The 112,116-nt window shown below is 34.3% G+C and overlaps 3 protein-coding genes and 1 non-coding gene across 25 annotated transcripts; 1 reads left to right on the plus strand and 3 right to left on the minus strand.

Moving 5' to 3' along the window:
* Positions 1-7,589: 7,589 nt before the first annotated feature.
* LOC131167043 (guanylyl cyclase 1) lies at positions 7,590-53,637 on the minus strand. 22 transcript variants are annotated; one of them, XM_058125785.1, is made up of 11 exons: positions 53,504-53,637; positions 52,423-52,499; positions 52,202-52,323; positions 51,840-51,964; positions 48,870-48,981; positions 43,393-43,467; positions 38,356-38,444; positions 38,116-38,177; positions 33,057-33,129; positions 9,531-9,606; positions 7,590-7,921 (listed from the first exon to the last, which is right to left on the minus strand). In XM_058125785.1, exons 2-11 carry the CDS (start codon positions 52,454-52,456, stop codon positions 7,877-7,879), a joined length of 813 nt encoding a protein of 270 aa, XP_057981768.1. In that variant the 5' UTR covers positions 52,457-52,499; positions 53,504-53,637; the 3' UTR covers positions 7,590-7,876. The 22 variants fall into 22 exon arrangements, 21 of the variants coding, with proteins under 21 accessions (XP_057981768.1, XP_057981771.1, XP_057981769.1 ...); XM_058125788.1 differs by having other exon boundaries at positions 52,202-52,296; positions 53,504-53,619; XM_058125786.1 differs by having other exon boundaries at positions 52,423-52,496; positions 53,504-53,617.
* A 13,365-nt stretch (positions 53,638-67,002) lies between these two features.
* LOC131165982 (secreted RxLR effector protein 161-like) lies at positions 67,003-68,616 on the minus strand. Its single transcript, XM_058124184.1, has 2 exons — positions 68,521-68,616; positions 67,003-67,338 (listed from the first exon to the last, which is right to left on the minus strand). Exons 1-2 carry the CDS (start codon positions 68,614-68,616, stop codon positions 67,003-67,005), a joined length of 432 nt encoding a protein of 143 aa, XP_057980167.1.
* Positions 68,617-100,717: 32,101 nt separating this feature from the next.
* Positions 100,718-100,789, plus strand: TRNAP-AGG (transfer RNA proline (anticodon AGG)). Its single transcript has one exon. It is a non-coding gene; the product is annotated as a tRNA-Pro (tRNA).
* Positions 100,790-100,927: 138 nt separating this feature from the next.
* Positions 100,928-104,698, minus strand: LOC131166003 (rop guanine nucleotide exchange factor 7). Its single transcript, XM_058124213.1, has 7 exons — positions 103,895-104,698; positions 103,645-103,761; positions 103,366-103,520; positions 102,853-102,927; positions 102,467-102,757; positions 101,821-102,177; positions 100,928-101,710 (listed from the first exon to the last, which is right to left on the minus strand). Exons 1-7 carry the CDS (start codon positions 104,223-104,225, stop codon positions 101,240-101,242), a joined length of 1,797 nt encoding a protein of 598 aa, XP_057980196.1. The 5' UTR covers positions 104,226-104,698; the 3' UTR covers positions 100,928-101,239.
* Between the last annotated feature and the right edge of the window lie 7,418 nt (positions 104,699-112,116).

The raw sequence follows: 112,116 nt of genomic DNA on the forward strand, positions 1-112,116 counted from the left end.
TTTGTTTTTAATGAAAGTTTTTCTTATGATTTCACCGACATATATACACACAAATTCATCATGCTCGATCTCTGACTCACATTTATTTCTGTGACGTTTAATATTCAAACCTACCTATGTTTGAATGTTTTGAGTTTGTGATCAATTCATTGAGTACATATATATAATTATATATACACACACATACACAATTACACCCGTACAAAGCTATAGATCTTAGTAAAAAAATAAATAATTATATAGTCAAAGCCACTAGTTGATCCATTGAATTTGGCTATTTCTCTATAAGGTTTTATAATTTTTCAAATTTTCTTTTATAAACTTATAATTAATTAATATTGTATTTGGAAGCATGAATTTGAGATCTTAGATTTTGATTTAGATAGATTTTGACAAATTTAAATATAATTTTATATAATATTTTATTTAAATTTAATATAAATTCAAATCTAACATCTTTCCAAATATTAGGTAAATATTTTTCTTTGTTCAAATACATCATATGGTACACTTAAATAAATTACAAACGTGCAGGAACACTATTTAAATTAAGATTAATTTCAGGGCTCAAATTTCATTGTCTCAGACTCTCTGCCGCCAATGAATTTATATGGGCCCACATTCTAGAGAAGGCGGATCTCAATTATTTGAAAAAAAAAAAAAAGACTATTGCAATACATAATTTACAAATTTTAATCAACTGTATATAACTTTTCATGTTAGGGATTTAAAAAAATAAAAAATTCATTATCCTAGATTCGAAAGTATGCAACTCTTTATACAACTGAAATACCTTTTTTTTGTTGTTGATAAAATAGGGCGGCTCCTTCTTTCTTTATTAGAAAACTTCTCACTTGTAGCAGAAGAAAATCATGATTCCAGTAAAACAAGTTACAAATAGATAACAATACAATAATTCTAAACAATCCTGGATAAAATAAAAAAGCTCTAAACAAATCTTTAAAAAATAAATTTTTAAAAATTCTATATGTTTGACATAAAAATGATTCACTATTTTTAAGGTAATATTTATTCCATTCCGTGAGAGAACTCATCCTCAAAATCTAGGTGTCAAGGAAAGAAAGTTAAGAGGATCTTATACTGGTTTTGGATTTGCTTACAGAGACGATGTGAGATTAGACGGACATTAATACTCTCCCTCGAGTCCATAGGGGAAATGAGGCTACGAGAGTCCACGGGATTGCTCTGATAACATGTTAGAGAATTAATTTTCAAAACCTAGGTATCAAGAAAAGAAAGTTAAGAGGATCTTATACTAATTTTGAAACTACTCATAGAAACGATGTAGAATTGAACGGATATTAATACATTCAAACAAATATATTGCATTAAATGGTACAAGTCACCTCCGAAATATAATGAAACTATAAAAATTTTGTAGGAAGCGAACTTGAATATTTTCAGCAGAAGCTTGAAAACACAGCATTATGCTTATCTAGTTGAAGCCATGACAATGAGGAAAGCTCATGTCCAACTAAGAAAGGATAAGCTGCCAAGCATTTTAATTTGTCGGTTGCTAAAGGAGTGATTAATGATCTGATTAGTTCAAGCTGGGATTCTGTTACTATTTTTGATGACATTAAAAATCTTAAAAAGCCCTTTCGTTGTTGTATTTTTTATTTAGGTTACTAGAGGCACACTCACTAGCCCACTATATGTGGCAGCAGCTGCCTCCTACATGTTTTTCTCAGCACCCTCCTTTTAATTTTCTTACTTGTAATCACAACTTCAATGTTACGTATGGGGATGATGGGTTGTGATGTTATAATTCGTTAATATAAGTATTGTTGCGGGATAAAATCAGCGGGTCTGTTCTTTTGATTTCCGTTGACTTGAAAAGAGAAAAGAAGAAAGGCTTGGAGGAGCCGCGGTATATTCTGAGGGATCGCTCTGATGCCTAAGTAAGAGAAATGCTTTAGAAAGACTAAATGCAACAGTAAGAATGGATGTCGAATGACTTACCTTGGTCTCTTTCCCGCATCCCTTCTTATAGTGGATAGGGTTGACCCTAGAGTTGATTTGTCTTTTATGGTACGGGGGCGTGAATCGCTTTCGGGTCATAAAGTGATTGCGTGCATTACTCTGCCCATTTAAGGTGCGGATGCGGATCTCTCCTCCTCTTTATTGGATGAGAGTTGATTGTTCCTATTGACAGGTTTGACTTGGGGAGTGATGACTAGGTGTTGACTTCCTCTTATAAACTGATATATTTTGGGACACATCAGTATGTTTTATTTCAAAAAATTAGTTACTAATTATACCTCTTCAAATGAATATAAATTTTATATGCATTTGAATTTCAAATAGAATTGTGCTTGTTTGTAATTTAATTATAAAAAAAAAATATTTTTGACTAGAAGGTCTTATTTGCACACGCTCCCGTAGCAAGTGATTCATATGCTTATATTTAATTACTTGGCTCCACTTACCCTATATATGTTTGGAGGGGGTCTTAAATTTGGTATTTGATTTGGATAAAATGTAATATAAAATTGTATTAGTTTTTTTCTTTAAAAATTCACCCACGATCCAAGATCCAATATTCATACCTCCAAACGTAACATTCAATTATAACTAGGTGAGTGAAGGTTATTTTGTAAATTTATCCCAATTGTTTCAACACTTTTGATGTGAAACAGAAGTTTATAAAGAGCTCTTCCCTCTCCCTTATATTACAATTTAAATAACTTCAACAAATATACCAATTCCCTTGTCCCTTCTCGTCCGTTAAAACGTTGGTTAAACAAAAATCTTGTACATAAAAAATATATGCGAGGAATTGATTCTTCCATTCTTCTAATATAAAATGGAGAGAGAGAGAGAGAGAGAGAGAGAGAGATCGATCAACGACTTTGGAATAGAGATGGTTAGTAATTTGTAATTTATTTGAAGTAAAGACAGGAAATTGTATTTGCCAATCTGTATATATGTACATGTACACGAGATCGAGATTGAGATCGAGATTGAACTCTGGAAGTTTTTCTAAAAATAAAAAAATTTGAAAGTGAATGAAGTGATGGAGAATATATTTGAGAATAATACAGTACGAAATAATATACATTTTCATTGAACATGCATGCACTTTAATTTAACCCCCACCATCCAAAAAACACAATAATAAAAGGAAGAGCTGCCTGTCGTTAAATGCGGGCATGACAACATGACAGGAATATTATATATATATATAGACAAGCACTATGAGGGTGAGGTGTAGATGGATGCAAATGCACATGCACATGCACATGCACATGCACTCTCAATTAATAACTACTCTGTCTCTGTTCAATTTATAATTACATAATTATACATACATAAATGCCACAGCTGCATGCAGAAGTAAACCAAAATGCATGCATTCATGTTCCAATGTCTCCCCACCGCCAGTACCCCATGCATGCATATATATATATTTCCACTTATATATAATTAAGTTAATTCCTCCGGCCGTTTCTTCCATGCATGATACTTGGGCAATTTTGTTTTGATAACCCAGGAACTCTAGTTACAATCGTGCCATTTTAGATACTATGGTGCAACATCAAACTCAGAAGGGTGAAAGCCGCTCGTCCATTGACGCATCCTTGGTAATTCACTGACGTAATGTCTTAAGGCGAATCGAACTCGTGATCTTGGGATCACCAAAGTCACAAGTCGCCCTTACCATTTGAGCTGACTTGACTAGACAATTGGATTATTTATTAAAATTTTCATATTAAACTTAAATTACTTATAAATAGTATGCAGAAGTTTTCAAGCATTTCACAAACAATTTTTGTTCAGATTCTCTAGGCAAAATTTCAATTACCATTATGGAGAAAGACTTCAGATTTTAGAAATTGAAAAAAAAATAGGGCATTGCAGAATACGTGAAGTATAATTTAAGCAATTTTAGTTCAATAAAAAAGAACTTAAAAAAAATAATGAAAGCAACAGCTTCATTATCTAGTATCAATTGTTCAAGCAAAGGGAAATTTTGAAAAATTAATTTCATGCAGAGAGTATTAAAATGGTGGAAATGGAGAAATGTACTGCATGGCTTTGAAATTCAAAGAAAATTTTGTGAAAATGATCGTTAGCGTAGATGGAACTCTCAAAAGGTAATGTAAGAAATAATTACTTATGCTAACTAGAGTAATGCATGTGGAAGGTAGAGAATGATATTATGTGAAAAGCTTTATATTTAATTTGGATTTTTGGGGCATGTATTTTGGACGTTCAATCTGAATTTGAGTGGACATAAAAAAATTTAAATATAATTTTATATTACGCCTTATCTAATATTAATACAACTTCAAATCTAAAGTTTATCTAAATATAGGTAAAAGATAAAGTAATTTAAAAGAATTAGAAATACGGTAAAGAAACAAATAAATTGGAAAGCTTCTTCAGTTGGGTAGTTTACCAAAAAAAAAAAAAAGATTTTATAATTTTTAAATGAAAGTAAAATAGGAAAACACAACACTTGAAAACTTTTTAAAAAATGTATTAGATCTACTGTACTTAACTTCCTCCTTGTATATTTATTCATGTTCGTCCTCAATTGATTTGTTTTTATCATTGGGTCAGCAAAGACAAAAAAAAGTGAAAAAATTCAATCACGGTGCGTTACCTATTATAGTAGGAAGGGAGAATGGAAGCAGCACTAGAGAAGAGAATCAAGCCAATCCAAAGAAGATTGGGTTAATTTTGATTTTCAGCTGATACCCAATTAGTCAGCTTGCACTCTCCTTGCTCGCATAAGCAAAAAAGTAAAGCGCTGCTTTACGAAACCAAGAATAATGGAAGCATGCACCAATCTCGCAATTTAAAAAATATATATATATATAAACAACTTAAAAGGCACGCTTGCATGAAAACTTGTGCGCAGAAAAGCATCATGTCTAAATTATTGTGTTCAACAAAGTGCCCAATCTCAATCTCGCCCGCAAGATCAAATTTAAAAAACAAAAAAGAAGGGGGCATGCCATCTCAATCAGAACAGAAGTGCTTTTTCAAGCAAAAGGTTAAGCATGAGTTACCCTGCCTGCTTATGTGCTCATCAGACTTTTTTATCTATTTAACATCTCGCTAAACAAGAAAAAAACAGTATTTCTCATTTCCAATATTCCATGAGAAACTATAGCAACTTTTGAAATGGACCAATTTTTTTCCTAAAAAAAAAACATATATATAGAGTGTATGAGCCAAAATAGAGCTAGATTTATTTTTTGTTTAAATGTTTTGATTTTTGATTTTTAAAATTGTATTTATATTTGAATAATGTTTTTTCTTTTGAAAAATACAAAAAATAAAAATAAAAAATGATTTCCTTCTTTTATTTTCTCTCACGACTATTTTAATTGGGACGAAAATTGTGCGTGTGGCAGGAGGGAAAGCGGGTGGATTTTAATTCTCAGGAAATAGAAATAGAAATAGAAATAGAAATAGAAACAAGTGCATGTACATCGGGGAATTAAAAAAGAATTGAAGGGAAGTGGGAGATGGACATGTTGGTCGCATTGATATGCGAGAAAGAGGCAAGGAGCCCTTAGACAGTGTCGGGTGCGGAAGCCTTCTCCCTTGGTCCCTTTTCAGATTCTCCGAAATTTGTCTTCCCCTCTTTTTCTTTTCACACATTTGCCTTCCGGCCCTTCTCTACTCTCTGCACTTTGACCCAACCACATCTAGCTTCTTTGCATCATATGGGTATGCCCCCCTCCTCTGTCAATTTCTATACTGTATAAAAAATAATGCAATACAAAACGCCACGCTATGGATACATGAACATGAGGTTGCTTTAGATGTCACGTCAATAATTAAAATATGGTCAGAAGTTCCAGCTTCTTCTTAGTATATGCTACTGTTTGTAAATTGTAAAATATTAAGGGAAAAAAAAGAAAAATATGAAGAAATTTTTTTATATATATTTAATTATTAAGAAAAGTAAGAACAAATAAAAAAGTTATCAAAAAAAGTAAGAATAAAAATAAAAAAAATATATCAAAACAATAAATAAAAATATGATTTATGAATAATTTATATTTAATTTTTAATTATTTTAAATTAAATTTTATTTTTAGTAGTATTTGATATAAGAAAATATAGTAAAAAATAATTTTTTTATTTTCCTTAGTAAAACGTCTTTTCTAGCATTTTACTGAGAAAAATATCCACCATCGTGTCATGTGCTTGATGTTCGATCATTCTTGGCAGTCAAGGAACTATTATTATTGCCAATAATTATAATAACAATAAAGCAGCTGTATTTTATTGGAAAAGAAATTATAACTATTACAGTAATTATGGACTAGTGCTTAAATGATTATTCTGATGGTAAAATATATATATATATATATATATATATATATATTAATAATAACAGCTGACAACTGCTGCTATGAATAATGAATATACTTTTTTTTGGGGCGCCCGGGGGGGTGGGGAGGGAATTGATCGCTTTCAATGCTTGCAATCCCATTAATGGTAGAGACGTCTTGTGGGATTCTGTATATTTATTGCACCGTAGAAGATTGAACTGGCCACGCAAGAGATTTTTTTAGCCTTCTTCGCGGAGAGCTCTATAACCCGAGCACTGTACCTCTGCTTCAGTTTCTTTGAATTTAATGGTATGAAGATTTTTATACACAATCCAACGTTTGATAACTTCTACCACTAGCAAACACCAATTAACTATTTTTTTTTTCTTAAAGAGTGAAATTGAATGTTAATTTATATATATATATATATATTATTTTATTTCATTTTCATCCTACTCCATTCTATAAATCAAATGTAAAAGAATGTTACAGATCAGAGAGTATATTATTTTTTAAAAAAATTATATGAAAAAGAGACGCAACTCTGACATGCACCGTCCTGCAAAATTTAACTTCCATTTTAAACAATTTGAAATAAGAAATAACAATCTAATCTTTTGCCATTCCATGTTAGATATTACAAACTTTTGTGTGATTATTTATCTTAAAATTACATTATTTATTTATTTTTGATAAATCATTCTATCATTACGGTAAGACTACACCATCATCCCCCTTCCTAAATCCCTGATGACGAGAAAGCCTCACACATTAGGGTTTTTTTTTTTTTTTTTAAATCCTTTTACAATAGCTATTCTATCTCTTTCTCTGTTTCATGTGAAGCAACCGTAACATTAATTGCAGCTTTTTCTAGCCACAACACTAATGATAGCTGTTGCAGACGCATTGCAATTGCCAATTACAATAGTAACAAACGTGCCCTCAAGCTTATACAAACCCCTGAAATAAAACTTGCAATATTGCATTTCGACTTAATTAGTCACGACTATGCATCTGTACCACATCGCCTTCAATATCTCATTAATTAATAGGTGATGTTATTATCTCAATGCAAACTGCCGATTTATACAATATGGCAACTTGGAAACCCCAAAGCACATTCAACAATTAGCTGAATAGCAATTTATAATACTCACAAGAAAGTGAAAAGAAGTGAGAAACAGCTTGAGAAAGAAAATGGTGAAATCATGGCTACATAAATAAAGGCTCAGTCCAATGGCAAAATCCCAGAGGCGATAACATGATCAAGAATAGAGAAAAATGTCTGAAATCTATGGTTTATGTGGAACAATGTGTTGAGATTCAGAATATTGTCTGCAAGCATGGCTACTCTCCCACGCCAACAAATGGAAAAATTACACGAACTCAAATGGAAAAATTACACATTACACGGTACAATTCTACTGAAATACTAATCAAAATATAGCCATATACATGCTATACAAACAACAAAAAAAATCTATGCACAAAAAATGATGCCCACCAGCTGACGGGATTAAATATTAACATTTAATATAAACATAGAGGTGTGAAGAGATTCATACTGGAGCCTTGTTTTGACTCTCCATCTTCTCCAAAGATATCTGCATGAAGAATCCAAAAAACATGATAGTTAGCACCATGACTGTCATAAATGATCAAACATCAGTACAAGATGGTGGACATTTTCTCATCAAACATCGGGAAAACACTTTCATTTAATGCTTAAGCAAGGATTGCGGCCATATTCTAATTATTGATATCACAACTAAAGCAACATCATGTTTATACTTGTTCATGTAAACATGATGTTATAATCATACCACTTGTGAAGGAGCTGAGCTTTCTAAAAGATACAATCCACCTGTCCCTTTGAAATAACCATGGATAATCATTGAAATTTTCAAGTGTTCTCCAATGTCTCATATCTGAAATATAGATACAAATTTTTTTTGGCTATCAATCCTAAGATCTGAAAAATAAAATCATAAATTATTTGGCAGCTTCCAGCTAAATTGTTTGCGATCCATTCTCTTTGAGAATATATTATCTCTTACCTTCATACCCTCTAAAAGAATCCGACTAACTGTTCATTTCTAAAAACCAAAAACAAATGCTCAAACAAAAATATATAATCTTTTAGGGAAAAAAAAATATCTGATCCCTACATGAAGAATAAAGGTGCATTTGTTTTGATGGCTAAGGTTTGGTTTATGAAAGATATCCTGTCTCATATTTGGATTTTCATGAATAAAGGGGCAGGCTAATCAGGCAAAAGAGCAAAATGGGCATTCTGGTCCTTTTGGTTGCAAAGATTGCTCAGCCACTGCTGGCTGGTGGAAGAGGACCAGTCAAGCCTTATACGATGTCTATGGGTATCTCCCTATCTCTTGGCTAGCCCTTCCCACACCCGTGTTGCATCATACCTTGACGAGCTAAGTACAATTTTTGCAATGCTTAGGATGGAGTTGGAGGGGAGTTAAAAGAGGGTCCCAAGCATGGAACGAATGACTTCCCCTTAGTGGAGTGAGAAGACCTTGACAGAATCAAACCCATAACATCTTCTACGGGTGGAAGCATGGCTTACTGTTTGGAGCTCCCTTGTTTGGCAGCCTTTTTAATGCACATCCTACATGAGGCACTGCTCCTTTAGAGCACTTTCCATTTAAGCCTAATTACCAATACAGGGTCCATCTATAGCACTTCTATAATGTAGTTTACAGCAGCCTACTGTTTATAACCGTACAATGTGGCAGAGATGAACACAGAAATTATACAGAGGGGAAGGGATTGGGGGCCAAATGACCAATGGCCTCACTTACTCTTTGGGGAAGAGAGAAAGGGAGGGTATTTGCATGTTTGTGTTATTGGACTCGGGGGGAAAATATTCATGAGGATTTTTCAGATATTAGCTTTCTAGATTTGAAAAGATCTACAGGCGCTATCTGATTTGAACTGAGTTGAGTGGTGTGACAAAAGGCAAAACCTAAATTTGATCAGTGCAAATACATATGGTTTCATAGAGCAACAGGTCTGTATATTCAATTTAGAACATGACTAAATGATGAACAGAAGGTAACAGGAAGCTTTTGCAGCTCGTAAATCTAGACAATGTAGCAGGAAAACCATCCCTATTGATTATAGTAGAAAAATAAAACCATTCTGATGCAACATGCCACAAAGTGAAACTTGGGTTGAGACAGTTGAAATTACCAAGAGAAGATCCTCATCTGTACCAAAGGATTTCCGGGCTTTCTCTAGGCATTTTGACAACACCCTCTCATGATTCCTGCACAAGTTGTCCAGGTTAATGCAATGTCAAAGATTTAATGACATATTTAATCCAGGAATTGAAAAGAAATACAAATTTTGACAATTTTTTATGAAGATAATGTTCCCAAGCAAGCATCCAACAAGGCGAACATTTATGCATTATAACCATCAGTTTTGACTTTAAAAATGCCTAGGCTACTCCAGCATTTCTTTGGAAGAAATGTAGCATAACTCTTCAATGAACCTACTCAACAGTACCACTTTCCGTTTTAGCATATTAATCTGATTCAGCTTAGTACACATATAGACCATTTCCTTCATATAATGTTAATATAAATGCTTGAACTGGCGCCATATTAGGAAATTACTACATGTCTACTTGAATGGTAAAATTGTTTCTGCAGTGCACATAAAAGCAAATGTCACCTCCCAGTGTGGACCAAGTTTATTGTGTCAACTATAACTGTACAATTAACTGGCATAAATTGGTCAGTCTACTAAATTCATTAGTTTTAAACTGAACTCTTTCAACAACCAATAACATCAATACTATTCTCCTGCGTTAGATTATTGTCCTGAGTTAGATTGGTGTTTCCCCAAGTCTGAGAAGGCAAATACATGATCCATTCCAAGCTCGCAAAAAAGTGTCATATAAACAGAGCTGGTGCCACCATCATTCATCCACCATTAATCAGCAAAGTCCAGAAAACAGGCATGAAACCTACGAGGCAGTATGGTATCATTGTAAAAAATTATGTAAACAAAAACCAGAACAAAAAATAAAAACTAAAAATAGAAACTTGAAGATAGAGTAAATTTCTGTGTTTCTTCTTCTCATTATGTACATCTCAATCTTACATTATATAATACAATCAACTATTCTAAACAAGGAAATAATCCCCCTACAGAATAATATATAATCTTTTACATTTACCCACTTTCCAAATTTACTCATTATTCACAAAGATACTTGGGATTTTAACACTCCCCCTCAAGTTGGATCATAGATATTAATCATCTCCAACTTGCTAATGAGATCATCAAAGTTCTATCGTGTCAACCCTTTAGTAAAGATATCTGCAGTTTGTTCCTTAGTGGGTACATAAGTCATACAGATAGTTCCTTCTTCAACTTTCTCTTTGATAAAATATCGGTCCACTTCCCATGTTTAGTCCTGTCATGTTGAACCGGATTGAGAGAGATACTAATGGCTGCTTTGTTGTCACAATAGAGTTTGATAGGAAATTTCACTGGGACCTATAGTTCTTCCAAGAGTTTCTGTAACCTCAATCCTTCACATATTCTTTGAGCAATTGCCTTGAACTCAGCTTTGCCACTACTACGAGCCACTACATTCTTTTTTTTGCTTCTCCAAATTACCATTTTCCTCGGACGAATGTGCAATAACCGGTGTGGACCTTCTATCTTCCACTAATTCTGCCCAATCTGCATCTGTAAAGATCTCTACTTCCTTACTTTCACATTTCTTGAAGAAGAGTCCTTTGCCCGGGGAGCCCTTAAGATATCGAAAGATCTTGTACACAGCATCCAAATGAGCTTGTTTTGGTGAATGCATGTGTTGGCTTGCCACACTAACTGCAAATGCAATATCTGGTATGGTATGTGATAGGTAGATTAGCTTACCAACCAATCTCTGATACCTCTCCTTTTCAACTGGTATTCCACAGTCTTCGACCCTCTTTACTGCTTCAATCAGGGTTTCACTAGGTTTGCATCCAAGCATGTCAGTTTCAATTAGGAGATCAATGATATACTTTTGCTGAGACACACTAATACCCTTTTTTGTTCTAGCAACTTCCATGCCCAAAAAGTACCGCATTTGTCCCAAATCTTTAACTTCAAATTCATTAGCTAGAGCTTTCTTCAATCTTTCCGTCTCTACTGTATCATCAACATACACTATTAAAATTGTTCTCTTACCCCTTTCAGACTGTTGGAAGAATAGGGTGTGATCTGATTGCCCTTGTCAATATCCTTGGTTCTTTATTTACTTTTGCAAATCTATCGAACCATGCTCTAGGAGATTGCTTGAGGACACAAGGACTTCTTGAGTTTACACACTCTGTTTTCTTCACCTTTCTCACTAAAGCCTGGTGGTATTGTCATGTAGACTTCTTCTTCTAACTCGCCATTTAAAAAATGCATTTTTAATGTTAAGTTGTTGTAGTGGCCAATCTAAGTTGGTTGCCAAGGACAAGAGGACCCGAACTGTATTCAAGTTTGCTATCAGTGCAAATGTCTCCATATAGTCAATGCCATAAGTCTATATAAATCCTTCTGCAACGAGCCTGACTTTATATCGTTTAACAGTCCCATCAGATTTATATTTCACTGTGAAGACCCATTTACAACCAACTGGCTTCTTCCCTCTCGGGAAATTCATTACATCCCAAGTTCCACTTTTCTCCAGGGCCCACATTTCCTCCATGACAGCCTCCCTCCATTTAGGTATTTCTAGAGCTTCCTGAATATTCTTTGGAATTCTCATCCTATCAAGGTTAGAGGCAAAAGCATGATATCTTGTAGACAAGCTTTTATAAGGCATGTATTTAGACCAAGGATATTGAGTACACGACATGATTTGTTTTCTGATTGCAATAAGTAAATTGATGTCATTAGGTACAAGATTATCAGAAGAGAGCTCATGACTATCTATTATCAGATCGGGATTGGGCGTGGACTCATGGTTGTTCGGAGCCATCACTGGTTCCAACGCTCTTGGTGCCTCAGGTATGAGATTCTCCCTGTTCTTTGTGTTCGACTTTCTTGTGTAAACAAGTATGTCTGTGTTGTTTTGCTTACCTGCATCTCCCCCTGAGGTTAAGTGCTCTTTTGTGTTTGACAGGTTAAGAAGTGAAGCAATGAGAGGCTCAGTAGATGGGTCAGGGAATGAAGCAATGGGAGACTTAATAGATGGCACAGATTCAGTTGTAAAGAAGCCAAAGAACCAATCTTCACTCCATTTCTCCCCCCGAAGAGAGATCTTTGGGAAATAAGGAGTGGTTTCAAAGAATGTGACATTAAGGCTAACAAACATCCTTTTTGAGACAGGGTCATAGCATTTGTAGCCTTTCTGGGTAAAGGAATAACCAATGAAGACACATTTAACCGCACGAGGATCCAATTTATCCCAATGGTGAGCACGAACATGAACATATGGAGTATAGCCAAAGATTTTCAGCGGAAGACTAGAGGGGAGTCGAGAGGTAGGAAAATGTTCCTGGAATTTCTGGAGAGGAGTGGAAAAGGAAAGTACTTGACCCAGCATTTGATTAATGAGATGTGTAGCTGTTAAGATGGCATCTCCCCAAAAATATTCTTTTCATGTTTGTAGTGAACATCAATGCCCGAGCTACTTCAAGTATATGTTTATTTTTTTGTTCAGCAATCCCATTTTGTTGAGGGGTATCTACACAAGGACTCTAATGAACAATCCCATTTTCTTGAAAATATGTTCCCAGAATATCATTAAAATATTTCGTATCATTTTCAGTACGTAAAATTCGAATGAGTCAGGAATTGTGTTTGAATCATGGAATGAAAACTGATAAAAATGGAACAGACTTCAGTTTTATCTTTCAACAAGTAAACCCAACAAAGACAAGTATGGTCATTAAAAAAAGTAACAAACCATTTCGTATGGGTACGATTGAGGGATCTTGAGGGTCCCCACAAATCACTGTGAATCATAGTAAATGGGCAGGATGGTTTATATATGGATGTTGGGAAAGAAGTACGCCGGTGTTTTGCAAGCTCACACACTTCACATTGAAACTCAGAAGACATTTTATTTGAACAAATAGACGGAAACAAACGTTTTAAATATTGAAAATTTGGGTGACCCATCCTAGAATGCTATAACAAAAGTTCACTATCTCTAGAAATAGATGCAGAATCACAAATTGCAGTATTACATTGTTCACTCAAGCTTGCCTCCTCAAAGTAATAGAGTCCCTCATACGTCTTAGCAGTGCCAATCGTCTTCCCCAATGATAGGTCCTGAAAAACACAATGAGATGAAACAAATTTAGCAGAACAATTGGAGTCTTTTGTTAATTGACTGATGGATAACAAATTGCAAAATAACTTGGGAACATGTAGGACAAATTTTAAAGTTACAGAGTCAGATATGCGAATACTTCCTTTATTGGCAACTGATGAGACAGAACCATCTGCAATTTTGACTCTCAAATTTCCAGCATATGGTGAATAGGATGAAAACAATTGATAAGAATCAGTCATATGATCAGATGCACCCGAGTCAATTATCCATGGTGATTTGTAATAGGATATAGTATTTAATGCAGACAAATAATTACCTCAGTGAGCCTGAAAACCAGTGGAAGGCTGACCCGATGTTTGAATTGAGGAAAACATTTTAAATAGTTGATCCAACTGCTCAGGGCTGAATGCACTACTTGGAGTGGTATTATTGGTTTTTTCGCCTTGTGATTTTTCAGTTGAACTGTCAGTGGTAGTCTGATACGCACGAATCAGCAGGCTTTCCATGAATCTCCCAGCAGGTATCTTTTGAATGGCCTGGTTTGACAATGCTCGCACCATAGTTTCCCTTTATGTGTCCTTTGTCCTATACCCGTAGAATTTCGTGAGATTAGGGCCGATACCTCATTATTTCGCGAGTTGAGGGCTGATATTTCATCCCCTGTATGTCCGGTCGGAACCTTCGTCATAACACTGCGATTTCTCGAGAGCAAGGCCGATATTTCATCCCTTGTGTCCGGTTGGTCCTTTCATCGTCACGCTGCGATGGCTCTCTTCACGCCTTACCTTTGCGAATACCTCTTGGGTAGAAGGAAGGGGCCGTCGGCCAAGGATCCCTCCTCGCACATTGTCTAGGTCACGGTCGAGGCCAGCCAAGAACACGAAGACTCATTCGTTTTCGAGTCTCTTCTTATAGCGAATGCTGTCGCTAGGGCATTCCCACTCTTCATCGACGCTTAGGTCAAGCTCCTGCTAGAGAGTTGTCATCTCTATGAAGTAATCGGTGACATCTCTCTCTCCTTGCCGCAGCTGCCACAATCGAGTCTTTATCTCGAAAATATGGGAGTAGCTTTCGACATCTGAGTACGTCTCGCGAATAGCGTCCCAGACATCCTTCGCCGTTGGTAAAAACAGGTAAATCTTGCCAATCAAGGGATTCATCGAGTTTACGAGCCACGCAGTCACCATGGAATTTTCAGATTCCCATTTTTGCAGAGCGGCTATGTCGGTTGAGGCTGGCTTCTTCCTTTCGCCGGTAAGGTATCCCAACCTTCCTTTACCTTCAATCACCAGTTTGATGGACTGAACCCATTCACGAAAATTTTTTCCATTCAATCTCTCCACCGAGAGTGGGAAGGTTGAGTTGTCTAGCCCATTCGAACCCACGATGGAGGTAACTTCAGAGTCGCCGTCGAGAGTTGCAGAGGAGCTTGACCCTCTGCTGTTGACGGCGCCGTCTTCCATTGCTAACTAAGGTTTAGAAACCCTAGCTCTGATACCATGAAGATAGGATAAATTTCTGTATTTCTTCTTCTCATCATGTACATCTCAATCTTACATTATATAATACAATCAACTATTCTAAACAAGGAAATAATCCTCCTACAGAATAATATATAATCTTCTACATTTACCCACTTTCCCAATTTACTCATTATTCACAAAAATACTTGGGATTTTAACAAAACTAAAAACCAGTAATTAGCAACCTGTTTGGTTAATATTTATAAAACTAAAATCAATTAAAATTTTAATAAAAAATGTTCATTTTTTTCTTAAATCAAATAATATTTTTTTTAAAAATATGATTAAAATAATAAAAATGCAAATTAACACAAATTAAAAATACTATAATAAAAATAAAAATTATTATAATTATTTTACTTAATTGTTATAGTTTTAGAATGTTGGGTGATGAAAAAACAGAATATCCAAAAAAGCAAAAGTTATCGAGATGAGAATGCTTGCATGGATGAGTGGTATAACACTGAAAGATAAATTAAGAAATGAACATATTCGCGGTAAGTTAGGTGTAACTTCTATAGAAGATAAGATAAGGGAGAGATGACTCAGATGGTTTGGGTACTTACAATGTAGGTCACATAGTGCGCCAATGAGGACAAGTGAATTAGTTATTTTAAGAGGCAATAGAAAGGGTAGGGGTAGACCTAAAATAACTTGGAATGAGATAGTAAAGATTTAATATCCCTGAATTTGTCAAAAGAAATGGTCTATGATCACATAAATTGGCGGAAAATGATTCATATAGCCGGCCCCACCTAGTGGGACTTAAGGCTTGGTTTTTTTGTTGTTATATTTTCAGAATTCACTTTCCAATGATAATATTATTGCGCATGACAATTGAAAAATAGTAAATTGTATTTTGCAATTGACTTTTATTATTATTTCTTAATTTTTTAAAAAAATTATGTATATTTTTATTTTAATTATATTAAAATTCATACAATCATTTTTTTTTTAAATTTTAAATATCAAAGTGAGTATAAAATAAATGATTTAATCCAAAAAATCACTATTTATGAATATTAAGATTTTCTGGCAACAAGTAGCCAAAACAATTGAAAACCAAACCATAAAATCTAGTTTTTCAATTTATTCAAAACTGTTGAAAATCGACAATAAAAACAGAAAAATAGCAACATAAACAAACGTATTTTAATATATTCTGTTTCTTTGTTGTGCATAAACAAAAACACAAAAAAGAAAACAACAATGATAACAAACAAGCCCGTAACAATACTTGGTCAATTACACTTAGATACCAGAAATACATTTACAGCTCTAATTTGTTGCATGCCATGCTTTAACATGCAGCTGACCATGCATGTTTATGAAATCACAAATTTATAAGATTAAAATTATATATTTGTCCATATTTGAATGCTTCCATAATTCTAGAAGAACCATAAACAGTTAAACAAGCAAGAATCTAGCAAGTTTTCTAACAAATGATGGTATAATGGGTGATCCTATCGAAACTTTTTGTTCAGGTAAATAGATGTGGACTCTTTTAGTTCTTGAACAAGGTTGGAGACTCGGCATTGTCGACAAGTGTCAGGCACAACATAAAAACTGTAAATAGGGGGAAATAACTTCTATAAGCAGATTTACGACATGAATATCACAAAGATAGAAATGAGGAGATAGGCAAATGGACAAGCAAGAAAAAAATCAGACTCATTGGCACCAAAAATTTGAAAGCAATGATTAAATACAAATATTTATCAAAGGGCATATTGCTTGAGCTCTTTGAGGCCTTGAGAAAGCTAAAAAAGAAACCCAAATACAGCCACATGGTCAATTCTTAACCATACAAAAGAAAGAAAAGGCGAAATATAACCCTAAGGACCAAGCTACCAACATAGTGCTGAGGAGAGTTGGACAAGTGCCTTGACAGGCGCAAATCCTTGATTCAAATCTCACTACGGAGCCAATGACTTCTTGGGGCCACCCAAGGCTTATGTGACCCACTTATCTGGAACCCGGTGTGGGGGGCACCATAGTGCCCAAAGTAGCTCTGCTAATTTAGAGCAATTTAGATCAATTTCCATTATCCAAGATTCCGTTGGGAGCCACATACACAATTTAGGTATTCAAAATAATTCAAAAATGATAATTTGAGAAGTCTTAAATAGAGCTCAACAAACGAACCTTACTTAAGTGGATGGTCTCATTCTCAAAAGAGAAGAATTGCTTGAATGGAGACATTCTACAAAAGAAATGGAAATAAGATCAAAATAATACAAAGATTTTCAAAAGAAGGTGGAGTCCCAAAGGGGAATATATCCTTATCCCAAAGAGAAAAGTAGGGCTATAGAAGGGTTGGGGTCTCATGTAAAAAGGAGAGAACAAAGAAAAGCCTTCAACCAAGAAGGGGAAAAGCTTTGAAAGAAAGAGAGAGAGGAACTACTTGAAGAAAAAGAAGAATTTATGCTGAGAAAAGAAGAGAAATTCTACCAACTAGCAACAATGGAGATTGTTAAGAGCAACCATAAGAGGCAAGATTTTTTTGATTCCACGCAAATAAAACAATAAGAGTTTAAGTCATATTTTAAAAAATTCACAGATCATACCAATATTGATGACATATAGATGATTGATTGCTAAATGAACATGTTGGAAAGTTTCCAAATTTATCCAGTCAACTCTCCTTGATTATAGGAGAAATTTCTATAATTATGTAAATATTCTTAGGAGATATTCTAGGATATATTGTTAGGAGATATTCTAGGAGATTTGTTAGCAATTGTCATTCCTTCCTTTTGTTATTCTTTCCTAAGTTTCCTTTATTATTCTTTCCTTTTAGATTATCCTTCTAGTCTATAAGACATTCAGATTGTACCTTATTTTAAAATAATAAGAAATACTAGTTCAATTCTTCTCTACTTCTAGATGGTATCAAAGCTGGTTACCAAGAGGTCCTGGGTTCTAGTCTTGTCGCCTGCATTTATTTTGTGGTATTTAAAAATTCACTGTGTTTATCTCTCCACGTTCTGTCGAGCTGCACGTGCGGAGGAGTTTTAAAGCTTGATATACATTGTTGGCCCACAACCTAACAGATATTAGTGCTAATTACATGTGCTATCCTACTGCAAAAGAACTCTGGGATAAAGTTAGTCAGATGTATTCTGACCTTGGAAATTATTCTCAAATTTATGAATTGCAGCAAAAAATTGGCAAGACCCAACAAGGGGAAGACAGTGTGACTAAGTATTTTAATGTCCTCAAGGGACTGTGGCAGGACTTGGATCTATTCAATGATTATGAATGGAAGAGCCCTAATGATTGCAACTACAACAAGAAGGGTAGCCCGGTGCACAAAGCTCCCGCGTATGCGGGGTCCGGGGAAGGGGCATACCACAATGGGTCTATAGTACGCAGCTTTACCTTGCATTTTTGTAAGAGGCTGTTTCCACACCTCAAACCCGTGACCTCCAAGTCACACGGCGACAACCTTACCGTTGCGCCTAAGCTCCCCTTCCTGCAACTACAATAAGAAGATGGTGAAAAATGCAAGAATTTTTAAATTCTTGGCTGGACTCAATGATGAGTTTGATGAGGTCAGGGGGAGGATCTTGGTAGACAACCTCTGCCTCCATTCGGAGAGGTATTTTCTGAAGTGAGACGTAAAGATTGTCGTCAGAATGTTATGCTAAACAAAAAAGGGGCTGATGGAACAGTGGAGAACTCGGCTTTGGTTGCTGCTAATCCTACTGTTTTGGTTGCTGCTAATGCCTCTGTACAGCGGTCATATCCTAATCAAAAATCTCAAGTATGTTGTGACTATTGTAATATGCCATGCCATACTCGAGAAACCTGCTGAAAACTACATGGAAAACCAACAAATTGGAAGAGCAACAAACCTGGACCTGGAAACAACCAAGTGATTCCTAGAGCAAATGAAGCCCAGACCAATGTTCTAAGTTCAAAGCAGATGGATCAACTTCTTCAACTCCTGAAATCCAATATGATATCCGGTACTTCCATTGGTTCCTTGGCCCAAATAGGTAATATGTCGAGTGCATATTCCAATTCTTTAGCCTTTGCACCCTGGATTATTGATTCAGGTGCATCTGACCATATGACCAGTATATCTCAATTATTTCAATCTTATTATCCTTGTCTGGGTAATAAAAAGGTTAGGATTGCAGATGAGAGTCTTTCATCCATTGCAAGAGCAGGTTCAATTAGAATTTCTAGGAAAATAAAATTAAAATATGTCTTTCATGTTCCTAAACTTACTTGCAATCTTCTGTTTGTTAGTAGATTACCCCGTGATTCCAACTTTCGTATCATATTATTTGATTCTCACTGTGAATTTCAGGACCAGAACTCGGGGGCGATGATTGGCAATGCTAGGATGATTGATGGCCTTTATTGTTTTGATGATACCCTATTCGGCAATAAACAAGCTTAGGGCTTGAGTGGTAGTACTAGTTCAATCCCTGTGCGTGATCAAATAATGCTTTGGCATCTTAGATTAGAGGGACTTTAATAGCCGACCCCACCTAGTGGGACTTAAGGCTTGGTTTTGTTGTTGTATCTTAGATTTGGGAATCCTAGTTTTTCTTATTTAAAATATTTGTTGGCTAGTTTGTTTAAAAATTTGGATTGTACTTCTCTTCATTGTGACGTTTGTCATTTATCAAAAATTCATCAAGTTCCTTACAATTCAAAAGGCTACCGTGCATCAAAACCTTTTTATTTAATTCATAGTGATGTTTGGGGTCCCTCTAAGATTACTACCTTATCCGAAAAAAATTGATTTGTGACTTTTATAGATGATCATACTCGGATTTGTTGGGTATATTTGATGAATGGAAAATTTGAAGTTGAAATATTATTCAAGAATTTTTATAGCATGATCGAAAATCAAACTCACACAAAAATAAGCATACTTCATACGGATAATGGTACAAAATATTTCAACCAAGTTTTGGGAAATTTTTTGAAAGAAAGAGGGATTCAACATCAATCCACATGTCGTGACACCCCACAACAAAATGGCATCGCTAAAAGAAAAAAATCGTCATTTACTTAAAGTTGCACGGGCTATAATGTTTTCTATGCATATTCCAAAATATTTGTGGGGGGATGCTATTCTAATTATTTGTTACCTTATTAATAGAATGCCTACCCGTGTGCTGCGGTATATCACTCCTTTGGCATGCCTAAAAAAATCCTTTCCTGATAATAGGATAATTTCTGATCTGCCTCTAAAAGTATTTGGATGCACTGTTTTTGTTCATATTCCAACTCATCTTAGATCTAAACTTGATCCTAGGGCTGAAAAATGTGTGTTTCTTGGATACGCTCCCAATAAGAGAGGGTACAAATGTTTGAATTCAAAAAAGAAAGAAAAAAATTCACATCAGTATGAATATTATTTTTGTTGAAAATCAGTCTTACTATAACCAAACTTATCTTCAGTGGGAGAAAGAGAGTAGTGAAGATCAGTTTTGGAAAACTTCTATACCAATTCCTAATGTTTTCCTTGACATTGACATCCCTCTACAAAACATTCAAGGAACTAAAATTTTAAATAGTTAAAAAAGTGGAAATCCTAATATGCCTGTACAAAGCATAAGGGAATCACAAACCTGGGGAGAATTGCTATAGAATAATCTCTCTTCTAAGCTTCGTATTTATACTAGAGGCAGGTATCGTTCTAATACTAAGGATCATCCCATAATTTCAGAGCAGAATCAATCATCACTGTTGACTCTATAAGTCCAATCCTGTTTTGATAATGACAAATCACTTGGTATTTGATCTGTGCATTGAGAATGTGAGTTGGAACATTACGTAGCATGCACAGAAGATGATAAAGTCATGGAAGCCACGAGGATTAAAGCATATATATATATATATAACCTGACACAAGCTATGGAACTAAGAAGAGTAGAAGAATGAAGATACAAGCATCTTATGGAAGCATCAAGTTCAAGATCGTCATGGGAATAGGTATTTAGAATTGATGTATGTGCATATTTTATATGATATAGCTAGAAGCTCAAAATATATACAAATGCATCTCATGAAAACCTTCTAAGGTTAAATATGGATTTAGAGAACTTATTTTTAAACCCTGGAAAATGTTTTACAAGAGGTTAAAGCAAGAGAGCTCAAATGATTTTGAAAAACTAAACTGAAAATTCTGAAGTGGGTCTGCCCAGACGACTAAGGATTACCCTCAGAAGTCTCAAGATTCAACTTCATAGGATTGAAGTTTTTCTTCAGAGGTTTGAAAAATTTCCTCAGAAGATTGAAGAATTAGTTCAGTCATCTAAAGATTTAATTACTGAAACACAAAACATAAAGAACACCCTCAGACGTCTGAACCCTCAGTTCAGTCGTCAGACCCTGTGTCCAGACTATAATTTTCAATGCTTTAAGGAACATAAGACGTTTGAACCCGAATCTTCAGTCGTCTAAACCTGCGAGAAGTTTAAAAAACTGATCTTTAGCGAGAGAACACGCGGGATATACACTTGATCAAATTGATCCAACGGTCAGGACTTGTCCTAAGGCCGAGATTACCTATATAATCAACCTCTAAACCCTAGTGCCTCAACTTTTGTAATAAGAATTGGGACCCTTAAACGTATACACATCTCTGAACATTGTTGAACTTATTGCTAAGCTCTTGTCTGCGATTTCAAAACGTTTACATCATATTAAAGCTTGGGCTACGTTGATTTTCAAAAGGGGTTCTAGCAACTATTGTGCAAACAACTTGATATTGAGGTTTGGTGATCAAACTAAGTGTTTGCTTGTTCTCAAAGAGTTTTTCATCTCACAAACTTATCATTGAATATTCATTTTGAGAAGTTGATCTTGAGTTATTATCTTTATATATATATATATATTTTTTTTTTTGTGGAAGATCATTACTTAAGAAAAGCTTTTGTTTAAAACTAAAATCTTGAAGTTTTAAATATATCTCATTCAAAGGGTTGCTATTTGATCAGTGTAAGAAGTATTTGATTGCAAATCCTAAGAACCTCTAAATACATATTATTGAGGGATATTATTTTTGAAACGTAATGTTTAAATCTTTGCTATATTCAAAGCTATTTATTTATTCAAAGATCCAACATTACAGATTATTGATAACAAGAATATAGATCTGCGCATTATCAAAGATTATTTTTGAAAGGATCTTATTTTCTAATCTTACTTAAAGTATTTTGAAATAGAACCTTATTTTTTCTCCAAAGCATTTATTTATAAAATCATATTTAGGAGATATTGTTTTAAAGGATTGATTTGTAAAGAATATCATTCATATAACGATATCATCGTTACATACATACTGAGCTTCAAGTTTTATCATATGAATATGCGTTAGGTTTTCCATTGTACTCACTAGCTTTGTTAGAAGCAATATTCAGTTTTTGCAGATTTGAAATTTTATATTGTAATCACGGTTCAGGTTGTGAACCGGGTGAGGAGGAAGTTGTGCCTCTTGTAAGCAGTTGATTGTAAGGGAAGCTCCGTTCTGGTTAAAGGAACAGGGATTTAGTGAAATCCTTGAGTGGGTTACTAAAGGCGAGGACGTAGGCCGGGTTGGCTAAACCTCGTAAAATCATGTTTGCCTTTTCTCTTCCCTTATCTTTTAATTTTCATTATCAGCTTTTGCATGTTTGTATGTTGATTTATATTATACGCACTTGATAATTAATTAGGTAAAATAGAATTTATTGAGATAATAATTTGAATTAATTTCAAGCCCCTGCAATTAATTTGTTAAATATTGAAATAGGGATTAAGTGGTAAAATAAACTTAAAAGATTTTTAAAATACCCAATTCATCCCCCCCTCTTGGGATTACACCTGAATTAACATTTGGTATTAGAGAGGGTTTACATAGACTTAACTATTCATTTTGTAAAAAGATCACATGACACACATTGATGTAACTCCATTCGGTGAGGGACACACGTCCACAAGACCACCAATTTTCTACGGTGTAAATTACACCTATTGGAAACGTAGGATGAGTATATATCTTTTGAATGCGGATTGAAAAGTATGGAAAATAGTTTCTAAGGGAAACCATGTTCCATGAAAGTAGTTGACAAGGCAAATTTTTATAAGACTGAAGATGAATATACAGAGGAAGACTGGAAATCTGTGCAAATAAATGCTTTTGCAATGAATTTGTTATTCTGTGCACTAGATGTAAATGAATTTAATAGGGTGATGGCCTGTAATACTGCTAAAGAGATTTGGGAAAAATTAAAAGTCACATATGAAGACACTAAGGAAGTAAAAAATAGTAGGATAGACATGCTCACTAGTGAATATGAGGCATTTAAAATGACTGCTGATGAATCTATTCAATCCATGTACACTAGATTCACACACATCACGAATTCTTTAAATGCTCTTGGTAAATCTTACCCTACCTATGAGTTGATAAGGAAAATACTTAAGGGACTACCTCCAGTTTGGGAAACTAAAGCTACTGCAATAACAGAAGGGAGAAATCAGAAGGAGATGTCTGTTGATGAACTAATTGGATTGCTCATCACCTATGAGCTTGCAATAAATGAGAGAAAGGATGAGCAAATTAAAGCAAAGAAAACTACAACACTTAAGGCATTATCTCACTGCTCCAGTGAGGGAAGTGATTCAGAATCAAATGAAAACATGGCACTTATCACTAAGAAATTTGGAGAGTTCATGAGAAAGAACAAGAAATACACCAGAAAATTCAAGGGCTCAAAAACAGAAAAGGGAGAGTCAAGCAGAAGGAAGCAAAAGGACGATCCTCCCATGTGTTATAACTGTAGAGAATTTGGACAAATCAAGCAAGATTGTCCCCAGCTAAAGAAAGTGTCTAAGAAGAAGAAGAAGAAGACTCTAAAGGTAGGTTGGGATACTCACAGTACCAGTAGTTCAGAATCTGAATCCAGTGATGACGAGATTGCGAATCTATGTCTGATGGCTCACGATGACCACGAGGTACAATCTTTTTGTTCTGCTTCATCTTACTATTCAAGTGATTCGGAAAATGAAAATAGCATGTTTTCTTATGATGAATTGCATCAAGAATATCTGTATACCCTTAAAATGCTTGAGAAAATGAATAAGAAAAATTTTGGTTTGAAATTAAAATTGAAAGAATTTTCGAAGTTAGTTGAAAGTCAAAATGAATCTCATGCATCTCTCATGAAAGACAAGGATTTGAAAATTGAAGAGTTAGAAAAGAATTTGAAAAATAAATCTAAGATTATTTGTAAATTTACAGAAGGTCAAAATAATTATGAAAAACTCCTAGGAGCTCAAAGAAATTCCCTAGAGAATGAAGGCCTTGGTTTTAGTGGGAAGGATAATCTAAAACAGAGAGATCTCTACATGAGATATTTTGTAAGAGAGTCAAAATCGTATGTTCCAACTAAAAACTATCATAGAAATATTACATGTTTTAAATGTAAGAGGTTAGGTCACATAAAATTTGACTGTCCTTTCAAAAATAAAGACGTCAAAATTAAGAAAGTCTGGAAAGTCAAAGGAGAATCTAGTACTAACCCCCATGGATCCAAGAAAATCTGAGTACCAAAAGTAGTTATCTAATTATGTCTTGCAAATGTGCTTGAGATTGTCCTTCTCGAAGAACAAGTGGTATATGAATAGCAGATGCTCGTGACATATGACAGGAGATAAAGCTAAATTCGCATCTATCATATCCAAAGATGAAGGATTTGTTACATTTGGGGATAACTCTAAAGGTAAAATCATTGGAGTTGGTAAGGTTGGTAAGAAACCTTCACTTGTCATTGATAACGTGTTATTAGTTGATGGATTGAAACATAACTTATTGAGTATAAGTCAACTATGTGATAAAGGTTATAAAGTCTCATTTGAACATGACAAATGCACTGTAGAGAACAAATCTGAAAACAAAATATTGTTTACTGCTGATCGTCATGAAAAAGTCTACATCACTAGCCTTGACAATCTTGCTTCTCAACATGTTACTTGTTTTTCTGCTATAAATGAGATTAGTTGGATTTGGCATAAGAGACTAGGACACGCAAACATGGACTTAATATATAAACTTGTTAAGGGAGAATTAGTTAAGGGATTGCCTAAGACTAAATTTGTAAAAGATAAAATCTATGATGCATGCCAACTAGGAAAACAAGCAAGAACTAGCTTTAAGAAGAAGAAAGTGATCACCACTACTAGGCCACTTCAAATGCTACACTTAGATTTATTTGGTCCAAACCCAACTCAGAGTTTAGGAGGAAAATCATACACATTCGTCATAGTTGATGATTATTCAAGATATACATGGGTACTATTTTTAGGTCACAAAGATGAAGCATGTGAACAATTCATAAATCTGTGTAAGAAAATTCAAAATGAAAAGGGTTATACTGTCACTAAAATCCGAAGTGATAGGGGTAGAGAATTTAAAAATCAAGGCATGGAAGACTACTGCAATTCATTAGGAATAGCTTATAATTTTTCGGCTCCTAGAACACCACAGCAGAATAGTGTAGTTGTAAGAAAGAATAAGTCTATACAATAAATGGCCAGAACTATGCTTAACGAACATAAACTACCTACGTCCTTTTGGGCTGAGGTAGTAAATACCGCCTGCTATGTTCTAAATAGAGTTTTGATTAGACCATCTCTAAATAAGACTCCTTACGAATTATGAAATGGTCATAGACCAAACATATCATATTTTCATGTCTTTGGCTGTAAATGTTTTGTGCTTAGAGACAATCAACATTTAAGAAAGTTTGATGTGAAATCAGATGAAGGTATCTTTCTAGGGTATGCCTTAGATAGTAAAGCCTGCAGAGCATATAATAAACGAACATTAACCATTATAGAATCCATTCATGTAGTATTCGATGAGTCAAATCCCTTCTCTAAAAGGGCTGATGAAGATAAAATTGAAATAAATAAGGAATTTGAAAAACTGTCTATTGAAAATGATTTAAAAAAAAGAAATGAAATTAAGGAATCATCTGCTGAAACTAATCAAATTGAAAATGAGGTTAATGAACTACCTAGAGAATGGAAGTACATAAAGAGTCATCCCATTGATCAAATAATAGGTGAATCAACCATTACGTGGAGTAGCCACACAATCCTCACTTAGGAATATGATTAGTCATTTTGCTTTTCTGTCTCAAGAAGAACCTAGGAATGTGAGTGAAGCAATTGAGGATGAATCTTGGGTGATGTCCATGCAAGAAGAGTTAAACCAGTTTGAGAGAAATAAAGTATGGACATTAGTTCCTAGACCTGAGGATAAGACAATTATTGGAACAAAATGGACATATAAGAACAAGAAAGATGAACATGGGATAGTTGTTAGAAATAAGGCAAGACTAGTAGCTTAGGGATATAACCAGGAAGAAGGAATAGATTTTGAAGAAACCTTTGCACCTATAACTAGAATGGAAGTCATTCGAATGCTTTTAGCCTATACTGCTTTTAAGGATTTCAAGTTGTATCAAATGGATGTCAAAAGCGCATTTTTAAATTGCTACATAAGTGAAGAAGTTTATGTAGAACAACCCCCAGGTTTTGAAAACCATAAAAATCCGGATCACGTTTATATACTAACAAAAGCATTGTACGGTTTAAAGCAAGCTCCTAAAGCTTGGTATGAAAGACTAAGCGGTTTTCTACTGGACAATGGATTTATCAGAGGGAGGATAGATACAACACTTTTCATAAAGTCTAAGAAAGATGACATGCTCCTAGTTTAAGTATACGTAGATGATATCATATTTGGAGCAACAAATAAATACTTGTGCAATGAGTTTGCAAGCACTATGCAAAATGAATTTGAGACGAGCATGATGGGTGAACTAAATTTCTTCCTAAGACTTCAGATCAAACAAACAAAACATGGAATTTTTATAAATCAATCGAAGTACATTAGAGATCTGCTCAAAAAGTTTAATATGGAAGATTGAAAAATACTAGGGACACCTATGAGCTCTTCCTTGAAATTAGACAAAGATAAACAAGGTATATCAGTAGATGTCAAGCTTTATCGTGGAATGATCGATAGCTTACTATATCTAACTGCCAACAGACCTGACATAATGTTCAACGTATGTTTGTTCACAAGATTTCATGCTACACCAAAATAGTCACATTTGTTAGCTGTCAAACGAATACTTAGATACCTGATAGGAACTATTGAACTGGGGTTATGGTATCCTAAGTATACATCCTTTGAGATTATCAGCTATTCAGATGCTGATTTTGCTACATAGAAAGAGCACGAGTGACACATGTCATTTCTTAGGACATTCTTTAGTCTCTTGGTTTTCTAAGAAGTAGAATTCAGTTGCTCTTTCCACAGTTGAGGCAGAATACATAGCGGCAGGAAGTTGTTGTGCTCAAACGTTACACATGAAGCAACAACTTATGGATTTTGGATTAAACTAGTGCAATTAAACATCTCAAAGAACCCTATATCACATTTACGACCTAAACACATAGAAATTAGACATCATTTTCTTCGTGATTATGTGCAAAAAGGAGATGTGACACTTGAGTTTGTATGCACAGATGAACAATGGGCAGACATATTCACGAACCCACTTGTGGAGGATAGGTTTATCCAAATTAGACGTGAATTAGGCCTGATGCATAGTCAAGAAGTTGCTTAGAATTATATTAGATTACATACTTTAGGGGGACCAACATCAATTAATATTCACAATTTGTTAGAAATTTCAAATTTGGCTCATTTGTTCACATTTGTTATTAAATTCATAGCAAAATGATTGCATGTTAAATGACATATGTTGATCCTCACATAACCCTTTGAACTTTAGTGACTGTTTTGATTATTCATATCTATGTAATTTAACACACTGTGTATGTTCACATTGAAATTTAATTCAATAACACAGTTTTACGTTAGCAAGGGAGAGAAGTACATTGAATAACACAGGGAGACATATTTCACAATACAATTTTGAAATATAAAGTTTACATATTTTTTTTTAAAAAGATGAGATATAATTATATCAGAACATTTTTGTTATATACCTTTTTGTTGATGTCAAAAGCCGGAGAAGAATATAAGGTTATGGCAAAAATAGTTAGCAAAATTAAAAAATTAGCTTGCAAAAGTTTTTTTTTTTTACATTGTGCTGAATTTTATATTGTGCATTATTTGAGGGAGAGCCTTGTTAGGCATAACCCATTTTATATTTTTGCTCATGTATTTGTCATCATAAAAAGGAAGAGATTATTGACTCTATGAGTACAATCCTATTTTGATAATGACAAATCACTTAGTATTTGATCTGTGCATTGAGAATGTGAGCAGAAACATTACTTAGCATGCACGAAAGATGATGAAGTCATGAAACTAAGAAGAGTAGAAGAATGAAGATGCAAGCATCTTATGCAAGCATCAAGTTCAAGATCGTCATGGAAATGGGTATTTAGAATTAATGTATGTGCATATTTTATATGATATAGCTAGAAGCTCAAAATATATATACATGCATCTCATGAAAACCTTCTAGGGTTAAATATGGATTTAGAGAACTAATTTTTAAACCCTAGAAAATGTTTTATAAGAGGTTAAAGCAAGAGAGCTCAAATGATTTTGAAAACTAAACTAAAAATTCTAAAGTGGGTCTGCCCAAACGACTGAGGATTACCCTCAGAAGTCTGAAGATTCAACTTCAGACGACTGAAGTTTTTCTTCAGAGGTCTAAAGAATTTCCTCAGAAGACTGAAGAATTAGTTCACTCATTTGAAGATTTAATTACTGAAACACAGAACAGGCAGAACACTCTCAGACGTTTGAACCTTCAGTTCAGTCGTCTAAACTAGGGACTTCAGAAGACTGAACCCTTAGTTCAGTCGTCTGACCCTATGTCCATACTATAATTTTCAGTGCTTTAAGGAACATCAAACGTCTGAACCCGAATTTTCAGTCGTCTAAACCTGCTGGAAGTTTAAAAAACTGATCTTTAGCGAGAGAACATGCGGGTTATGCACTTGATCAAATTGATCCAATGGTCAAGACTTATCCTAAGGCCGAGATTACCTATATAATCAACCTCTAAACCCTAGTGCCTTAACTTTTGTAATAGAATTAGGAGCCTTGAACGTATACACATCTCTGAACATTGTTGAACTTATTGCTAAGCTCTTGTTTGCGATTTCAAAGCGTTTACATCATATTAATGCTTGGGCTACGTTGATTTTCAAAAGGGGTTCTAGCAACTATTGTGCAAACAACTTTGGTATTGAGGTTTGGTAATCAAACTAAGTGTTTGCTTGTTCTCAAAGAGTTTTTCATCTCACAAACTTATCATTGAATATTCATTTTGAGAAGTTGATCTTGAGTTATTATCTATATATATATATATATGTGTGTGTGTGTGTGTGTGTGGAAGATCACTACTTGAGAAAAACTTTTGTTTAAAACTAAAATCTTGAAGAAAGTTTTAAAAATATCTTCATTCAAAGGGTTTCTATTTGATTAGTGTAAGAAGTATTTGATTACAAATCCTAAGAACCTCTAAATACATATTATTAAGGGATATTATTTTTCAAACGTAGTGTTTAATTCTTTGCTATATTCAAAGCTATTTATTTATTCAAAGATCCAACGTTACAGATTATTGATAGCAAGAATATAGATCTACGCATTATCAAAGATTATTTTTGAAAAAATCTTGTTTTCTAATCTTGCTTAAAGTATTCTGAAATCAAACCTTATTTTTTCTCCAAAGCATTTATTTATAAAATCATATTTGGGAGATAATGATTTAAAGAATTGATTTGTAAAGCATATCATTCATATAACGATATCATTGTTACATACATACTGAGCTTCAAGTTTTATCATATGAATATGTGTTAGGTTTTCCATTGTACTTATTAGCTTTGTTAGAAGCAATATTGAGTTTTTGCAGATTTGAAATTTTATATTGTAATCACGGTTCAGGTTGTGAACCGGGTGAAGAGGAAGTTGTACCTCTTGTAAGTAGCGGATTGTAAAGGAAGCTCTGTCCCAGTTAAAGGAGCAGGGATTTAGTGGAATCCTTGAACAAGTTGCTCAAGGCGAGGACGTAGGCCGGGTTGGCTGAATCTTGTAAAATCGTGTTTGCCTTCTCTCTTCCCTTATCTTTTTAATTTCTGCTTGCATTTCATTATCAACTTTTGCATGTTTGTATGTTGATTTATATTATACGCACTTGATAATTAATTGGGTAAAATAGAATTTATTGAGATAATAATTTGAATTAATTTCAAGCCCCTGCAATTAATTTGTTAAATATTGAAATAGGGATTAAGTGGTAAAATAAACTTAAAGATTTTTAATACCCAATTCAACCCCCCCCCCCCTTTTGGGATTACACCTAAATTGACAATCACCTCCAAAAACTAGTCATTTAAAAATCCCAGGTAATCCTTCTACTACACTTCCAGTTGATCAATCTACTGACCTTGATGTACCTATAGCCATTAGGAAAGGAGTTCGAACTTGTACCACACACCCCATTGTCAAATATTTATCATACCATAGACTCTCTCATAATCATAAGGCATTTACATCCAATATTTCTCACCTATTTGTTCCAAGGACCATTCAGGAAGCTATGGATCATCCGGATTGGAAGTTAGCAGTTCTTGAAGATCTTGAATGCACTTTGAAACAACAGTACTTGGGAAATTGTTGATTTACCAAAGGAAAAGAAAATTGTAGGTTGCAAGTGGGTGTTTACAGCTAAATGCAAGGTTGATGGCAATATAGAGAGATATAAGGCAAGACTCGTTGCAAAAAGGTTTACACAAACATAAAGAATTGACTATCAAGAAACTTTTGCTCCAGTGGCCAAGAAAAACTCAATCCGAGTGTTACTCTCCTTAGCTGTACATTCTAACCGGCCCTTACACTAGTTGGATGTAAAGAATGCTTTTTTAAATGGAGATCTAGAGGATGAAGTGTTTATGGAATTACCACCAGGTTTTGAAGGTAATGTTGGTAGATACAAGGTGTGTAAATTGAAAAAATCATTGTATGGGCTCAAGCAATCTCCAAGAGCTTGGTTTGAACGCTTTGGGAAGGCTGTAAAGGGTCGTGGTTACAGCCAAGGTCAAGCTGATCACACCATGTTCTATAAGCACTCAAGTGAAGGGAAGGTTGCTATTCTAATTGTCTATGTTGACGATATTATTTTGACAAGTAATGACAATAAGGAACTCGAGAAATTAAAAACAAATGCTTGCTAATGAATTTGAGATTAAAGACTTGGGTGACTTGAAGTATTTTCTAGGTATGGAATTTGCAAGGTCAAGAAAAGGTATTTTTGTTTCACAAAGAAAATATGTGCTTGACTTGCTTGGAGTAACAAGTTTACACCTGCCAAGCCTGAAGATGTAACCAATAGAGACCAGTACCAAAGATTGGTTGGAAGGCTACTTTATCTATCACATACATGTCCTGACTTAGCCTTTGCTATCAATATGGTAAGCAAATTCATGCACTCACCAGGGCCTGACCACTTTGATGCAGTTTATAGAATCCTAAGATATTTAAAGGGAACTCCAGGAAAAGGTCTATTGTTTGAAGACCATAGACATCTACAAGTTGAGGTATACACTGATGTAGATTGGACTGGGAGTATAACCGATAGAAGATCAACTTCTGGTTATTGTGCCTTGGTTGGTGGAAATTTCATTACATGGCGAAGCAAAAAACAAAATGTGGTAGCTAGGAGTAGCGCAGAGGCAGAATTCAGAGCAGTTGCTCATGGAATTCGTTAAGTGTTGTGGGTTAAAAAATTATTGGAAGAATTGAAAGTCACTAATCCACTGCCTATGAGACTGTATTGCGATAACAAATCTGCCATAGCCATTGCTCACAATCCAGTGCTTTATGATAGAACAAAACATGTTGAGGTCGACAAGCATTTTATAAAGGAGAGCTGGACAATGGACTGATTTGTTTACCCTATATCTCTACTATTGAACAAGTAGCAGATATACTTGCAAAAGGACTACCAAATAAGCAATTTGAAAATTTGATCGGCAAGCTGGCTATGGAAAACATCTTCAAACCAGCTTGAGGGGGAGTATTGGAAAGTTTCCAAATTTATCCAGTCAACTCTCCTTGATTATAGGAGAAATTTATGTAATTATGTAAATATTCTTAGGAGATATTCTTAGGAGATATTCTAGGAGATTTGTTAGCAATTGTCATTCTTTCATTTTGTTATTCTTTCCTTTTAGATTTTCCTTGTAGTCTATAAGACATACAGATTGTACCTTAATTTAAAATAATAAGAAATACTATTTCAATTCTTCTCCACTTCTAGAGAGCCACATTCTACTTTCTCACTAAAAACTACCTTCCAATGGTTTTCATAAAATCCACTGGGTAAATGTTTCCAAAGATAAATATTCCATTTATTTCACCAGCTCAAGCCTATCATTGGATTTTTCACTTCCTAGGTTTAGCTTGCCCAGTTGGCCACCTTGTGGCTCCCCAAAAGAAAGTCTAAAAGTTAGCATTTTGAAATATTAAAAATCTTTTTACTAAACGCAGTGCATTGAACTTTACTTTTTAAAAGCAGTGCATCCAAAGAAAAGGGAACAAATTCACCTTTAACAAAGGAGATAACACTTTAAGCTTATCGGTCTAATAATGAATTTTCATAATAGAAAACCGTGTTTAGTTTACTCAATACCTTAAGCCCATAAAATGTTGGGAAAAATGTTCATAAAATTACAATGTATTATCAGTGTCCTGAATGGCCTAATTATGATTTGTAGTGCATTAGAGAAACTGAAATCGATAACATTAGGGTTGATGATCCTTTTCTGAGAAGTTCTCTTCTTTTTGTGATGATATGACTACAGTGAACAATCTATTCTTGAGGGAAGATGAAACAAAGATAATACCTAGAGCTGGCTGGGTCTCTAATCTCGAACTCATCTGTATGAGCATCATAGCCACATATCACAACATAATGACCTGCAAAAGACATCTGTGCAGTCATAATCAAATACACTGAGCATGTATAAACAAAAATGGGATATCATTAATATTCTTAGAGACAAAAAAGTACATAAATGGAAAATGGATACACTTAGGGGTGAGCAAAATTCGGTGAAAACCGAATTAACCGAATTAACCGGCCGAAATTGGTCGGTTCGGTTCGGGTAAAAATCCCGGTTCGGTCGGTTCGGTTATAATTCCAAAAAATTTCGGTTAATCGGTTTCGGTTCGGTTAAGGGTAAAAAAATTTCGGTTAACCGAATTAACCGAATTACTAATTAATTAGATTTTAAATATAATTTATGAATATAAATTTTGCTTATGCAAGTGCATGAAGGAGTTTAATTAACATATTTCGATTCTTTGTTTTACGGTAAAATATTATTTTCATTAATAAAATTAATAAATAAGGTATTTAATTAAGTTAGATTTGGTTTTAAAAAAAATTTATCATTGTATTATATTTCTAACAATTAATTTTAAATGATTTCGGTTAAAATCGGTTAACCGAATTACCCGAATGGGCAATTCGGTCGGGGTCAGTTCGGTTTCCATCATCAATTCGGTCGGTTCGGTTAATGGTTTTATTTAACCGAATTTTTCGGTTAATTCGGTTAATTACCCGAATTTAACCGAACCGACCGTTTGCTCACCCCTAGATACACTTTGCAAGAGCAGTAATGAAACCTCTGAAGAAAAAAAAAATGCTGATGCAGTTTACATCTAAAAGAACACAGTGACAATTAAATGAAGTGTTCCAAATTACAAGGGAATCCCCTAGAGACATCCTGATGGTTGAAGATTGGGGCTTTCATGTCAGAAGGCACAAGTTCAAATCTTGGGAGGGGGGAGTATGGGATGGGAGTGGGTTACCTCCATTTGTGCATCTCACCTCCAACTGACCCCCCAAAAAACCAGAACTCTGTGAAACCAAGTGAATATTTTTGGTCATGTTTGCATAGGAATTTGAGAGGCAGACTAATGAATAGCTGTTTTAAATTTTATGTTGGCAGTATGCCTTAGTCACCTGGGTCCCCATGAACTATGATACAATTAGGTTTTTCTATATTCTACATTCCATCCTAAGTAAACAGTTCAAAAAACATACTGCAATCCAACAACGCGTACCAACCAATCGACCCATATGAATGGTTCAATCGTACTAAGATCTGAAATGGAGCACTGACTATGCCTACCCTCCTAAGAACGGCGTAATAATTAAATGGTGTACTCTGTTTCTGAACCTGTATCTTGACCTGAAACGCAGCGCAACCCAGGTAACTATGGTAAAGCTCTCAAGCAGCAGGCATAAGTTAAATAAATAAATAAATAACCCCTAAGACAGACCAAAATGCCTATGAAACTTGATGGCTGCAGCCCCTCTATTGAAAGTTTCAAAAATTTTGCACAAATTTCAATGCACAATCTCCAAGATTACACAAACATCAAAAAGTAATTTCAGACTGAGGTCATAGAACCCCATACTAGCCAGAAAGCTTTGACAAAAAACATGAGTATGCAAGTTATAGCTAAAAGGAAACATGCCAAAAAAAAACCTTATTCTCTCAGCTTTTTCCATAACTCTCCATCTTTTTTACCTTTCACCACTTTTTTGTTGGCATTGACTTAAACAAACTTCAATTTCACTCCTTAAGGTTTAGGTATCCATTGTTAGTCTCATTTCCACATAGAGAAAATCTGGAAGTGGGAAAATTCATTGAATTCAATAACCCTCTCTATCCCCCCAACACATCCAAACCCCCCCCCCCCCTCAAACAAAAAAAAAATTAGAATTGTGAAGCTACTGAGAGAGATAATATGATTGGATTTTCACTCACGGACTTTGATCTCAGGTTTTGTGTTGATACCACAGCCCTCAGTATGATTGTCGTAAGGCAATGGCCCAGCCACCTTGAGGAAATGGCTATCGCCCTATTCCTCCTGCAATTGGTCCCTAAGGAAGGGCTCACTCCCTATGCCGATTTTGGTATTGATTCCTATTGTAAGGGAACCAATACCACAAAATGGTCATTCCAGAAGGGTTGCGACAAACTGCCCCCTTCTATTTACTTTTGTTATCAATCAGGAGAAAAATAGAACGGTCATCACATTTAATAAGCATATTTCCACCTATTATCTTCATAGTGATTTGAGTTCTTGGTGATTATCCTAACCTAAGTCATCCGCTTGGCAATTTTGGTTTATGGAGTTCAAAGTTCTCAATGCAATTGCTCTGCCTCCATAACCGGTACAAAAGACAAAATGTCAATTCTAGGTCTTAAACTTGAATAACCTGAAAAATTCTCTGTTCTGTTTCTTTTATTGTTCTTTTGCCTAGGCATCTTTGCAACTCCAAGGCAGATTCAGCAATTTGAACAGCCAAAATTCCCATTTATCTTGTTTCATAAGTGATGCATGATCCCTGTCTGCTTCTCTGTGCCATACCACTGCCTCTGTCTAACTAAAGCCATCGCCACCTTCCAAATCCCAAACACCAAGTAATTCCAGGAATACAGGATCAAAGAACAAATGGCGACAATCACCTTAGGGATTTCATGCAGCATGTGAAATCTCAGGTAACTCAATGGCATCATTTACCATCCAATCAGTCACGAAATGCACTCCCATACAGAATTTTGCACGTGCTGCTTCCTCATGGGAATTCATTAATGAATATTAAGTGGTCCTTTGAATTGCAATTTCAACCTTATAATCTGAATGAACAGAAATTTTGACCTTAGAATCTGAGGGTGTTTCATTCCCTTCGAAAAATTACTCACATCTTTACAACCAACACTTCAAATCTTCTCCCAAAAATATTGGAAATTCAACTCATGAAGATAGAGAAAGTACCTGAGAATTGACTGTTGATGAATTAGCTCCAGCATTTGAAGTTGCCAATTGAGTTTGATTTGCAAGTTGAGTATTCTCCAAATTAATCACGGTCACGAAATTGCGCAATTCCACCAGCATTTCATTACTTGACATATCTTTCCAGTTTTTAAGAAATCTCACAAATGAGATTCCTAATAATCCCCACCAATCATTTCAGATCCAGCAACCTAGTCCCTTCAGCCATCAGTATCCCAGAAAAGGGCTTTGATACCCACTGATGCAATCTCTTTAGGACGGGGTTAGCAATGCGAGTTCCAAGAAGCTTAGAAGAAGAAAAGAGGCAGCTTTGAAGGAACACAACTAGAAGTTATAAAGAAGAAAGGAAGAGGGAAGATAGAGAGAAACAAAAGAGATGGACTAGAAGAATAAGATCATCCATGCTTCCTTCTTTGTTCTTGGTGCTTCTATATGAATAACATCATAGAGCAAAGCAGCTACCGCTGAAAACTACAAGACAACAAATTGTGAACTATGTAAGAACTGTCAACCAATTCCAGCAATTTGTAGCTGCCCAACTAACTTCCCAAACTATTCTAAGATACATCACATTGTAGAAGTCTCAGAAACATGGGAATGATCCATGGATTCCAAGAAATTTTAGGTACATCCATATTGCTCACAAAATCCATAAAATAATTAGGCCACACAGCCAAACTCAGCATCAAAATCCTTCCTCTCATCAGATTCATCATCCAGTTCAGTCTCCAAATGTGGATCCCCTGACGACCCTTCTCAGGCCACTCCTTGAATCTATCAAGCTCTTCACAAAATAAAAACTGATGTCATTATGTCTTTTTAAAATTGTTACTCTGCAACTCTGAATTAAGGTGGAGTTCAAAATTATCTGCATCTCAATACCTGATTGGCTGCCCTTAGACAGTTATCATCCTAGCCAGACCAAACCAAACAGACTAATTTCCCAGCTTTATTAGAAATTCTTCTATCCCCTGCTTCTATTTTCCAGAGTTGCATCAATTATGAAATGTCACTGATATTGAATCAAAACACCATCATTGCTATCCTCCTGGTTCTATGCAAGCACCAGCCAATGCTTTACCTCCCTGTTCTGAACAGCCTTCATTTCCAGAGAAGATTGTTTCTTGCGGCTTGCCATCTAACACTACACACCCCAACTTCAGCTACACTTCCCATAAAGCCCAATTCCAATACAATTGTCAAAGACTCAGGCCCACTCCACCCCCAGTCAAAGCTGAACCACCAACTTCCTTGCCAGTATATTCCAACATTTCCAGTTATCAGAATCCTAGCACAAAATTTCTCCAATCATCACCTCTAAGCCAACCTGGAATAAATACAGAGAGTCTTTTCTCATTTCCAACCCAATATTAACTCAAGAAATTTCCCTTTTTTGTAGACCTAATTGCCATCCAATAGAGCATCCCAAATTTAATAATGCATAAACATCTACCTAATTGACCAAAAGCCAAAGACAACCTATCATAAAACCATTCCTCCACTACCAAAGAAACCCTCAACCAGAAATTTTTGAACTGGATTCTTCCGAGAAGAAAGATGGAACTGCATCCCCCCGGCCCCCACTCCATGCATTCTCAAATGATGAACCTGAGACCTCATTCCTTCATGGCATACGAAAATAAAGAAATGGATTTGAGAGGAGAGAGAAAAGGAAGAGATATTTTGCAAGTCATCTTATCAGGGCCTACAGACCACCATTAAATAGCAGTTGGATAACAACTTCCCATTGTCAAAGATGATATTTCATTAAAATTTTATGGCCATTTTTATGCTAAGTACCTTTTTGATGAAACATAGTGACCCAATGAAGATTATTCTATATAGATTAGTCATGACAGGACAAAAATTGGTTAATTCATGTTTTCAACTAAGATCCATAAAATACAAACATAGCTCCAAATTATACCTAATAATATCTACCTTGAATGCAGTCACTCTAACAACATCCGACATCTAAAGGTTCAAAGGCAGCCATTTATTCCTTGTATTATGGAGAGGAGAGCAGTACTAGAGCAAGGGATATTAATTCAATTTAAAATGTGCGTGGGTTGGGGGACCTCCACTTCTCACCAGTGTATCCTGAGTTCCCACCATAGATGTCTGACACACAAACATTCTCTAGCCAAGACCGACTGCAAAAACAGATTTAGCAAAAACATTTAACATTAGGCCATCTCCTCTAAGAATCATGAATCATTCCTTTGAGTAAAAGAGAACCCTTCAGTTTTAAACCCACATTTAAAAAAAAAAAAAAAAGAGAGAGGAAATTTTAACTAGACGAAATGGGGATATACCATCAGAAATACATACCTTAACTTATACTGGTCAACTAAAGCAATTGCAATATATTTCCCTGATAAGATTAAGAGAGAAATTTCTTCTCCATTGATTGACCTGCACTGTAGAAAGAGGACGTTCATTGACATAACCAAGGATGACAATAACTTCAAAAAATATGAAAAAAGAAAATTAACTTCTTCCTTGTTTTAGAATGCAGATGGAAAATACCAATTAAAGCGTGCTATTCTTTCCTTTTGACCCAAAATTAAATTTTAGAAAAAACGAAGAGAAAATCATTTTAACATTATTCCAGAACTGCCATGAATGTAGAACAGCAACAACAGTAATGCCTCAAGTTGCACCCTGCAGGATCAACTATACGAATCTTTTTCTGCCATTCTTTTCAATGCAGGACAACACTCTCCAAAAGTTGCTAGACTTTTGAATCCAGCAACCTCAATTCATGTTTTTCAAGGTCTATCTGCCCCTCATACTGCTCTATATGTGCTGAAAATTCCCAAACCATCTTTAATGCCCTTTCCTTGCCTTTCTAAAAGCATCACTCCTATTTTACATGGAATAAGTTCAAACCTTCATCTTTTAAAGTTAACTCGCCCATCTTATTGTGAAAATATTTTCACAGAGAAAGCTAGTCCCCAGACCACATAAAGGAGTGTTTTGTTAATTGATAGGGACCTGACAGCCAGCACAGAACTTAGATGTCTATAACAAGGATACTTGCCAGAACAGGAATGAATGTGCAAGACCAATAATCAAATACTCAGCCACAAGGTATTGAAGATTAAATCATAATTAGGAGTTAGGACTAAGTGCATTTAACAAAAAAATAAGGCTAACCAAAAACCAATGGCCTTGCACCCATATTTGGTGATGCCTGAGGATCAAGTCTTCGAGTCCCAAAAGATGACCAAAAAGACAGAATTTGGGGAAGCCTTGTATATCCTTCTGCTGAAAACCTGCCAAGCTGTGATCTGACCCAAACTATACAAATAAACTCTCTAAAAAATTTTATATTCTGCATCTTTTCAAATTTTATATTTTTCTTTACTTTTGTCTTACATACTCAAGGAGTCGTCCCTGAACTTATCACTGCTAAAAACTTATTCACCTGAAATAACTATGTAGTATGTACCACCACCAATTTTTATAATAAATAACCTTTCCCTAGCATGGTGGCAATTACTACTTGATGGTATAAGCAGCCAGCACACGAAGCACATAATTGATACGAGACAACCAGCTGGATGGTTGCGATGATAATGAGAATAAAAAATGTAAAATCTAATCCTGTAACAGGAAAGATAATCATAATTTCACCAATCAATACGAATGACTTCAGTATTCAGTCACTGAAATCAAACATTGCTTGAACACTTGTAGGCTCTTCTAGTTTTTCAAACTAGGGAAAAGAAAAGGGAGTACACAAAAGTTGCAAATGTCGCAGTTACAGGAAAAATAGATAGGTGAGGTCCATGGTATCTCATCAATATAGAAAGGAATTACGTTGGTGTTTTGCAAGTTCACAAATCTCACACTAAAATTCAGAAGTCGTTTTATTTGAACAAACGGAAGGCAATAAACATCTTAAGTATTGAAAATCAGGATGACCCATCCTAGAATGCCGTAACAAAATTTCACTATCCCTAGAAACAGATGCAAAATCACAAATAGCACATTGTTCACTCATATATGTCTCATCAAAGTAGTAAAGTCCCTCACACGCCTTAGCATTACCAATTGTCTTTCCCGATGATAAATCCTAGAAAACATAGTGAGAGGAAACGAATTTAGCATAACAATTGGAATCTTTTGTCAATTGGCTAATGGATAACAAATAGCAAGCCAGCTTAGGGACATGTAGGACAGATTTTAGAATTATAGAATCAGAGATTCGAATACTCCCTTTGCCTGCAAGAGATGAGAGTGATCCATCTGCAATTTTAACTTTCAAATTGCTAGCACATGGTGAATAGGATGAGAACAGATGATAAGAATCAGTCATATGATCAGAGGCACCAGAATCAATTATCCATGGTGATTTGTAATGAGATATGGTATTTAAAGCTGTCAAAAAATTACCTCGGTGGGCTAAAGAACCAGAGGGAATACTTGTGGAAGACTGACCCGATGCTTGAATGGTAAAGAACATTTTATAAAGTTGCTCCAATTGCTCTGGACTGAATGCGCCACTTGGAGTGATATTGTTATTTTTATCACCTTGTGGTTTCTCAGTTGGGTTATCAATAGGAGCCTGGTGTGGCCACGATTTTTTGATTCTGTCTCGGCTTCCAATCTACAGGCTTCTCATGTATTTCCCAGCAATTATCTTTTGAATTGCCCGGCTTGCGGCAGTACTCACACTAGGGTCTCCCTTTCTGCGTCTTTTGGCCTATACCTACAGGAGTTCTCGAGATTAGGGCCGACATCTCAAGCCCTTATTTTCGGTCGGTGCCTTCAACATAACTTTGCGAGACTTTCCTCACGCCTCACCTCTGCGAAGACTTCCCGAGTCGAAGGTAGAGGGCGTCGGCCGAGAATCCTCCCTCGCACCTCGTCCAGGTCGGGATTGAGGACGGCCAAGAATTCAAGGACTCGTTCATTCTCGAGTCTCTTCTTGTAGCGGGTACTGTCTCCAGGGCATTCCCACTCTTCCTCAACACTCAAGTCAAGCTCTTGCTAGAGATTCGTCATCTCCATGTAGTAGTCGGTGACGTCTCTCTCTCCTTGCCGCATCTACCATAGCCGAGTCTTTATCTCAAAGATCTGGGAGTAGCCTTACACATCAAAGTACATCTCTCGGACAGCATCACAGACATCCTTCACCGTCGGTAAGAACAAGTAGGTCTTGCCAATTGAAGGCTTCATGGAGTTTACGAGCCACACAATCACCATGGAGTTCTCAGACTTCCACTTCTGCAGAGCCGCAACGTCGATTGAGGCGGGCTTCTTCCTCTCGCCGATAAGGTATCCTAACCTTCCTTTGTCATCAATCACAAGTTTGCTTGACTGAGCCCATTCACGGAAATTTTTTCCGTTCAATCTCTCCACCGAGAGTGGAAAGGACGAGTTGTCTAGCCCATTCGAACCCATGATGGAGGTGGCTTCATTCTCGCTGTCGAGAGCTTCAAAGGTGCTCGACCCTCTGCTGTTGACGGCGTCGTCTGACATTGTTAACTAAGGTTTAGAAACCCTATCTCTGATACCATGAAATCAGAATAAATTTTATGTATTTCTTGAATAATTTTGTACAAGCCAATACACAATATTTATAATACAATCAGGAATTCTAAATATGGAAACATTCTCCTAAAAGAATCTCTCTCAATAATATAGAATCCTCTACATAAATACCTCCCTAAATTACTCCAAGATACTCATGATTTCTACACATTGGTCTAAGATGTGACTCAGCTCAAAAGGGAAACAATGGATCAGAACACATAAAGGAAATACATAATAGTGAACTTCATCAACATCCTCAACATGTTAACATCAGCAATTATCTAGTAAAAATCAAATTGAGAGAGAAAGAGAGAGTGAGCTTCAAAAACTCTCCTCAATGGGCAAACCCAAATTACTCCACTTTACTGTCACTTTGTCTCTATATTGTGCTTAGAAGGAATTTACTACAACACCTAGGCATCTGCGATTCTGCGACCAACATTCCTGACAAACTAAGGGGCATGGGCATTCTATAAGCCCATTTGAATAGGCACTCAGTCATTACTTCCTTCCACAACTCAATTATAACAAGTAGTTCTCTCATTGCGATTGACAGTTGTCACATATTCTTGGTATACATGGCATGAACCAAGAACCAACTAGATTTTGCCCGCATGGGACCTCTTTGATCAAGTGATATATCTAGATAGGGTTCGTCATATTATTACTATTCTCCAACCAAGCCATGATAACAACAACAACAACATTGATTTGTATACTCCAACAACAATGAAAACAACAACAACAATGACAATAACAGCAACAACAAATAATAGCAACAAAAAACCAATAAAAAAACAAAAACATCAAAGGCATGATCTAGCACAAATTTACTTTACCTATAGGAAGAAATATTGTGTTATGACTAGTTGCACAATCTCACATCGGATGTGTTCTAGGGAAAGCTTGGGCTTATAAAGATGGTTTGAGCTCCAACTATATGAGACACCTTTTATAGGACAAAACCATGAGATCAATGGGTCAAAGCAAGCAATACCTCACTAGAGTTGGGTCTGAGACTGTGACATTTGGTATCAGAGCCACCTTGGGGTAATATCATGTGGGACCATGCATAGAAGTACTCTAACGACAGCATCAGAGATTGGACGACAAAGAAGGTCACAATCTTACACTGGATGTGTTATAGGAAAATATTGGGCTTATAAGGATGGTTATGGCTCCAACCATGTGAGTCGACTTTTACTGGACAAAACCATGAAGTAGAGAGGCGAAAGCAGACAATACCTCATTGAAGTTAGGCCTGAGGCTGTGACACTAGTCCAATGTTACATGAACAGTGATTCATTATAACAGTAGGAATTGGTATATTATGAAAATAATATAGGGGTAATGAGGTTATGAGCTTCATTTATTGTACAAAATCAAAATTTACAACTTGAATATGTTATAAAATGTAACAAAGAAGCAACTATAGTATTAAGATGTCATATGGAATCATTAAAATTGAGGGGTTTTTTATTTCCACTATCTTATTTATTCGGCTCATTCATCTACATCTACAATCCAATGTGGATGGAACCTTGAATACTGCTGCAATCCACATTTTAGAATAAACATTTAAAATTGTGAGACGCTAAGGGGGATGAGGAATTATTGCAACTTTTCTCATTTTAGTAACATTAAAAATTAGTGAAAGGACAATAAAGTTGGGAAATAAAACCAGTCCATTTAGTGTATCAGCAAGCTTCAACTATAACTAGAAAGGAATTTATAAAGGAAAAAAAGTAGTTTTGAGTATATGAAAAATTGACATACATAGGATCCATAATTATTTAAAGAAACTGCACCCTCAACTGAAAATACCTGTATATTAATTCCAGCTTCCAAAGCCTTTTGAAATAGCTTATCCACTCGTACCAGATCATTAGGCAACTGATCCTGCAAGATTGTTTTTAACCCCACCACTATCATTATTAGATGCATTACCAAGAAGCACTAAGAAACAACAATGTAACAAAAAACAAAAGGGAGTACGAAGATACACAATGACTACAATAACAACATAACCAAGCCATACACAATGAATACATTAACAACAAAACCAAGCCTTTAAGTCCCACTAAGTGGGGTCAGCTACATGAATCCTTTTCTACCAACTTATGCGAACATGGGCAACTTCTTCCAACAAATTCAGAACTATTAAATCCTTATTATATCATTCTAAGTCATTTTTAGTCTACCCCTACTCCTTCAACTGCCCCTCACAGTAACTAGCTCACTCCACAGTGATGCGTTATTTGGCCTATGTTGCAGATACCCCAAACCATTTAAGTTATCCATCCCTTATCATATCTTCTATAGGAGCTACGTCTAACTTACCGCAAATATGTTTATTCCTTAGTTTATCTTTTAATATTATATTACTCATCCACCTTAATATTCTCACATCGGCAACTTTTACTTTTTGGATATGATTACGCGCTTAAATTGCGTAATTAGGTATTTTAATTCATGCATTGAAACTTATATTTTTAATTAAATACCTAATTACTCTAAATATTTTAACATTGTACCTTATTTATAATATTTGGGTTTTATTGAGTAATTTATAAATTTTTGGTATTTTTTATTGCAGGGCAATTATTAGAAGTTAAAATCGACGCTACTTCGTAATTGGTGCTTAATTTTCTCGTCCAAGTTCCGATCGAGATGATTCAAAATGCTGTGAAAGATGAGAAGATTATCTACAACTTTCGTGTTTTAAGTTTCGAGAGATACGGGCTCTAAGATGGTCAAAATCACCCTCATTCGCTGGGAAACAGAATAAAGAAGAAAAGAAGAAGCAATAGAAAAAAAAGAAAATAATAAAATAATAACACCTACCTTGATTTGACCCGGCCATGCAGCTGGGTCCGTCTCCGTGCGCCGGGTAGGGCTGGAGTGCTCCTCTCCCTTATATATTCTTTTTTTTTTTTCTTTCACACAGCAGCGCTCCTGCCCCCTTCTTCCTTCTCCTTTTCCCTAACTCTCCTCACTCTCTTCAATTCTCTCTAACTCTCCTTCTCTTCTCTTCCCTTTCCCTCTCTCCCTTTTCCTTGCTTCTCTCTAACTCTCCCTCTAGGCTCCCTGCTCTCTTCCTTCTCCTTCTCCCTTCCTCTCTCTTTCCCTATCTTCTCTTCCTCTCTTTTCTTTTCTTTTTTCGGCCTTCACCCTGTCTGCCGGCTGCTGCTGCATCAAACTGATCCTACGGCTGCTGTGCTGCTGCAGTTCCCTCTCCTCACGGCTGTGCTGCTGCTGGAGGCCCAGCCGAGAAGCTTCAAGCCCCTTCTGTTCCAGCCGAAGACTCAAGCTCCTGCTCTTCCTGCACCGCTCTGCTGCCCAGCCCTCTGCTGCTGCACCAAGACCCTCACGGCCAGCCACAACTTATTCCCTCTCTCTTTTTCTCTTTCTTTTTCTTGTTTTTTCTTCTATTTTCCTTTAGTTTTCTTTTGTTATTGCTTTTAAATATTTGAATAATTGTTAGTTTTTAGTAGAATCTCACTTAAAGTTTTAATTTTTAATTCTTGTTTGGGTGTTATTATTAAGATTTGTTAATTTCTTTCTCTCTTAATTAATATTAGTTTAAATTTAATTTTGCTTGAGTTATTTTTTTAATTGATTAAAGTTTGATTTGGTTTCTTGAAAAAAAGAAAGAATAAAATACAAAAAGAAAAAAAATATTTTTTTTAGAAGTTAAATTAGTTGTCTTCTTTAAAATTTAAATTTTGTTGAGTTCTATGTAGTTTAAGTTTAGTTTTATAAAGTCCGAATTTTTTTTATCATATTTCCGTATTGTTTAGTGGTTAAAGTTTTAATTTTTGTTTAAGTTCTTGATTGCATAAAAAAATTTGGTTCTTGTTGATGTTAAGTTTGATTGAGTTTTTTTAATCGCACGCTTAAGTTACGTAGGGAAGTTATCGTTTCTAGGCTTTCCTTGTCCGAAGTTCGACGTAGGATTTAATTCTTGCCTAACTGATTAATTATAGGGTCTTTCTCATTATAATTTAATTTAGTGCGTGTTAGGATTTAGAATTTAAGTTGCATGCTCTTTTAATTCGTTAAAAAGAAACTCAAACAAACCAAAAAAAAAAAAAACCCGAATCTGAATTATGTTCAATGCCCTTTTGTTTTTTATTTTCTGATTGGAATTACGTAAAATTTGAAATTAAACTACAGTCCCTGAGGAGGCGATCTGACCCTTGGGCTAAATATTACATGACAGAACTCCTATACTTGGGATAGCTTCCAAGTTGCTCATTTTTCGAGTGACTCAGAATACGTTGTTTCTTAGTCACCCAACATTCTAATCCATATAGTATAGCTGGTCTACAACTGTTCTATAGAACTTTCCTCTTAATTTTAAGGGTATTTTATGATCACACAACATACTCGAAGCACTTCTCCATTTTACCCAACCTGTTTTAACTTTATGCATTACATCTTCTTTAATTTCTCCTTCAGATTGCATAATCAATCCAAAGTATCAAGATCTACTAATGCTATTAATTTCTTGACCATCAAGTTTAACCCTTTCTCCAATATTCCTCTATTATGTCTTATTTCTACTTATCCTAAAACCTTTAGATTTTAAAGCTTCTTTCCATAACTCCAACTCCAACTTAGATTCTACTCCACCCGTAGTTTCATCAATCAAAACAATATCATCTACAAACAACATACATCATGGAACCTTAGTTTGGATACTCCCAATAAGTTTATCCATCACTAGAGCAAAAAGCGAAAGACTCAAAACAGATCCTTGATGTACACCTATTGTGATAGGAAATTCCCTAGCCTCTCCACCTGTAGTCATAACACCAGTCATTACTCCATCATACACATCCTTAACGATATCATTATAACTACTACATACGCCCTTTTTTTTTCCTAAAACCCACTATAAAACTTCCCTAATAATCTTATCATATGCTTTCTCTAAGTCAATAAAAACCATATGCAAGTCCTCCTCCTTTTCTCTAAATTTTTCAATTAATCTTCTTAAAAGATATATAGCTTTTGCAGTAGATCTCCTAGAGTCCTAGACATAAAACCAAATTGATTTTATTAGATCCTTGTTTCTTATCTGAACCTTTGTTCAACTAACCTTTCCCAAAATTTCATACTTATAAGCTTAATTCCACAATAATTATTTCAATATTGAATATCTCCTTTATTTTTTAATATAGGTATTAGAGTATTTTCCTCCATTCATCTAGCATTTTCTTACGTTTTATGAATGTGTTAAATAAATTACTTTCCGTACAATTCTGTTATCACCTAGGCATTTCCAAACTTTAGTTGGATGTTATCTGGCCCTATAGCCATTTTATTTTTCGTCTTTTTCACTGCAAACTTAACTTAACTCTAATTCTACAAATAAATCTCATATTTTTAGCCTTTTCCTCATGTGTCAATTCTAAATTTAAGCCTTCTTTGATTTTCATTAAATAGCTTACTAAAATAACTTCGCCACCTTTCTTTTATATCTTCTTAATTCTTCCTCAACCAATAAAATATCGTCCTCACTTTTTATACATGTTACATTATCTAAGTCTTTGCTCTTTCTTTCTTTAGTTCTAGGATGTCTCTTTCCCCTTCTTTCATAACTTATCTAACATATAAATTATTAAATGACCTATGTTTAGCTCCAGTAACAACCCTTTTGCATCTTTTCCCACCTCTGTATATTTTAAAAGTTTTCCATGTTTCTACATTTTTGCTATAATCTACAACAAATTCATTTTGTCCTTACAAATTTTTGGACATGTTGATCCCACTAGCAACTTTCTTTACTATTTGAGAATCTTCCTCTTGATTCACCTAAAATCTCTTTTTCTATCTTTTTAATAGAGCTAGCTATCCTACTCCAAATAGTGTTTGTGTCTACACCCTCCTCTATTGTCCAATCACCATCTTTGATCATTTTATCTACAAATTTTATTACATTTTCTCCCTTTAGGTTCCACCATCTAGTTCTCTTGCACTAATTTATATTATCCCTTCTCTTCCAGTTTTTAATATATATATCTAACACTAAAACTCTATGTTGTTTAATTAAGCTTTCATCGAAGATAACTTTACAATCCTTTCATAATAACAATCTACCCTCCTAATTAAGAAAAAATCTATTTGACTTTTATTTTGACCACTCTTGAAGGTTATTAAGTATTCTTCTCTCTTCTTAAAGCAAGTATTCATTGTAATAAAATCATATGACATGGCGAAATCTAAGATCATATCCCCAAACTCATTTTTATCTCCATATCCATGTCCTCCATATATCCTCTGATAACCTTTATTATGCTTTCCAATGTGCTCATTCAAATCAGCTCCTATGAATATTTTCTGGGTCCACGATATCCGTTGTATACTACTATCCATATATTCCCAAAACTGTCCCTTAAGGTTTTCTGCTAAGCCTATTTGAGGAGCATAAGCACTAATATACACTATTATCTTTTGGCCTTAGACCATCTTGATTTTTATGATTCTATCCTCTACTCTTTGACATCTACAATGTTATCCTTTAAGTCTTTGTCTACAATGATTCCTACTCCATTCTTATGTTTTTCTTCCAATGTGCCAAAGTTTGAATCCTGATATTTTATCTAGCTTTCTCACCTACATATTTAATTTCTTGGAGAGAAATTACATTAACTTTTCTTTTAATCATTGTGTCCACTCTCTTCATGCTTTTACCCGTACATGTCCTTACATTCCAAGTTGTTAATCTAATGCCAGTCTCTTGAACTAACTTCTTTACCTGCCCAAGTCCATATGATATGAGAACCTTCGCATATTTGACACCGTACCCGAGCCAAACATGGCACGTCGCTTAAGGGAAACAACCTAGCCCACCCTCACCTACTTTTATCTATACCTAAGAGGCATACATACACGCATTGCTCGTAGGGGATGCTCTAGCAAATAATCTATAAAGATTCATATCATAATGATCTGATAAGTGGCTGTGTGTGAAAAGATTAGAACATGAGTGCATCATGGATGGAGTTATAATTATAAGTACACAATGAATCCCTTCATAAAAAGAAATCTTCACTTTTAATTGATTGGGCAACTCAAGCATGGTTTACATTATGATATAACCAACTCTCCCCCCCCCCCCCCCCCCCCCCCCCCCAAAAAAAAAAAAAATCATAACCATTTCATAAGTACCACCAAGCATCCGCATGTCCACAAAGAACTCCTCAAAACAATTTGCTACTTCAATCAACAAAGGAAAAAATTCAATAGGCATTAATGCAAATTAAAATAAATTTATTCATATGTAAGGTAATTACCTTATAAAATGTTTCCATGGAAAAATTTGGGTTTGCTCCTATGGTCACAGTGAAGTAGGAAAAGTTAAGAGAAAACTTCTGCAGCAAATATGCCAGATCAACCGTCCAAATGCTGCAAACAAGATGCCAAGAAGAAATTTATCAAAATTGTTCATATAAGTTAAAATTGGAAAATAGTGTCTTAAATAACTTAAATGGGAGTTAGGAGACCTAAGATATTCTCATATTCACCACCTATCCAAACAATCAATAAAAAACATATTTTAATTTTTAAATCAATATTCAAGCATAATAAGCAGTCCAAGAGCCCAAGAGAAATGACATAAGAAACAACTAAGAAGAAACCTTGTGGATATTCTCCTGAAACCTAAGAAACATTGCAAATTTGCAACATGGGACATTGTGTCAACTCTGAAAGACGCAGACACGCATTGGAAAGATGTCAACCTTTTTGATGCATCATAGCTGGAGTAATGATCTTCTCTAAAGTAATAATCCAAGGGAAAAAAGATATCCTTGTAGGATTAATAGAATACCATATAAGCTTGGAGGGATATGTATCCCTGCACCATAAGTTAATAAACACAAACACACACACACACAGTCACACATAAAAACATAGGGCAACTGGAAGTAGTTGGATGATTGATGGAGGCTGGAAAAAGTGAGGTGAGAAGCATGATAGAAAACATATTATGTTATTTGGAAAACATATGGGGAAACAGGAAACCTCCTATAGTCATGTTCAAAAGGTGTCTAATAGTGGAAAGTTAAGAGTCTATACATGTCAACTATATCCATAGACTAGCATTTAATTTACATAAAAATGACGGGGATTTAGTTTACATAAATCAGACTATCTACTTGCTATTGCTTCCTGACTGTAAATAATCAGAAATCACTAAGGCAAGAATGATTCCTCTCGTTCCAAATTTCCCAACAAACAGTAGTTATCAATATCCATAGATAAAGTAAAACAACCAAGTAGAAACCTTGTAGAGAATTTAGTGAAACCTAAGAAACATAGCAAATTTGCAACAGGACACTGTGTCCTATCTGAAACACGTAGATGCACATTGGAAAGATGTCAACCCCTTTTTATGCAACATATCTAGAGTAATGATCTTCTCTAAAGTAATAATCCAAAGGAAAAGTGATATCCTTGTAGGATTAATAGAATACCATATAAGCTTGGAGGGATATGCATCCCAATGCCATAAGTTAACAGACAAACACACACACACAAACACATACAATAACATAGGGCAATTCAAAGTAAGTGTGTGATTCATGAAGGCAGGGAAAAGTTAGGCGAGAAGCATGATAGAGCATGTACCACCTGTTATGTTATTTAGAGAACAAAGGGGGGAAACCTCCTGTAGGACTATGTACAAAATGTGTCTTATAGTGGAAAGTCAGAAGTTTATACATGTCAACTATATCCATAGACTATGGCATTTCATTTACATAAAAATGACTACCAGATGGCTACTGCTTTCTGACTGTAAATAATCAGAAACTACTAAAGGTTTGTCCATCAGTCACCATGTTGGAACAATAAAATTCTTTATTCATAAAGAAAACAAGCTCGATTCAGTCCTTCCATAAACACCAAGAAACAGAAATTAGAGCAACCTTCACCATGTGTAACATCTGTAGCCAGAAGCTCATCCATCCCACTTTGCATGAGCTTATTGGACGAGAAATGACTCATTGGACAGCCAAAAGAAAGATAAGGTGATGTCAAAAGTTTCCCTCAAGAATATGATTTCTGCCGTCCTCATCTGCTTTGCATGGGCACAAAGCTTGGTATAAATAATTTTCTTCCGTTCATGGTGATTTAACTCTCAGAATACATCAAAGAAATAGGTCCAAAGATTTTCAAAAGCATAATATGGAGAAAAAAGTCTATAATTCTTGCTGAACCAAAATCCAAATAAGAGACTAAACTAAAGATATAACATTTTGAATGCTCTTTCTGAACCAAATTTTTACTGAATGATGCAAAAAGGTTCGGATCAGTGAAAGAAAAACTCATTGTTCAGGTAAAATATGAGTTGCATACTGTTAAATATTTTCTTTTTTTAACAAGGTTCCTTAAAATTTAATGTAACAGATTTAGTGGAAACAGAAAAGTAACATTTAGTTTCATAAAACAAGTGAAAGGAAACTACTTTAAATTCAATAATATCAAATATTTTCCTATTATGTTTTCTGAGAGGAAATCCTCAAATCCAATTGTATGACAGATTTCATAAGAATAGCACAAGAAGGCCCTACTTAATACTTGGAAGGACTGAACCATTTTCCTTTTCTCTCATTTTTCTTGAGAGCCAAACAGATGGTAAGAGAAAATTTTCCTGCCTACGCAGCTGATTCCAACAGCCTGCCACCCATTGATTGATAAGTGCATGACTTTCGTACATGGTAGACCACATGATAAAAAAGAGACCCGTTTTACTGTTTAGTAGTTTTTTATCATGCTGCAAGTAATTACTACAATTGTAATTTACATATGATCATGGAAAACATATTACATCATTTGCCTAGAATTATTTAAGCTTCATTGATGTAATGAATAGAAAAAAGCTTCACTCATCCAACAGCAACTATATGTGTTAAGCTTTAACTCTATCTATCTATGTACCAAATTTATTATAAAAATTAATAAATGAAATAAAGGCAAAAAAAACAAAAGCATGCATAAACTGAGCATGAGACCTATTCAAAAAAGATAATAAGGTAAATGGAAAGAACGAGCTGTCAAGTGATAAAAACAATCTCAGATGATACAATTGAATATCTAGCAGACTCGGACTTTCTCCAGCAGCCGAACGGAGTGTTTAACATAGCCATATGCTCAACTTTACCTCCTAACCAGAGTAACTAAAATATCAATGAACAGAAATCCTGAAGCAAAGAAAAACACTAGAAGAAATTCAAAATCAAACTTTGTCAAGAATAAGGCACCTGGTCGTACAGCAGAGCTCCCCCAGTGTCTCTAAATCGCAACTGTCGATCCCAATAGTCTTCAAAACCATTAAAACACAAGCAAGACCACAATCCCATGACCGTTGCTGGTTTATGTGTGGGACCTATAAGTGGCAACACACCTTAATGCAACAAGACAAATTAAAAAAAGGAAAAAAAAAAAAAAAAAGGCAGCCCGGTGCACAAAGCTCCCGCATATGCGGGGTCCAGGGAAGGGGCAGAAAAAAAAATCATGTTAAAATTTTATCTATGAAAATGGATAAATTATTTTAATTTAGTTAATTGTATGTCTCTGTTAAATTGTAATAATCAGCAATAAGGATACCAGTGGCTGCACTCACTTCAACAAAGTGGGAATGGGGCAAAGTCACAGCATGACATTTTTCACTGCTTAACTGCCGGAATAGGTGGGATTCAACCAAACTGGAAGGATCATCTGAGCAACGAACATTCACATCTTCCGCTTTCAGAAATTTGTTTAAGAGGAGATATAAGGGCCACATCACTGATTAAATTAGCTAAGATATTCCACTAAAACACTTGAAACTCGAACATAAATTACTTGGCGCAATAATAAGCGAAGACAGCCTTGTCATATGGTTCTCTGAAAGTGCATCAAGGTTCTATTTCTCCTGCCTGCTGTGATTTTTACAGACCAAACGTTGAGATATCCAACATAAAAAATAGGAAGGAAATCAATGCATCCGCCAAGTGTTTAATTATTGAACTGGCTCATATGCCTTGTATATCAAAATCCAGGCAACATAATTAGGAAAGAAGGTAAAGGAGAAATCCCATTGCCCCCAAATGAACCAGGTCATGGCCTGTCATAGCTCAAGGAGGCATTGCATGAATCTAAAACAAAGCAATTTGAGTGCACTCGTCTGTGTCTATTTGTTAAATTTACAGTGGAACTTGCAACATTGTTGTCTTCAATGTAAAGATATCAATTAAAAAAATCAACCTCCAGTTCATGTTTTTTCGTCTCTGTGTCTATGTGTTAGAGACACAACCTAAATTAACCTTCCATTCCAGCTATTATATTCTAAATTTTTCCAATCCAATCTTCATGTAATGTGGCTCCACATTTCGTGCAAATACCGGCATCAACATCTATGCACGGTGTCTAAATAAATGAAAAGCAAATCAATCTCGTTAAAATTGGTCCAATGCACAGTGATTTACGAATGATACAAGTTATACAACAATGAACTTATGCAATCTATTAGTCTCAAAACTCCACATCATAAAATAAAAGTGAATAAGTAAAATACCAATTACAGCAACAGGATTGAGCTACATACAAAATCAAAATAGTCAACCAACTGAAAAGCAGCTCAAGACCTTAAATCGGAGCCATTATTACGAATGAATTAAAAAATGATTATCAAAATATGACATGCATCGCACAACCCAATCAGCAGTGTAATAAACGGTAATCTAAAATATAAATTACAAGAAACCGCCCTAAAATTCAAACGATCTATGCGAACTACCAGATCATTAAGCAAAGGAAAGTCTATCCAGCGAAATCAAGATGCCGCAATTCGATTGAATTCTATAAATAAACAGTTGTTCGTCGGAGAGAAATGGAAAGAGAAAACTGAAAACAGATAACAGCAAATATTGCAGAGGCGAGAAACCTTGAACAGATGAGACGGTTGATTCGGAGGACGAAGAAAGAAAGAGAGGGACGATCGAGCGGCCGGCTGTTTGTGTTTAGGCCTTTTCTACTTTCTTCTTCACCTTCCTTTTTCGGCCTTGGCCTTTCTGTCTTGACTTGTTAACGTGTGAACGCTTTTACTGTAAAGCCAATAGGATCCCCTGGCTTCATTACGTGTTAAAACCTGATTGGATCAAAACAGAAGAAGTAAGCGCGGACAAATTGGAAAATTAACCAGTTCAGCAACCGTATCAAATAAATAGTCCACCAATCTGCAAGCATAAACCAGGGGGTTGAAATTAATGAATTTTATTTTATTTTATTTTATTATTAATATGGAACAGTACAAATTAATTAATTTGTACGTCTTCTATCCAAGTTGATGAGTTAAAAATGCCAACGGTCTCAATAAATTAATTTTTGTGCTTATAATTTTTTATTAAGTAGACTCATTTAAATGTGAACTCGTTTATTTTATTATTAGTTAAGAAAAATTTAGACAATTTTAAATCATATTTTTTTTCTTCAATAATCTTTTCAAAGATGTCCTCAGTTAACAATTTTTTTATAATTAAAATATTTATAAATCATGAATAAATAAATAATTTAATAAATTATTTTTAATTTTAAAATGTAAACATGTTTTTATAATTTCTCATTATCTCTTAAAAATAATAAATTTTGATATGTGAAATAATTTAAGCAAGTTGTGTGTGCCCGCAACTAGTTTTTAATTAGAGAATAAAATTTTCATCTAACCACAAGTTATTTTGAGTAACTACTAATCTTCTTATATTATTATTGTTATCATTACTTCAATTATTTATTTCATATAATATTGAGATGAAATTGGCTATTATTAATTTGATTGCTTGTTAATTATTTTAAATTGGCACAATTAATATTTAGATTTTTTTTTTTAAACTAAAAAAGGACGGCACCTCCATTTATTTATTAATATACCATCACTTTTGGCGGAAGAAAACCATTACGAGATAAAACAAAAGGGAGAGTATAGAAAAACCCTCCCAAAAACCAACACCAACAATCAACTAAATTAGAACAACAAAACTAAACATAACTAACAAAGAAGATAAAAACATAAATACAACAAAAAACAAATCAAAATTCACCAACCGAAACTCTAGAGATGAACTAACGACGAACAGAAACGAGATCCCACCTATTCATCCGAAAAATATCTTTCAAATAACGTAGTAGAAGTTGTTGTTCTTCGTAGATTACGTTGTTTCTCATTTCTCCTTCTTTAGTAAGAAAATCAGCCGCACTATTGCCTTCCCCATATTGATGCATCACTATGACGTTCACTATTTCTAACTCTACCACGAACTCCTCCCAAAAATCCCAAAGGTACCACAAAGTACATCTACCTTTCCGAAACCAATCAACTACAATTCGTGAGTCACTTTCAATAATCACGTTAAAATAATGCAAACGTTTGCACCAACGAATTCCTTCCCTAATTGCTTTTAATTCCACACTATTATTTGTATAATTACCAAAATAACTTGAAAAAACTGCTTTTACCATGTCATGGCAATCCCGAATAATTTCTCCACCTTCTGAAGTACCCAGATTGCCCCTACAACTCCCATCACAATTAAGTTTTATACACCCTACTGGAGGTTTAACCCACGAAATAATTTTTCCAAGCCTGTCGCAAACTCCCTAAGGCTTAATTTGAAACTCATTCAAAATCTTAATGTCCTACTTCTTTAATTTTTGAAAAGAATTTGTGCTCTCAGCAATAAAACTAACACAGAATCGAACACTTCTCCACATCTAATCTACACTTTGATAAATTCATTTCATTCTCGCTTTACATCTTCGATTCCAAAGGCACCACGTAATCAAACACGGAATCAGCCCGATTAAAATACCTTTAATAGACGATTTTTGAGCATAGTGGAACTAATTTGCCATTTTGTTTTTCCAGGGAAGGAATCGTTGGAAAGAAATCTCCAATGCCACACTAATCCGACGTCAAACCTCTGAAGCCACCTCATCTAAAGAAATAATATGATCAATGTTTTCCTGACTTCTCTAAACGCAACAATCACATGCTGAAGCCATCGATATTCCTTTGGCCTGAATTCTATCATCTACAGTCAAGCATCTAAACCAGGTTCCCCATAAACATATTGAGATTCTTCTAGGCAATAAAGAATATCAAAACCAGACATTCCACACAAAATTATCACTTCTGCTCCTCACTGCCTCCCAAGCCGTTTTTGTCGAAAAATTATCGTCAAGGGTAGGCTTCCAAACAAAAAAATCCTGCCCACTTTTACCCACCAGTACCTGGTACAAAATTTTCATTGTTTTATCGACACCAACCAATTCCAAAACTAAATCAGAGTTCCAATTATTATTCAGCCAACAATCCTTAATACACAGTTTCTTGTTCAAAATATCTTCAGTGCTCACAGATAACGGGCCTAATGACAGCCACATGTTGAACCAAAAAGAAGAGTTTTTACCTCTCACCAAAATTTTAACATTATCCATAACTTTTGGAATTGTAGCCATAATTGATTTCCAAAATCGAGAATCATTTGGTCTCCCCTTTCTTATTAATAAATGATCATTTCTTCAATATTTAGCCTTGAAAAAACCTACTCACAGATTGTTAGAGGTGAGCAATCTGAAGGCAAATTTTATGATAAGAGATTTCTGAACTTCCTTAAGATCTCTCAGGCCCAGACCCCCTTCCAAGATAGGTTTACAAATTTTCCCCCAAGAGCGCCAATGAATCTTCCTTTTATCTTTCACCTCTCCAAATAAAAAGTTAGAAAGAAGAGAGTTAATGCGAGAATATGTGACCTACGAAACCTTAATAACAAACATCAGATGAATAGGCATGCTAGACAACACATGTCTTAATAAAATCAATCTTCCACCTTACGATAGCAACTTAGATTTCCACCCTATAATTTTATTTCTAATGTTCTCTGCAAGAGGCTTCAATGTCTTGGAAGACAATTTCCAGACACCAAAGGTGCAACCAAATATGTAACTGGAAATTTACCTTCCATGAAACCCATGATTTTCAATAAATCACACTTCCGAATAGGAGTGATGTATTTCGAAAGGAATAACGCTGACTTTGTCTTACTGATTTTTTGACCCGACCGCTTCTCATACATTTCTAGAGCGTAAACTAAATTTCTAATAAACCTCTTCCTACCATTCACAAAAATAAGAATATCATCCGCATATAACAAATGCGAAATCAATGGGCCCCAATCGGATGATTAAATTGACCAGTCCGACCAGTCTCATAGTTTTTCCTAAGCAACTTTGTCAAAACCTCCTCCATTATGATGAATAAATAAAGAGAGAGTGGATCCCTTTGCCGCAAGCCTCTCGTAGATTGAAAAAACTCTTTTAAGGTTCCGTTCATCAAAACAGAAAACCATGGGGACTCTACACAATTTTTTATGAGCTTGCAAAACCTCTCAGAGAAACCAAAAGCCTTAAGAACCTCCAGAAGAAAATTTCAATTCAATATGTCATAAGCCTTTGCCATATCGAGTTTTACCATCGCTTAGACAAAGTATGATATAATAATATATTGAATTTCACTCAAGTACAAACGAATCTAAATCTCATATTTAAAATGAACACTTATTAACGTGGTATAGTATTTTTTATGAATAAAGGACCTAAAGGAGAGGGGGTGGAAATTGTACACTAAAGGTAAGAAAACCCGTTATAACATCTAAATCCCGAAAGCTTTAAATATTTAGTTGTGCAATTTGTGCATACTTTGAAAAGTTGTATTCTTGTATAGGTATTGTTGAAAATATAATAGAAGGAAAAATATTTATTAATAAAATTAATATTAAATGAAAATACAAATACTTATCAAAAGTTGAGGCGTAGAAGGATCGCTATCCTTAAGGTCAATTTCGTGCATATGGAGAACATTTCTCAGTGCATATAATCACTGTGTGCACAACCTTTAGGATTACTTAGTTAACTTGATTTTATATGCACTCACAAACACCAAAGCTATAGGAGATGTAGTGTCATTTAATTACCCAACAAAATATAAATCTGAAAAAAGAGTGGAAGGTAAAGTTATTTCAAAGAAGAAAAGTTGTATCTTGAAATGAAGGTGGATCATAGTTTATATAGATAAATTTAAGTATAACTTCCAGCATGATAAATACGCACCCGTTAAAATAGTAACTAATATTCCAAAAATGTTAAAATTAACATATTAAATTTAATGTATACCGAATTAAAATAAAAATTGACGACTATTATATAATATTTATTAATAAATGTATTTTTAATTTAAAACAAATAACATTAATATCAACACACATGATTTGACCAAATGATTGATATTCAAAATCCTTATTAGGTTTCGTATATGAACTAAATTAGGTTTTCTTTACATTACATAGAGGAAAGGTGGCATGTGCGTATCACAAACAAAGAGTGTCGGTGTGAAAATTCTTTTCAAAGAGGGTATCAATGAATTTTACTCATTAAATTCAAGATTAATGATTGAAAGAGAAAAGTGCAGGTCACACTTATGGTTTTAGTGTAAAAATATTTAGAAAACTAAGTTTAGTGAATAAAAGGAAATTGTATTTATGGCATAATCAATGCAAAATTAGAAAGGGCTATAGCAATACAAATAAGAAAGACGTGGGATGCAGTATTATAACGCCCTAGAAAACAATATGCATGGAAATGATCCTAAAAAATAAAAAATAAAAATAAAAAATAAAAACTAAAAAATAGTAAAACTAATATTCAATTAAATTATTTGATTATTTAATTAGTAATTAAATAATATAATATAATATAATATATTAATATAATGTAACACCCCGAACCCATAAACCCTAGTCCGGTGCGTTATACCTGATAAAATCCCTGATAATCCATAATCAAGATATACGCAGTGGAAAACATAAATATAATCTCCATACATATAATACCATAATACCAGAGTTTACTAATTCCTATCTATAATCCATAGTAATCATCCATCACCTGCATATCCATAAATCTACATAACTCCCAAACTATTTCAGTATTTTCACAATCATTCTTTACTCAATAGCCTTAAAACATAAAGATATAAAACATAAATATTTACATTTTCCAAAATTAACATAGAAATATATCATTTTCTTTTTCTATTTCCCAATAATGCTATAAAAACCTCAAACTCTCAAAGTTCGATTTCGAGGAAATCTTGAAAAAGATAAATTCATATTCGGGTGAGACACATCTCAATAAGGGAAAAAACAATATATTAAAACAGTGTGTGACTATCATGAGGTATATAAATATCATTTTAATAACATTTGTAAAACATTTTCATAAACATTGAAATCATTCTCTGAACCTAATCAAACACATGCAAAGATTTAATTTACGAGATTACCCAAGGATAGGGGTGATTACCCACCCATATAAGTATCACCCCTCTACTCTAATATTTAGGTAAGCCTAAGGTCACTAATAAAGCATACTAGGACACTCACCTTACTCAGTAAGCCCTCAAGTGTTAAATTGATCTCGTACTCACACCGTTCAACAATAGCTTACCGACAAAGGCCCTAAGGATAGGGAAATCTACCCGCCCATACAAGTAGGTTCCCTCTGCCCTAATATGTTATGCAGCTACTGCCACATCTGAAGCTACTAGTGCACTCGTCTTACTCAACAAACCCTCAGGCGAAAAGTGCGTCCCGCCCAAACGTAACATGTTCTACTAACATAAATACTGATAATACCATAATACATTATTTTGTTTGCCATTATTCTGTATCTCTTAACTGTTCGTGTTCTCATATTTTACTTTTCATTTCATTTCACTTTACGTTACTCTTTCCTATTTTATATTGTTCACATTTCACATTTTATTTCCATTTCATTCATTTCCCCTTTCATTTCATTTCATTTCATACCCAACATCTTTCGGCTGTTTTATCTAATATTTTTCAGCTGTCATACATTTATCCAACATGTTTAAGCTGTTTTACCCAACATTTTTCAGCTGTTACATATTTACCTAACATCTTTCAGCTATTTTACTCAGTATTTTTAGCTATTTTACCTAACAATTTTCAGCTGTTTACCCAACATTTTTCAACTGTTTACATGATTGCATTAACACACACAAACAATATAATCCATATCATGTTTTATTCACAATGCATTACTTACTTAACCTACATCTCATACATTTAACATATATTTGTACAAAACTTACATTTACTCATGCCACACAATTTAGTAATAAAATTCATACACTGCCTGTAAAATAAGTCAACCAATATTTAATATTTATATACTGAAAATACCTTTTAGTTCTTACATAATTTTCCTGAAAATATTTTCCCACTTTTATCAGTTCATTTTTGCATATACGTATCTAATAAACAGCCCTAAACTCGAAAAAACATAATTTAAATGGTTGACATTTTAAACACATACCGAAACATATACACGTATATATAACACAATTTATTTTTCATTAAATTTATAAAAATTTTGATTTAATTTATATTTTTTCCCTTTCCTGGTTTCTTGAACTATGCCAACAAGGATTCCGAAAAATACTTGCGGCGCTCACCCGAACCCTAAATCAAAAATTTCAATTCCATTAAATTAATCATAAATAAAATACTATTTTAATATTTTCTAGACCCTTAAATACCCAATAAATAGTTATACCCTTAAATATAGTCAAATTACCAAATTTCTCAAATTTCACTCTCACTTTGGAGTGGGGTCTAGAAAACTCTAATTGAAAAATTACCTACCCCAAAATGATGACAATCGCGACTAGGACCACGTGATAGTGTCTGATCCTCGATTTAATAATAGATTTAACGAAAAATTAAGAAATTAAAAAAAATATACATTTCCCTGTAAATGGTGCCTATGTCTCTCCCACGACAAATGAGGGGAGAGAGAGAGGCGGAGACGGAGAGGCGACGGAGAGCGCAAAGGCTCTCTCTGTTTTTTCGCAAGAAGCCTCTCTAAGGCTTCCTTATCCTTTTTTTTTTCTTTTTTTTTTGCCTTTACTTACTTTACATATAATATAATAATATTATTTATATATATATATATATCATATTATTTATTTAATACATTAGATTTAATAATACTTAATTAATTAATTAATAATTACTCTTAATTTTTTTTCCATACTATTTCTTTTTATTTGTTTATATAATACGTTAATTTAATAATGCTTAACTAATTAATTGATTAATAATTTTAATTAATTAATTTTTTTTCGGATTATTACAATATTAATATAATATTATATCATATTATAATGTTATATTAATATTATATATATATTTATATATATATATATGTTATCAGGATGCTTCAAGAAACCACCCCCTAGACGTCTCTCTCTCTACAAGCTCTCTGTTCTCTCTCTCCTCAAACTCTCTCTCTCTCTCAATTTTCTCGATGAAATGTGTGCCGATTGAAGAACGGAAAATATCCCTAAATTCTAATTTCAACCACCAATGTTTTAATCGAGAAGATTTTGTCGTTGGGACGTCGTAGGCACTACTTCAAGGTTAAGGTAAGGGGAATAAATTATGTCGGGTTTATTTAAAAAATATTTTCGATTGAATTTGAGTACGTGAATTTAATTAGTTTTATGTTAATTAAAATATGTCCGTTTTAAATTGAATATGTGAAATTAATTATGTAACGACCTGAATTAAAAATGGAATTTAAATGATAAAAAAAAAGGGAATGGAAAAATAAAATAAAGAAGGAAGCTGCCAAACTTCGTCGACGAACACAAGGTTTTGTCAACGAAGTCTTTAAGAATTTCGTCGACGAACACAAGGTTTCGTCGATGAGAAAATACTGAGAGGGGTTCTGAGGCAGCCTGAATTTTGTCGACGAATACGGGGACTCGTCGACGAAATTTATGAAGAACTCGTCGACGAAGATTAGGTTCGTCGATGAATTCTGCTGTCTATATATATATATATGAAAAATCCTATTTTTATTCATTTGCAAGCTTCCTATTCACACTCTCTCTCTCCTCTTCGGCCCTCTCACTTTCTCTCTTCGATTTTGGGCTAGTTTTACGCCAGATCGAAGATCTAAGGCTACCACGACGCTCCTGGCGAAGTTTCCTACAAGTTTGTCAGAGCGGATCGTTGGGGAAACGAAGTAGGAAATCATCCCAGAGTTGAGGTAAGATTTTTTAAGCCAAATTAGACTTTATGGTAATTATAGAAATTGATGTACGGATGAAAATACTGATGTTTAATACTGGGAGTTTTAAGTTTCAGGGTGTTAATCAGGAAGTCATACGGGGGTTAGCCTAGGATATTTTGGGGGCTTTCTCAGTAGCCAGGTAAGAGAATAAATTAAAGCAGTAATTTTTCATGCAAATTATTATTGATTATGAGTAAATTTATTTTCAGAAAAAGCATATGTTATATTGTGTATTATAAAGGTAATGTACGATTGGGAAAATACTGCTATGATGATTAAAATATATATTTTATATATATATATATATATATATATATATATATATATGTATGAGATGATAGGAAAGTATGATTCTAGAATATGAAGTATGATTTTTAATAGCACATGTGTGGCATGGACATTATTTTTATGTGAAGCGAATCATGATATGAATGATGTTACGAGCAAAACATATTTTCAGGTATTTTGAAAAGACGAATTATGCTATATTGAGTTTGATGAATATATGATAATTGATTTATTTTCAGAATATAAATACCTGAAATGATTTTGGCGCGAGGCCACATGTATGTTCTCGGCACGAGGCCATATTTATGTTTTGGCGCGAGGTCATATTTATGTTATCGGCGTGAGGCCGTACTTATATTATCGGCGCGAGGCCGTATTTACTATGATTTTGGCATGAGGCTATACGTATGATTTCGGCACGAGGCCGTATCTATGTTTTCGACACGAGGCCGTGATGATGTTATGTATGTTCATGTATTATATGTTATTACAACCAGGATGTTAGTTTAGTTCAGTTCAGGGCTCGGTACCGTAGCTATATATGTAGATCAGATATTTACGTCAGATTAGTACTAACCATCCCACGAGGGGATGGGAGATGGATAGTCGATGTGACTTTCAGTAGAGTGTGGACGTCCACCTGACAGTTCGGACCAGGGTGTGGCGGGCTCATCGTACTTACAGACATATTTGACTCGGTAGTGGTCGGCTAGCTATTGTCGGGTCCCATCTTCGAGCTGCACAACCCGTCATGGGGGGTAATACATGACATTAGCTAACTATTCATCCTAGATATATTTTCAGTATTACAGTTATAGCAGATGTTTTATGTACGTTATGAGTTATTAACAAATATGAAAAATGTATGATTATTCAGTAAGATATGATGAACGTTTTTCCGATTTATGAAATGTACTGTATATGTAAAATGCATTAAATGTTCATGTTGCCACACAGTTGTATTTAGTTTATTTTCTCTTACTGAGAAGTGTTTCACCCCCAACATTAATATTTCAGGAAACCCAAAGAAATCGACGGGTCAAGGCCGCCGTTGAGTGAGTGGAGCTTCCCTACTAGAAGGGTAAGCGTTGAACTAGGACTAGGAGATTATTGTTGAAAGGTCCTAGTGTCATTTTGACTTTTTGAAAGATTTTAAATAAATACAGTATTTTGGGAATGTATATAACTCTGGTATTATGTTTCATGGTTGAATGATTGAGATTTTATTTTACTGCTGCTTCGGTTTTTCGCTGTGTTTAACAGATATCTCCGCTACCCACGGGTTCGAATTGATCATTTTATCTATTATGTGACATTTTATATTTAGAAATTGAGGGACGTTACAAATTATATTTATGTTCAGATTTTACTTTTAAAAATATGTTAAGAGTTAAATTAAATTACAGGGAGTTGATTAAATTAGATTTTTGGGAGTATTTTGGAGTTAAATTAAAATGCAGGGATTTAATTAAATTATATGAATTTGATTAAATTAAATTTTTGAAAATATTTTGGAGTTAAATTAAACTACAGAGATTTGATTAAATTTGGATTTTGGGAATATTTTGGAGTTAAATTAAACTGCAGGGATTTGATTAAATCGGGTTTTTCTGAAATATAATGGAATTAAATTAAATAAGTGAAATTAATCATACCCTTGTTTTCAGTAAAAACATATTTTTTCCATACAGTTAATATACTATGGATTATCGCTCAAACTGTGTGGCATGAGTATAACTATTTTTATCGCATAAATGAGTTTGTTAGAATATTTTATGTTTATTCATAACAAGTACGATATGATAATGATTTTCAAAAAATGTTATAAATATCAAGGAATTATATTATGATAGTTCTGTCGGCTTAATGTCATGATCAATATATTATGATAGTTTAGCTGGTTTAATGCCGTGATCAGTTATGGAATAATGATTTTATACAGAAATATGATATGACAGTTTAATTTCGTTTTATGGAAAGTTGGACCTTGCATCGAATTAAGAAATATGAAATGACTGAATATAAATAGTTTGTGTAGCATATAAATAGCATGTGTGACATATAAATAGGTTGTGTAACATATAAATAGTCTGTGTGGCATATAAATAAAAGCAAATAGTCTGTGTGACATATAAATAGCATGTATGACATATAAATAACTTGAGTGACATATAAATAGCCCGTGTGACATATAAATATAAGTAAATAGTGTGTATGACATATAAATAGAAGCAAATAGTCTGTGTGACATATAAATAGTTGTGGCATATAAATCAAGGCAGATGACCTATGTGGCGTTGTGTGTATATCGATGTGCTATAGAAGTGTGAATTAAATTATCTATGATATGATGAAAACCTACGTTAGTAGATTTATCTGAAATGCATCATATTATTGATACCGATGGCATTTATTTAGGGGCAATATAAGAAATATATATAAATGATTGTACAATAAAATTCATTTGTCACACACTGATACTAATGTATTATGTTTTACTATGAGGTGTCTCACCCCATCATTATTTAATATTTTTCAGATGTCATGAGAAGTATAACAGTAATTAGAGTAACACAATGGAAGCGTGAATGGGATAGAAGGTTTTATTTAGAATTGTTATTAATTTAATTGTGTTGTAATGAGTTTAGAATATTAGGAATGTTAATTGTACTGTCTGGAAATATTGTTGTCATAAAGAGATAGTTTAATACTCTAATAATTTGCATTGGAGGTCTTCCACTGTCTGTATTAGTGACTTTTTATAAATTGAAATTTTCGTATATTACAGGTGGTATCAGAGAATTTTAGAGTAAAATTTTTCGAATCGTCACAAGTATAATATGTGAAAATAAATTTTCTTTGAGCATGAAGCTCTCACTATGAAGGTATTAATTTTTAATATCAAGAAAAGAAGGGATACAAAAAAAGTTGAAATGGGGGATGAGCATTATGTAACTCTAGATGATCACTCTTCTCAATCCCAATGGACTCAAAGAAGAGAAAAAATCTAAAAAAATGTAATGGTATTGTAAGCAATATTATTTACTCAATTTATAATTAAAAATTAATTATTTTAAAACATTTTAATGCATCAAATACCAAAATATTAATTTACGCAAATCTCTATTTTTAGTACATTACATATGGATTATCTATCCAAATTATCTATTACTCTTTTGTTTCCAAATACTTATTATTTGATAGTTTCATTAGTATTAAAGTCCAAAAATCTAAATGTTGGGATGTATGCTAAAAAATGGTGCAAAATTATAGTGGCAATTTTTAATATTCCTAATTTCGTTTAAAAACTTAAATATTACACGTGAGAAATGTTTGACCTAAATGATTAAAAAAATCAAATATCCAATTATTAAAAAATGATGCAATCATCTAAAACCACAATGCTAATTTTTTGGTAAATTTGAATAAATAAAATTAAAATTCTAATGATCAATACTCGTAGCTTTTCTATATAACTAAGCAATATTTTAAAAGGCCAAAACATAATACGAGGCGTTTTAAACCTTAAAAGGCAAAGCCATAAGCCCTAAGGCATTGGAGCGAAAGTGTTTTGAGAATTTTTTATTTTTAGATACTAATATGTGGATAATATATATATATATATTAAAAAATGAAGGAACATACAATTATCATGTTAGGAAAAAAAAAAAAAAACAAAGCTCAAAATATTTACAAGATGTTGTTAGAAAATTTTCATAAATATATTGCAACCAATGATCTTCAATTATCATGACTTCACATCAATTACTTTATAAGAAAAATAAATAAATCATAAACTGTAAACTTTACATACCGGAATTGGCCATATCGAACCTATCGAAAAGAACACCCGGAGAATTCGAAGAAATCGTTTCTCCCACTTCTCCTCTTTCTCTTTCCTTCCTTCACCAGATCTATGGGATCACCTGATGATTAGAGAAGTAGAGGCAGAGAGGGGACAATTCCTTTCTTCCTATGCCCTTATAGCTACACCCATAATAGTAGCTAATATATATTTATTTATGTATATATATACATATATATATTATATACATATATATATATATCTATAATATTTATGTATAGGAATCTCTTCATACTTCCATCATTAATTTCTCATATTAAATAAGTTAACCTTTTAGTTAACCCATATAACCATCAATTCATATCCTTATCATATGGGACACATTCCCTATATGTGGGATCCACATCATTCATGTAGGACATATCCTTTGGGATCTAAATCCTACATTCTCCCACTTGGCCCATATGAATGATATTAATATGGATTAACAAACATTCATAATGTGCACAAAACATTAACTTATTTATACTTTTCAATGAGATTAACATAATATCATAATCAAGCAACCCATTAGTACGAGTCATGGCGGTAAATATCATTAGAGCGACATCTTCCCTTCCATGTACCACAAAAATAATAAACCACTTAACTATGATCTATAATAGGAAGTTACCATACTGTCCCTTTAATGTCTTTGTCAAAGACCATTTCTATTTAACAGTGAACCATCTCTATAATCACGTGATTTATGGTAAACAAAAATAATGTTCAGAAACACTTTTATTGATATCATTATACATATTATAGAACAAAACATAAAGATCCACTATTATACATCAAGGATTACAACAAAAACCCATGTGATCAGCATGTTCTTTAAATGCCTTTGGTGTCAATCCTTTCGTTAAAGGATCTGCTATCATGAGCTCAGTCCTTATATGTTCTATAAGTACTGTCTGTTTCCGAACTTCCTCCTTAACGGCCAAATACTTGAGCTCCATATGCTTAGCGCCATTAGAGTATTTGTCGTTTTTGGAGAAAAAGACTGCTGCAGAATTATCACAATAAATTCTCAACAGCCTGGCTATACTGTCGACAATCCCAAGTCTTGAGATAAAGTTCCACAACCACAAAGCCTAAATCGTGGTCTCAAAGCACGCCACAAATTCAGCTTCCATAGTAGATGCTGCTATAATAGTCTGTTTGGCGCTCTTCCATGATATTGCTCCTCCAGCTAACAGGAACAAATAGCCATACGTTGACTTACGACTATCAACGCATCCAGCAAAATCTGAGTCAGAGTAGCCAAACACCTCCAACTGATCTATTCTCCTATATGTGAGCATACAGTGTTTGACTCCTTTTAAGTACCTCAAGACTTTCTTTGTAGCTTTCCAATGCTCCATTCCGAGATTACTTTGGTACCTCCCGAGCATCCCAACTGCAAAACTAATATCTAGTCTCGTACAAGTCTGCATATACATCAAACTCCCAACAACAGATGCAAAAGGAATATTTTCCATACTTTTCTTTTCGAATTCATTATGCGGACAATCTTTTAGACTGAACTTGTACCCTTTACAAATAGGAGTAGGAGTTGGTTTACAATCAGCCATGTGAAATCTTTCTAGAACTTTATTAATATATCCTTTCTGAGACAACCCTAACAATCCAAGTGATCTATCCCGGAATATTTCAATTCCAATCACATAAGTTGCCTCTCCCATATCTTTCATTTCAAAGTTCATAGAAAGAAATCTCTTGGTATCATTCAATAAGCCAAGATCATTACTGGCAAGTAAAATATCATCAACATATAGAATCAGAAAGATAAACTTGCTCCCACTGACCTTTAGATATATACACCGATATACAGTGTTTTCTTTAAAACCAAAGATCGTGATGGTATCATGAAACTTAAAATACCATTGCCTGGAAGTTTGTTTAAGTCCATATATTGATTTCTTTAATTTGCAAACCATGTGCTCTTTTCTTTTAATCATTAAACCTACAGGAAGATCCATATATATCTCTTCATCTAAATTCCCATTTAAAAAAGCAGTTTTCACATCCATTTGGTGTAACTCTAAATCAAAATGAGCCACTAAAGTCATAATGATTCTAAGAGAGTCCTTTTTAGACACAGGAGAAAATGCCTCTTTATAATCAACACCTTCCCTCTGAGTGAAACCCTTTGCTACAAGTCTAGCTTTATATCGTTCAATGTTGCCATTACAGTCTTGTTTGGTCTTAAAGACCCATTTACACCCAATTGTTTTAAACCCTTCAGGCAAATCAATGATGTCCCAGACTTTATTCAGTTCCATAGATTTCAACTCATCATTTATGGCATTGATCCACTTTTCAGAATCATCACTTTCAATGGCTTGTGAAAACGTAACTGAATCCTTACTAGTTCCTAAATCATAATCATCCTCTTGCAGATATATTGAATAATCATCATAAATAGCTGGTTTCCTTACTCTTTGAGATCTCTTTAATGCTATTTCTTGTGATTGTTCTGCAATTGGCTCGATGGTAATATTTTCATTACCAAGTGATACATCATTAGACTATTGTTCAGTGTTATCATGCCTTTCAACAACTAAAGGAACAACAATGTCTGTTAAAGGTCTAGATATCGGTATAGGAACCTGAATTTCTTTAATGACCACATTTCGCGATATGTCACTCCCACTGATTTCATCATTTTCAAGGAACTTTGCATTACTAGATTCAACTATTCTCATACTATGATTATGATAGTAAAACCTATACGCTTTTCTGGGTATCCAATAAAATGTCCTTGAATCTAATTTCCTTTCATTTGGATTATAGACTCTAATCTCTGTTGGACAACCCCAAACATGAAAGTGCCTTAAACTCGGTTTCCTTTCTGTCCACAATTCAAAAGGAGTTTTCTGAACTGCCTTACTAGGAACCCAATTTAGCATATACATTGCTGTTTTAAGGGCTTCCATCCATAATGAAATGGGTATTGAGGAATTACTTAACATACTCCTAACCATTTCTATAAGAGTACGATTCCGCCTTTCAGCCACACCATTCTGCTGAGGCGTACCAGGCATTGTGTATTGAGCACAAATACCATGTTGTTTTTGGAATTTAGCAAATGGTCCTAGACATTGTTTTATGCCATCATACCTACCATAATACTCACCACCTCTGTCAGATCTAATGATTTTCACTTTCCTATCTAATTGTCGCTCCACTTCAGCAACATATGCCTTAAAAGCATCTATTGCTTGAGACTTTTCATGCAACAAATAGATATAGTCAAATTGTGAAAAATCATCAATAAAGGTGATAAAATACTTTTCTCCACCTAAAGATGGTGAGTCAAAAGGCCCACACACATCAGTATGAACAATTTCCAATAGATTCTTACATCTTGTGGCTCCTTTCTTTGTATGTTTAATTTGCTTTCCTTTAATGCAATTAATACATACATCAAAATCAGTAAAATCAAGGTTCGTGAGAACCCCATCCTTTACCAATCTCTCCATTCATTCCCTGGATATATGACCCAGTCTTTTATGCCACAAGGAAGAGGAATTCTCGTTTATTCTACTACGCTTAGTTCCAATATTATGATGCAGAGTGAGGAGTGTTTCAGCAAACTTTTCATTAAGATTAAATTTATACAACCCCTCATACAAAATACCAGAGCCAACACATAAGTCACCTTTCATAATACGAAAACCTTTATGTTCAAAATACAAACCATAACCGTCATTATCTAATCTAGACATGGAAATTAAGTTCCTAGAAATATTTGGAACATACAAAGTATCAAACAGGTCTAAACAATGACCCAATTCAAGATACAACCGAACAGTTCCAACACCCATAACTGGCACTTGATTTCCATTCCCCAAGACTATCATGTGTTCATTTTCCTTTACGCTCTGGATTGTAAGGTATCCCTGCATCGAATTGGAAACATGAATAGTAGAACCAGAGTCTATCCACCAAGAGTTAGAAGGAACTTGTGTCATGTTTGATTCGAAACATACATAAGCTAAAGGCTTACCTTTCTTTTCGAACCATGCTTTGCGTTTCGAGCAATTTTTCTTTAAATGCCCATAACCACGACAAAAGTAACACTTGGGACCATAATGTTCCTTCCTGCGAGCCTCACCACCATACGAAGTTGTAGCAACCCAAAGAATAATAGCATTTTAATAATAAGGGGGAGAGAAAATAGATACAGAAATAGAAGGAGGCCGTAGACTTCGTCGACGACATTGTATTTTGGAGATAATATTAAATAAAAATAATTTCAGGAAATTGCCTAACTTCGTCGACGAACATAGGGTTTCGTCGACGAAGGCCTTCATAATTTCGTTGACGAACACAGGACTTCGTCGACGAGAAAATAGCGAGAGAGGGTCTGGGGGTGGTCTAAATTTCGTCGAAAAATACAGGGCTTCGTCGACGAATTTTGTGAAGGACTCGTCGACGAGGTGATGTGTCTCGTCGACGAATCCGGCAGTATAAAAATGGGGAAAACCAGGATTTTGTCATTTCTTTCGCCGCTCTCTCTCTCTCCTACGACTCTCTCTCCCTTCTCTCTTCGTTTTCGGCCCCACCAGTAGCCGGATCGATGATCCGAAGCTACCACGACGCTCCTGGCGGAGTTCTCTACTCACCTACCGGAGCGGATCGTCGGGAAATCAAAGTTGGAAATCATCCCAAATTCAGGGTAAGGCCTTTTAGTCTCCTTTTGGCCTTATGGTAGTTATAGGAAATCATACAGGTAGAAAAATACTGATGTTTAGTTCTGGAAAATATTGGTTTCAGGGTGTTTTGTAGGAGGCCCTGCGGGTATCAGGCTAAAGTATAGTAGGGGCTTTTCAGAGATAAGGTAAGGGAAATATGCTATGCTAGGAAAGTTCTGAATATTATGCAGTTTATTTATTTATGAAAATTATGTATTTTAGTATGGTGTGACTTATGATTATGTATATGGTACGGGGATATGTTTATGAATTTAGTTTCATGATTTTACGAATTTCAGTATTACAATTATACGCATTTCAGTACCATGATTATACGAATTTCAATACCATGATTTTACGATATTTCAGTACCATGATCTTATGAATTTCAGTACCATGATAACACGAATTCCAGTATTACGAATATGCAGTTCCATGTTATGATTATTCAGATTTCAGTACGTTATGCAGTATCATGGTTATTTCAGTACTTCAGAATCAGGGTAAATCAGATAGACATGTATATAAAAATATATTATACGATATCAGACCCTGTTGGACTTGCAGCTACAGAGCACGGTACCGTTGCTACAAATACTATGTTACTATATGAGTGCAACCACCTATTTAGATATACGTGGTATGGTCGACCACCTAGGCCCTTGAAGAGGTTAGACTCCCTATCCAGATATGGATTTAGGGTTTAGGGTTTAGGGTTTAGGTTGAGGTGGGTAGGTCGATTGACGAAGTTCAGTGATTTATTCCTGATTGGCCAGCCAGGGTAAATCCAGCCTACGGGCCTCACAACCTCGTCATGAGGGGCATGTCATGACACAGATAGCCACAAGGAACAATTTCAATTACTATTACTTACGTATTGATTTACAAAAACAGGGATCCTACTATATACACTAGAAGTATTTTGAATTATAACCATAATACTGATATGTTAAGCAATAGGGAAAAGGGACGGTGTGTTTTATTATTTGTACTGTACTTTTGTACTTAGTTATTCATGTTTATATGAAACAGATTTTATGATATGTAGTAGCACATTTGCCACACACTAGTAATAGCATATTTTCTCTTACTGAATGTTGGCTCATCCCAGTGTTGATATATTTTTCAGGTGATCCAGGTAGGCAAGCAAATCAGTCTCGCAAATAGAAGGGCTTCAGTAGTGCCCTGACAGAGAGTGAGTATCATTTTTGGGAGTATTTTTGTATTACCCTAACTAGTTGAGGGCAATTTTTGGGGATACAGTTATGTTGTATATTTTGCAAAACATTTCAGAACTCTGGTATTGTATGTAATGGTTTAGGTTTTGTTTATATGATTATGCTTCTCGCTGCTTAGGATAATGTTATGGTATCAGAGTATGATAATTATTACAGTGGAAAAAAAAAATCAGTTAATTAAGCAGGTCGTTACAGTTTACTCGCCACCTTCAATGGATCTTTCTTTAAACCTTTCTTTATTTTCTTTCCTTTACTTCCAGCTGCGTGACTTATGACATTTACTGAATGTTGTCCCTGTTGTTTGAGTCTTGCCTCTTCTTGAACTAACATGCTTGTCAATTCATTCACATTCAATTTTTCTTTAATTGTGTTATAGTGAATCTGAAAAGGCCCGTATTGAGGAGGCAAAGAGTTCAAAATAAATTGAACAAGGAAGTTTTCATTAACATTCATTCCCAAAGTATTAAGTCTAGCAGCTAGATTAGACATTTCTAGGACATGTTCATTCATTCCTTTACTGCGATCAAATTTCATTGTGGTTCAGCCATCAACCTTCCTGCAAGGGACTTATCAGCTGAACGAAATCTATCTTCCACTGCCTCAAGATATTCCTTTGCGTTATCTAGTTGAGGGAGTGTTGATTTAATATTATTTGCTATACACATTCGCATAAACATCATACTTAATCTGTTCGACCTTTCCCATGACTTATACAAAACTTGCTGTTCCGAATTGCTGGTTTCAGTAATAGCAGCTGGTTTATCCATTCGCAGAGCTAAGTCCAGATCCAGAACACCAAGGTGAAACTAAATCTGTTCATTCCAGTCAGAGAAATTTGTCCCATTAAAGATTGGAACAGAAGAAGCCAACGAATGCAATGAAATAGGAACAGACACTGCAATAATACAAAATGCTACTACATTAATGCTTTGAGTTTAGAACATTTCATTAGTAAATTGCGTTCAATCTTTGGATCAACTTATGCAATATACTAATCCTTACACTTACTGGTAATTTTCATTCATCAAGACATAATTGATAACCTTTATAAAGTTTGATTGGTCTGTCACCTTTGGACAGGCATCCCAATCTCACTATCATTCATTAATTATCCTGATTAAATCAATGATTATTTGAAAGTTGGTGCACCTTTGGGCCAGCCATAATATTCAAATAATCATTCTGTAATAATTTTATTATGATTATTTCTCAATACAATGTTTATAATTTTTCTTATCGAAATCACTTTGGTGATAACAAGCTAATCATAATATAAACATTAATTGACTCCATACTCAGCAAAAGTAATCCAAGTTTAAAGCAGATAATTAATTTCTCACAATGACAATTTTACTTAGATTAATATTTTATTTTATTTTATGTAAAATCTTTCAACCCATTAATTAAAAACATTGCAGCTCGTATATTAAAAAAAAAAAACTGTAGCCCGTACATTTAAAAATTGACAGCTCATATATTCAAAAACTGGCAGCCTATACATTTAAAAACTGGCAGCCCATATATTCAAAAACTGGCAGCCCATACATTTAAAAAACTGGCAGCCCATATATTAAAAAATTGGCAGCCCATACATTTAAAAAACTGGCAGGCCATATATTAAAAAAAAAACTGGCAGCCCATATGTTAAAAAAAAAAACTAGCAGCCCATATATTAAAAAAAACTGGAAGCCCATACATTTAAAAAACTGGTAGCCCATATATTAAAAAAAACTGGAGCCCCATACATTTAAAAACTGGCAGCCCATATATTAAAAAACTGGCAGCCCATACATTTAAAAAACTAGTTATCTATGCAATGTTTCATATTCATCTCAGAGTTCATTTCAAAATACCAATCCATAATATACAACAGATAATCAATTCCTCAATATAAGAATTTTACTAACTTACTTTCATGTAAAATTCTCTAACTTATGCATGCATATCATTCAGCAGCCCTACTTTAATATCACTATATAGGGGAAAACCGTCAACGATCCATATGTAAGAAAATTTTCAAACCAACAAAAAACCCCATAAATCCATCAAATATCACATATATTTTCAGGAATCATTTATCATATGAATTCTTCAGTTCGATTCCAGAAAATATTATGAACACAAATTTTCACACAATCCCATAACAAGATTGTAAGGGATTAAAAGAAACGATCTTTATCATGTAAGGAAGATCATGATAATTTCAAACATTGGCTCTGATACCACGTGTTAGAAAATTTTCATAAATATATTGCAACCAAGGATCTTCAATTATCATGACTTCACATCAATTACTTTATGTGAAAAATAAATAAATCATAAACTGTAAACTTTACATACCGGAATCAGTCATATCGAACCTATCAAAAAGAACACCCGGAGAATCTGAAGAAATCGTTTCTCCCACTTCTCTTCTTTCTCTTTCCTTCATTCACCAGATCTATGGGATCTCCTGATGATTAGAGAAATAGAGGCAGAGAGAGGACAATTCCTTTCTTCCTATGCCCTTATAGCTACACCCATAATAGTAGCTAATATATATTTATATATATATATATATATTATATACATATATATATTTATAATATTTATGTATAGGAATCTTTTCATACTTCCACCATTAATTTCTCATATTAAATAAGCTAACCTTTTAGTTAACCCATACAACCATTAATTCATATCCTTATCATATGGGACACATTCCCTATATGTGGGATCCACATCATTCATGTGGGACATATCTTTTGGGATATAAATCCTACAGATGTATGATACAACTCTCAACTATTTTGGGAAGGTTGAGACTTAAGACTTTAAGAAATAAACTTATATTATGACATTCCTTTTGCATAAACACGGTATTAAAATTTTCTAACTAAATCTAACTTGAGAATCACAAAGCAAAATGCATAAGCCTGCACTATAGGCATGTTTTATTAGCCGTTTTGATAAACATTGTAACTAAGTAAAGCAAAATTAAATTTAATATAGCAACCAAAAATATTATTAATAATAAAACTAATCACGTGCCCATTGCTTTATTTATTTCTCAAATTTCATCATCATAAGAGAAAATTAACTCTCCATAGATTTATCAAATCTGTTCTCTTTGAATTCTTTTAATATATGTATGTAGTCAAAGGTTTTTTTTTTTTTTTCTTAAGAAGGGTGGGACCTCCATTTATTTATTGATAAACCCTTACTTTTGGCGGAGGAATACCGTGGTTACAAGATATTTAAAGAGAGGGACAAAAGATAAACCTTTAAAGGCCTCCCAAAACAACATCAACATCCAGCCAAAAAAAAAATTACAAAACAAAACAAGGACCTACAAGCCAAATATCACGCAACAAAACAAATAAAAGATAAATAACATAAAGTATAGACCAAAATCAACAGGAAATCAGCTAAACATACCTCAAATAAGTCGTACCCATCTTCTCCAATTTATATAACCCTTTGATAACTCTAGGGAGATAACTACTATTTGTAAACAACCTATTCCTCCTCCTAGCACCTTGACGAGCCAAGACATCTACCACTTTATTTCCTTCTCTATACCAATGTTTAATCGAAAAGTCTACTCCCTCCAATAAATTAATCAGCTGCTCCCAAAAATCTCATAAATACCACAAGGAGCACCTCCTTATTCTTATCCAATTTCCTTCTCTATACCAATGTCGTCAAAGGTTTTGTGCTATGCATAAGATAAACTTTAAGTATTGAATCAATATTCTAAATAACATTATTATGTTGCATACTATATATATTGATGTTAATTGGCATATTAACAAAAAAAGGAAAAAAATGATATTTTGAATCAACATAATTACATATAATTGGTCTATGACTTACAAAATTTGGGAATAAAGATAGAAAAATCACTTGCAATAGTGTAGAAGGAATTGAAAATGTTGGAATTGGTGTGATCCCAAGAGAGAAGGTGAATTGGGTTTTAAAACTTTTCGACTAATTAAACTAAGTGTCGATTCACCAAATATCATATCTCATTTAAAATATACACGGGTATGTAAAACAATTAAACAATGAATACATACATAAAGACATTGAAGAATTCATGTCATAAAAACTCACTCCTAAACCAAAAAACAAACTATGCAATAAAAATAAGAGTTCAACATTAAGGTAAGATAAAAATAAAAAAATAACTAAACAATGTACACTTCCATTTTATATAAAATGTTAAACCTCTAGGGAGTTGTGACCAAAGAGGATTTAAAAAATTTGAGAGTAAAAATAGACAATTATTAGTAAAAATGACAAAAAAAAATTTTAAATTAAAAATAAATTGATAATTCATATACATATATTTTAATGGTTTTTTTGTTTAATATTACACATTTTTAATCCATATTTTTTGTTTAATTTTATGTGATATATATATATATATATATATATTTCTTATTTTTTAAAGCTCAGTTACTTTTTTTGTTATATTTTTGGAAATTTTAAGCATGGAGAAAGTATAATTTCTTTTCTAGCTATCTTCTCCTTTTTACATATTTTTATAGGATTCGTTTACTTTAATTGAAATATACACAACAATAACACTTGATGTGTTTGGGTTTTTGGTTGTTTAAGAGTGTTTGTACTAATCTTGGAATGTGCTTAAAAAATCTATTAATTAAATTAAACTATTTTATAAAAATTAATTTCGTAATCTAATTTTTAATTGTTATAAATAATTTAATTAAGTAATCACATATATTTTTTCCTTTTTTTTTAAATTATTGCTTTTTTTTTTTTTAAATATTTCCTGTTTTTTTTGGTTTTCCTTAGTGTATTTACATATGTTTTTATAATTTCAAGCATGAATAGGAAATATAATTTTTTTTAGCTATCTTTTTTTTTTTTAATCTTTTACTTGATTTGTTTTTCATTGCTTGAAATTAGTATAATAGTGCTTGTCATGCTTGGATTTTTTATTAATTAGGAGTGTTGACACTAATCTTACTATGTCCTTAAAGAAATCTATTAAAGGAGTTAAATCTATTAAATTTATAACTTATTTTTTAATTGATATTGATAATGAATTAAGTAATAATTGAATTAAAAGTTTTGATAATAGGTAGAAATGAGTTAATTTACGAAACAATAAATAAAATAATTAATATTTTGTAGGCCATGGCTCCTCTCCTCTGTACGGAATGACCATCATCCTCGCTCCAAGTTGGGTACCATCTGAAGTTATTTATAATCAATGACTGAGATTTAAATTTAATAAAATTTACAACATTTAGCAATAGAAAATAATTAACGGCGTTTAGAAACTACAACATCCATATGACCATATTCATCACTGTCGGTGGCATGCTCAAAAGTCTCATCTCAATTGATTTTTATTTTGAGATAGTCTTGTTATTGCCAAAAATTGGTTGGTTAATGTAGACTAATCTCTAACCATGACCACCTGCACGCAATCAAATAAGAGAGGTTTTGAGGACCCGAGATGTACTATGGGGAATTGCTCTAATGATTGAGTCAAGGAGTGTGAAAGGATAAGATTACAATAATAAGATAGAATAGATAGGAATTTGAGGCTTACCTCCTCTCGGAGTACCCATTTTATTATAGTGGAGATCATACTTTTATTAAATTCAGTATTTATGATTAATTATTTGAAGGAGAGAAGTTTTGGTATAATTAAAATGTATTTATAATGGGGGAATAATGGTGGTTCATTGACTTTGATCTTTGATTGATATACCCTATTAAAGTTGGCTATATCAGTTGTCTTCTCCCTTCGAATTTTGAGTTTTTGCTCATATCCAACTTGAGAGTAATTTGGGATGTACCAATACAAGCAATTTTGGCCTCATTTTAACCATTTGGATGGTTTGGACTTATTTTCAAGTTGTTTTGACTTTTTTGGTCCAATCCAAGCCATTTTTTTTGGTGAGTTGTGCTCACTTAGTGTTGTCTTAAGAGCTGTGTTCATCAAGTGGGCATCTTCGGGCCTCATGAGCGGTGCTCATCAGATGAACCATTTTTGGTGAGTCGTGTTCACTTCTTTAGTGCCTCATAAGCGGTGCTCGTCAAATGGGTCATTTTTTACGAGTCATGCTCACTTCTTTGTCAATATCAAATTCTATCTGAAGGGGGTGACGAAGAGGGATTGGTGATCTCCAAACGAGAAAGAAAAAGAGTTATTTATTTATTTATTTATGAAAATGGGTAAAAACATTTAAAAACAGAGTCGCCGCCTTATTTTTTTTTAAAATAGAAGAAAAATAAAGAAAAACCTTCCAAAAAGTTTGTGAAAACTAGAAAATAAGGTCGAGAGTACATTTGTGCATAGGGAAAGTAATTATCCAATTGTCACAGTGATGATCAATCTTTCAATACTCCTAACGACACTCGTTCGTAGAAGTTACAGCAATTATGTAGGTATTGCCTTAAAAAAAAATAAAAATAAAAGAGAGAAAATATCCCTTTTGGTCATCAAGTGATGAAATCACTGTGTGAGCACTCCAACATTGTAACGACCTCAAAATTTATATCATTTTTTTTCCTTCATATTATATATATTAATTGTTATGATACCCTCTACTATGAAACTCGGGCCTTAGCAGGCACCGGGGTAATCTCGTATACAATATTCATACCTACCCAGCGGAAACATAAATCATACATCCATACATACTATACAATACCAGAGTTCAATACATTCAGACCATAGTCCTATAAAACAACTCCCTCCAGTATCACCTATCCCAAAAATAAAAAACTCAGTCACAAACTCACCCTAAAACCAGGGCTATCAAGAAATCACTCTATCTATGAGCCTGATCTGCTCGCCTAACTGGTTCACCTGAAAAATAGTAAGATAATAGGGTGAGACAACGCTCAGTAAGTGGAAATATGCTATTACTAGTGTATGGCGACCGAGTCGTAAAACTATAATAATAGTATGTAAAACTGCATAATCTGGTAAATACACATATATCACATGTATAGTAGCTTAAAACATATGTATCATTTGAACTTTCTATCATTCATACTGCTAATATCATACTATATACAACAAAGCTGTAAAACTATATACATATACATAACTATGCTTTATCTCTGGAACTCTGTATGTCATGATTTGACCCCTCATGACAGGGTTGTGCGGCCCGTAGGCTGAACTTAACTCTGGTCGGCCCTCTTGGTAAGTCATCATACTCTACACTACCTCAGTCCGGCCAAACTGCATCCACTCCTAGGCTCGGGACTAGCTGCTACCTCGTCAAACTGGCCCCCTCAACCCAGTGAACCGGGGAGCTGCATCCTCTCCGAGCACAATTTGATTGTACCCACACACTATCTGAGATATGTGGTTGCACTCTATTTTGTATATAGCAACGGTACCGTGCTCTGTATTCTTTATCTGTATCTGTCTGTAATCGTTCCTTAGGGATCGGATACTATATATATACATATATACTCTTTTACTGTTTTCATCATGTTTTCAAAATTACCATAACACTATCTTTCTGTAAATTATGTAATCTCTATATTCTGTATCTATAACATCTTGATGTTATCTCTGTATATCTTTTTATGAAATACATATATATATATATATATATATATATATATATATATATATATATATATATATACTCTGTATGTATACTCTTATTGTTATGGTAATAGGAAACATGACATATTGCAAATGCTATATATGCTGATCTAAGTAAAACCGTAATATACTATTCTGGATAAACATCTGTAATATACTGATCTGTATAAAACTATAACATACTGATCTGAGTAAACATCTATATACATATATATGGATATATATTTGTTTTGTGAAACTTTTTGAATAAAAGCTGATATGTACGTATATCTGTCTGTATAATCTCTGTGAATATCTGACAATATTTGTATGTTCTGTATAACTTCATATACTGGACTGTATAAAGTTCTACATCAAATATTATCTACTCAGGCCACACATACTTTAGAACACATATTCTGAAAAACTACATCATAATTGGTATACATACATGTTGGTAAAATTTCTATTAACATATTCAAATTTCTTAACATAGCATATTTCCCTTACCTTATCTCTGAAAAGTCCCTACTGTACTTTAGCTCTATACCCGCAGAGTTCTTCATTCAACACCCTGAAAACGACATCCCCTAGAACAAAACATCAGTATTTTCCTACATACAACATTTCCTATAACTGCAGGAAAAGCAAATTATGAATAAAACACCTTACCCTAAATTTGGGATGAATTTCAAACCAACTTCCCCCATGATCAATTCTGGAAAACTTGCAAAGAACTTCGCCAGGAGCGTCGTGGTGGCCTCAGATCTTCAATCCGACAAGAAATGGAGCCGAGATCGAAGAGAGAAGGGGAGAGGGGCGTAGAGAGAGAAAAAGAAGATTCCCGCGCTGTAAATTCTGTAAAAATTTGATTTTTAGAAGTATTTATAGGCTCGGATTTGTCAACGAGACACGTCATCTCATCGACGAGTTCTTAAGGAATTTCGTCGATGAACCCTCCTTCCTCGTTGACGAATTTCAGACTGCTTAAAACCCTTCTTGGTATCTTCTTGTTGACGAGGCATGGCTTCGTTGATGAGGCCCCTTTATGTACTCGTCGACAAGCTCCTTGTATTCGTCGACGAGATCTTGTGTAAATTTTATGAGTTATTACAAACATGGCTTTAAGGTGCCTATAATATTGCTCTAAAAGGGATTGATCTTAGCATCCTTAGTTTTGATGAAAATATGATGATGGATGAAAAACTATTGGTTTGAAAAGGTTAGACATGTATTACTGACTTGAAAAACCAAAGTTTTAAGAAAAATAAATCAAACTCGTATTAGCAGTATTTTAAAAAATGAGTTTGAAAATGAAAAATTTTGAAATGAAGTGTGGTAAGATGCATGATTTTTGAAAATCTAGGATTTCATCATCGATCTTATTGAAAATCGAGAAAACACTATAAAAACACAATTTTTTTTTAGTATTTTTCGAAAATATATTCAAGAAAAAAAAGACTCTGACACTAAATGAACTAAACATGGTTCGTTTGGCCTAATTTTGTTGGTCGAAACTCTAATCCTTCTCAAATATTCATGTGATTCTCAAAGGTTCAAACCTTTGCCAAGCCTAAGGATAAGGGATAGAAAGTATTATATAGTATAATTCTTCCTTTTATCCCGTCATCAATTAGAAATAGATTATGGAACCCATGCAACAAAACTCATATTTTTGGATTTTTCAACATTTTTAAAATTTTTTTTGTGATTCTCAAGTAAAAACAAGACTAAACCAACACACACATACTGTAACGCCCCGAACCCTTAAACCCGGGTCCGGTGCGTTAAACTTGATCATATCCCTAATAAATCATAAATAAACCTAACATATGCAGCGGAAAACATAATCATAATCTCCATATAACACAATACCAGAGTTTACTAATTTCTATCTATAATCCAAAGTATCCATCCAACACCTGCATTCCCATATATACATACATCTCCAAAAGCATTTCAGTATTTTCACAACCATCCTATTCTCAACAGGATTAAAACATAAAAACTTAAAACATAAATATTTACATTCCCCTAAAGTGTTTTGAAAATATACCCTTTCTCTTTAAGTCCCTCAAAATGCTAAATACCCTCGAGCTCCCTAAGCTCGACCTTGAGGATGTCCTGAAAAAGAAATAATCATATTCGGGTGAGACACATCTCAGTAAGGGAAGAAATATACATATTAAAACAGCGTGTGGCCAACATGAGATAGATAGATATCATTTTTATTTCATTTGCAAATCATCATATAATATTGAAATTGTTTTCTGAACCTAAACAATCACATGTAAATATTTAACCCACGAGATTACCCAAGGATAGGGGTGATTATCCGCCCATACAAGTAGCACCCATCTGCTCTGATACTTAGGTAATCCTAAGGTCACAATTAAAACATATCAGAGCACTCAACTTACTCAGTAAGCCCTCAAGTGGTAGATTAATCTCGTACTCACACAGTTCAACAATAGTTTACTGGCAAAGGCCCTAAGGATAGGGAATCCTACCTGCCCATAAAAGTAGGTTCCCTCTGCCCTAGTGTGTTATGCAGCTACTGCCACATCTGAAGCTACTAGTGCACTCACCTTACTCAACAAGCCCTCAGGCGAAGAGTATGCCTCGCCCAATCATAACATATTCTACATATATACATACTTCTATTATCATAATACATCATTCTGTTCTGTCATTTTACATTCATGTACATTCATTCTTGTTCATAACTTAACTTTGCATTTCATTTCACTTTAAGTGACTTTTTCCTATTTACATCATTTGCCTTTGTCATTTCATTTCATTGTCATTTCATTAGTCATTTCATTGCATAACATTTTATTTCATTACTTCGTACTACAGTTGGTCTTTAGCCATCATCAATTAGTCTACGTAGAAACGTGCTAAATCTGCTAACACAACTCCTTTTAGCTGTCATCAGTTAGTCTACACAGAAGTGTGTTAGATCTGCTAACATGGCTCTTTTTCAGCTGTCTTACATTTACATGGTTGCATTTAACATACACAGGCAACATTGTCCATATCATATTTTATTCTCATTGTTTTACTTACTTAGCCTGCATCTCATACATTTAACATATAATTTGCACAGATTCTCATGCCACACAATTTAGCAGTAAAATTCATACATATTCCTTATAAAATAAGTCAACCCACATTTAACATTTACATGCTCAAAATACACTTCATTTCTTACATAATTCCTTAGAAAATTCTTTTCACTTTCGTTTGTTTACTTTTACACATACATAACTATATCAACAATTCTAGGCTCAGAAAACATAAATTTCATGGCTGATATTTTAAACCCATATAAAAAAAACATATATACATAAATAACACATGTTCATTTTTAATTCATGAAAAACCTGATTTAATATATAAATTTCTCCCTTACCTTGTTTCTTGAAATACGCCAACAGGGACCCCGAAAAGATGCCTGTGGCGTTCACCCGGATCCTGAAATTAAATTCCTAATTCTAATAAATTATTTCAGAATAAAATATTATTTTAATAATTTCTAGGCCCATAAATTCTAAATAATTAAATATATCCTTAAATATAACCAAATTACCAAATTTCCCAAATTAATTAATTCATTTCCCCAAAATACTACTCATCTAGCCTTCTCTAGGCTCCACACACATCAAATTAACATTTAAACTAATATTTAACACTCCCACTTAATTTTCTAAATTATGCCTGCGGGGCTCAAAATTACACCCGCGGCGCTTACTCGAACCCTGATTCAAAAATCCTAATTTTATTTAAATTATTTCTAAATAACATACTATTTAAATATTTTCTAGGGTTATAATTTTTAATTTATAGTTATACCCACATATTTAACTAATTTGCTAAATTTCCCAAATCCCACTCTCACTTTGGAGTAGGGCCTAGAAAATCCTAATTGAAAAATTACCTACGTAAAAATGACGACGACGATGACTCGAACCACGTGGTGGTACCAGTTCGCCGATTTAACAGCAGATTTAAAGTAAAATTGAGAAAATTGAGAAAATTTACCTTTCCCCAAGAGCAGTGCCTAAGTCGTTCCCACGACCAATCTGCTCCAGTAGAAATGTCGGCAGCGGAACCAAGAATCCAACGGCACCTTCCGTTTCCCGATCCGCTGCAAATTTACCGAGAAATTGAGAGAGACAGAAACGGAGACGGAAGTGGCTGCGGCTGGCAGGAAAGAAATTTCAAAGGGGTGGGGGGGCGTGCGCTGCTTCTCTGCTTCTTCTTTCTTCTCTTCTTATCTTCAGTAAAAGTAACTTTACATATATATATATATATTATATTACTTTAACTTATATATTTATATATATATATATTAACTTACTTATATATATATATATATATATATATCTTATTTTAATTATTATATTATATATATATATATATATCTTATTTTAATTATTATATTTTTTTTAAATCCAATGTAATAATATTTAATTTAACAACTAATAATTTAGTTACTTAATTTAATTTAATTTTAATTTAATTTTTTTTAATTTTTTTTCCACGTCATTCCTTTTATTTATTTGTTTGTTATTTTATTTATTTATTTTTTTCTAAATTATTTTAATCCTTTCAAATTTCCGAGTCTTTACACATACACATGGAGCCATACAAACACAAGTATTCATATATGTATGTGTGTATATACATATAACTAACGCACGCATATATAGTAACCACTTATATATAAGTAAATAAATAAATACACACACATATATTTATTAAAGTTGCATATTTATTTTTCTTTTGAGCTGTCACATGGTGTTTGTATATTCATTACTTTACTTTGATAAATTCATGTTGAGAAAGTGGACTTAATGTAATGACCCAAAAAATATTGATATTTAAATTTGGGTCCGATGCATTATACCTGATAAAATCCCTTATATTCCATAATTACATATATCTCCCAAACATTTTAGTATGTTTACAAACTTTCTTTTCTCCACAGACTTAAAATATAAGGACGTAAAATATAAATATTTGCATCCCAAAATTTGCATAGAAATATACCCTTTTCTTTTTCTATTTCCCAATAATGTTATAAAAACCTCGAACTCTCAAAGCTCGATTTCCAGAAAATCCTGAAAAAAAAAGATAAATTCATATTCGGATGAGACACATTTCAGTAAGGGAAGAAACAATATATTAAACTCAGCGTGTGGCCGTCATGAGATTATATATATCATTTTATAATATTTGCAAATCATTAACATAATTTCTTGAAACCATTTTTTGATCCTAAACAAACACATGCAAATGTTTAACCCACAAGATTACCTGAGGATAGGGGTGATTACCTGCCCATACAAGTAGCATCCCTCTGTTCTGATATTTAGGCAACCCAAAGGTCGCGGCTAAAGCATACCAAGGCACTCACCTTACTCAGTAAGTCCTCAAGTGATAAATTGATCTCGTACTCACACAGTTCATTCAAAAGTTTATCGGCAAAGGCCCTAAGAATAGGGAAATCTACCTGCCCATACAAGTAGGTTTCCTCTGCCCTAGTACGTTACGCGGCTACTGTCACATCTGTAGCTTCTAGTACACTCGCCTTACTCAGCAAGCCCTCAGGCGAAAGTACGCCTTGCCCAATCGTAACATGTTCTACGTACATACATACTTATAATATCATAATACTTCATTTTTTCTATCATTATTCAATCATACGCATTTGTTCATATTCATGGCTTAACATTGTATTGCATTTCACTTTAAGTGACTCTTACCCATTTTACATTGTTCACATTTCACATTTCATTTCCATTCCATTCATTTCCCTTTTCATTTCATTTTCATTTCATACTCATTTTTATTTTAATTCATAAATACTCAGCATCTTTCCAGCCATGGTTGGTTAGCTTCGGCATCCTTTCAGCCGTGGTCGGCATCTTTTCAGCTGTGGTTGTTTTCATGATTGTATTAACACTTATATGCAGCATATTTCATATATCATTTTAATGCTCATTTCATTTTCTGTATATCTTGCATCTCGTATATATAACATAATTCCACACAAAATTCTATTTTACTAATGCCACATAATTTAGCAATAAAACTCATACACTCCCTGTAAAATAAGCCAACCAACATTTAATGTTTATATACTAAAAATATCTTTTATTTCTTACATAAATACTCTTAAAATATGTTTCCACTTTCATCAGTTCATTTTCACATATACATGTCTAATAAACAGCCCTAAACTCGAAAAAAAAATATAATTAAAATGGCTGGCATTTTACCCATACTGAAAAATTACACCTACATATAACACAATTTATTTTCATTTAATTCATAAAAATTATGATTTAATATATATTTTTCCCCTTACCTGGTTTCTTGAACTACGCCAACATGGACTCTAAAAAATACCTGCGGCGCTCACCCGAACCCTGAAATTAAATTCCTAATTCCAATAAATTATTCATGAGTAAAATATTATTTAAATATTTCCTAGGGTCATAATTCCTAAATAAATAATAATACCCTTAAATTTAGCCAGATTCCCAAATTTTTCAAATCTCACTCTCGCTTTGGAGTAGGACCTAAAAAGCCCCAATTGAAAAATTACCTACGTCAAAATGACGATGACGATGACGACGACTAGGATCCCGTGGTGGTGTCCGTTCGTTGATTTAACCACATATTAATAACGAAATTGAGAAAATGGGGAAAAATTACCTTTCCCCAGGAGCAGTGCCTAAGCTGTTCCCATGAAAAATCTGCTCCAGTAGAAATGTTGGCAGCGGAACCAGAATCCAATGGCACCTTTCGTTTCCCGATCCGCCGCAAATCCACCAAGAAATTGAAGAGAGAGAAGAGAGAGACGGAGGAGAGCGTGACTGTGCGTAGGAATTATTCCGAGGGGGGGGGGTGTCTTCTCCAGCTTCTTCTTTCTTCTTTCATCTACTTTCTTTCTTCTCTTCTTATCTCTTTTAACTTTTAACTTTACTTTATATATATATATATATATATATATATATATATATATATTATAATAACTTATATATATTATTCTAATTAGTTTTTTTTATCCAATGTAAAAATATTTAATTTAATAACTAATTATTTAATTATTTAATTTATCTTAATTTAATTTAATTTCTTTAATTATTATTATTATTATTTTTCCCACGCCATTTCTTTTATTTATTTATATGTTATTTTATTTATTTTTTTTCTAATTATTTTATTCATTTTAATTTTTCAGGTCTTTACAATATTAGATCCCTGTGGAAAGATTACAGACAGATAGAGTTTACCGAGCATGGTACCGTTGCTAATTACAGATAGAGTGCAACCACATATTTCAGATAATATGTGGGTACCGTCTAACCATGCTCGGAGTGGATGCAGCTCCCCAGTACGCTGGGTTAAGGGGGGCCGGTTAGACGAAGTAGCAGCTAGTCCCGCGCTTAGGAGAAGATGCAGTTTGGTCGGGCTGAGGTAGTGTAGAGTATATTGACTTATCTGGAGCGCCAACCAGATGAAGTCCCGCCTACGGGCCACACAACCCTATCATGAGGGGTCAAATCATGACGTATAGAGTCTCAAGGATAAAACACAATTATGTATATGTATACAGTTTTACAGTATATGATAAGTATGGTATGGTATTATCAGTATGAAAAGTAGAAAATACAGACGATACAGTATATTTTAAATTATGAAAGAAAGACATGTTTTACAGATCATTTATTTCATTACAGTTCAATTACTATTTAAAAGTACTCTTAACTTAGTTGCCACACACTAGTAATAGCATATTTCCACTTACTGAGCGTCGACTCACCCTATTACTTTAACATTTTTCAGGTGAGCCAGTTAGGCGAGCGGATCAGGCTCGCGGATAGAGAGTAGTTGATCACCCTGGTTATAGGATGAGTTTTTGACATAATTGTGTATATTTTTGGATAGATGATATTGGAAGGGGTATTTTTGTATGGTTTGTATATTCTGGATTCTAGTATTGTATTGTAAATATGTAAATGGTTGCATGATATGTGTTTTCACTGCTTAGGTATGGATATGGATATATATAATGGTATGAATTTTGAGGTCGTTACATTTTGGTATCAGAGCCCAGGTTGCTAGGTTCAGTAGACTTTAGAGTGCAGCGGAAAGCAATACCAGAATATAGGAGAAAGATTTGAGATTTTGTTCTGTGATCTGGATACAGGATTTCATGATTGTTTCTGTGTTTTTCCTGGGGTGACGATTCCAGGAAAACCATAGTAAATTGTCGACGAGTTATGTGTTTGGGTTGCAGGAGTGGATTTTGGGGTTAGAATCAGGAGGGATAGTTAATAGAGGATTTGGAGTTTTAGTTGAATAAGTTTGGTCTGTAGGAAGATAGAATTTTGAAACGATGTTCTATGTGTTTGCAGGATGGACCCAGGAGGCAATAGCGATTATGCCAGTGGGGATAATGGTGTTGGTCCTTCTGGTGTAGCAGGTGGAGATTCAGATGCTGTGCTATGCAGTGTGGCTCAGCAAGTCATGGCTGAGATAGCGCGGAGTTCTAGAGAGTAGGGAGGTCCATCCTCAGCTCAAGGATGTACCATAGAGAAATTTATGAAGATGAATCCGCCAGTTTTCTCTGGAACGATTGATCCTTCAGTTGCAGAGAACTGGGTGCAGGAGGTAGAGAAGATTCTAACAGTGCTCCATTGTACCGATGAGCAGAGAGTTTTATATGCTACATATAGGCTGGCGGGAGGCCGAGAGATGGTGGGCAGCCACCATGTTGTTGGAAGAGCAGAGGGCTATACCAGTGCAGATGACTTGGACCCGATTCAGGGATATGTTCTTTGATAGATATTATCCTGCTTTAGTTAGAGATGCCCGAGTACAGGAGTTCCCGAGTCTGACTTAGGGGTCATTGACTGTCCCACAGTATGCAGAGAGATTTATTGAGCTCTCTCGCTTCTGCCCCTATATTGTCCCAGATGAAGCAAAGAAGGCTAGAATGTTCGAGAGAAATTTGAGGCGTGATATTTACAAGCAGGTGGCGGTGCTGAGGATCCAGGATTTTTTAGAATTGGTTGACAGGACCACTATAGCGGAGAAGAGTCTATCTTGAGAGATGGAGACACAGAGTTAGAAGAAGATGGTTGCGCCCTCGAGTTTTCAGGCGGGTCCCAGTCGAGGCTCTTGGAGAGGAGGTAGATTTGGTGGAGGTCAGAGACAGATGGTAAAGCACAGGGGATCTCGAAACAATTAGCCTCTCACCACTTGTACCAAATGTGGACGGAGACACCCGGATGAATGTCGATTTGGAGAGAATGTTTGTTACTGCTGCGGGAGACCCGGTCATATGGCTCGATCATATCAGCTGCCGTCGAATTATGCATAGGCTCCCAAACCATTTCGAGGTGGATATCAGGCGCCCTGCGGTGGTCAGTAGAGGAACACTGCACCGGTGAGGGTCTATGCGTTGACACCAGGAGACGTTGAGACAGCTAGGGACGTTGTCACATGTACTCTTACTGCTTTACCATATAGAATGATTGTCTTGTTTGATATAGGTGCCACCCACTTTTTCATATCGGCGGGGTATGTGAGAATAGCTGGAATAGAGACACAACCATTAGATATAGAATTGTCAGTGGGCACGCCGATGGGATCTGTGATTATATGCAGGAGGGTACTTCAAAATTTTTCAGTAAATATTCAGGAGAGAGTACTGCTGGCCGATCTTGTGGTCCTAGATATACAGGGGTTTGATGTGATACTAGGCATTGATTGGTTAGCAACTTATCACGCAAGTATTGATTGTCATTTGAAGGAAGTGATTTTTAGACCCTTGGGCAAGTCAGAGTTTAGATTTGCGGGTTCACGTGTACGTGCCTTACCACAGCTAGTGTCGACTATTCAGGTGAAGAGATTGTTACAGGGTGGTTGCCAGGGGTATGTCGCATACATAAAAGAATTGCCAAAATAAGAATTGGGACAAGCTGACATACCAGTAGTAAGGGAATTCCAGATGTATTTCTAGAAGAATTGCCTGGTTTGCCACCAGATCATGAGATTGAGTTCACTATAGACTTGTTGCCGGGATCTGCACCAGTATCTAAAGTACCGTACCGTATGACACCAATCAAGTTGAAAGAACTAAAAGATCAGCTATAAGAATTACTCAATAAGGGTTTTATCAGGCCTAGTGTGTCGCCCTAGGGAGCGCCAATTTTGTTCGTGAAAAAGAAAGATGGAACCATGAGGTTGTGCATCGATTATAGGGAGATAAATAAATTGACAGTCAAAAATAAATATCCTCTCCCTAGGATCGATGATTTATTTGATTAGCTCCAGGGGACCCAGATTTATTCTAAAATTGATCTGCGGTCAGGCCACCATCAGGTGAAAGTTAAAGCAGAGGACATTTCGAAGACCGCTTTCCGTACGAGATATGGGCATTACGAGTTTTTAGTGATGCCATTTGGGTTAACTAATGCACTAGCGATTTTCATGGATTTGATGAATCGGGTGTTCCATCAGTATTTGGACCAGTTTGTGGTTGTGTTCATTGATGATATACTAGTCTACTCGAGGAGTGTTGAGGAGCACGAGCATCATTTAAGGCTGGTATTGCAGATATTGAGAGAAAGGAAATTATATGCAAAATTCAAGAAATGTGAGTTTTGGTTAAGGCAGGTCACATTTCTTGGCCACGTGATCTCAGAAGCAGGTGTATCAGTTGATCCAAGAAAAATAGAGGCAGTGGTGAATTGGGAGAGGCCAGGAAATGTTCAGGAAGTCAAGAGTTTTCTAGGGTTAGCAGGTTATTACCGACGTTTTGTGGATGGTTTCTCTAGGCTATCAGGTCCATTGACACGACTTACGAGAAAAATTGTAAAATTTGAATGGACTGATGACTATGAGCAGAGCTTTCAAGAGTTAAAACAGTGGTTAGCTTCAGCTCTAGTACTAGTTATTCCATCAGGGGAGGATGATTTCATGATATACAATGATGCCTCTTTAAAGGGTCTTGGATGCGTGTTGATGCAGCACGGCAGGGTCATTGCTTATGCATCCAGACAGCTTAAAGAATATGAGAAGAATTATCCTGTCCATGATTTAGAGCTTGCTGCAATGGTGTATGCTCTTAAAATCTGGAGGCATTATTTATATGGTGGGAAGTGCGAGATTTTCACAGATCACAAGAGCCTGAAATATTTCTTCACTCAAAAAGAGTTGAATATGCGGCAAAGAAGGTGGTTAGAACTTATAAAAGATTATGATTACAAGATTAGTTACCACCTAGGAAAAGCGAACGTAGTGATAGATGCTCTGAGCAGAAAATCAGGGGGATCCGTACTGACAGCCATGGAGATTCAGCACTAAATTCTGGTGGATTTGGAGAGACTCAGTATAGAATTGGTGGAGGAGAGTCCTCAGACAGTTATTTCCAATCTAATAGTGCAGCCCACGCTTTACGAGAGGATTAAAGCAGCTCAGGGTGATGATGCAAAGTTGGCAGCGGTGATGGCTAGAGTACGTGATGGTCAGGGTGAGGAGTTCAGTATATCAGATGACGGAGCTCTGCGATTCCGTACTAGGCTATGTGTTCTTGTAGATGCTGAGATCAGGAGGAATATACTAGAGGAGGCTCACAGATCCCTATACACGGTCCATCCTGACAGTACTAAAATGTATAGGGATCTGCGAGAGTATTTCTGATGGAGTGGTATGAAGAGGGAGATAACCGAATTTGTTCAGTAATGCTTGACGTGTCAGTAGGTTAAAGCTGAACACCAGAGACCAGCAGAACAGTTGCAGCCCTTGTTCATTCCAGAGTGGAAATGGGACCACGTTTCGATGGATTTTGTTACGGGGTTTCCACTAGTGTGGTAGGGATTAAATGCAATTTGGGTAGTTGTTGATCGTTTAACGAAGACTGCTCATTTCATCCCTTTTAAAATTGGTTATTCCATGGACATATTGGCAGAGATATATGTTCAGGAGATAGTTCGTGTTCATGGAGTACCAGTATCCATAGTCTCGGACCGAGATCCTCGGTTTACTTCATGATTTTGGAAAAATTTTCAGGAGGCTATGGGTACGCAGTTAGCTTTTAGCACTGCTTTTCATTCCCATATTGATGGTCAGACTGAGAGGACCATTCAGATACTAGAAGATATGCTTCGTTCTTGTGTGCTTGACTTTGGAGGCAGTTGGATTCAGTTTATGCCGTTAGTTGAGTTTGCTTACAATAATAGCTACCAGGCCAGTATCGGCATGGCTCCATACGAGGAATTATATGGCAGGAGATGTCGTTCTCCTCTTTTTTAGGATGAAGTAGGTGAAAGGCAAGTTTTGGGCCCCGAGATAATACAGCAGGCGTCTGACAAAGTTCGATTAATTAGAGAAAGAATTAATACAGTACAGAGTCGGCAGAAAAGTTATGCAGACAATCGCCGCCGAGAGTTGAAATTTGATGTGGGAGATCGAATATTTTTGAAGATAGCTCCTCTGAAAGGAGTTATGCGATTTGGAAAGAAGGACAAGTTGAGCCCTAAGTATATTGGCCCTTTTGAGATACTTGAAAGAATAGGGTCAGTTGCCTACAGGCTAGTTTTGCCGCCAAGTTTGGCTCGTATTCATGATGTGTTTCATGTTGCCATGTTACGGAAATACGTCTCAGACCCATCCCACATCATTAGCTATGCAGAGATAGAACTTAAAGATTCATTAGCATATGAAGAAGTACCTGTACAGATTTTGGACAGGAAGGTTCAGATTTTACGCACTAAAGAAATACAGTTAGTAAAAGTTTTGTGGAAGAATCATGCTATAGAGGAAGCTTCTTGGGAGTTCAAGGAGCAGATTAGACAGAAATACTCACAGTTGTTCCAAGGGGTATAAAGGTACTCAGGTAAAGCATAATAGTTAGATAGATTTCTTTTGCAGGTACATGTATAGGTTTTAGCTAGTAGATAGTTTTTAGTTTTATATGTGTAATCTCCCAGAACATAGTATGTAACCACGGTATTCCTCCCCACAAGTGAGGACAGGTAATAAAATAAGTAGACCCTTTTTCTTCTACAGAATGATGGGGTATATTGATGGGTATACAGCTAGTAAATTTTGAGGACGAAATTTTTTTAAGAAGGGGAGAATGTAATGACCCAGAAAATATTGATATTCAAATATTAAAGAGAGAGGAAAATGGAAACAAAAACAGAAAGAGGCAGTAGGTTTCGTCGACGAACGCTCGACGACATTGCATTTTAGAGATAATAATAATAAAAATAAAAATAAAATTTCAAGAAATTGCCTGGACTCGTCGACGAATACAGGGGTTCATCGACGAGAACATAAGGAAATTCGTCGACGAATACAGGGTTTCGTCGACAAGAAAATACCGAGAGGCGGGATGGGTTATTCTGAATTTTGTCGACGAATATAGGGTTTCGTCAACGAATTTAATGAAGGACTCGTCGACGAGATGACGTGTCTTGTCGACGAATCTGACCTTATAAATAAGGAAAAAATCGGATTTTTATCACAATTTCACGCCGCTCTCTCTCTCCTTCTCTCTTCGTTTTCGGGCCTGTTTTTCGCTGGATCGAAGATCTAAGGCTACCACGACACTCCTAGCGAAGTTCTTTGCAAGTCTGCCGGAGTTGATCGTTGGAGAAGTTGAGTTGAATTTCGTCCCAATCTCAGGGTAAGATATTTTATTTAGTATTTGCCTTTCCCTCAGTTATAAGAAATGTTGTAGGTAAGAAAATACTGATGTTTTGTTCTGGGGGATTGTGTTTACAGGATGTTGAACTAGAAATCCTGTGGGTATAGAGTCAGAATTTTACAAGGGCTTTTCAAAGTTAAGGTAAGGGAAATATGCTATGCTAGGAGTTTTAATGATGCTAATAAAGATTTCATAGACACATATTTATACCAATTTATTATACAGTTTTTACAGATTATGAGTTTAAATGTTTGTGTGGCCTGAGTAGATTTTCATGTGATGAGGAATGTATACAATTTTTATAATGTATCATACTATACTGAATATACAGATAGAGATATATATTCACAGAGATTATATAGAGAAATTTGAATGCATATACAGTTTTTATATAAGTAGTTTCATGAAACAGATATATATATATATATATATATATATATATATATAAATATATATATATCTGCATATACATGTATATAGTTTTATTCAGATCAGTATTATATCATAGTTTTATACAGAACAGTATATGCCAAGTTATAGCATGTCATGTTTCCTATTACCATAACATACAGAGTATACAGACAGAGTATATAGACGAAGATACAGAGGTAGCATCAAGATGCTACAGATACAATATACAGAAATTACAGTATTTACAGTAAATAAAGATAACGTTATATTTTGGAAAACATGATGAAAATAGTAAAAGAGTATAAATGTATCAATGTATATAGTAACAGATCCCTGTAGAAAGATTACAGACAGATACAGTTTACGGAGCATGGTACCATTGCTAATTACAGATAGAGTGCAACCACATATTTCAGATAATATGGGGGTACTATCTAACCGTGCTCGGAGTGGATGTAGCTCCCCAGTACGCTGGGTTGAGGGGGCCCGGTTAGACGAGGTAGCAGCCAGTCCCGCACTTAGGAAAAGATGCAGTTTGGTCGGGCTAAGGTAGTGTAGAGTATATTGACTTATCTGGAGGGCCAACCAGATGAAGTCCCACCTACGGGCCGCATAACCCTATCATGAAGGGTCAAATCATGACGTACAGAATCCCAGAGATAAAACACAGTTATGTATATGTATACAATTTTACAGTATATGATAAGTATGGTATGTTATTATCAGTATGAAAAGTAGAAAATACAGACGATACAGTATATTTTAAATTATGAAAGAAAAACATGCTTTACAGATCATTTATTTCATTACAGTTCAGTTACTATTTAAAAGTACTCTTAACTTAGTTGTCACACACTAGTAATAGCATATTTCCACTTACTGAGGGTCGACTCACCCTATTACTTTAATATTTTTCAGGTGAGCCAGTTAGGCGAGCGGATCAGGCTCGTGGATAGAGAGTAGTTGATCACCCTGGTTATAGGATGAGTTTTTGAAGAGTTGTATATATTTTTGGATAGATGATATTGGAAGGGGTATTTTTATATGGTCTGTATATTCTGGATTCTGGTATTGTATAGTAAATATGTAAATGGTTGCATGATATGTGTTTCCGCTGCTTAGGTATGGATATGGATATATATATATATATATATATATATATATATATATATATATATATATATATTAATGGTATGAATTTGGAGGTCGTTACACTTAAATCAATACAAAATTTTTTTATTGGATCAAATTTTATGTATTTTTTTTAAACTTAAATTGATTTGATGGGAAATAGGAATACTTTTTTAGATTACTTTTAATTTGCAAAATGTCTATTTTCAAGAACATATTAGTTCTAATTAACTATTATTGGTCATACAAGAAATTATATTGTTATTACAACACAAATACCAATGCGGAACATTTTACGAGTGTATAATAAGAAATAGATAAGAAATTACTATTCCTAAATTTCATCACCTTTTTGATTACATGAATGAAATAATTAAAAATATATAACGAATAACTATTTCCTTGATTTTTAAAATTTCCTTGGTTTATAAAATTTAAACTATATTTTATCATATTCTAATAAATACATATTTTGTAGAGCTAACATCAGGTTATGCCATAACATCTACGATTAATGCTTGTTCTTAGATTTTCAAATTCCAGTTGTTCAAAATCTATGTTGCGTCACATAAATATTAATTATTATTTTTATTTTTATAAAAAAAAATCACTCAACAGGAATACACAAGAAGCCGTCGAACGTGAAATATTGATCCAGTTCCATCAAAGCCTGCCCAACAAAACAATCGAGTCCTTGGGAGGATCCGGGTACGGGTACGGGTACGGGACAGTTGGGCCCCTAACGTTCACATACTTCATTCGAACTTTTCTGAGGTCATTATCCGAATAGGCTCCCACTGTCCCACGTGCTGTGGACAAAAATATGAAAAGGCCCGGGGACCTAAATTCAAATTTAAAATGTCCGGAGTCTAGCCCACAAGACAAGCCCATATCACGCCATGCTGACCGCCTTCCTCTGTCAATGCTATTGCCAAACAAACAAAACTGAAGGAGGGCAGTGTGAGCTCACAGGCCATCAAAGAGTGTTAAAAATTGAGCTTATGGATGTTTTGGAGTCATGGGATTATAATTAATTTATAAAATTTTAATTGTATTTATTTAATTTTTCGTTCTTGATAATGGTTAAAATTTGAGATGAATAAAATTCCTTTTTGTTATTTTCATTATGATTAAGTTAAAGAAAAATCAAAATTATATATATATTTTGCTAAAAGGTATTTTAGCTCTTTGAATGATTTGCCAATTTAATGAGCGTGCTATTTCAAATATGGGATAGCGTAATAACATTAGTCAGTTTAGTGCAATCCAATCTTTTAAGTCTTAATCACTTTCATAAATACAGATGAAAGTTCATATCTTTTTAGTAAAATGTTTCAAAACGTCAAATACAAATTATGATGAAATTGGATTCAAAATATGAATGTATCTTTAAAGTATTGCACTGTAGCTTTTTAGAAAGTGATGTATTCATATTTTATCCATTTTTTTTTTATTTTCTTCTTGTAATAAACCTAGTTCAATCAAAAATTGAGAGAGCCATTCATCCTAATATTAAATTGAGAAGATAAAATTTGTCACAAGTTTTAACTTTGTGTTAAAATTGGTCTCTTATTTATTAGACTAATAAGGTATACATATATATTACAAACATGCATGAAAAAAATCTTACAGTGCGCATACAATCATTATCAATTTTTCTATATTACATTTTTTCTATTGCAATGCTCAATCCTAATAATTAACTAAAGGTGAGCAAGGCAATACTCTCGATATTAATGACCAAAGTTAAGAACATAAATTGGTTTGAAGAATTTTGTGTTATAGTTTTCTCTATTTTTGTAAAGGGTTAAGATTGTAATTAAAATTCACTATTTCTTTTCATTTTCAATTCAATTCACACTCAGTATAAAAAGACTTACTAAGTATTCAAATATATTGAGTTAACGTGTTTTTTCACTAAGTCAATTTTATTATCTAACTTGTTAATTATTAGTAGTCAATTTTTTCTCCAATTTTATTTCTTCAAATAAAATACTATTTTTATAGAAAAATATATCTTATAATAAAAATGAATGGACTATTATTAGAGTGCTTTACAAAAGTTATTACCTTAAAATTAATAATATTAGTAATATAAATAACAACAATGGCATAATAGTGTTATTTATTATTATCATTTATGAATTACATATTATTTGGAAGTGTAACATAAACTTTATTCACTTTGTGTTTTTATGCATTAATTTTGAACTTTGGATTTGAACTATATGAATTTAGGAGAAATTAAAAATAGTTCTATACTATTTTTATCATTTAAAAAAAAAATTAATTTTAAAGTCTGAATTTCATTTTTTCCATTGCAAATCAATTTTTTTTTTTTTTTAGAAAATGTGGGTCATATGTTTAGATTTTAAGTAGAGTGGTAAATGGAGGTAATAAATAAATAGTACAAAGCATTTATTCCCATTATTATTAATAATAACACTAATTTCTATTTGCATATTTTGGTCATAATATTAAAGTTTATATATCTTAAAGGAATTAAACAATTTGAAGACAAATAATTAATAATATAATTTAAAATAAAGAGTATTATTTTAATAAATAAATCACCTACTTTTATCACTAATCACCACAAGTTCTCAGCAATATTATCTTGCGACTCTTTTTTGATTTTTGGGAAAATATTTAATTAATAAGAGGGAAAACACAGCTTCGCCTCTGCTTATAGACAAGAAAAAAGATTAAAAAGACAAAGCTGTTATTGTGTTGTGTGAAATTTAAAAAAAAAAAAAAAAAATTATCTTTTGCTTGCCAAATTTTAGTAGCATTTTTTACTAACTACCAACATTGACTCCCAAAACAGGACATAGGAAGGGCAGCCAGATGCTAGAAAGAAATGCCATTACTTTAAAGTACTGTACTGTTGACCCATCAAGCATTAAGATCTTCCTTTACTGCAAATTAAGCATTAATTTCCTGCTTATCCCCTTTTTTGTGGCAGATGAGGGTCCTCGCAAACAGATAAAAAAAAAAATTTAATTTTAATCAGGGATCACATGCTTATGAATTTCCACAATTAATATTAATTAATTTGAATACCTATAGGCGGTGAAAAAAAATAATAATAATAATTTAGCCTCGGTGCACAAACTTTGACATGCACCGTTTGCAACTCTGCTTGTCAAGAGAGTCAGGGTCAGGGCTTTTTGCCAGAAGAACAAACGGCTATATAAAACAGAACTATTATTATTATTTTTTTACCTCATTGGTTCAAGTTTTGAATGGGTCATTGATCAACTAAAATTTAGTAGCCGTTGAGGGTGGGGGACCTGGTGGCACTAGAAACCAATCCCTTAAAAAGGGGAAGCTCTAAACATAATGAGCTGTTTTGGGTTGTGGGATTATGATTGTCACAGTTAAGGTGGCAGTGGCTGAACCACTTTTTTTTGTGGCTTCATTACGAACGGTGGATGTGAAAGCAATCTTTGGAAAATAAAGTTGGCGAGAAGAATTTGAGAGGTGAGCATTAACATATTGATGCTGAATACAACATACTAATTTTTTTAATGCCGCCAGTAGATACGTTCTAGGAATTTGGGTCGAGTTAGTTTTTGACATTCTCCAGTTTGTAAACATTGACAGTAAGCTCCAAGAATAAAATTTCTAATGAACCGTTGACCCTAATTTTCAAAGTGGAGATGGGACTCAAATTTCATAAGATAATTACGGTCCAAAGTTTATTTTTGTGATTAAAAGTTATTTGATTTAGCTGAGCTAAACAATACGTTACTAAATTACTTATGATAATTATTAAATATTTCACATATGAATTGCTATTGGACTAATCATTCAAAAAAAAAATTAAATTACTCTAATCTTATGTTTTGAGCATGGGATTAAAAGGTGTTTGAGTTTGTTTAGAATTGGATAAATCATATTACAAAATTATATTTTCTTATATTCAAATTTAAATTGCAAAATCCTTACTTCCAAGTACTAACTTAATACAAATAACTATATAAAAAGAGAAAGAAAAACATAAGATAATTTATCTATTCTTTTTGTTGGATCAAATTATATAAAAATTAGAGGTAGCTAACTTAAGCTAACGAAGCCAACAAAACAAAACGCACCCTCATTGTAGATTTTATAAAATATTTGGAATTTTAGGATTGGTAGGATGACAATGTAAAGTTGGGTTGAGTGAAAATCTTGTATTTAGGCACATCTAGAAAATGTCATATTTTAACATTCCATAAATGCTTAAGGATTTTATCTTTTACTTGTTACTCTTAATTTACTACAAGTAAACTTATTCATAATATGTTTTTTACAACTTTGATTGGGGGGTGGACGATTGGAAAAAAAATTTAGATTTTGTTGTCTAATGAAATTATTCTAAACAATGAGTCCCTTTTAGTCTGATCCTCTCTGAACTTGGTGGCCTAATTTTTATCCCAGGGTAAAGCATAGGGGTGACAAAACAAATTAAAACACCATGGGTGATTTGTGACCCATGACCCTTCCAGTTAAATTGGGTTTGGGTTAATTCAAGCTGACCTGTTTATTAAACTGGTTAGGCGGATTCGGGTCGGATCACCCCATTTATGTGCATATACATATATATATATATATATATATATATATATATATTTCATTATTTTGTGTAGTCTTCCCTAACCCTAGCAACACCAGCACTCACGGCACAAATGGCGCACGCGGCGCAAAGCTGCAGCCTGCAGATCATAAGCCTCTCGGGCTCTCCCCATTCGTCATCTCCGGATCACCCTCAGGCGAGGTCGTGACGCTCCAGTAGAATAGCCAGAACTGTAGAAGCCTCTCCCTCACACCCTAACCCTAGCAGCATCAGCACGCACGGCGCAGTGGTGCACGCGGTGTAACAGCAAGCAGAGGTGCAGAGGTGCAGCCTGCAGATCAGAATTCTTCCGGGCTCTCTCTCACTCGTCATCTCCGGATCTCCCTCAGGCGAGGTCGTGACGCTCCCACGGAATAGCCAAAACTACAGAAGCCTCTCCCTCACTCCCTAATCCTGCAGAACAGCCAGAAATGAAAGGAGATTTTAAAATAAAAAAATAAAAAAATGTCATTTTATATGAAATGTTTAAAATTTTTTAAATAAATAAATAACATTTTTTTCAAATGATTGACCTATTTATTAAATGGATAGGTTTGAATTTACATAATAGTGACCTGTTTATTAGTAGATCATCCCGAATCCAAATCCATTTAATCCCGAACCGTCTACAACCCCGCCCGAATCTGACCTGTTAATCCGTTTTACTACCCCTAGTTAGGGGTGTGAAAACGGTCGGTTCGGTCAAATTAAGTTAATTAACTAAATTTTTTAGTTAATATTAATTTCTAACCGAATTAAGCGAATTAGTTATTGTAATTGAATCGTATTCAAACCAACTTTTTGGGTAATTTGGTTAACCGAATTTGACCAAATAAATTTAAAATTAATTATAAAAATAAAATATTATTGCAAATTTTATTTTTAGTTTACCAATTGTAGCTTAATTAATAAAAAGATTTATTGATAAAAGAGATATTTTAAGATTAAATTTTAAGATTTAACATATTATATATTAATATTACTAATTTATATTTAATTATTAATTAATTAGTAATTCGGTAATTCAGTTAACCGAATTAAAGATTCTCCATGGCCAAATTGAAAACCGAATACACAAAATTATCTAAATCTCAAATCGAACTGAACTGAATCTATATATTAACTGAATCCAACCAATCAAACTTAATCATTTAATTCAGTTAAATCTGAATTTTGCTCACCCCACCCCTAGTAGAGCTGAACAGATCATAACTTGGATGGGGCATTGGTATGATTCTCGCTCAGGGTGCGAGAGAGGTCCTGAGTCCCATCATACTTAATTTGCCAGTAGCTGCATAAGCTTTTAGTTCAGATTTTGAAATGGAAGGAGGATATTTGGTCTATTGGTACAGCTCAAGGGGTGCAGGGAAACACCGCGGAATGTATTCTGTACAGATAATTATAAGAGGTAAACAAGAACATAGACAGGGCGTTTGGTCTAGTGGTATGATTCTCGCTTAGGGTGCGAGAGGTCCCGAGTTCAATTCTCGGAACGCCCCATCATTTTTCGTTTTTATTTCTTGTTTTTTTTTCTCGTTTTTACAAATCCTGAACTGCAAAGGTTTTTGGTAAGCATAATCCTCACAGTTCATATTTTCATCTAACTAAATTCTTGGCAACAAAAGAAAAAACAGAAATTTGCTAAAACAATTCCCATTCTATAAATAATACACTCAATTACAACTATAATCTTTTTTCAGTTTTACACTTAAAACTATAACGTGCTAAATAACCTGATTTGGTAAAAGAACTACAATAGACAAGGAAATCAAGCAACACACTAATTCTCTGCTTCTGACCAATCAAGATAATTGGTTACAAAGAGTTCTCCGGTTATAATCTTTCTTGGTTCTTGAATAATGTCCCTCTTTCTTATCTCCCCATTTCAGCCAGCTCAGGAGAACTCACTGAACACTTTGCCGCAACCTACTCCCATTTTTGCCAGCCGGTTACTTCGGATGATGCTCCAAGCCTTCCACGCCAGTCCGAGATGCAGGTGCTTCAACAGTTGGGTTTAAAACCAAACCCAATCCCTCTGTTTGATTCCCAGAGCTTTTGCTTTTGGTCTCCACGCCGAGATAATTCGTAAGGACTCTTTTGACTCCAAAGCCACGGCGAGGAGGCTTGTTGCTGCTGAGGAAAGGAGTTCTCTCCCCTCTGGAAGGGCTAACCATTGATGCAGGTGAACGGCTGGGCGTGGTATATTTTGTTTTGTACGGAGTGCTTGACATAGGCATGGAGTAGGGAATTGAAACCTTCTTGTGAGCAATGACACTGACTGTAGTAGGAACCGATGAGAGTGTATCCGAATGCTTAGTTAGGTCATCCACATATAGTAGATCATCAATACGAGCTACAATGTTAAATGCCAGACTCTCCAAAACTCTCGAGTAGCTCTCTAGAATAGACTTCCCGACATCCTGAAATGAGTAAAATAGGCAACTGCAGTATGAGAATTATAGATGATAGAGAAAGGAAATGGGTTTGGGAAGAAAAAGAAGAGAGCATTTCAATGGATGAAAATGGAAACCTTGTTGCACTGAATTTTGGTGGTGTCTAAGGTAGTCTGGGTCAAACCAGGGAACCGCTGCTTCAAGCAAAGGAGGAGACTTTCAGCTCTTTCTGCAAGCAATTCTCTCTTATCTCCATCAACCATTAGATCCTTGACCATTTCCCATGACGATTTTGCAGTAGAGCGGTTTGAATTAGCTATGGGTTTTGAGTGAGTTCTTCGACGCCACACATATATTGAGGCCTCCACACGGTTCACAACCTCCAGGGCAATATGTTCAGAGGACAGGTCAAGGCAATCAAGCAGAAACTCGGAGGAGAAGTGATCTGAAGTAATATACCGGTAAATAATGTCGCCCAGGCCTGCCCTTCCATTCTATAAATGAAAAAACTTATCATTTGTGGAATAATGATTGTTCAGGATTTGGAAAAACATCACGAGGGAAAAATAAATCGTGAATAAGTGTGGGGGAGAAGCAACACTTGTTAACTGCGAGAACTAAGTAATAATATGGAATCATCCACAATACTCCCAATTGCTATGAAATAATAGAAAGAAAATGCACTTCAGGAGAAAACATATGATTTGGGCCTTCTAACAAATTTGGAGAATTTTCTTAAATCGTGCTTATCAACAGAAGACTTGGGATGCTAGATGTTCAAACCTTTGGCAGAGTTTCCAAGTATGTATCAGGGACTTCCATTTCAGCTAAAGCGGTGCTGTTGATAGCCAGGACAGCTTTTAAAATTTGGTTAGCACATTCACGCTTGTACTGCAACTGTTTCCGAGTATTTTCACAGAGACCACCAGCTGGGACACGGGGTACAGGCAGCCACCACTTCTCCTCTTGCCGTTGAAGGGGTTTACGGAATGAAACAGACCCATCAGCATCTGCTGATATGATTCCTTGATCTATATACCAAAACTCTGTACTGCTAAAACTATCTAATATTTCCTGTAACAAGGAAAATGATTTATAAATTCAAAAAAAAAAAAAAATCCTCACAGATAGTGGTGGTGGAAAAAGGAACAATCAAAGCAAATTCTTACAAGAAGCATGTTGTCTAATTTTCGCAAAGCCGGGATATTGATAAAAAGGTCTGATCGTGGTCTGCAAGTCATGACCTGAAAAAGAAAGATTCGACAATGAATTCATTACCCAAGAATGGTAGTCAAAGCAATGGAAAGAACAATTTCAGAAGCATTAAGGAAATCAAAATGGGATTGAGAATTAAATAGACTACAAGCTTTCCTTCCCTCCACTGGTCAGTGATGATGAAGTTAACCACGAAAACGAAATAACAATTTGGATAAAATGTCTCTAGTTGCTTCAACTTCGAGAGACTCCATTCAATTAAGCCAAAGAAATGTATGTTGAAGGGGACTTCAGTTCAGTGGAGGTCTTGGTATTTACTCAGATCCCAAATTATCAGAAGTCAAGTGTCAAAATTTTAAATTTTTTTCCCAGTATTTTGTCAGCAACCAAACATACTTGTTCAAACGCAGAAATAACATGAGAAATTCTGTAGAAATTGAAAAGATCAATAGTGTCAAAATTATTACCTCAAGCTTAGTTCCATCCGGGAATGTTTGCCACGAGGGTATTAATTCAACAATATGATCACTGACGCATAGAAGCCAATCCATCTCTCTCTGCCACATCGATTTCTTCTCTGGAGGTAACGGTTCTAGCCTCCAAAGTTGCCCAAAAACCGTGGCTACAAGTGAATTGCAAAGAGAGTAAATAACAAAGAAAAGCAGAAAACGAAAGCTATAATGAAGTAACTGGAAAATACGAAGAAACAGTTTCAGAAATCCTAGAAAGAGGGAGAAAGAGAGTACCGCAGAGATTAGTAATGGCGTTTGAAATCCCCAAAGCTGTGCAAACCCCTTTTCCAGAACCTGACATGTCTTCACCGAGCAACAGCTTCGCAAATCTCTCTTTCATCATCTCAATCTCTGTTTAATCCAAAACATGTAAAAATAAAAATAAAAATCAAATCACAAGACTGCAAACTCGCCAAACCCAAAACTAGAAACTATTTTAAAAAATGGAAAAATGAAATTAGTAAAGTAAAACGCCAGAAGTAACCTGAAATCGTCGAACACTGCGTTTTAAATTTTGAATTAGCAGAGTGGGATTCGCGTTCATCATCTTCACTGACATCAGAAGTCGAGCACTTGGCCTTCCGAATAGGCCACCCTAAAGGGTTCAGCGAAGAAGAAGAACAGTGCTTGGGCTTGGCCCTCCGTTCGTGATCGGTAGAGGAATCAGAGCTGGGACTGCTCGAACCACCGCTTCGTCTACACTCACTAGCTGAATCGGTGAGCAACTCGGACCCAAATCCGCGAGTTCCCAAAGATTCAAACCCAGTTTTTCTACTCCCAAAAACTCCACCATTCTTCTTAACCAAAGGTTCCATCCGATTGAACTTTCCCTCAAACACAAGCAAACTCCACCAGAGATTGCTTCTCAAAATGCCCCAGAAATAAAAAGAGGAGAAGAAGATAATGGGCGAGTGTTAGGCGAGAATCTTCAAGGACTCGGCAATGGCCGATTGAAGTAGAGCTTCTGATTTGTCCTTTTTGTTGAGGATCGAGAAGCTTTAAAATCCATTAATAATGTTCAACGATTTCTAATTTATCCTCAAAAGGACAGTAGCGAAGATCAGAGGGATTTTGCAGGAGCGATTTAAGGAGGAGCTTGAAATATTAACGCTGGGGAGGACTCAAAGAACTAGCCATGATTGCGGGGTTGTTCGAACACATGATCCCTGAGAAAGAACAGCAGCGCCTCTCTCTCTCTCTCTCTCTCTCTCTCCAATTTTGATTTCAAGCTTTTCAAAATGTAACTGCCGGGTGCCAGATGCCAACGTCTCTCACTCCCACCAGCAGTAAGTTCAAACTTCAAAAAAATATAATAAAAAGGGCATTGGACGTAGGACGGGCGGATAATTTCCTTACCAAACAAAGTTACTTTGGTAATCTTTTTACCCTATGCATTTGCATTTTCCTAAAGGCAGTCAGGTACATTAATATTTGTAGATTAAAAAAGAATTTTTTGAATGTTTGTTCTTCACCCTTCTTTTTACCTTTTTTATGGATACTAATTTTAAAAAGTTTACTTTAATTTGAAGTTAATAAAATTATCAAACAAGCTCCCAAGTTATTTAATTTTTTGGACTTCCGAGTACATTGATCCTATGTTTGGATAAGTTTTGAATTCAAATAAGTTGTAATATAAAATTGTATTAAATTTTGTTTAAATCTATACAAATCCAAATCTAAGATTTAAAATTCATGTTCTCAAACACAATATAAATATTTTTTGTAAGTTGAGTTTAATATGATTTTACAATGCTATTTTTTTGATAAATTTAATTTAATTTAATAAAAAATTACTATTTGTTGCCTCATAAATATTATTTTATGATCAAACTAATTTGAGTGAGATAAACTTGAAATTTTAGGACTTGTAACTAGAGAAAACTTGAAGTGAATAATTGTAATAATCGAGTTTGACTCAAATTTCAAACTCAAAATTTTTGAATGGAGTTTGACTATTTTAATGTGTTGACTTGTCTCAATGTGAGTACACTCGTTAGCTATTCCAAAACCTTCGAAAAACTATTTTTATTTTTAAATCTTTATGCAGTCCATTCATAAATTATATGTTTTTATTTTATTTATTTTATTTCATATTTCATATTTTACAAAGTATAGAAAGTGACCACGTGTTAGTAAGTTATGATTACTATAAAGTACTTGACATGAAGATTAACAACTCATTTGGAACTTGGAAAATATTAGGAAAATGAAGGGAAAATGAAAAGGATTTCACATTTTCATGTTTAGTTATTAAGGAAAATAAGAAAATAAAAATAAAAAAAATATACCAAATTAATGAGCAAAATTTTAATTTTACTCATCCTTAACATTTGGTTTTTCTTAATTTTTAACTAAATTAGAATAATTTTTTATTTTTAATGGTATTTGTTATAAAGAGAAAATATAGTGAAAACTAAATTTCCTTCTTATTTTCTTTTCATTTCCTTTCTCCAAGCAAAAAATCATTGATCCAAATTGACCCTAAAAGAGTCGTTGTAATGCAAAATCTAAACAAGTTCAAGCATGAACTCAAAAATAACTTAGGACCTTTTCCGTTAATACAATTAAAATTTTCAATTATGATTTTAGAAACAATTCATAACGTTGAAAATGAATAAAATTTTCTGTGTATATAAATGTTTGGATCAGTTTGAATCAAAAGTTGTACATAGGAAAATAAAAGAAAAGGAAAATAAGTAGTTTCAAAACGGAGCCAGCCTTTAAGTTTTGGTTTAAGTTAAAAAAGAAAAAAGATCAACATATTATTTGACACACAATAATTGAAAAGTGGAATATTGTTAAACCAAGAAGTCTTAAGAGCCACTCACCCATCCTCATTGGTCCGCCCTCTCCTTTTTCAAAGTATATTGAATACTTGGCGTACAAAGTCTACTCAAAAATTTGGGGTGAGGAAAGCCAAGCAAAGAACAAGAAACCTTAAATGCATTTTTTTGGGTCACCCGCATGCATTTGAATTGAATTTGTTTGGAGGGTAAGTCGAGGAGAAAATAAATGAGAGGGCGTGAGGTAGGCTGGCATGCTTTTTGTTGTTTGTATGAGATTTCAATAAATGAGCGGTGTTTGGTTGAGGATGTAAACTTCTACCCGACTCCACACATTGTTTACTTGCTCCCATTTATAAGCGAAGGAAAAAAAAAAATATATCAAAACAGTTTTTTATTTTTTTTTCTTAGGATTATAATGAGCTCAAGGAGAGCACTTACCTCAAGTCTCTCCAAGCAGGAGAAGAAGGGGCCATAGTCAGTGTTCCTCATTGATCAGCTTAATTAATGGTACTACAACTATTGCATTTATTTGGCATTTGAGCAACAAAGTTAACTACAGAGGTAGTAGATGGGAGTAGAGCAATAGGAGGCACCTGGTGGATCCAACAGCCCCCACACTAGTTTCACCCACTCGTGGTCATGGCATTAACCATTGGAAAAGGAAGAGTACTGGTGCAGCTTTTATTTACTCATGACTTCATACAACATTTAACTCTCTGATTCCTAATCACTCAATCATTAATTTTGGGATACTTTTTGTTGTCCGGAAAACGAAAACAGAGCCTTTTAACACGGAGAGAAATCAGAATCCAGGCGAATATCCCCGTAAACCAATTAAACGAATGGCCTGTGTTTGTTTTCCCAACCCAGGTGCATACACGTGGGATGAATGCAGCGTCATTGGCGCGGCCAAAACAATACAAAAACAAAACACAGAATGCCTGATACCACTAGACCGAACGCCCGGATAGGAACAGGGTAGCGGAACAATAAGATGTAAAGTATATAGTATGTAGACTTAAACTTAACTAATCCTGCCTATTCAGGAATCACACAATTATTATGTAGTTTAATAATTAAAATGAACCCAAGTAGATTTTTCTATAAATCATTTCTATAGAGAAGGAAATAAAGTGACAGATGCGTTGGCTCGACAAAGGGCCAATGGGAGGAATAATTTGTTTGCAAATAATAAACTTGCTAAAGTTATCAAAAGTTTATATAGATTGGATAAGATATGTATGACTTATATGAGATATGTTTAGTTGGTTTCCTTTTGGTATTGGTATAAGTTTGTTTTCTTCTTTTATTTGATTTGATGCATGTGATGTTTTTTATTTGGTCATTATGTAAGTCTCATATATTTTTTTGTTTTCACGATATTCCTCTGCTATAAGTGAGGGTTATTAATAAAATTAAGAAATGAGATGCTGTCTTCTTTTACCCAAAAATAAAAAATAAAAACCCTATGACAAAACTTCATTAGATGAAATAATAATCATAACTCCTAGTAATTATAAGTGTTTTTTAAAAAATACAATCACACTATTTACAAACTAAATTTGGATTGATTTTTTATTGAGGAAGAGTTGCTATTGGTATTGTAAAGGTAAGATTGAATAATAATCATTTTCTAAATTTTTAATAGAGTGAGATTTTTGTACATTAGAGTAGTATTTGTAAATATAGATTTTAGACCTTTAATTTATATTTAGATAGATTTGAATAAATTTTAATACAATTTAAAATTTAAGATCTCTCCAAACATCTCGTAAATGTATATATTCTGAGAGAGAGTTTGTAGTGTTATTATAAATATATGATTGTATATATTTTGTCAAACTACATTTTTTTAAAAATTTTTTAAAAAATTCTCAAAGTTATATTCACAATTTCTCTTTCTGCCCATGTCATTTATTTCCGATATTTTTTAAAAAATAATTAATTAAATTTATTCATCTATGTTTTCATGCATTAATTGTTTAAATTTATTTATGACGAAATAATACATGAGGCAAATAATCATATCTAACACATAAATTTATCTAGATGTATTGCACCACATATATTTAAGGATTGGCATCTGTACGTAACATGTCGGCTATCGCATTTTAGCGACACAGATTTGAACTCAAATAATTTAAATTATGTTTTTTAAATCCACAAAAAATAATAGAAGTCATTGTAGTATAGTGGTAAGTATTCCCGCCTGTCATGCGGGTGACTCGGGTTTGATCCCCGGCAACGGTCTCTTATAAAAATTTTAAATTTTTTCCCATGTGAGTTTGAGTTCTTGACCACCGCGCCCTCTTGGGACAGTCGCATCGAAACCCACACGGGACCTATCCTCCCAAATTTAATATATTTGGAGATTTTATGTAAGGGGGGGGAAAGCAACATTTACATCTTCTCCTTCTAATGAAATTTGAGGTCACTTGCTCCCAGGGCGTGGTTCAGGTGGTAAGGTGTTTCTTGGGCTCCTGAATTTACCTTCCTTATGGTGTTGTGGGGCCAGCTCCACAGGGCGTGGGAATAGTCACAGAGCGTAAAACGCACGTGGACAACGACGGTATTCAAAAAAATTTGAGCTCACTTTCATACCACCAATTCACTTGTCCTTTTCTTTTCTGAGAGCCTCTACATCATTATGGTGACCAAAGTTTGAGAGTATAATCTTAAATATTAAATTTAAATTTGTATAAATTTAAATAAAATTTGATAAATTTGAGGACATGAAAAAGAAATATAATTTGGAGAGAAAATATAAAATGAAAAAAGCTTGCTTGCTTGGTTTTTTTTTTTTTTTATATTTAAAAAAAAAATTTAAGTGAAAAAATGAACAAACACAGACGTATATATTTGAGATAAACGTTATTTAATTTAATGAAGTCACCTCTTATTATTTTTAATAATGAGAAAAAAATTGACTTGAATACTCTAAAAGATTGTGACTGATTTTGATATTATATTTTTAGCTGCTTGATTGATCTAATAGATTGAATTATGTTTTAAAATATTAGGTAGTCATTCATATCTTATACAACCACAAATATGACAAATGTAATTATTGCATACGTTTTAGTATTATTTTGAATTTTTTTATTCAATAACTTATTTGAATTATTAGTTAAAATAAAAGGCTGCAGTTTTCAAATTGTACTCTTTCTTTTAAAAAATACCATTTTCCTGTACATTAAAAAAAATAAAATTATCAACTAGTAAAAGAAAAAAAATACTAAGTAAGCTTATATTTATTTAAAAAACTACCTTAAGTCTGAATTATCTCAATGTAAGGACCTGAATATATATAACCTGCTATAATCATAGAATTACCTTCTGATCCAAGTAATCTCGGGTGCACTTGCCATTACTGAAATTAAAACCATATAACAGAAGATTTCTAAAACATTTAAACCGTTTACCAGAATTTTAACTGTTTCCAAATACATACATACATACATACAAAATACTATCTCTCTACATATTGCAATCCTAAACTAACAAAATAGAATATCTGGTATCTCACCAACTCAGATAACTACTTCCAAAAGTCTAATCCCAGCTCTGAGGTAAGTTAGGTATGGTTCCCTGAAGGACCTAAAAACAATTTGTATAACGAGGTGAGACACTTCTCAGTAAGACGAATTATATTATTATCAGTGTGTGGCTAGCATGAGCTCCCGTGTGAATATAAAATTCCTTCATTTAACTATATAAGAAAAATTGACATTTAAACTATACTAATCAGTATATTTGAAAATACATAATTACTGAATAATATACTGTCAGCTCAATATAAGCCATTTATAGTAAATTTGCCCACATATGCATAAAAGACACAACCTAGACTGCTGAAGTAGCGTCGTCACGCTATCATATACTCATACGACATGCTTCCTCCTATGACGAATTGTGCTGCTCAAAAGTTGGACTCAACTCGCAGCCGGCGGTTCCTCAGCTGAGTCAAAACTAATGTCGTAAGTGTGATTGTGTCTACCTATGGTCATCTGGTATACCACGGATGGGCCCCCCCGACAAAAACTTTGGAGTAGTACTGTGGCCCAAGTCTCCAATCGACTTATCACACTTCCATACCCGTGTGATTGCACTTACTACCCAGATATAGCTACGGTACCGTGCTCATAATATCACAATATCACATATCACAAATTCACAGGATTCTAGAATCATATATGTCAATTTACATAATAAAAACTGTATTATAATTCATTTCATATAAAACCTAATATTCAGTAAACCTAGTCTCTCACCGTCATATCAAAATTAGTCCCCGGCCGTTATATCAAAACTCGCCCCCGGCCGTCATATCAAAACTCGGCTCCCGGCCATTATATCAAAACTCGGCCCTTGGCTGTCATATCAAAACATAGCCCTCAGCCGTTATATCAAATACTATATAAAAATCAGTTTAAGCATTCTATTCACATAAGTCATTTAAAAGTTGTTCACATGCCACACAATTTTCATTTATTAATCATAAATAAAATAACCTAATTGTGAAAGACGTAAATTGTTGAAAACAGGGTCTGACGTAAATTGTTGAAAGACGTAAAACATCTCTAGGGTTTTATTTAACTTAAACTTCTTATTTTAATAAAAAGTAAGAGATGATCAAACCACCCACATTAATTTCCCTAAAAACATATACTGCATTTTAATTGGTCCATATTTCACAAAATAACTGATATAATATAATCTCCTTACCTGTTTACTAAGAAGGTCCCTACGACGCTCCTAAAGTCCACCCTACGGCAATACGGAGCCCAAAATCCTGAAACCACATTTTCCCCAGTTTATTCAATTCAAATCCCAGATTAGCAACCATTAAACATCTCTAGGCTCATAGACCCCATTTAACTAATTACATGCTAAACAGATGGTCTATTTCTACCCTTACCTCAATTTTGGTGTGATGCTAGGAAAGATTCCGTTAAAAAATCTACTCCGCTAGACTTGTAGAGAATTTTTCCTAAATTCTCATGGTGGCTTTCAATCGTCGAACTAGGCAATGAACGACAAGAAATTATAGAGAGGGAGAGAGAGTGTGTGTGAGGGGCGTAGGTTTAGAGAGAGAGAGAGAGAGATATTTATGTTTCTTAATGAAAAAGAAATTTTAAAACCTATTTATAACCCTTTGACCTGACACAATTCGTCGATGAAATGTAACCTTCGTCGATGAACCTTAAGTCTGATATTTTCCTATCGTTTGGGATCTCTTCGTCGACGACACCTGAATTTCGTCGACGAGATACAGAAGGGAACTCATCGACGAAAATAGGGGATTCGTCGATGAGTCCTGCTATTTGCCCTTCTTTAAATTTTCTTTTCTTCTTTTACTTGTTTATTTCCTTATTTTTCGAGTTCGGATTTCTATGCTTAATTTCTTTATTTTCCTAAAAATGACGAGGCTTGTAGAGTACATAGGGACGTGTGCCCAAGTTAAATTTGTATTTACTTGGAATTTAAAAAATATTAAGAAAAGGAAAAGAAAATAAGAAAAATTTCACTTTTTCATATTTAATTATCAATGGAGGTAAGAAAAAAAATAAAAAATACTCCAAATCAATGAACAAAAATTTAATCTTACACATTCTTAATATTTAATTTTTAATCATATAACTTTTTATTTTATTTTATTTTACATAGTATTTGATATAAAGAGAGTATATAATGAAAAAAAGTTGTTCTTATTTTCCATTCCTTTCCTTTTTCCAATGAAAATCCTTGATTCAAGCTGACCATTAAAGTATTTTCCGCTCTCTCCCTTTTACTTCCTTACAAGTAGAGTTTTGTACTCAAAGCCTACTCTATTTTTGGAAAACTGTTGCTGAATGTGATAACACCACAAGCCCACATGGCAAGTATGGAATGAGAGTCACCCCCAGGGTGTGGTTTAAGT

This window comes from Malania oleifera, chromosome 10 (assembly GCF_029873635.1).
Source record: "Malania oleifera isolate guangnan ecotype guangnan chromosome 10, ASM2987363v1, whole genome shotgun sequence".
NCBI classification, from domain to species: Eukaryota; Viridiplantae; Streptophyta; class Magnoliopsida; order Santalales; family Ximeniaceae; genus Malania; species Malania oleifera.

Excerpts from the sequence above, each read along its gene's own strand:
- LOC131167043 (XM_058125778.1), bottom strand. The coding sequence starts at position 52,363 with ATGTGGCCCTTATATCTCCTCTTAAACAAATTTCTGAAAGCGGAAGAT. Across the intron at positions 43,468-48,869 it reads CCATGGAAACATTTTATAAG|GATCAGTTGCCTAATGATCT; the intron begins GTAATTACCTTA and ends ACAATCTTGCAG. Across the intron at positions 33,130-38,115 it reads TGGGAACTCAGGATACACTG|GTCATTATGTTGTGATATGT; the intron begins GTGAGAAGTGGA and ends TGTCTTTTGCAG.
- LOC131165982 (XM_058124184.1), bottom strand. The coding sequence starts at position 68,616 with ATGAGAATAGTTGAATCTAGTAATGCAAAGTTCCTTGAAAATGATGAA. Across the intron at positions 67,339-68,520 it reads TGGTCATTAAAGAAATTCAG|ACTTGTACGAGACTAGATAT; the intron begins GTTCCTATACCG and ends ATGTATATGCAG.
- LOC131166003 (XM_058124213.1), bottom strand. The coding sequence starts at position 104,225 with ATGGAACCTTTGGTTAAGAAGAATGGTGGAGTTTTTGGGAGTAGAAAA. Across the intron at positions 102,928-103,365 it reads CGGATGGAACTAAGCTTGAG|GTCATGACTTGCAGACCACG; the intron begins GTAATAATTTTG and ends TTTCTTTTTCAG. Across the intron at positions 102,758-102,852 it reads AATTAGACAACATGCTTCTT|GAAATATTAGATAGTTTTAG; the intron begins GTAAGAATTTGC and ends TCCTTGTTACAG.